Source organism: Budorcas taxicolor, chromosome 1, assembly GCF_023091745.1.
Source record: "Budorcas taxicolor isolate Tak-1 chromosome 1, Takin1.1, whole genome shotgun sequence".
Classification (NCBI taxonomy): Eukaryota; Metazoa; Chordata; class Mammalia; order Artiodactyla; family Bovidae; genus Budorcas; species Budorcas taxicolor.
The window spans coordinates 53150828-53295006 of NC_068910.1; the positions used below are offsets into that span (position 1 = coordinate 53150828).

A 144179-nucleotide genomic window follows, 5' to 3' on the forward strand; every position below is an offset into this window, starting at 1 on the left:
CCCTACCCCCGCTTCCCCCGCAACCCCAACAGCCAAAGGGTCTCCCTGGACCACACTTTGAGAACCGCTGATTTAGAATAATGTTTTTCTTATAAAAGTTCATATACATGTTGTGGAAATACTTGAAAGATGCAGAGAACTGTAAGAAAAGTGAAACTGCCCATCTTGTTACAATCAGGTGTGTTTGTAGTTCACTGATAAAGTGTAGCAGCTGACTGGTTTTGACTGGTTTGAGTGAGTGGCTTGGATTCAAGGCTGGTTGGGCAGATGTAAGTGGCCTTCAGGTTTTGACAGGGGATAAGAAAGCTCTCATATCCCACAAAGCTGATGCCGGTTCCTGGTTGCAGGAGGAGCTGACCTGGAAACCTGTCCTTGGCCACTGTCCTATCTAAGGAACTCACCTTCCAGAGCTCACCTGCACAGAGCTGGAGGGGTATCCTCTTAGGAGCTGAGGCAATGACGATCTTCAGGCAGCTGTCCCTGGGGGCAAAGGCCGCCCTGGCTGCCGGGACTGTCTTCGTGTCCATGATTGTCTCCCGGTCCTACCTGGCGGAGAGCTTGGAGTTCAGGGCCTGGCGATGCCTGTTCCGCCTGCAGCTCGCCCTGTTTGCCAACTCGCTCATGCTCCTCGGCTCCATCTTCATCTGGCGTAGCACCGTCAGCAATCTCAAGCATTCCCCGGCTGCAGAGTCAGCCTGTTTCCAGCTCTGGAAGATGATCGTCGCGGCCTTCCTGGCCCTGGCGCATTCCAGCTTCTTCACCATGATCTTTCTAGTGGCCGAGGAGCCCTATCTCTTTTCCCTGGTTGCCTACACCTGCCTCGGGGCGTATGTCATCATGCTCTGCTTCCTCTGTGTCCTCAGCAGCATGGAGCAGGCCTACCAGCTCCTGGCCTGGCGTGCCGGCAGGGCAGTGGGCAGCCTTGACAAGACCAGGAAGCTGGCCCTCCGGCCGGCACTGGCAGTAATGGTAACCACTGTGCTCAGCGTGGTGGGGCTGCTGAACGCCGCCCAGCCCCCAGCGGTGACCACTGTGGAGGTGCCCGTGCATCGGCTGCACCCCTCCATGAACAGCCTCAAGATTGTGCTCCTCTCGGACATCCACCTGGGCCCCACAGTGGGCAGGACCAAGATGGACATGTTCGTGAGGATGGTGAACACGCTGGAGCCGGACGTCACGGTGATCGTGGGCGACCTGTGCGATTCCGAAGCCTCTGTCCTGCGCACAGCTGTGGCTCCTCTGGGCCAGCTGCGTTCACGCCTGGGCACCTACTTCGTCACAGGCAATCACGAGTACTACACGTCAGATGTCAACAACTGGTTTGCGCTGCTGATGTCCCTGAACGTCCAGCCCCTCCACAATGAGAATGTGAGGATTTCTGCTCCCGGGGCCCACCGTGAGGATGACGACTGGATCTGCCTGGCTGGGGTGGACGACATCGCAGCGAACATGCTGCACTACACTGGCCATGGCATGGACCTGGAGAAGGCCCTGGAGGGCTGCAGCCCAGACCACCCCACCGTCCTGCTAGCTCACCAGCCCCTGGCTGCCAAGAGAGCCCTCCAGGCCCGGCCAGATATTAACCTGATCCTTTCTGGGCACACGCATGCTGGGCAGATCTTCCCCTTGAACGTGGCAGCCTATCTCCTGAACCCCTTCTTTGCTGGTCTCTACCAGGTGGCCGAGACTACATTTGTATATGTGAGCCCAGGCACGGCCTATTATGGGATACCCATGCGTCTGGGCAGCAGGGCAGAAATTACCCAGCTCATCCTGCAGCCGGCCCCCTGACCCCACCCCTGTCTGCCCCCCGGGCGCCTGCTTCCTCGTTGCCCTTGCCCTCTGTCCCCATCCCTCTGCAGAGCAGGCTGTCCATCTACCCCGTCCAGCCTCCCCTGCCAACCCACACTTGTCACAAGACTGGCTGGCACTGTGATCTGTGCTGGGGCTGCTTGGCAAGTCCAGGGAGGTTAACTCTGCAGATGACCACCTGCTTTTTCATATGCATGTGAGGCCACTAAAGTAACGTGTAAGGACGGGCATCTGTTTTCCAAATGATGTGGAGTAAGCCCTCCTCCTCTGCAGAACTCACAAGGATGCCCTGAAAATGGGTTGCTGAATAGGGATGCCTCTGGCAAGTGGAATAGGGAAGGGACTCTTGGTGTTCTAAAAATCTTTTGGACTTAAGCAGTTTCCAGAAATCAGTGATCCTGAACTTTCTGGGAAAGGGGCAGTGGGGCTAGGTAATCTGGGAGAACAGGCAAGATGGAGGCCCCTCTGGCTGCTGGAGAAGAGGGTTTACTGTTCCCCCTTGATTCTATTAGAGTCACCTTCACTGAGAGCATCAGCCAAACTGTCTGGAATACAGGGTTCCTCCTGTTCCTCTGGGCCTTGATTGATGCTAACTGGCTGCTGGGCCTTTGGGCTTGGGGGCGGAGTGGAAGGATGTGAGCACTGCGAGATGAAGGTCATGGTGCTGCTGCCTAGAATTCAGAGGGTGTTTGCCAACCTTGACTCCATTTGTATTACGACACTTGGATGGAGTGATTAGGGACGGGCAACTTGCCCTTGGTGAGAGAGGAGGACACTAAGGCAAAGGGAAGTTAGGGCACTGGCAACATTGTCCTAACTTCCCTTTGCCTTAGTGTCCTCCTCTCTCAGCGGGGCTGAGAGCCAGGTTTCCGCCTCCCAACAGAAGGGTTCTTCCCACTGCCTGTATCTTTACAGGTGAGAACAGGGTTCAAACACAAATAACAGTGTAACGAGGAGGGCCTGGAACCTGATGTCCTTTCCAAGTGCTCTCCTTGAGGCTGATTTCAGTTCATCATAACTACATGGGCCCTGAAAGGGGGTTAGACAGTTTCAATGTAGCACAACTATTACAGGGGAGGGGCAGCCAGGAACCTGAAAACCACACCCTCCACCCCAGGTTGGGGTTAGAAATGGAGGTTCGCGCCCTCCCAGTGGGGAGGTTGACTCTTGCATCGGGAGTGGCAGGGGCCTTTCCTCCCTGGGGGTCCTGGCTTTGGGATGCTGGGCTATCCGTCCTCTCCAGCTGACCCCATCAGAGTTACCCTTGCGCTCTGGTCATGGAACCAGATGGCCATCTCTGCGCTGGATCCACAGAAAAAGAGGCAGGGGTCAATATGTCTGGAGCAGCCCTGACCCCACCGGCTGGCCTCTGTGCCAGAGGCAGGGGACCCTGTGACCCCGGGCTAGCAATAAATCCTGATAGAAAAGGCCTCACTGGGAATCTTTCTGTGACCTCTGACCGGGGTCGGGTGGGGCTCCTCACCTTCCTGCTCACTTGTCAGGCAGCATTGGGCAAACTTGAAGTCACTGAGCCTCAGTTTCCCTCACCCTGCAATGGGGATAATTACTGTATGTACCTCAAGATTGTTTTGAGGGGAGGGTGTTAAAACGTGGTGCGAAAAACAAAAACAAAAACACACGTGGTGCAACAGTTGCCAGGGCTCAGTCACAAGGAAGCACTTGATGTTGCCAATTTTAAAATATCCCATGGGGTGTGCAGTGATACTGTTGGTACCGGGTGCCCAGAGAATCTGTGGAGCAGCCATTCCTAGGGAATGGGAGTGGGCACCATGCGCAGTGATTTGTCAGAGCAGCAACTGCTGGCATTGCTTTCCTCTGCCTGTTGTTTGTCTCCCTGTTTGGAGGGAGGCAGGGCCTGGCCAGGGCATTTCTCCATTTTCCCAGGCAAGTATCATTTGTTTCTGTTCTTGGTCAGTGGAACCTTGGGAGATCCTGGAGACCACCTCCCTTGTTTCCAGGCAGCCAAAGTGTTGACAGCCGGCCTTCCAGGCAAGTTTAAAATGCATCTTTGCGTGGAGATTTCAGTGGTTTCCTTACTATTTACCCCCTTGTGTTTAATCGTTCTTACAGTCAGGAGTATGTTTGGAGAAAAACTTGTCTACAACCAAGGAAGGGGCCCTGGAGAGCCTTTCTTGGAACACATTTTGCAGATGGTGGGGTCGTGGGAGAGGGAAGTGCTTTGCCCCGGGCAGCGCCTAACTCAGCTCAAGTTCTCTGACTCCCTTCTCCGTGGCACCACCCAAGCTCCGCGCTTCCCCCTGTCTCAGAAAGGCCGCTCTTCCAAACCCTCTCAGTCCCTCGTGCCTGGCCCAGTTGGGGTCCCTGGGTCTCTGACTCCCTGGTTTGGGTCCCCCCAGTCTATGTGAGCTCTGCCGTTTGTCTTCCACCTTGTGGTGCAAAAGGCCGTGTGCGTCTGTGCTGCTCCAACAGGTGTTATTTCACTGGCTTCCTAACTGCGGATCTTTCTTTCCAGTGCCTGAGCCGGATGGAATTTACTTCCCTCAGTCCTGGTTTCCTCTTGCAGCTTTGTCTCTTCTCTTCGCCTTGACTGCCAGTACTTTTTGGTCCTGTGCCCTGTCATCCTTATTCTGAGGTCCTTGGTTGACTGATTCCTGTCTTAACAGAAACAGGACAGGTCCATCTTCTGTGCCCAAGGATTAGTCAGCAACACCTTCTCACGCTTGGTTTGTGTTCCTTGATTTTATGGGGGAAGCTTTCCGAGCAGAAATTTTTCCATTTCTGTTCAGATATGATCTGTGGAGGGGTATGTATGGTTTGCTCTCCATGGCCCCCGGGCACCTATGTTCCCCTGTTCTTTGCTCATTTACCTTCTTTGATTTATTTATTGCCAGGGGAGGTGGTGAGAAACATTTACTTGAAGCTTGAAAAGGCTTTCAATTTCATTCTAGTTTTTTTTTTTTTAATATATCTATTAAATGCAAGTTAAACAAAAAACTTTCTAAAAATTAACAGTAGCATGTGTAGTATGATACTATTGTTAGAAAGTCTTAGTACATTTATCCCTCTGCTGTTTATTCCAAACATCCATCCATCCTTCCTTCCTTTTCCCCTCTTACTTTGTTTATTCTTTTTAAAGTCTTTTACTGGGAAAATTTGAAAGTATTCATAAAGTAGAGAAAACAGCAACTGAGTTTCTATGTGCCCATCACCCAGCTTCAACACTTGTGACCATTCCACTGTTCTTTCTCATCTACCCCAGCCCCACACTTTTTGTTTTTGTCCGGAGTATATTAAGACAAATCTTAGAAAATATGTTTTTGCCCTAAAATACTTCAGTATGAATCAGTTTTTAAAAAGCATATCCATAATGCTGTTATATCTGATGAAATTCACAGTAATTCTTTAAAATTGTTTAAGTCTTGGGGCTAGAAGCTATGATAGGTCTTCTACCTCTTAATAAGAGTGTTTTTTCCACTATCTGAGGATTAAGTAGCTATATCTATTATAGGTAAGTATAGGATTCAAATGCAGTTAACTGGATAAGGATTATTTTTCAGGTTTTTTCTGACTATTTCAATTGTCTTTTGTGTGTGTGATTTGAAAAAACACGTAAGATAAAATTAATCATCTTAGTGATTTTTAAAGTGTTCAGTTCAGTGGTATTAAGTATATTCACATCGATGTACAACAGCTCTTCAGAGCTTTTTCATCTGCAGATCTAAAACTCTGTACCCATTAAACAATAATGCCCCTATCCACCCTCAGCTCCAGGTAACTCCCACTTCACATTCTGTCTCTATGAGTTTGACTCCTCTGGGTACCTCCTATAAGCAGAATGATACATTATTTGTCTTTTGTTTCACTTGGCATAATGTCCTCAGGTGCGTCCATATTGTAGCATGTGACAAGACTTCCTTCCTAAGGCCGAGTAATATTGCACTGTACGTGTCTCCCACATTTGGTTTCCTTGTTCATCCATCAGTGGACACCTGGATTCCTCTCACCCCTTGCCTGTTGTGAATGGTGCTGCTTGAACGTGGGTGTGCAGATATCTCTTTGAGACACTGCTCTCTCTTCTTTTGGATATATACCCAGAAATGGAACTGCTGGGTCGTGTAGTAGTCCTGTTTTTCACGTTTTGAAGAAGTTCTGTACCACTTTCCATAGCAGCTGGCCCACTTTACAGTCCCACCAGCAGTACGGTGTTCCAGGTTCTCTGCAGCCTCACCGAAATTTACCATCTCTGTTTGTTTCTGGTAGTAGTGTGAGATGCAGACTTACTGTGGGTGTTGATTTGCATTCCTCTGATGACTCGTAATGTTGAGCATGTTTGCATATGCTTGTTGGCTATTTGTATAGCATCTTTAGAGAAATGTCTATGCGGGTCTTTTGCTCACTTTAAGTCATAGTATTTGATTTTGTTTATTTGTTTGTTTTTGAGTTGTAGATCTTTATATATTCTGGATATAAACTGCTTATCAGATATATGATTTGCAAGTATTATCTCCCATAGACTCACTTTTAACTGTATTGATTGTATCCCTTGATGGGAAAAAGTTTTTAAGTTTCATATCCTATTTGTCTATTCTGATTTTGTTGCCTATGCTTTTGGTTTCATATTCAAGCAGTCACTGCCAATCCCAATATCATAAAGTTTTTCCCCATGTTTTTTTTTTGAGGAATTTTAAATGTTAGGTTTTATGTTTAAGTATTTAATCTGTTTTGAGTTATTTTTGTATATGGTGTAAAGTAAGGATCCAATTTTATTCTTCTGCTTGTGGATATCCCGTTTCCCCAAAATTTTAAGAGACTGTCCTTTCACCAGGGTGATCTTGGCTCCCTTGTTGATGACCAGGTAAACATATACGTGACAGCTTATTTCAGGCCCCTCTGTTTATTCCAGTTGTCTGTCTGTCTGTCTTTATATCAGTAACTCATTGTTTTTATTATTATGGTTTTGTAATATCTTTTGAAATCAGCAAGTATGAGTCTTCCAGTGTTCTTCTTTTCCAAAATTGTTTTAGCAATTTGGGGCTCCTTGAAATTCCATATGAATTTGAGGATGAATTTTTCCATTTCTGCAAAGAATCCTGTTGATGTTTTGATAGAGATTACGCTGACTCTGTAGATCACATTGGGTAATACGGACATCTTAACAATACTAAGTCTCCTGATCCATTAATATGGGATGTCTTTCCATTTATTTGAGTCTGTTTAAAATCTCAGGGATTCAGGATTGGGAGCTCGTATACACCCATGGTGGATTCATGTCAATGTATGGCAAAACCAATACAGTATTGTAAAGTAAAATAAAGTAAAAATAAAATAAAATCTCAATAGTGTTTTGTAGTTTTCAGTGTATGAGTCTTTCACCTCCTTCATTAGGTTTATTCCCAAGCATTTTATTCTTTTTGGTCCCATTTTGATTGGAATTGCTTAATTTTTCCTTTTTGGATTGTTCTTGTCAATGTATAGAAATGCAGCTGATTTTTGTTTGTTGATTTTATTCCCTGCAACTTTGTTGAATTCATTTATTAGTTCTAATAATTGTTTGTGTATGGGGGTTGGGGGAGACTCTTTAGGGTGTTCTACATGTAAGATCACGTCATCTGTGAACAGATATATTTTACTTTTTCCTTTCCAATTGAATGTCTTTTTTCCTTTTTCTTGCCTTGTTGCTCTGGCTGGCACTTCCGTTAGTATCTTGACTAGAAGTGGTGAGAATGGGCATCCTGATCACGAAAGAAGAACTTGCAGTCTTTCATATTGAGTAGGATGTTAGCTGTTGATTTTCATACGTGGCCTTTATTGTGTTGCGGTAATTTTCTTCTATTCATAGTTTAACAGAGAAGGCAATGGCAACCCACTCTAGGACTCTTGCCTGGAAAATCCCATGGACGGAGAAGCCTGGTGGGCTGCAGTCCATGGGGTTGCAAAGAGTCGGACACGACTGAGAGACTTCACTTTCACTTTTCACTTTCACGCTTTGGAGAAGGAAATAGCAACCCAGTGTTCTTGCCTGGAGAATCCCAGGGACGGGGGAGCCTGGTGGGCTGCCCTCTATGGGGTCACACAGAGTCGGACACGACTGAAGCAACTTAGCAGCAGCAGCAGCGTAGTTTAAGTGTTTTATCATAAAAAGGTATAGAATCTTACTAAATAGATTTCTGCCTCAACTGAAGCAATCATGTTTTTGTTCTTCAACCTGTTAATGTGGTGCAACCCATTGATTTTCATATGTTGAATCACTCTTCCCATTTGGTCATGAGGTACTGATATAAAGAGTTGCTAAGGGAAACCCCTCGCAGTCTAGTAATTAGGACTTGGTGCTTTCACTTCTGAGGGTGCCAGTTCAACCTCTTATCAGGCAACTGAGATCCCACAAGCCAAGTGGTGCAGCCAAAGAGAAAGAAAAAGAGTTGTTGAATTTAGTTTGCTGATATTTGTTGAGGATTTTTCCATCAGTATTAACCAAGGATATGGAATTTGGCCTGTAGTTTTCTTGTTCTGTTATGTCCTGTCTAGCATTGATATCAGGATTATGTTGTTCTCATAGGATGAACTTAAAAGTGTTCCCGCCTCTTTAATTTTTTGAATAGTTTCAGGAGGATCAGCGTTAATTATTCTTTAAATGTTTGGTAGAATTCCCTAACTCAGTTGGTAAAGAATCCGCCTGTAATGCAGGAGATCCCAGTTCAATTCCTGGGTCAGGACGATCCGCTGGAGAAGGGACAGGCTACCCATTCTAGTATCCTTCCTTTTCTCTTGTGGCTCAGCTGGTAAAGAATCTGCCTGCAATGCGAGAGACCTGGGTTCGCTTCCTGGGTTGGGAAGATGCCCCTGGAGAAGGGAAAGGCTACCCCACTCCAGTATTCTGGTCTGGAGAATTCCATGGACTGTATAGTTCATGGGGTCACAAAGAGTCGGACACAATTGAGCGACTTTCAGAGCATCAGGCTCTTGGTTTTTCTTTGAGATTTTCAATACTGATTCAGTCTCTTTACTAGTTATTGGTCTGTTCAGATTTTTTATTTCTTCATGATTCAGTCTGTGTAGGTTTTATGTTTCTTGGTAGGTTGTATGTTACACAATTTGTAGCCATACAGTTGTTCATAATAGTCTCATAATCCTTTTTATTTCTGTAGCATCCATTGTAGCATTTTTTCTTTAATTTCTAATTTTGAGTTTTATCTCTTTTTTCTTAATCCAGCTAAAGATTTGTCCATTTTGTTGATCTGTTTAAAAGATGAACTCTTACTTTCATTGATTTTTTTTTTTTCTATTCTCTATTTCACTTGAAAAATGAAAGTGTTGCTCAATCGTGTCTGACTCTTTGCAACTATAATGGACTGTAGCCTGCCAGGCTCCCTTGTCCATGAAATTCTCCAGGCAAGAATACTGCAGTGGGTTGCCATTGCCTTCTCCAGGGGATCTTCTTCACCCAGGGATCAAACCTGGGTCTTCTTCTTTGCAGGCAGATTCTTTACTGCCTGAGCCACTTATCCCTGCGTTAATTTGCATTATTTCCTCCCTTCTGTTAGCTTTAGGTTTAGTTTTTTCCTTTGATTCCTTGAGGAATTGTGTCACTTTATAGTTCTTTTGTTTGAATCAGGATCTAAAAAAAAGGTCTATATATTATATATGATATATTTCATAAGTCTCTCTAAGTCTTTAAGATGTCTTCTTATTTTGTGTCATTTATTTGTTCAAGTTATCTGGATTTATACCTTGGTATTTCCTACACTTTGGATTTGTGGTGGTGTTTGACATGTACTCTCCTTCATTTTTTCTGTAAACTGATAGAGGTGGACATCTATTAAAGTTAGAGCTAGAAGCTGGACAGATTCGTGTTCAACTTTTGCCCTTTTTGGTAGGAAGACTCCACTGTTTTCGGTGAGGCTGAGGTTGATCAGGTGTTGTCAGCTTGGCCCCACCACTAGAAAGTTGCACATCTTTTCATCTAAGGTTTCAGGAGTCGTTGATGATTGTTGCCTGAAGTCATTAGTCTAGTAGGGATTATAAAACGGTGATTTTTGAAAGTTTGATACATTTAATACAGAATTTAGTAGGCCAGAATACCAGGTAGACTTTCTAGGAATAATTAGTTGGCTTTAATGTATTCAAGAGACAATGGAAGCTTCTTTTACCTCAGTTTTGTATTTTGAAGGCATTTTTATGGCACTTAGAAATATAATCCTGGGAATTCCCTGGCAGTCCAGTGGTTAAGACTCTGAGCTCTTGCTCCTGAGGGCCCAGGTTCAGTCCCTGATTGGGGAACTAAGATCCCACAAGCCATACAGCGTGACCAAAAAGAGGTATAATTTGGCCATCAGCCCCCAAAACGAGGATTTTTAATTACATCATTTCTTCTGTATTTACTAGCTATGGTTTTTCTACAAAGAATTCTCTGCATCAGTTTTTTGGTTATTCTGAAAAAGTCTGTAGCAAAGGCGAGAGAGACGCGGATTCTTCCCCTTCGGTCTTCAGTTTTCAGGATAATGAGCTGATACCCCAGCAAACTTCAAGGATGACCAAAAAGCTTTTCTTTTGTGTGAGAGGGAGTATTCTGAATTTGGCTATTTTTACATGTCTGATGTGTTTCAATCCAGTGAAATGTTAAATCTTTTGCTGCTCAGAATAGCCCATCTTCAGCCAGTAGGAGCTGTTTCAAATTGGCTTCTATGTAATTTTGTTGTTGATAATAGTTATTGATTGTTGTAGGCCTATTTTGTATATATTCTACCCAGACTTGGATTAAGTAATTTCTTGAGGAGCTCTGGTTTCTTTTAATGGGAAATATTTAGAGATTATAATTTAAGGGACTAGATGAGCTAAGTGCTACTGGCTGTTGTCATTTCTAAGCCGTTTCTGTGGCAATTGCTGGGAAATAAATATTTTTTTTGAAAAAGGAAAACTTTAGCTTGTATTATTTTTACAGCAGTTTTATGTTCGTAGCAAAATTGAGTGGAAGGTATAGAGATTTTCTGATTATAGGATTTTTAATTAACCTTCTTTGATTTTATATTTGCTTCTATTTTATATTGAATATTTTGGTTCCTAACAATGCAATATAATTCCATATGTATCCTACTGTGTATTTTATGAATTCAAAATAGTCATGAAATATTAATAGGATGAAATCTACTGGTTGCGGGTTTGTTTGTTTTAATGCAGCTCAGGATATATTTTTATCCTCAGTTAAAATACTATTTCAAATGGACATGATTCTTTCCTCTGTGGAAAGTTAGGTCTGTTTTTAACTTTTAAAAATTATTTTATATTTTAAATTTTTAAATTTTATTTAAAATTAATGAAATGTGCACTTCCCTCTGCTCTGAGAGGAGCGGGTAGAATTAAATCTGTGAATGTCTGTGAGTCCTGGAGGGTAGGGAACTGATCCTCAACTGTGCTCATTTCTTTTCTATTCTGCCATGTTTCCTTCCTCTTCCACTGAAATGTGTTCTTTCTATCCACGGTCATTTGGAAGGCTGAACAAAAATCTGTTTGGAGTAAGAGAGGCATAAATGAATAAAATGAGTAAATACATAAGCTATAGCAGATGATTCACAAATTCCTCCAGATCCGTTGGTTATCACTGTTCATTCCCTGTGGCGGTTTTGCCCCTCCAGCCTGTCTGATGTAATGATGCTTCCAGGAGGTTTGATGTTTGAAAGGGCTTCTGCTCTAGCACAGTGGAAGTGTGTTTCAGAGTTGTCTGTAATACTGCTGTTCTTTCTCCTTGTTCTGTGAACTGAGGGATCTGGGAAGCCCGTCAGTGCAAACACCCTCACCCCTGTCTTTTCCCCTTCTCTTAATCCCATTTCCCTCACCCCTGGGGTACTATCAGCCTAGGAGGGCTGTGTCTCTGTCACCCTGGAGCTGAGCAGCTCGTGTCAGGGATTCTCCAGGCTGTGGGGCCTCTGGGGTGGGTTGAGAGGGTAGGTAGGGGCTAGGGATGGAGGTCCGTGAAGAGGTGCTTAACCGAACTATAGTGAGCAACTTAAGTATCTTCACATAATCAGCATGACCCGTAACTGTGATGGCACCGACCTGCTTTTCTTTCTTTATTCAGGTTGAGGACTGTGCTCTAATAATGCAAATATAATCATCTTTAGTCCTGAGGATCAGGAAACTTGAGGCATGTTTGTATTACCTGGTGATGTAAAGACTGATGTTATGTTTGATTTTTTCAAAGAAAGGCTTATTTACCCCTGAAATAATCTTAAACATTATCAATAACTTTAAAACTGTTGTACTGGACAGTGTGAGTTACCTGATATGTACGTGGACTGGGGTTACTTGTACTCTGGCCTTCTTTTTCTCCAGTATTGGATGCAGTGTGCTCATTGGTTGGGGGTGGTGGGGTGGCTTGGAAAAGCGTGGGCTTTGACTTGCTTGGAATTACTTTTTGTGAATGCTGTGACTTCATGCATTGTAAATAGTGATGCTCCCACACCTGAGCACATGTGAAATAAAACTGTGACTCTTCAGTATTTGGTTCCAGTGCTAATTATTTAAAAGGGGTGGAATTTGCACAGAAGGCTGATTTTCCATTGTATATATATTGGGGGAGTAAACTCTAAAGACAGCTTTCGCTCCTTCTCCTCTCCCCACTCCTCGATTGCCTTACTCCCATTCGTGGTGCCACAGCCCAGGGATTAAGGAAGCTGGATCCTTTCAGGTCCTTTCGTATGGAGAAGGGTCGCTTTGGAGCCATGAGGTGGATGTTCCCTGTTGACAGGCACCAGTTAGAGGCAGTCTCTTAGGTGACGTCTCTTGCTTCTGCATCTGTCCATTTAAAAATCTTTCTTAAATTTGTGTGGCTGAGTTGGGTCTTTGTTGCGCACCCAGGGTCTTCCTTGCAGCCATGGGCTTCTCTAGCTGTGGCACGGGCTTCGTTGCCCTGCGGCATCCTGCTTCGGGGGCCTGAGACTGAATCCACGTCCCCTGCATTGGAAGCTGGAGTCTACCACTGGACCAGAGAGAAGTCCCCCCATTTGCTGCTTTTCTAAGCTTTCTTTCAGAGGCTTGTCACTGCTCCCCAGGTCTAAATAACACACTGCTGCTTGACTACCGTGACAGCTCAGAGAGCATCCTGGCAGTCAAGGTCTCAGGGGGCAGAGCAGAGCAGGCACCAGATCCATGCAGCAAGAGAAAGAAGGTGCCCCGCTGTCACGCCCACTCACAGCCTGCTTCTGATGCTCTTTAGTGAGTCACACATGCCAGAGGCGGTGTGGGCGTTCCACGGCCACCCCTGGGGCTGGTGTGCGGTTAAACAAGTGGTCTCCCCGCATCAGCCTGTTTCTGGCAGGGCTCACAGGGGATCTGACTGCGGATGTGGTGAGGGTGTCCCCTGAGTCTCTGTGGAAGAGGCACCAGGAATCTTCAGTTTCAGGAGGAACTGTGGGCTTGTTCAGATTTCTCTTGGGTGGAGGTGGGCAGTGGGTAGCTCCAGGGCAATCATCTGGCCCTTCGCCCAACAGCGGGCTCTTAACTCAGGTGGAAGGCTCGGGAGGTTGTTAAGGAAGCTGAGTTGAGTGCATGCTCAGTCGTGTCCGACTCCTTGTGACCCCATGGACTGCAGCACGCCAGGCTCCTCTGTCCACGGGATTCTCCAGGCAAGAATACTGGAGTGGGTTGCCATGCCCTTCTCCAGGGGATCTGCCCAATCCAGCGATCAAACCCACATCCCCTGTATTGCAGGCGGATTCTTTACTTCTGAGCCATTGGGGAAACTATCCCAATTTACACTCATGACTGGGGACATTGCCATCGGGTAGGTCCTCGGACTTGTTGTGAAAAGGATGTGGCCCTTTCCCATGGTCTCCCAAAGAGCAACAAGGTGGGGCCTGGTGTCAGTGTCAGCCCAGACTGCATTGGACAGGCCTCACAAGGTCTAGGGGTGCCCTTTCCTTAGGACAAAGGTGCCCTAAGTCCCACTGGGGAAGGAATTTTTATCATGTGTACTTGGGTGGCATCACAGTGCCCTTCCGCAAGGGGATCCTCGCTTCCATCAGTCAGTTCCCGCCTCAGAGCTGGGGCCTGGATGAAGGAGCCGTGATTTCCCATGGTGGTGGCTGACCTCAGCCGTTTGTTCATGAGTGACTGATTTTTTTGTCTCTTGTGAGACTCATCAAGCTGGAGCCCCACTGGCTGCCCAACTGTCCCCCCGTCTCGGAATGCTGTGGTTTCTGAGCCCTTGCCTGAGGTCATCTCTCAACATGCCCCGGTTGCCACCACGGTCATAGTGATGGTGATTATGTCCACCGGCCCCCGGCGGCTAGGTGGCCCCTCTTTGGGTAAGTCAGCACTTCATCACCCTCGAAGACACGAAGGAGTGTCTTCTGCCCTGCCCTGCCCTGCCCACAGAGCACAGCCCTCAGGGGACCTGAGGTCTCCAGGGCCTCCTCACTGCGGCCTTCCTTACGGAAGGGTGCCTTATCTGGCCAGGCTTGGGGAGTGTAGGCAGATGGTGGGGTGTCTGGTCACCGGCTTTACCTTCTCATCTCTTAGAGCCGTCTCACACGTTCCTTAGGATTGCAATGCGGTCCGGGCACCTCACTTCATTTCCTGTAGGTCAGCATCAAGTGCGAGTTCCCAGGCACCGGGTTCCAGCAGCACAGGGGCCGGGTTGAATGCCTTTCCCAAGATGAAAGCTCATGAATCTTGGGAGAGTGAGCCACGTCCATACGCTCCCGTCTCTCCTCCTTGTGTTGTGTCCCCTCGAGATCCGCTCGCCACGTTCCCCTCCACCCCATTAAGTCCTGGCCTTATCTTTCTGGCAGGAGATATACGTCTCTTTCAACATTGCCACGGAAGCCTCTAGCATTCACAGCATGCCCTGCGTGGACGCATGATTTGAGCCTGTCAGCCAGTCTTTCTTCAAAGCTGCCAATCGGTTAATAAAAGCCAGCCAAGCCCACAGTCCTTACAGTTAGCAGCACCCTGTCCTTCAGCCCCGTCCCACAGGGAGAGCTAAGGCAGATGCCAGCTCCTGTCTGCCTGTGTCTCCTCCCAGCCCTGTACAGGTGGGGCCTCGGTGCGTGTGTTTGCGTTACCAGAGGCTGTCGCCCCCTCCACTTAGCACTCCTTTAGGGTTCTCACTGCTGTCTTGACATAGAGGAAATGAGAAATCCAGGTATAGACTCGGCATCATGAGGATCTGCTGTTTAGGCCACTTCTGGAACAAGTTGTCTTAATTTGGGTTCCTCTAGAAGTAAAACCACCAGGGAAGTCCTAGAAGTAAGACAGGCTTCTTTGGTGGCTCAGACAGTAAAGAATCTGCCTGCATTGCAGGAGACCCAGGTTTGATCCCTGGGTCAAGAAGGTTCCCTAGAGAAGCAAATGACAACTCACTCCAGTATTCTTGCCTGGAGAATGCCACGGACAGAGGAGCCTGGCGGGCTACAGTCCAGTTCAGTTCAGTTCAGTCACTCAGTTTTGTGTCCAACTCTTTGCAACCCCATGGACTGCAGCATGCCAGACTTCCTTGTCCATCACCAACTCCTGGAGCTTGCTCAAATTCATGTCCATCCAACCATCTCATCCTCTGTCGTCCCCTTCTCCTCCTGCCTTCAATCTTTCCCAGCATCAGGGTCTTTTCCAATGAGTCAGTTCTTCACATCAGGTGGCCAAATTTTTGGAGTTTTAGTTTCAGCATCAGTCCTCCCAATGAATACCCAGGACTGATCTTCTTTAGGATGGACTGGTTTGATTTCCTTGCAGTCCAAGGGACTCTCAAGAGTCTTCTCCAACACCACAGTTCACAAACATCAGTTCTTTGGCACTCAGCTTTCTTTATAGTCCAACTCTCACATCCATACATGACTGCTGAAAAACCATAGCTTTGACTAGATGGACCTTTTTCAGCAAAGTAATATCTCTGTGTTTTAATATGCTGTCTAGGTTGGTCATAGCTTTTCTTCCAAGGTGCAAGGATCTTTTAATTTCAAGGCTGTAGTCACCATCTGCAGTGATTTTGGAGCCCAAAAATATAAAGTCTCTCATAGAAAATTGGATTAACGATTTATTGAGCATGGCCCCGCCCATCAGAACAAGACCCAGTTTCCTCCACAGTCAGTCTCTTCCACCAGGAAGCTTCCATAAGCCTCTTATCCTTATCAGAGGGCAGACAGGATAAAAACCACAATCACAGAAAACTAACCAAACTGATCACATGGACCACAGCCTTGTCTAACTCAATGAAACTATGAGCCATGCCGTGTAGGGCCACCCAAGACGGACAGATCATGGTGGGGAGTTCTGACAAAACATGGTCCACTGGAGAAGGGAATGGCAAACCCCTTCAGTATTCTTGCCTTGAGAACCCCAGTTACAGTAGGAAAAGGCAAAAAGGTATGACACCGAAAGATAAACTCCCCAGGTCTGCAGGTGCCCAGTATGCTACTGGAGAAGTGTGGAGAAATAACTCCAGAAACAATGAAGGGACGGAACCAGAGAGGAAACAGTGCCCAGTTGTGGATGTGACTGGTGATGGAAGTAAAGTCCGATGCTATAAAGAACAATATTGCATAGGAACCTGGAATGTTAGGTCAATGAACTTGGAATGTTAGGTACATGAATTTCTCGTGAGGCAGGTAAGGTGGTCTGGTATCTCTTTTAAGAATTTTCCACAGTTTGTTGTGATCCACACAGTCAAAGGCTTTGGCATAGTCAATAAAGGAGAAGTAGATGTCTTTCTGGAACTCTCGCTCTTTCAGTGATCCAGTAGTTGTTAGCAATTTGATCTCTGGTTCCTCAGTTGTGTCCGACTCTTTGTGACCTCATGAACTGCAGCACACCAGGCTTCCCTGTTCTTCACTATCTCCTGGAGTTTGCTCAAATGGAGATAGTTTGCTCCATTGAGTCACTGTGCCATTCAACAATCTCATCCTGTCTCTCCATTCTCCTCCTGTTGTCAGTCTTGCCCAGCACCAGGATCTTTTCCAATGAGTCAGCTCTTGGCATCAGGTGGCCAAAGTATTGGAGCTTCAGCTTCAGCATCAGTCCTTCCAATGAATATTCAGGGTGGATTTCCTTTAGGATTGACTGATTGGATCTCCTTGCAGTCCAAGGGACTCTCAAGAGTCTTCTCCATCACCACAGTTCGAAAGCATCAGTTCATTGGCGCTCAGCCTTCTTTATGGTTCAACTCTCACATCCATCCATGACTACTGGAAAAACCATAGCTTTGACTAGAGGGACCTTTATCAGCAAAGGGATGTCTCTGCTTTTTAATACGCTGTCTAGGTTTGTCATAGCTTTTCTTCCAAGGAGCAGGCGTCTTTTAATTTCATGGCTGCAGTCACTGTCCGCACTGACTTTGGGGTGGGAAGTCACAAAGACTCGAGGGATGAGTTTGAGATGAGACCCTATCAGCATACAGTACGATGAGCTCCCCAGGGAGTATCCACAGGAGCTGATGTAGATGTGTGTGTTTTTAATTTAAAATATTTATTTATGTGACTGTGCCAACTCTTAGTTGCGGCCTGTGGGATCTAGTTCCCTGACCAGGGATTGAACTCGCACTCCATGCTTTGGGAGCAGAGTCTTAACCACTGGACTGCCAGGGAAGTCCCCTGAGTTCACATTTTAAGCCTAATTTTTTCCCAGTTTTATTGAGAAATAGTTGGCATACATCCCTAGATAAGTTTAAGGAAAACAACATGATTGACTGATTTACATATTGTGAAATGATTGCCACAGTAGGTGGTAATATCCCTCTTCTCGTACAGATAAGATAAAAAGGAAAGCAAGAAGAAAGAAAAATTTTTTCTTATGATGAGAACTCTTAGAATTTACTTTCTTAACAATGTTCCTATAGATCCTGCAGCATTCTTAGCTGGAGTCATCATATTGTACATGACATGTCTGGTACTTATTTACCTTGTAAATGGAAATTTGTGTCTTTTGACCACCTTTCTCCAATTCTTCCTGCCCCGACTTTTTAATTTGTGTCAACATTTCACTTGGAAAAGTTCTCACACATACAGAGAGTTGAAAACATTCCATATCCTCACCATTCAGATTCTCCCATTAACATGTTACTGTCAGTCTATCCCTCCATTCATCACTGCATCCATCAACTCTGTCTTATTTTGGGGATGCATTTGGGAGTCGGTTGCGGACATCAGTGTACTTCCTCTGAAATATATCAGCATATAAATCATTACCTAGAGGTCAATATTTGTTTAGAGCCCTTTTTCCCTTTAAGGTAAACTTTACATGGGCCTTCCTTGGTGGCTCAGATGGTAAAGAATCTGCCTGCAATGCAGGAGACCTGGGTTCGATCCCTGGGTCAGAAAGATCCCCTGGAGAAGGGCATGGCTATCCACTGCAGTATTCTTGCCTGGAGAATTCCACGGACGGAGGAATCTGGCGGGCTACAGTTCGTGGGATTACAGAGTCAGTCAGTGAGCGACTTTCACTACTACAGACTTTACATACAGTGAAATGCATGAGAGATTTTTTAATTTAAATTTTTTGGGTTTTTTTTTAAGATTTGTTTATTTTTGGCTGTGCTTGGTCTTCTTTGCTGTGTGCAGGCTCTCTCTAGTTGCAGCGAGTGGGGGCTGGTCTCTAGTTGCAGTGAGTGGGGGCTGTTCTCTAGTTGCGGCGAGTGGGGACTGTTCTCTAGTTGTCATGCATGGGCTTCTCAGTGTGGGGGCTTCTCTTGTGGAAGCACGGGCTTCAGTAGTTGCAATGCACTGGCTTGGTTGCCATGAGGCATGTGGGATCTTCTCGGAGCAGGGATTGAACCCGCGTCCCCCTGCATTGGCAACAGGATTCTTAACCACTAGACCACCAGGGAAGCCCACTGCTTGATGAGTTTTGACAAACGCATACACCTGGTAATCCCAAACCCTGATTCAGCTCTAGGATGTTACCATTGCCCCAGAAAATTCCCCAACGTTCCTTCCCAAGCATTGCTATTTTCAAAAATATTTTATTTTGTTTTAATACCATCAACATTTCAGAGTAACTCTTATCACTAGACTTTAAAATGTCCCACATGTTGGATCTGGCTTCTGACTTCCTCGTGTTAGAATTAGATTCAGTTCAGTTGAGATTATGTACATCTTCCTGAATCACAACGTGAGAGTCATGTCTGCTTGTTCCACTTTTATGAGGTTGACATGAACAGAGGGATCACATCTGCCTGATCCCTCCTTTATAAGATTCCTTCAACCTTGATGATGGTTTTAGCATACACTGATGATTACCAGCAAAGGTCCATCTAGTCAAGGCTGTGGTTTTTCCACTGGTCATGTATGGATGTGAGAGTTGGACTATAAAGAAAGCTGAGTGCCAAAGAATTGATGTTTTGAACTGTGGTGTGGAGAAGACTCAAGTCCCTTGGACTGCAAGGAGATCAAACCAGTACATTCTGAGAGAGATCAGCCCTGACTCTTCATTGGAAAGACATGTTGAAGCTGAAACTCCAATACTTTGGCCACCTGATGTGAAGAGCTGATTCATTTGAAAAGACCCTGATGCTGGGAAAGATTGAAGGCGGGAGGAGAAGGGGACGACAGAGGATAAGATGGTTGGATGGTATCACCAACTCACTGGAGATGAGTATGAGTAAACTCCAGTAGTTGGTGATGGACAGGGAGGCCTGGCATGCTGTGGTCCATGTGGTCACGAAGAGCTGGACACGACTGAGCGACTGAACGGAACCGATGATTACAGCTTAAGTCTATTATTTCACTCAAGGTTAGGAAAGGATGTTTTTCAGATTCTGTTATTCTGTCGCCATTTATTAGCTAGAATTCTGTGAAGAATTCTCCATTGTCAACTTCTTGGTTACCCTGAAATATATTTTTTCTGTGAAAAGGGAAATAACCTGCTTGGCTTTTTCCCTTTGCTTGTCATTTTTGGAGTAATGAGTTGGTACTCTCGCAGTCTCCAAAAGTGACTGGTGAATTCTTTTTTCCCCCTCTGTGAATCATTATGAACTCATAAGTGTTAATATCCTTGCAGTCTTTTTGTTCCAGATGATAGCTGTTAAGTTTCTCTCTTTTAAAAATAATTTTTTTAAAAATATTTTTTGATCTCTTGGCTGCTTTGCGTGGCATGTGGGATCTTAGTTCCCCGACCAGGCATTGGCAGTGTGGAGTTTTAACCACTGGACCACCAGGGAAGTCCCTCTCTCTTTTTCAAAGAAAAAGCTCAGTTTTTTCTGCCCAGAACCAGGGGGAGCCTCTGGCTTAGGGTCAAACCCATGAGTTCTGTGGGGTCCACTTCCTGCCCACCTGACCCCTCGCTACCGCCACCAGGGTCCACAACTCTGCTTCCTTGATTGCTATTTCAGGAAAAGAGCAGAGTGCCAAATATTTGCAAACCCCACACGTCTGATCCTATCAGTCTTCTGTTCAAGGTGCTCTCTGTGGCTCTCGGCACAAAGTCCAGGCCCTTGGATGGGACGTCAGAGCTCATTCGGTCTGGCCTCTCCCGTCTCCCAGTTTCGGCTGTCACTCTGCTTTATCTGTGTGGTTGCACCACGCCCTGCCCGAGTGCCGCACCCTCTCCGTCAGGGCTCCCAGTTTCTGCTGCCTGCCTTGCACCTCTCCTTGGCTAACTCTTCTTCATCCTGGGGCTCAGCTTAAACCAGGCATTCTCAGCGCTGACTGTATGTTACATCATGTGGGCAGTGTTAAGAAATGCCAAGGCCTGGACTCCACCCAAGATCAATTAACATCCGCATGTCTGAGCAATGAGGCTTGACTTTGCTATTTGTAAAAGCTTCGGCAGGTGATTCTGTTGTGCAGCCAAGGTTGAGAATCACAATTTGAGGCGTTCCTTCCTCTGGAAAATTCTTTGTCCCCCAGGCCTCGGTTACAAGCTGTTTATTACTGTTGCCGTCTTCTGCTCTTGTCCCGTCCCCCAGCAGTACTTGATATAATTGGATAACTGTGTATGTTTAAGGTATACAATCTGGTGGTTAATCAGAATTTAATCATCTAAGACTCGTGTTGATTCTTGGGTTTCTTCCTCGCTAGACAGAAGCTTCACGTGGGCTGCGGCTGCATCTGTGTGGTTCCCCTGTTATTACTCAACACATAGTAGGTGTTTGTAATTTTTATAAGTAGTTATTAGGTTGATGTTTGGGCTGTATTTTGAGGTTGTTTGAATGCAGAGATGGTGGTGCTGCTCTGTTCTGTGGGATTAAGCCAGATTTCACCTTCTGCCCAGATCACTTCTCTCTAAGCTCATTTCCTACTTCTCTGAACTAGTTCTCTTAGACAAGGAGATTTGTGGGATCTTAGTTCCCCAACCAGAAATTGAACCTGCATCCTCAGCTGTGAACAGACTCCTAATCACTGGACAGCCAGGAAATCCCCAACCAGCAGCCTTTAGACAACCCTTTCCTCTTCCCAGTTCTTTCCGAAGTCGCTCCCTCCCTTTCTATCGGTCTAAAGAATTTCCCCAACCTCTGAGCTGCCTTTGAACTCACAGAACTTGTAGGAAACCTTTATTTGATATTTATTCGTATACGTGTTTTGAGATGTTTTCAAAATCATCCATTGGGCCACATGGTATAGGAAATAATTCTTATATTTTTGTTAGTTTCTGGTTTTTGAATGGCGATTAAAGCATTGCTTACTGAAAGAATAAAGGGATATTGACACTCTGGCATTTGAAAAAATGATTCTTAAATTAGTTTTTTGTCTATTTTTGGTTAGTAAAGCTTTCCAGTTGTCCCTTAGCAGTCTCTGAATTGTTTAACTTTTAGTCACTTTTTTTTTTTTTTTGCCATGCCTGCAGCAAGCGGGATCTTAGTTCCCCAACCAGGGATCACATCCATGCACCCTGCAGTGGAAGTGCAGAGTCTTCACCGCTGGACCCCAGGGAAGTCCCACAGTCACAGGACTTTAACCCTCTAGTTGGATTTCAAGCCAAGTGGGATCTAGGACCTCTGCTCTCATGGTTGTTTCCAGATGCAACACTCAAAAGTTTCATGGACTGTTATGATGCTATGAAAAAAAGATTTAAAAAAATGGCTAAAGATGCACAAGAAATTTTACCAACACTTGTTGTTCAGTTGCTAAGTTGTGTCCGACTCGTGAACTGTAGCACGCCAGGCTTCCCTATCCTTCGCTGTCTCCCTGAGTTTGCTCAAACTCATGTCCATTGAGGTGATGATGCCATCCAACCATCTCATCCTCTGTCGCCCCCTTCTCCTCCTGCCCTCAATCTTTCCCAATGTCAGGGTCTCCTTTCCAATGAGTCAGTTCTTCAAATCAAGTGGCCAAAGTATTGGAGCTTCAGCTTCAGCATCAGTCCTTCCAGTGAATATGCAGGGTTGATTTCCTTTAGGATTGACTGATTTGATCTCCTTGCTGCCCAAGGGACTCTCAAGAGTCTTCTCCAGCTCCACAGCTCAACAGCATCAGTTCTTTGGTGCTCAGCTTTCTTTATGGTCCGGCTCTCACATCTGTACATGACTACTAGAAAAACCACGACCATTGTTAACAACGGAGGACACTAATTAAATGTTTTCTTGTAGCCTTGGGTCGGGAAGGTCCCCTAGAGAAGGAAATGGCAGCCCACTCCAATATTCTTGCCTGGGAAGATCCCATGGGTAGAGGAGCCTGGTGGGTTGTACAGTCCAGAGCATCGAAAAAGAGTTGGACATGACTTAGCCACTGAACAACAATTTGTAACCCTGGTCCTGTTGCTACATGGGGTCTGTTGGTGCCTTTTTCCGTCCACCAGAGGGCAGTGCTCTATTTTACCTAAAAGTTGGCCTCCCCTTTGAGGTCTTCACTTTCAACTCCTAGCATTTCGCCTTCTGAAGTGATCCCCAAACAGTGTTTCTTGAAATTTGATTTGATTCTAGAAGTACAACTTACATTGCAACACCACAGAGATATACATCCATATGCAAATCTATATATGCCTATATAACTAAAGTTTCATAAAATAACACTTGTCTTTATAGAGAAGAGACTTGTGGTTGCCAAGGAGAAGGGGGTTGGGGGAGGGACGGATGGATTGGGAGTTTGGGGTCAGCAGATACAAACTATCATAAAGAGAGTGCAGAGACAACAAGGTCCTGCTGTATACCACCGGGAACTATGCTCAATATCCTGTGATAAATCATAATGGAAAAGAATATGAAAAAAGATGTATATATAGGTATATCTGAATCACTTTGCTCTACAGCAAAGATTAGTACAACATTGTAAATCAACTACTTCAATAAAATACAATTTTTTAAATAACGCTTGTCTTTACTATGTGTAACATTGAATTTTTTTTTCTTTCTTTTTCCTATTCTCTTTCATTTAAAAAAGTTCTGATCACCCAGATTGAGTTCACGATTCACAAACTGGGTCGCGGATATTGCCTTCGAGTTCATTTAGTCTGGCATCCTGCATTTTTATGGATGGAGAGACAGAGGGTTAGAGAAGGATGCTCGGTCATGGCGGGACTCAGAGCAGCAGCTAGGAAGAGGTTTCAGGGCTTCGGACTTCTGGTCCGTTGCTCTGAGCACAGTGACGTTCCTGCTGAGGGAAATGCAGGGCTCCAGCAGGGTGCGGCCACAGGGGGCGGGGGGAGGCCGTATGTGTGTGCGTGTGTGTGCATGCACGTGTGTGTTGCCGCTGCAGTACCCTGGGTATGAGAGGAGCCCCCTGTAGCAGGGGGACTCTTTGGTAATGTGACTTGAGCATCTCACCCGCTGATTGTCACGTTGGCACCAGCCTCTGTAACTTGGCATGTAGGTCCCCTTCGCCCTATCTCAGCCGTGGTCTGTTTTATAGCCCAGAACCGGGCACGTACACAAACTAGATGGGTAGGGGGTCCCTCATCACCGTAAACATCTGCTTTCTGAGGGTGGAAGTTCTCATGGGGTCCAATCCTTGCTCTGTAGAATGCCACCCAGAGAACATTCCAGATCGACTACCACCGTAACCGCTTCCTCAAGGATGGCCAGCCCTTCCGCTACATCTCGGGAAGCATCCACTATTTCCGCGTGCCCCGCTTCTACTGGAAGGACCGGCTGCTGAAGATGAAGATGGCTGGGCTGAACGCCATCCAGACGTAAGTAGGAGGGCACTGGGCTCCCCTCCGAGGCAGAGACACCCGCAGCTGGAGTGGGGGACCAGCTGTATCTCTCTGTGCAGAGGTTTCGTTGCTCAGAACGGGAATAAGAGTCTGGTGTCCCACTCGAGTAGTCTTGCGTGGGAAATCCCATAGACAGAGGAGCCTGGCAGGCCACAGTCCATGGTATCGCAGAGAGTCGGACACAGCTGAAATGACTTAGCATGCACAGTGTCCCGGGAGAGATTTGTCTTGGGCTTGGGTGTCGCTTCTTTAGACAGTTAACTACTTCTTCCAACCTTGACCTTTGTCAGCAGAAATCATAAAATGAATAGCAGCTTAAAAAGGCAAAGGGAAGTAACAATGACTGAGGATTTGCTGTGTGCAGGACAAATGACATGGATGATGCCATTTCTCCAAGTTCACCATTACCGAATGTAGCCGATAAAACTGAAATTTGCCGAGGCATGTGCTTTCGGACAGAAATCCAGCTGAGATTTAACGATAAGGGTGTTTGTAGGCGGCCGTAGCTCCTCTCAGCTCCTAGGGGAACACGCCTTGTTGGGTAGATCCCTGAAACCTAGTGTGTCTTTGTGGTTCTGCTGGGGTGATTCTATGGCCCAGGGTTACAGAATCACCCCCAATAACTATCTCTCCTCATCTCTTCTGTTTGTTTCAAAATGACTAATTGAGAAGGAAGTTGGGGTGGCTGGCCACTCTGGTTTTTGCATTGCTGATGTGAATTGCTGATAACTCTTCAAAGATAAAGTATGAGAAAATCCAGCAGCAGATTCCTGGGACAGATGGTTAGGGAGAATCCCACTCATTCTTCTGGTTGTCGGACCACTGGCGCCTGTCTGTAGTTTTAGCCCTAAAATTAAAGTTTTAAAACTAAACTAAGTTCTGGGAGACCAAAATGGCTCCAGGGAACCCTGAAACCCTGAAACCATAAGTTAGGGGTCAGCAGAGAGACCTTTGTGATGGCAGTGGGTAGCTTCGTGTTTAAATCTGTGTCCCTTGCTGCAGGCAGCCAGGGGAGCTGGTCAGAGTTTTTGTTACTTTACCTCGTTCAGGATATTCCTGATAAAATTTCTGGTTAGGAGGACACAGGGTTTGGAGGCTCTTCCATTTTTATTGAAAAACATCTTTCAAAAAGTAAGTATATCGCTTCTGACCTTAACACAGATACTTGAATTTTTCCTAAGCCTTACACAGGCATATATAATTTTTACACAGTAGAAGTTTGCGTCAATGTAACTATGTATTTTTTGTGTTTTGGCCACGCCTTGTGGCTTGCAGGATCTCAGTTCCCCAACCAGATATGGAACCCCAGCCCTGTCAGTGAAAGCCCGGAATCCTAACCACTAGGCCACCAGGGAACTCCATATATATATATATATATATATATATATAGTTTTTTTTTTTAATCAAGCATTAAATAGAAATGGGCATCCTTTGTGGAGCAGACATTTAAAAGTGTCCCCACAAGTTTGATTATCTGCGTAGCTGCCATGAAAACTCAAAACAAGAGTTTTTTCTCAAGAGGATGTCTGTGTGTGTCCTGTGGGTTTATAGTTATACAGAGTGGTTCAGAAATGTGTATGGGACACCTGGAATTTTGAGCTGTTTTCAGGAAGGGGCTCTGTGCGTCTTTGACAGGTACGTGGCCTGGAACTTCCATGAGCTGCAGCCTGGACGGTACAATTTCTCCGGGGACCATGATGTGGAACATTTCATTCAGCTGGCACATGAGCTGGGACTGCTGGTCATCCTGAGGCCTGGACCCTACATCTGTGCAGAGTGGGACATGGTGAGTGTGGCTAACCTGGCCTTGTCTGCCTGGTGTGTGGACAGATGGGGCTCTGGGGGAAAAGGAATGAAAGCGGTGTGGAAAAGTCTCATTCCAGATAGCATGGGCCTGTAGCTAAGAAAGCCCAGGTGTCTTTTACCTTAGGTAGTGGCCAGGCAGAGAGGAGCAGGGAGGGGTGAGAAGGCATGGGTCCTCCTCTTTGTGGTCACAGACAGAAGTCAGTGTCATCTGTTAAAAGCAGTTCATGAAGTGGCCTCTGTCTGCCCCACAGGGTAGATATGAGGTTCAGTGCAGTAATCTATAGAAAAATCTTTGATTCTCAAAACATTGCATTCATGCAGAGTGATCTTATTTTTTATTATGTTTACAATCTCTAATTGCCCTGAAAGTTACAAACCAGAAAGCCTAGCTCAAATACCCATTCTCCATGACACATTTCTCCTTTACTCTCACTGCTAGTAGTAGTAATAATTTCTATCTCCCCTAAGACCTTAAAGTGGTTTCTTTTTTTAAATTTGTTTGCTGTTTCCCCATCCTAGGGAGGATTACCTGCTTGGCTATTGGAGAAAAAATCTATTGTTCTCCGTTCTTCAGATCCAGGTGAGCTGTTAGAGATGTTGTAAGAGAATTTAAGAAAGTTCAGATACTTTATATCCAAAGGGTCAGATACAATATTTCAAAGGCTGGGATACTCCTGGGTGAATGCTTCTGAGAGTTTAGTAAAAGTGTGGGTGTCCATCATTCTCCACCAGACACTGAGTGTGTCGGAAAGGATTGTTTGAACACCTCGACGAGATCTTGTCGATCCCTTGGTAACTCTTTGAATTAGCACTGGGCCCCATTTGCGGCTGACTGATTGACGTTAATGCTTTCTCTCCCTCCATTCTCAGTCTGCGACTTGATGGGGGATGACTCCCAGCTAACCAGAAGGGCAGATGTAGTTTCTGTGGTGGTGTCCCTGGATCTCTCTTCACCTACTTTTACAGAGTGATCTGTGAGTGATAGGTTTTTCCCTTATCTAGCTATAAACCCTGATCAGTCTGCAGGTCCTGATTTGCTGTATTTATTTTTTGCGGGCGTATAGTTGACTTACAGTGTGGTGTGTACAGCACCGTGAATCAGTTATGCATATTTTTGAGATTCTTTTTCCATGTAGGTCATTGCAGGGTACTGAGTAGAGTTCTTAGCTGCATTTCTGTCTTCTGAAGACTTCATTTCTCTTGGGGATGAAGCTGGTCATAAGAGCAGCTGACAATGATTAAATTTGCTGTATAAAAGGCTAGTACATTATGCTCTGTGTGGCTTTTCTTAGTGTACTACGCGCACGTTTTACACTGTTAGTATATTATTAGTGTTTTCCCACGTACTGTCTCATTTAATACTTATAGCAACTTTGTGAACTGCTTACTTATCCCCATTTGACAGTGTAAATGTATAGTTGATTAGAACTTAATTTTTTTTAAACTCAGCTGTGACAGAGAAGGACCCGTCACTCAGTCGTTCAGGCAGATGTCTCCTGTGCCGCAGGCTTGTGGCCCTAGCAGCAGGGGCCGATACCAGGCACACTGGTCCTCCGAAGGCCCCGCTGAGCAGACAACTCCAGGCAGGACAGCTTTTATCAGACTTGTAGTGCACGTGACACCCCTGTTTCAGAAGGTAGTGGTTGAATCAGTCTGTTCGATCTCTGCTGCCAGCCCCAGGATAATAGGGTGCATGGTGCCTCTTTGTAGAAAAAAGGTGTGTGATGGTGTTAAACCTGGTTGTTTTCCAGATTACCTTGCGGCTGTGGACAAGTGGCTGGGGGTCCTTCTGCCCAAGATGAGGCCCCTCCTCTATAAGAACGGAGGCCCGATTATAACAGTGCAGGTAATCATGGAACCCGGGCTGGTAGGGGGGGTTTCCATTTATCCACACAGTATATGGGAGTGAAGCAGACGGGAGCCGCGTGTGACTATTTCTTTCTTTCTTTTTTAATTTTTAGAACTGAAGTGTAGTTGATTTGTTATGTTGTGTAAGTTTCAGGTGTCCGGCAACATCATTCGGTTTTATATACGGATATAAATTCTTTTCCATTATAGGTTATTACAAGATGTTGAATATAGTTCCCTGGGCTCTACAGCCCAGGTCCTTGCTGTTTATCCTCCTATGTCCTTCTCTAAGAGGCAATGCCACAGACGGTACTTTGATTTGAATTGCATTTTGAGGGGGCTTTACCATTTTTGAATGCCCACTTTGGTGTCTGTATCGCCTCGGTCGTCGGTTCCCATGGGTGTGGAAAGAGGATGCGGTGAGCTGGGGCCGCTGTGTTTTTCTCTCCCACTTCCTGCGCTCACCTTCCTTCTTCCATGTGTTTTTCTCTTGCAGTGACTGGTAGAAGGAGGATTGTGTCATATGGCAAGGGTGTCCCAAGAGAAAGATCAGTTCACGTGACCTGCAGTGATTTTCGATGTTTGTGAAATGACTTAAGTCAAACAAAACCATGTTTGTTGGTCATTTTGCAAGGGTTCTCTTATTGCAGAGAGTATGTTATGTAAAACTGGCTGTGTCCCGGACCAGCATGGGATGTGTGCAGCTCTCCCTAGGGGAATGTGGGCCAGCACTTGGGACCCGCACTGTTCACTGTCTGCAGGGATGGTCATTGTGGGGAGGGAGCCTGGCCACTTCTGTGCACTTAAGATACAGGCTGTAAGGGGCTTCGTGGCGGTCCAGTGGTTAGGACTCTGCACTGTCACTGCTGTGGCCTGGGTTCACCCCCTGGTCAGGGAACTAAGATCCCACAAGCTGTGTGGGATAGCCCCCCTCCCCCCAAAAAACCTAACAAATAAATATGTAGGTTGCAACAAGAGGGCTGGGCTGACCAGGGTGCCTGTTCTGACATTGCGTGGTGGAGAAAGGCCAGGCTGCTATTCCCAGAGGGATGTACTGCTGGTAGCATTCATTGCCCCCCACCTGTCCTGAGTCTGTACCAGTTAAGCTTCAGTTCAGTTCAGATCAGTCGCTCACTTGTGTCCAGCTCTTTGCAACCCTATGAATTGCAGCACGCCAGGCCTCCTTGTCTATCACCAACTCCTGGAGTTCACTCAAATCCATGTCCATCGAGTCGGTGATGCCATCCAGCCATCTCATCCTCTGTCGACCCTTTCTGCTCCTGCCCCCAATCCCTCCCAGCATCAGAGTCTTTTCCAATGAGTCAACTCTTCACATCAGGTGGCCAAAGTACTGGAGTTTCAGCTTCAGCATCAGCCCTTCCAATGAATACCCAGGACTGATTTCCTTTAGGATGGACTGGTTGGATCTCCTTGCAGTCCAGGGGACTCTCAAGAGTCTTCTCCAACACCACAGTTCAAAAGCATCAATTCTTCGGCGCTCAGCTTTCTTCACAGTCCAACTCTCACATCCATACATGACCACTGGAAAAACCATAGCCTTGACTAGATAGACCTTTGTTGGCAAAGTAATGTCTCTGCTTTTTAATATGCTATCTAGGTTGGTCGTAACTTTCCTTCCAAGGAGTAAGTGTCTTTTAATTTCATGGCTGCAGTCACCATCTGCAGATGAGAATACCAGACCACCTAACCTGGGTCTTGAGAAACCTGTATGCAGGTCAGGAAGCAACAGTTAGAACTGGACATGGAACAACAGACTGGATCCAAATAGGCAAAGGAGTACGTCAAGGCTGTATATTGTCACCCTGCTTATTTAACTTCTATGCAGAGTACATCATGAGAAACGCTGGGCTGGAAGAAGCACAAGCTGGAATCAAGATTGCAGGGAGAAATATCAATAACCTCAGATATGCAGATGACACCACCCTTATGGCAGAAAGTGAAGAGGAACTAAAAAGCCTCTTGATGAAAGTGAAAGAGGAGAGTGAAAAAGTTGTCTTAGAGCTCAACATTCAGAAAACGAAGCTCATGGCATCCGGTCCCATCACTTCCTGGCAGATAGATGGGGAGACAGTGGACACAGTGAAGCTTATCGGAGCCCGTTTTCCTATATGACGATTTCAAGGCTGAAGCTGGATGTGTCTGCCTAGCTGCATCTTCCTCCTTCCTCGTGACCTCAGGTTCTCCTCAGTTTCCACTGTTTTTCAGTTTGTTGTTATTGTTGTTTAGTTGCTCAGGCACGTCTGACTCTTTGTGACCCCATGGACTGTAGCCCACCAGGTTCCTCTGTCCATGGGATTCCCCAGGCAAGAAGACTGGAGTAGGTAGCCATTTCCTCCTCCAGGGGATCTTCCCAACCCAGAGATCAAACGTCTCTTGCGTCTCCAGCATTGACAGGCATATTCTTTACCATTAAGCCACCTGGAAAGCCCTTTGCTTCTAAGTCACTTAAAAAAAAAATTATGTATTTACTGGGTTGTACTGGGTCTTAGTTGCACCCTGCAGGATCTTCAGTTGCAGCATGCTAACTCTTCGTTGGGGCATATGGGATCTAGTTCCCTGAGCAGGGATCACACACCCAGGCCTCCTGCATTGGGAGCAAGGGGTATTAGCCACCGGACCCCCAGGGAAGTCCCCCCTAAATCACTTTCAATTTTCACTCACAAGTTTTCTGTATCTTTTGGTTATTGAAAGCCACTAAAATGTCATCCCTGGAGAAGGGAATGGCAGTCCACTCCAGTATTCTTGCCTGGAGAATTCCACGGACAGAGGAGCCTGGCGGGCCACAGTCCCTGGAGTAGCACAGAGCTGGACACGACTGAGTGACTGACACTTTCACTCTCACTTTAAAAATGTCTTCAGATACGAACTCTGCACAGGAGAGCAAAGTTGACTGATATAGAGGGGTGGACGGTGGGCGTGTTTCCTCCTGTATCCATCCCTGGCAACCTCAGGTGACATGAACTTAACTGTGGGTCCTGCCAGGGGACTCAGTTCCCTCCTCTTTCTTCTCCCCACATCTCTCTGTCTGCTCAAATCCCAGCTAATCCTTTTGCCCCTTGGTAATCAGGAATGGGGGCCTTCTACCCTACAACCTAATTTGTGGGGCACTCGTCATGAGGGATCCCCTGTTTACACCTGTTGTTTTGGAAGGTCAACAACTGAAAACATCTTTGTTGCTTTACAGTAAATCCCCTATGTATGAACGAGGTTCATTCCAAGAGCACGTTCCTAAGTCTCATTTGTTCCTAAGTCCAACAAAGTTAGCCCAAGTACCCAACTAACACAATTGGCTATATGGTGCTGTACTATAAGAAGTTTATAATACTTTCCACACAAATACTACATTAAAAAAAAAAACACACAAAAAAGAAGACATTTTTAATCTTACAGTACAGTGCAACAACTGGGACACGGGGGTTGGCATCAAGCGAACAGGCAAGAAGAGCAACTGACTGGAGGAGGGAGACGAGGTTGGAGACGGTAGAGCTGAAGAATCGTCGGCAACGGGGCAGAGTACAGGCTTTGATTGCATCCACGCCTGATGTTGACGGTAGAGGTTCTGGTTCCTTGCTGGATCAATTCTGTCTGTTATTGTTCAGTTGCTCAGTCATGTCCGACTCTCTGTGACCCCATAGACTGCAGCACTCCAGGTTCCCTGTCTTTCACCATCTCTTGGAATTTGCTCAAATTCATGTCCATTGTGTTGGTGATGCCACCCAACGATCTCCTCCTCTGTCGCCTCCTTCTCCTCCTGCCTTCAATCTTTTCCAGTATCAGGACCTTTTCCAGTAAGTCGGCTCTTTGCATCAGGTGGCCAAAGTGTTGGAGCTTTAGTTTCAGCCTCAGTGCTTCCAGTGAATATTCTGGGTTGATTTCCTTTAGGATTGACTGGTTTGATCTTCTTGCTGTCCAAGGGACTCTCAAGAGTCTTCTTCAGGATCACAGTTTGAAAGCATCAGTTCTTTGGTGCTCAGCCTTCTTTATGGTCCAACTCTCACATCTGTACATGACTACTGGAAAAAACCATAACTTTGACTATACAAACCTTTGTCAGCAAAGGAATATCTCTGCCTTTCAACACTGTCTAGGTTTGTCAAACAATTCTGTCTACCCTCTTGGGAAATGATCCAATGATATCTAGGTCGTTGCTCTTTTTTTCTCGTCATAAATGACAATGGTAGCCCTGGATTGCATTCTGAACAGCTCCTGCAGTCTTTGTGAACTGTTCTACATTTGGGTCCCATGCGTCAAAACCTAACAGACAGTGGCTCCTCAAATAAAGCAAATCCCCTTGCCATTTCCCTGCATTGTGAATCTTTTCGGTCCTTCAGTTTCTTCCTCTTCCTCTTGCTTCTCTTCATCCTTTCTCTGGGCACATTCACATCTGTGATAGTTCACAACTTGAAGGTTCGTATGTAGGGGACTTAGGAGCTTACAGGGTGAGATAACTATCCTGGAGCAAGTATCTGCGAGCTGCAGTAGGGGCCCCCTGCCCACTGCGGTAAATCAGTGCCATTGGCACACGGCCATTCATGCATTGTCTAGGGTTCCCGGGCACCACGAGTACGGCCCCAAAGCCCCTGGTGTTCACTGTCTGGCCCTTAACTGATGAAGTTAGCAAACTCCTGCTCTAGAAAAATCAGTGTTCCTCGAAATCTCACTTCGACTTCTTCTGTGTGTCTTTCAAGCCCTTTTCTGTATGTTTCTCCTCTCACCTGCCCCGCCTCTCCTCTCTCCTCCTTGGCAATGATAGAGAACTTGAATATACGCTTTGTTGCCAGCATTTTGAGCCCTCACAAGATGCCAGGGGCCATGTATCGGCTCAGGGACTCCTCGTGCAGCCCAGTGGGGAAGGCACACTCACCTCTGACAGACAGAGACAGTTTACACGTGGAGCCACATGGATGAGAAGAGGCAGAGCTGAGATTTGCACGAGGACTCTTGGGCCTTTGATGTCTGTGCCTGCGACCGCAGCGCTGAGCTGTCTTGCCAATGTGGAGCTTTTCTCTCTTTCTCTAAAAAGCAAACCAAATTATGTGTATGCATGAATTACAATCCTGTTTAAAATACCCTCCTATATTTTACTGTAATATAGTGATGTTAATGGATAAACGAGGCTTGAAAAAGTAAGTGAAGATCAACAATGTCAGCTTGGGCGTGGCCAGAAAAGAACTCAGAGTGCAGAGGCTGTGAGCCCACTTTGTTGCTAGAGCTGACCTTAAAGTTAGCTCTGAACTTCTTGGCAGCCAGATGATGAAGGAAGACACAGCCATATAAGTACCTGTTTTTTTTCCTTTTTGGCTGTGTTGTGCAGCCTGTGGGATCTTAGTTCCCCGACCAGGGATTGAACCTGTGCCCCCTGCGTTGGGAGCACAGAGTCTTCAGCACGGGACCACCAGGGATGTCCCTGTAAATAGCTCTTAATTAAAAGGAGGAAAAAGAAAATGAGGGGGAATGTACCTTGCCTCCCAGCTTCCCTCAGGCTGGACACCTGTTTTCCGGGGGCTCACGGTTTCTTTTTCTTTTAACTTTATATTTTGTATTGGAGTTTCTAACAATTACTAGCAATGTTGTGATAGTTTCAGATGCTCAGCAAAGGGACTGAGATATACATGGATCCATTCTCCCCTGCCAGCCAGGCTGCCACATAACACTGAGCAGACTTCCCTGTGCTGTACAGCAGGTCTTTCTTGGTTATCCATTTTAAATATAGTAGTGCATACGTGCTAATCCCAAACTCCCTAAGTATCCCTTCTTGGGGGGGCGTTCGGTTTCCTGTGCTCATATTCAAAGACAACGTATTCCTTCTATCACAGAAGTTTGTTTTGTGTTGTATGCCAGTTGAAATTTTTATGTTTGGGCAATTTTTAAATTTTGGTAAACTTGTGAGCTGTAACACACACACATGAATGTGCAGTGAATGAAGCACTGTGGAGAGAACAGCCACAGAATGACCACCCAGGATGGGAAATGGTCTGTGACCAGGACCCTAGAAGCTTCCTGATCGTGCTCTGCTTTTTCTCACTGTCCTGACTTTCATGACCATCAGCTTCGTGCTTTTTTTTTACACTTCTACCAACCAACTATCCTCACACCCACACTTACAGTTTGGTTTTAATTGGTTTGGATTTTCTGTTTGGGAAGTTGTATTATGTGTATTTTTTTTAGCATCATGCTTCCTTCATTAAACTCTATAGCTCTAAGATTTTTTTAAATATTTATTGATTTATTCATTTGGCTGCATTGGGTCTTACTTGTGACTCACAGGCTTAGGTTTTTATGCTGAGTTGCTCTTTGGAAAATGAGTTTTGAGGATCAAGTGTAGGAGATATTTAGGGGGAGGGGACCACTAAGCGTCATCATCTCAGAGAGGCTTGGGGAGTTTCTCCAAACAACAGTTTGCCTTAGAACGTTGGAGTCTTGATTTCTTTCCCCTCCTCTTTTTTAAACTTGCAGGTTGAAAATGAATATGGCAGCTACTATTCCTGTGATTACGACTACTTGCGTTTCCTGCAGAAGCGTTTCCACGACCACCTGGGTGAGGACGTGCTTCTGTTCACCACGGACGGGGTGAATGAGAAGTTCCTGCAGTGCGGGGCGCTCCAGGGGCTCTACACCACCGTGGACTTCAGTGCAGGTTGGTGTCTGCAGAAACCCAGCTCAGCGGGCAGATCTGGGCCTTTTACTCAGTCAGTTGCTCTAAGCAGCTATTGTTTAAGTGGCATGGGCATATTGAATAGGATTTCCCAAATTTTCCTTTATTTGTAATGGTAAAATAGAATACCTGATAAAGCACCCCTTGGTGGCACAGATGGTTTGATGTCAGCTGAGTTGGCCCTTAGGACACAAGCTGTGTTTCCAGCCCTGGCAGAGCTGGCTGCAGCCTGGAGTCCTGTTTTCTTAGGGGCTGCTGCCAGGGGTTCCCCTAGCTGGAAGAGCTCCACCTTTCAGGCTGTGTCTGGGATGTGCTATTCTTCTCTGCACCTGCCCCCTTACCGCCTCCATCCCGCCAAGTCATGGCTGGGTGCTTGGGCCGGGTTGAGGCCACTGTGAACGCTGAGGTCAGCTCTGGAGTGCAGAGAACATGCCTGGCACTTCCGTCTTCTTTCTGTATAACTCATAACACTGGGAACTGTGATGGGCCGGAGGTGGTTTGGTTGATGCTGCAAAGAATCGTCTTTCCTGACGCATTTGTGCTGCATGAGCCACCGAGGTTCTGCACATGAAAGCACGGTTGGGGTGCTCGGGGCGCAACGACATTAGGAGACCTTCTCGTGGGTTGAGAGCGGCTTTTATAAAAGGCATCGCGGCTAAGTGCAGTGTGATCCTGAAAAGGGTCCTGGACTTTTTTTTCTGTTTGTTTTGGTTGTTGTTATTATGAAGGACATTATTGAGACGGTTGAAATCTTTGAATAAAGGCTTTAGATAATGGTATTCTATTAGATAATGGTATTCTATTTTAGATAATGGTATTCCATGTTAATTTCCCATTTTTTTTTAATCATTGTATTGTATTTATTTAAAGAATGCTCTTGCTCTTTAGGGGATACATGCTGAAGTATTTAGGGGTAAAGGACCATCCTGTCTCAACTTATTCTCAAATGACTCAGAAAAAAAAATGTGCATATTTATATAGAGAGGGAAAAACCAATGATGTGGTAAAATGCTAACAGTTGGGGAACCTGGGTGAAGGAGAAAATAAGTTGTTTGTATTATTCTCACAGTTTTCCTATAAATTTGGAATGATTTCAAAATAAAACGTTATCCCACTCGCCCAAAAGACCAGCTCTTCAAGTAGCGTAAAGACCCCGCTGTTGTCCTGTCTGAGGGAGGAGACACACGTCCAGCATTGCCTTCTGTAGAGAAGGATGTTGACTGAAGTTGCATTTTTAAAGAAATTCTTCTCCACTATGAACAAAGAGATAACTGGCTCCTGAGTGTTTCTAGAAACATGGTACATTGCTCAGATCACTTGGTGATGAAGTTAAGTCATCTACAAAGAGCTGAACAGGAAGTGGCATGCTGGTTTCCTCCTGCTTTGGCACATTTCCTAACACAGCAATGAAAAAGCACAGTATTTTTCTGCTGGGTGGAACAAATTGAGGATTATCACAAGTTAGTTGTAAGTGTTATTTGTATGTGGGGTGATAGCATGGTTGCTACCGCTGTGGGTTCAAGGACAGACACTCAAGGCCAGTGTGCCTGGGGCAGGGGGGATGGTGGCAGCTTCATTTCCTGGAGTGTGAGAGGGGCAATGCCTGGGGTCAGATACCAGGAGAGGCTCTTGAGAGCAGGTTTCAAGATCTGGAAGCCAAAAAAAAAAAAAACAAAAAAACCCACCAAGTAACCCAATTAAGAAATGGAGAAGAGATCTAAATAGACATCTTTCCAAAGAGGACATACAAATGGTCAAAAGCACATGAAAAGAGGTTCAACAGCACTAATATTAATAATTACAGAAATGTACGTCAAAACTACCATGAAGTATCACCTCACACCAATCAAAGTGGCCATCATCTAAAAATTTACAAGCAGTAGATGCTGAGAAGGTGTGGAGCAAAGGGAATCCTCTTAGACTGTTGGTGGGAATGTAAGTCGGTAACAGCCATTATGGAGAACAGTATAGAGGTTCCTTAAAAACCAAAACTACCATACGATCCAGCAATCCCACTCCTGAGGTTTTAGAGCAAAAGGAAACTAGAATTCCGGAAGATACTTGCGCCCCCATACGATCCAGCAATCCCACTCCTGAGGTTTTAGAGCAAAAGGAAACTAGAATTCCGGAAGATACATGCGCCCCCATACGATCCAGCAATCCCACTCCTGAGGTTTTAGAGCAAAAGGAAACTAGAATTCCAGAAGATACTTGCGCCCCCATACGATCCAGCAATCCCACTCCTGAGGTTTTAGAGCAAAAGGAAACTAGAATTCCAGAAGATACTTGCGCCCCCATCGTGAAGTGCAGCACTGTCTACAATAGCCAGGACACAGAAGCAACCTAAATGTCCATCAGCAGAGGAGCGGAGAAAGTAGATGCGGTGGAATATTAGCCACACCAGAGTGAGATAAAGCCATATGCAGCAACGCGGATGAACCCAGAGACTGTCATACTGAGTGAAGTAAGTCAGATACAGAGAGACAGATGGCGCACGATGTCCCTCATATGTGGAATCTAAAAAAAGGGGGGTATAAATGAACTTACAAAATAGGAATAGGGTCACAGATGTAGAAAACAAACATGGTTATCAGGGGATAAGGCTATCAGGGAGATAAGGTTATCAGGGAGGAGGGATACATTGGGAGGTTGAGACTGACATATACATACTGCTGCTAAGTCACTTCAGTCGTGTCCGACTCTGTGCGACCCCATAGATGGCAGCCCACCACAGGCTCCCCCATCCCTGGGATTCTCCAGGCAAGAACACTGGAGTGGGTTGCCATCGCCTTCTCCGGACATATACATACTACTGTGTGTTAAATAGATAACGTATAAAACCTGCTGTATAGCTCAGGAACTCTACTTAGTCGTTTGTAAAGACCTATATGAGAAAAGAACCCGAGTAGATATATATATATGTATAACTGATTCACTTTGCTGTATACCTGAAGCTATCACCACATTGTAAATCAACTATACTGCAATAAAGATTTAAAACAAAAGATCTAGAAACCACCTAATGCTTAGTTAAAAGTGAGAAGTTTACAGCCGTAAAGTAAATGAAATTCCACTCTTTCTTGATCATCCCTTTCTCTCCTGAGAGCTAGCCTCACAGAGAAGCCCGAGATTTGTCCCACGGCAAGGGTTTGTTTGGAGGCTGGGCTGGTGTGCTTGCACTCTGGGACACCTGCAGGAACTGGTGCAGGGTGGGCCAGGGTGTCCTCGACTCTGGCTGGAGAGACACTGTCTGTGCTCATTACTTCTCTGTGGAGAAACCTTTTCTCTTTTTAGAGGAGGGGGGGATAACAGAAGACGTGGGAAGCAAGATGAGACACAGACATCCTAATGGAACACTTCAAAAGACAAAAATTGAGCACAAGTGGTCTGGAATGGCTTGAGATGTACAAATTAAAATACAGAGTGTACTCTGTGACTCAGGATAAATGTAATTAGAGCACGATTTGTCCCTTTGGTTTGTTAATCTGTTGTTGTTGTTCAGTTGCTCAGTCATGTCCGACTCTCTGCAACCCCATGGACTGCAGCACACCAGGCCTCCCTGTCCCTCACCATCTCCCGGACCTTACTCAAGTGTATGTCCATTGAGTCGGTGATGCCATCCAACCATCTCATCCTCTGTCATCCCCTTCTCCTCCTGCCTTCAGTCTTTCCCAGCATCAGGGTCTTTTCCAGTGAGTCAGTTCTTTGCATCAGTGGCCAAAGTACTGGAGCTTCAGTTTCAGCATCAGTCCTTCCAATGAATATTCAGGACTGATCTCCTTCAGAATGGACTGGTTGGATCTCCTTGCAGTCCAAGGGACTCTCAAGAGTCATCTCCAACACCATAGTTCGAAACCATCAGTTCTTCGGTGCTCAGTTTTCTTTATGGTCCAAGTCTCACATCCATACATGACCACTGGAAAAACCATAGCTTTGACTAGATGGACCTTTGGCAGCAAACTAATGTTTCTGCTTTTCAGTATGCTATCTAGGTTTGTCAACTTTTCTTCCAAGGATCAAGCATCTTTTAATTTCACGGTGGCAGTCACTATGTGCAGTGATTTTGGAGCCCGAAAAATAAAGTCTGCCGCTGTTTCCACTGTTTCTCCATCTATTTCCCATGAAGTGATGGGACCAGATGCCATGAGCTTAGTTTTCTGAATGTTGAGTTTAAAGCCAGCTTTTTCCACTCTCCTGTTTCACTTTCATCAAGAGGCTCTTTAGTTACTCTTCACTTTCTGCCCTAGGGTGATGTCATCTGCATATCTGAGGTTATTGATATTTCTCCCGGCAATCTTGATTCCAGCTTGTGTTTCTTCCAGCCCAGCGTTTCTCATGATGTACTCTGCATATAAGTTAAATAAGCAGGGTGACAATATACAGCTTGACATACTCCTTTCCTGATTAGGAACCAGTCTGTTGCTCCATGTCTGGTTCTAGTTTGTGGCACTGTGATGCATATGGTGCTGTGGGGCCTACCGGGAAGTATGTTCAAAGCAGGGTCATCGTGTAGGGAGCAGCTTGGTCACCCAGATACATGAGTAGAGAGAGCTGCACAGCAGCCATGTGTCTAGGCTCTGGGGGCACAGAGGAAGCACAAGGCCTGTGTCATGATCCCCTAGAGGAGTGCAGTCAGGAGAGGCCCAGACACTGTTCACAAAGGGAACATCATCCTGTGGTCCCCATCGAATGTATGGTCTGAGTCCTCACCTAAAGCTGGCTTGGAGGTGTGCAGGCCCACGGGGGTATGAGGGAGGGCAGGGAGCCTGAGGCTCAGGTCCTGCAAAGGAATCTTTTTTTTTTTTAATTTTATTAATTTATTTTCAACTGTGCTGGGTCTTCGTTGCTGCACACAGGCTTTCTCTGGTTGCAGCGAGCGGGGGCGACTGTTCGTTGTGGTGCACGGGCTTCTCTTGTTGTGGGCTCCGGGTGCATCGGCTTCAGGAGTGGCAGCACCTGGGCTCAGTAGATGTGGCGCATGGACCTCGCTCCTCTGCCTCATGTGGGATCTGTCCAGACCTGGGATCGAACCCGTGTGCCCTGCATTAGCAGGAGGATTCTTACCCAGTGTGCCACCAGGGAAAGTCCCCTTTTTTAAGAAATGAATTTATTATACACTTGGCTGTGCCAGGTCTTAGCTGCAGCACTCAGGATCTTTCGTTGTGGAGCACAGATTCTCTGCAGTGTGCGTGGGCTTAGCTGCTCTCCTGCACGTGGGAATCTTAGTTCCCCAACGAGGGATCAAACCCATGTCCCCTGCATTGGCACGTGGAAGTCCCTGCAAGGCAGATTCTTAACCACTGGACTCACTTCTTTTGGGAAGTCTCCAAAGGAATCTTTTTTTCTTGAACTTGTCACTCCCATGGCTGACCTCTCTCCTCTTTCTCATTGTTCAGGTTCCAACCTCACAGCTGCTTTCATGCTCCAGAGGAAATTTGAGCCCAGAGGACCCCTGGTAAGAGTCAGTGGTGAGGCATGGGGAGACCACTTGGTTGAAGAGACTTCTTTTCTGCTGTTGGGGGAGAATGATAAGGTGCTGTGAAGGGTGGGAATGGATCCTTGGTTTCCCTGGGTCTGGAGTCAGAACTGATGGGGCTGTAGAGACCGCCTTCTGGACACATGGGAAACAGCTGAAGCAGTGCTACTGCTCAACACTAAGGCCCTGCACTGGAGGGGCAACCGAGTCCATGTGCTGCAACTAGAGAAGCCTGCTCGCTGCAATGAAGACCCAGTGCAGCCAAATCATTAAAGAAAGAAAGAAAAAGAAATACAACTGATTTTTTTTAATGCAAAAGAAAAAAAAAAAAGCAGAGCTTAATGAGGGGGGATGTTCACCATGATCCCCATTCTGTCCCCTCCAGAATGGATCCTAGTTCTTCTACCAGGGATCAAACCCACATCCCCTGGATTGCAAGGCAGATTCTTAACCATTGGACCACCAGGGAAGTCCCAGGCTCTGCACCCTGGCATGCCTTGTCACCTTTGGTCCTCGTGGCAACTCTCAGAAGTGGAGTTATGAGAGCTCGCTCTTTTCAGTAAGACTTAGAGACTATGTCACTTGCCCGTGCTTAAACAGCTGGTGAGTGGCAGGGATCTGAGTTCAGGTCTGTGTTTCTTGAGAGCTCTTCGTGACAGAGCTGCTCCGCCTTCAGTCTACTCAGAAATCACATAGGAGTCTTGTGAAAATGCAGACATTGATTTACTGGGTCTGAGGCAGGGGCACTGAGTTTCTGACAGGCAGCCAGGAGATGTAGGGAAGTAGGGTTGCTGATGCTCTGGGAGTTGCCGGGCTCTGTGGCATCTCCGTAGGCGGCTGGGAGGCAGAGACAGCAATAAGGTCCTGGCAGGTATGCTCAGCCCATCGTTGAATGTGTCCCTCTCTCCGCTTCCCTTTTCCCCGCAGTTGTTGTTGTTACTTGGCCCCATGTAAGGGGTGTTTTCCGTGCAGCAGGCCAGGCTGCCCCGCCTGTGTACCCACCTTTGTACAAAGCAGCCTTTTTTGAACCTGGCCTCTGCTTCCTGAGTCATGCAAAACGTGTTCACAGACTGAGTGGAGCTGTTTCCTGCAGCCTGAGACAAGAAGTCCCCAGAACACATCCAGATTTCTCTTTTGTAGACAACGGCTTGGCAGGGTCATTCCCAACAGAAACACCAAGCGCTAGAATATTTGGACAATATTTCTACAACAGATTAAGTCAGTCTGAGACCTAAAGAATATCTATATGTCACTTTGCTGTACAACAGAGATTGGCACAACATTGTAAAACAACTATTCTTCAATTAAAATAAGTCAACCTGAGATCTGAAAATCTGGATTCTCACAAAGGGTGAATTTGGAGCTAATTATTTCATAAACATATTTTGTCATCTGATTCTTTTGCCCAACAAACTTTCCTCCCATATTCAAACTGGGAGTGGGTTAACAAGATTTTGATGCAGGTACAGCTTTTCAGGAACACCTTCATTGTCCACACCTGAGACCTCAGTTTAGGCAATGCTATTATGAAATGTCCTCATTGGTCCCCCAGTTCCCAGCAAAGCAGTGAATGTCAGCTGCCCCCTCTTCCTGTTCTTCAGTGGGTAACCTAGGGCAGTAGTTACTGGGAAGCCCAGCGTGTGAAGGTTCAAGTCTGTCCTAAGCTCCATATCCCTTTCTTTTTAGATCAATTCTGAATTCTACACTGGATGGTTAGATCATTGGGGCCAACGTCATTCAACAGTCAGCTCTAAAGTGGTGGCTTTCACCCTTCATGATATGCTTGCTCTTGGGGCAAATGTAAACATGTGAGTGTTAATTTTTGGAGGGAAGGGTGTCCTCTGTAGCTGTGGGCTCATGGTGAAGCTGTGGGTTCATGATGAGCTCTGGGCTTATCTGTTCTCTTGTTTCCTTGTAGGTACATGTTTATAGGTGGCAGCAATTTTGCCTATTGGAATGGTAAGAGCGATTTAACATTTGTTTGTAGAATCTAATGGTAGAATGTTTCTGGTGCTTGATTTTGTCCATGCCTATGGCCATCTGTGATTCTTCTGGTTTGGTTTGTCTTCTCCTAAATTTTCTAATATGTAAGATTGCCTATATAATAATAGAAAATCACTTTAATTTTTTATTTATTAGAAAGAGAGAAATATTGGATTTACTTTCCTATTGAGAATGATTTTTTTAAATTGAGTATGCAGGTGTTATGAAATAATCAGTGTTATATGAATGAGTAGCTTTAGGCTGCTTATGAATTACCCTTCTATACTTGTTTTAGATGTTCAAAAGTTACTTTTTACAATTTACTTCAACATTTCAATTTAATTTACAAATGTGTAAGAATCATAGAAGTGGAATTTTTTTCCCTATGTAAATTTGAATTTCTCTAGGTTTTCTTAATTTTATTGACATATAGTTGCTTTACGTTGTATTTCAGGTATACAGCAAAGTGATTCAGATATATATATATATAGATAGATAGATATAGATACAGATATACATATTTCTTTTTCAGATTCTTTTCCCTAATATGTTACTATAAGATATCGAGTTCTCTGGCTATACAGTAGGTCAAAAAATCATTTTTCTTTTATTTGGTCACACTTCATGGCATGTGAGATCTTAGTTCCTTGACTGGGGATCAAACACATACCCCATGCATTGGAAGCATGGCGTCTTAACCACCGGACTGCCAGAGAATTCCTACAAAATCATTTTCCTTTAAAAAAATTTTAAGGGCTGTAAGTTGTGCATTTAGAAACTATTGTTTAAAATCAAGCTAACTGGGCAAGTCATAGTCTCTGGCTATAACTTACTTGTTCATATATTCTGGTCTTTTTTCTCTTTCTTTTTTAAAAAAACATTTTGTTGAGGCATAATTCACATACCCTAAAACTGATGATTTTTAAAATATATGATCGAGTGGTGTTTAGCACAAACTTGTGCAGCCATTACCACCATCTAATTCCAAAACATTTTCATTACCCCCAAAAGAAACCTCATACCCAAGAAATGCCCCCCTGCCCCTTCTCCCAGCTGTTGGCCACCACTCCTTGTCTTTATGGATTTGCCTGTTCTAGACATTTAGTACAGGTAGAACCACATAGTATGTGGCCTTTTGTGTTTAATTTCTTTCATTTAGCATAATCTTCTCAAGGTTCATCCATATCACAGTGGGTATCAGTACTTCATTCTTTCTTATAGAGGAATAATATTCTATTATGCGGATATACTACATTCTGTTTCTCCATTCATCAGTGATGGACATGTGGGTTGTTTCACCCCTTTTGGCCATTATGCATAATGTTGCTATGAACATGATGTGTAAGGATTTGTCTGAACCTCTGTTTCAGTTCCTTTGACTGCACACCTAGGATTGGAATTGATGGTTCACATGGTAACTAACTCACTCTATTTTTAGAGTTAGAGGAACTGCCACAGTATTTTCCAAAGCAAATGCACCGTTCCTATATTTCCTATATGGTCTTTTTTTTTTTTTTTTTGCCACACCACTTGGCATGTGGGATCTTAGTTCCCTCACCAGGGATTGAACCCTCGCCCCCTGCAGTAGAAGCACAGAGTCTTAACCACTGGACCACCAGGGAAGTCCCTCCATGGTCTTTTTTGGGGGGAAGGAAAAATTACGGTACAATTCTCCGAGTTTACTTGGTCTGATAACCCCTTAGTGGTTTGCTGCTGATCCTGGGCCCAGAAACCTGTGGGTCTATCATGGACCTTTTTTCAGCCACAGAGGAGGTCATCAAGATCACAGCTGCAAGGTTAACAGTCAGACATGTGAGTCGTGCCATAGGCCTGGCCACTGCTGGCTGTGAGATGTCTGGGGGCTTTGTTGGGAGCTTCAGATGCCCTGCAGATCCAGTGCGGGGATAACTGCTGGGGTTGCTGAGAGGGTAAATGGGGAAAGTCCTTTGTAGACACCAAGGAGCTTAGTGAGGGCCACCTGCAGGAAGACCTTGCATCTGGAGGGCCACCTCTGTGTCACTGACCAGTTGGCTCTAATGTGCTTCCTTATTCACCCCCTCCACGAATCCAAAAGATCTTGTCACAGGAGAAGGCCTTCTGTAATAACCAGGGGCATGCTTTTGTCTTCCAGGAGCGAACACGCCCTATCAACCACAGCCCACCAGCTACGACTATGATGCCCCGCTGAGCGAGGCCGGGGACCTCACGGAGAAGTATTTTGCTCTGCGGGATATTATTCAGAAGGTGAGTGCTTTGTACATGCTCCAGGGGCTGGTCTTGGACCAAGCCTGCCTGGGACTCACGATGCTCTGTAGACATCTTCCTGCAGCCTTTGTGTGTAAAAGGATGGATGAAGGGAGGCATCAGCTAGACTTGCCCTCAAGTCTCCCCCCCCCCCCCCACCCCCAGTTAAGAGTAAGCCTGTCAGCAAGTGAGGCCACAGCACGCGGTTGTGTTGTAAAGATTAGAAAGAACATAGGTAAAGCCTCGGGAATAGTCCTTGCACATACGCTCTCTGTAAGTGTTAGCCGTTACTATTATTTATACTAAAGGTATAAATGTGTACCCACATAAATAGCTGAAGTGTGCGGGAGAGAAAATCTATGGGCATTGTGAACACAGGGCAAGTGTGAGCTGTCAGCAGAGCTTCATTTTTCTGCTTGGAGCAAATGATTGCTATTTCCTCCTGGCCTGACACCTGAACACTTAGTCCTGCTAGCGTTGTGACCTTTTGAAGCATCTAACGCACCCAGGTGGGGTTTCCTGTCTCTGTGTGGCTTAAAAAAAAAAACCCACAGTTTTTCTGCTCAGTCACCTGCGTTTTGAAGTTAAAAAACAAAGGTTTTCTGCCTATAAATGGTATAAACTTTTTTTTTGTTTTCAACATAGTCTCAATTTAAGCCTAAGTGTTAGCGTTAATATTATGAAATACTTTAAGCCTATTAAAAAGTAGAGTCAATACCTAACTACTCAGAGTTTGTTCATTTCATCTGCATTTTCAGATGTGTGGTTAAAATGTTGCTTGTGTCATTTTTATTGTGGGTTTAATCTCTAGAATTTAGAGTGATGACTCCCAAGTTCTGTCTTGTACATTTGTTCTCTGTTTCAAAGCTCTCTGTTCCTATCTTTATTGTTTCCTTCCTTTATTTGAAGCTTAGCTTTTTAAACCAGACTTTGTTCTTTTCTAACATAAATACTCAAGTCTGTACCTTTCCTTCAAGTACTGCTATCTCCATCTTGTAAGTCTTGATACATAATATATTTATTATTATTTGCTTTTAAACATGCTTGTTTTGACTTCTCTTTGACCCTTCAAATGTTCAGAAGTGAGGTTTTAAAATATTAAACACAAATATTTTTCTAGTCTGATGGTTTCTCACATAGTTGCATTCTGGTTAGAGAATGTTTTGAGTATAATACCAATCCCTTGAAATGTGTTGAACATCCTCATACAGCCTGGCTTATACCAATATGAACAAATATTCCATGTATTCTTGAAAAGACCACATGTTTTATAACTGTTGGCTATAGTCTGTATATGTGTTCATTTGATTAAGCTTATTAATGGTGCTATTGGTATCTTTTATATCCTTCCTAATTTTTGTTATTCTATTAGTTATTGAGAGAGTTGTGTTTATGTATTTCTCCTTGTAGTTCTGTTAGTTTTTGAGGCCATATTATTAGAATACAAATTGAGAATTAAATCTTTTTGTATCATATGGAAACTATCTCTGATACTGATTTTTGCCTTAGAATCTGTTATGTCTGATACTAATACACTTACCTGCATTCTTTTACCTGGTGTATCTTTGCACAGAAAGATATCCTTCTATGTCCTTTCTTAAAAAACATCCCCAAAAACTCTGTCCCAAAACAGAAACAAACTCACAGACATAGAGAACAGACTTGCAGCTGCCAAGGGACAGCAGGACGGATTGGGAGCGTGGGGTTAGCAGAGAGAGACTATGACGCCTAGGATGGATAGACAGCAAGGTCCTTCTCTAGAGCGCAGGGGACTAGATGCAATATCTTTGTAATAAGCCATAATGAAAAATAATGTGTAAGTGTATAACTGACTTCGTTGTACAGCAGAAATTAACACAACACTGTAAATCAATAAAAATAAAATAAAAAATAAAAACATACATCCTTTGTAAACAGGATATAGCTGGATTTTTTAGAAATCTCGTTTGAACATTTTGTCTTTTAACTGGTGCACCTGCTCATCATCATTTCATTATAATTCTTGATACACATCGATTCATCTCAGCCATCTTGTAGTTATCTGCTTGCCTACCTTTTCTGTTTCGTCTTCCTCTCTTACTTTCTTTGACCTGTTTATTTTTGTTTTCTTATATCACCGCCCCCTCCACACCCGAATTTGGATGTTATCCTCTGTATTTTCGTTTCTTTAGGGGTTACCTGTTGAAGTGTGAAGTATGCGCACCCCACCCTCCCCAGAAAAGGACAGCTCATTAGTGTAGAGCTCAGTGAATTTATAAAACACAGACTCCTGGAGCCAACACACAACCCCTCAGAAGCTTCCCTCATGTTCCTTCCAATTACTGACTTTCCACTGACCTTGATCACCACAAGTGAGCTGTGCTTGTTTTTTGACTTTATATAGATGGGTTCATACAATATGCACTCTTTTATATCTGGCTTTCAAAAAACTTTAACATTCAGTTTTAGAATAATTTAAAATTAATCTATATCTTTACTTCCTACAACCAGAACTTTAGCTCACGTTAACTTCAATTACATCCTTCCTGACTTATAACATGCTCTGAATGGCGCGTATTTTAGTAGTGGGCTAGTTGTGGATGTGAATCTTCAAGAGACACTTGTTTTCTCCCCAGTTTATCTCTGTGCAACAAATTACCCACAAACTTAGTAGCTTAAAACAACAGATGTTAGGAGTTCCCTGCTTACCTGCTGGTTAGGATTCTGGCTTCCACCGTCATGTCCCGGGTTCAGTCCCTAGCTGGTGAATCCCCCAAGCTTCGTGCCATGGCCAAACACATATATATACGACCTCACACAGTTTCTGACAGTGAAGAATATAGGGTGGCTTAGCTGTATGTTCTGGCTCATGAATTCTCCTGAGGCTGCAGCCAAGCAGCAGACTCTAAAGACTTGCGTGGGAATAAAGGACCCACTTCTTTCTTTTTTTTTTTAAATTGAAGTATAGTTGATTTACAATATTATGTTAGTTTCCCTATACAGCAAAGTGATTCAGTTATACATATATATACATATTCTTTTCCACCATGGTTTATTAGAGGATACTGAACATAGTTCCCAGTGCTATGCAGTAGGTCTTGTTATCTATTTTATATATACAGTAGTGTGTCTATGTAATCCCAAACTCCTAATTTATCCCTCCCCCGCCCTTTTTCCCCTCTGGTAACCATAAATGTGTTCTCTTTTGAATTGTGTTAATGACTTTATGTTTGGCTGCACCGGGCCTTCCTTGCTGCGTGAGGGCTTTCTCTGGTTGTGGCGAGCAGGGACTGCTCTTCACTGCGGCGCACAGGCTTCCCGTCGTGGCGGCTTCTCTTGTTGTGGAGCACAGGCTTCAGGAGTTGTGACTCTCGGCTGTAGAGAGTGGGCTCAGTAGCTGTGGCGCCTGAGCTCCACAAGGCATGTGGGATCTTCCTGGACCAGCTATCAAACCCGTGTCCTCTGCGTTGACCAGCAGATCCTTAACCACTAGATCACCAGCGAAGTCCCCGTAAGTGTGTTTTCTATGTCAGTGAGTCTGCTTCTGTTTTGTAAACTAGTTCATCTGTACCAATTTTTAGATCTCACATATAAGTGATATTATATGGTATTTCTCTTTTTCTGTTTCACGTAGAATGATCATCTGTAGGTCCACCCTACAAAATGGCATAATTTTATTCTTCCTTATGGCTTAGTAATAGTCCATTGTATATCTGTACCACCTCTGCTGTATCCATTCATCTGTCAGTGGACATTTAGGTTGCTTCCATGCCTTGGCTACTGTGAATAGAGCTGCTACAAACACTGGGGTGCATGTGTCTTTTTTGAATTACAGTTTTGTCCAGATACAGTCTTAGGAGTGGGATTGCAGGATCATATGGCAGCTCTATCTTTAGTTTTTGAGGAACCTCCATGGAGACATAGTGGCTGCAACAACTTACATTCCCACCAGCTCCCCTTTGAAAGGTCCATCTCACATGGCTAAGGGCAGGTCACTAAAGTTCCTTGCCATGTAGGACTCTCCATGAGGTGACTCACAATGTGGCTTCCCCCACAGATCTGTGAGAGAGCGGGCACCTCCAGATGAAAGTTGCAATCTTTAAAAAAAAAAATTTTTTTTTAAATTTATTTATGCCACATGGGATCTTGTTTCTCAACCAGGAATTGAACCCATGCCCTCTGCAGTGGAAGCATGGAGTCTTAACCACTGGACTCCCAGGGAATCACTGAATCACTGGACTCCCAGGGAGTCACTGAATCACTGAACTCCCAAAGTTGCAGTCTTTTAGTTACCTAAACAAAGAATGACATCCCATCCCTTTTCCACATTCTTTCCTCCAGAAGCCAGTTGCTAAGTCTGGGCCATCTCCACGGGGCCTAAGTTCCACTACCGAGGTGAAGAGGACCAGAGAATTTGGGGCGTATTGTTAAGCGATTGCATCCCCCTACAGTCAGGGCCAGATCTGTCATGGTCAACACTCATTGTAACCAGAGGTAACTTTTGGTTATGCTGCTAATCAAACAGGTTCATTTATTTCCTTTAAGGAAACAAAGGAAATTTATAGAGGTTGCTTTTTTCCTTTTTGACCTAATTTTGTCTAATTATATAAAATTACAAAGTATCAGTATCTTTAAATGTTTCCTCAATGACTGTTAAGATTTTCAAGAAAGATGTCTTCTGATTTTCTGCCTGGAGCAAGCGGCTGGCTGCCAGCATCCTGCACCCTGGAGCAGGGCTGGGGTGGCGGTAGTTACTTTTTACTCAGTCTCCCCTTTTAAAATGCTCCACATGTCCTTAACTCTGCAGGTTAACCAGGAACCCAAAGACCATGTTTTCTCCTCCCCAGAAAATAAATCTCTAGTCCCAGGTGGGAGAGGGCATTGCATACAAAGAGCAGTGTTTCTCAAATACCAGCACATCAGAACCATCTAGTAACTTGATGGAAATTCTAATTCCAGTGAATCAGAAACTCTGTGGGTAGGGCCACCAATCCAGGATTTTACAGTCAGAGGAGACTCTCACATGCACTAGAGTTTGAGAACCCTTAGCTTGGAGAAGAAGAAATCTGTGGATCATGCTCCTTATTTACTTAAGCACCTGTACCTCCCAGGTTTGGAAGTACCTGGTGCCGCCAGTTTTGAGCCTTTTAGTAATTCTTCAGAACCAAATTGAACTGGTTCTTAGTTTCCTCCCATTCTCTTTGCCTTTCTTCCTACTGATTTGCTATTCATTTGTCCATTTCCCAGCTTCCAAAATTTTGTTGCTGTTGTCTCCTCTCCTGTTCTTCAGTTCTGTGTATTTACGTCTTAAACAAAAATCTGTTCACTGAGATTTTACTGGTGTTTTGGGCAAGAATGACATCAGAAGTTCTGTTTAGTGAGCCTTCTTAACCTAAATGGTCTCATTCTCCGTAATGAAATCATCACCTGCTATTGTACATGTACCATGTACTCGGCTACATGCTATTATACTATTCAGATCTACTGCCATTTACTGAAACCGTTCCTCATTGATGGGCATTTAGATTATTTTGAACTTTTATTTTACTTATTTAAAATTTTTTAATTAATATGGCTTCACCGGGTCTTTGTTGCAGCATGTGGAATTTTTAGTTATGGCATGTGGGATCTAGTTCCCCCACCAAGGGTCGAACCTGGGCCCCCCCCGCGTAGTGGAAGCCCAGAGTCTTAGCCACTGGAAAGTCCTAGTCTTCTGTCTATAGTCTTTCAGAATTTCCCCAGCTATTATAAACTTTCATATTATTCTATCAACTTCAAAACAAAAACTCAGGATACCTGTTGATGTTTTAATTAGTTTTGTATTAAATTTATACATCAACTTAGGGGTGATATTTACTGTATTGAGACTTAGCCAAGAAAATGGTTTTCTGTCTATTCAAGTCTTCTCTGATGTCCTTGTTTTAAAGTTTTCTTAAAAAAATAGTCCCTGTCCATTTCTGAATATGTTTATTCTCAAGTATTCTGTGTTCCTAATTCTAATATTATTATAAATGGAGTCTTTTATTTCTTCATGAGAAATATTATGATATATATTTGTCTTCAAAATAGGACATCTTGAAATTTTTTTAATATATAGAATAATGTTGCAGACACTCATGTACCCAATACCTAGATATAACACAGGTTATTATGAAATCTTTGCTTCTAATTGTTTAAGAAAATAATACAATGAAGATAAAGCTGGGTCTATCTGCTGTTTCTTGCCCTCCCCCCTCAGATGGAGGAAGAAGGAATGGTATTTATCCTTACATACATTTTGTGATTTTACCACAAATGCGTGCATCCACATATACTATATTTAATTTATTTAGCCTCTTTAAATTGTACATGAGTATTCCATTGTACTTTCCTTTTTAAATTATTGACTGATTTCTAGGATTTTATTAATGTTATAGTCCCTGTGGACTTATTTCTGTTGCTTCATCTCACAAACCATTTCAGATTTATTTATTTATTTTTTAACAAATTTATTTAGATATAAATCACATACTGTGAACTTCACCCGTTTAAAGTACACAATTCAATGGATTCTGAACGTTAATTTTTTATAACTGTGGTAAAACATAAATAACATTAAATTTGGCATTTTAATCATTTTTAAGTGGTTAAAAGTTCAGTGGCATAAATTTCATTCATAACGTTGTGTAACCATGGCCATTATCTATTCACGAAATCTTTTCATTCGCCCAGACAGAAACGCTGTTATGCAATAAGTCCCCTTTACGGCCTCCTTTCAGCCACTGGGAAGCTCTCGTCTACTTTCTGCCTCTGTGAATTTGCATATTCTAGATGTTTCAGAGAAGAGGCACCATACAGTATTTTCCTTTCGTGACTGACTTATTTCATTTAGCATGTTTTCAAGATTCAGCAACGTTATAGCATGTGTCAGATTTTAATTCCTTCTTATGGTGAATAATACTTTATGGTATATATACAGTTAGTGCTCCATATCCGTGGGTTCCACATCTGCAGACTCAACCAACCACAGATTAAGGGGAAAAAAAAACAAAACAGAAAGTTCCATAAAGCAAAACTTGAGGTGGTTGCATAGCACCAAGTTTTACATGACACTGACATTGTTTTTACAACTACTTACATAGCATTTATACTGCATTATAGGTAATCTGGAGATGATTTAAAGTACATGGGAGGGCTTCCCTGGTGGCTCATTGGCGAGGAATCCACTTGCCAAAGCAGGAGACTCAGGTGTGATCCCTGGTTTGGGAAGATCCCTCACACCTCGGAGCAACGAAGCTCGTGTGCCACGACCACTGAGGCTGTGCTCTAGAGCCTAGGAGTGGCATCTGTTGAGCCTGCTTGCCACAGCTGCTGAAGCCCACATGGCCTGGAGCCTATGCTCCGCCACAGGAGAAGCCGCTGCCGTGAGAAGCCCATGCACTGCAACGCACAGCAGCCCCCGCTCACAACTAGAGAATGGCACGCACAGCGCAGCCAAAAAATTGTTTAATTATTAAAAAGTACATGGGAGGCTGTGCACAGGACACATGCAGATATACTCAGATTTCTTGAACATCCTGGAATTTTGGCATCTGCAGGAGTCCTGGTGGCAGTACCCTGCAGGTACGAAGGGAAAACTTGTGTACCAGTTTATCTGTTCATTTCATTCATCTCTTGATGGACACTTCGAATTGTGTGACACTCTTGGCTATTTTGAATAACACTGTATTAAACATCAGGGTACAAATATCTGTTCAAGTCCTGCTTTCCATTCGTTTGGCTATGTACCTTGCAGTGGTATTGCTGGAGAGGCTTATTTTTAGAATACTTTTGGATGAGATGGCTGGATGGCATCACGGACTCGATGGACGTGAGTCTGAGTGAACTCTGGGAGATGGTGATGAACAGGGAGGCCTGGCGTGCTGCGATTCATGGGGTCACAAAGAGTTGGACACGACTGAACGACTGAACTGAACTGAACTTTCTTTCTGAAATAATGAACTTTTCTATGCCTAACAAGAAAAAAAAATGCAAATCAAACTTAAAAACAGATATTTACATGTGCATTTTTGCACGAAACATCATCTTATCTTTGGCCTCATCACAACCTCACACTCTTAATCTCCTGTACGTTTAGCTGCTGCTTTCTGCCTCTTCTCCACTCCTGCAGCCCCTCACATTTTCTTGACCTTCCCTGGCCTTATGATTGCTGGCTGTTAGAGTCACTGTCGCCCTGCATAGCTGTCTCTGCTGCTGTTCAGGCTCCATGCTCCATACACCAGCCTGGGCCATTCTGCTGCCACACTCTGGCCCTGGAAACAGGCAAGAGGATTGTGAGCATCAGTGTCAACTGGCTGAAACAGGGACTTGTACTTCCAGCCTCAACTGGACCTTTAACTGTCTGCACTTCTCTGTCTCCACCCTCATCTCTTCTCCCCGTCCAGTGTGAACCATCACTGCCACACTTTTCCCATAATGTACAGGTGATGCTGTCTCCTCCTTCATCAAGAACATTAATGCTGCTGAAAAAGCCAGGTGACATAGCTATACATTTCAGAGAGGGTATCGGATGAGGCACGAAAAGGGAACGTATATTTAAATGAGCAAAAACAAATCATTAAAATTTATGGATGCCAGAGAATAAGGGGGGAGGAATAAATTGGGAGGTTGGGATTAAGGTATACACACTGCTATATATAAATAGACAACTATAAGAACCTGCTGTATAGCACAATGGCACCCCACTCCACTACTCTTGCCTGGAAAATCCCATGGACGGAGGAGCCTGGTGGGCTGCACTCCATGGGGTCACACGACTGACACGACTTCACCTTCACTTTGATGCATTGGAGAAGGAAATGGCAACCCACTCCACCGTTCTTCCCTGGAGAATCCCAGGGACAAGGGAGCCTGGTGGGCTGCCGTCTCTGGGGTCGCACAGAGTCGGACACGACTGAAGCGACTTAGCAGCAGCTGTATAGCACAGGGAACTCTACTCAATACTCAGCAATGGGAAAAGAAGCTGAAAAAAAAAAAGAGTGGATATATGTATATGCATAACTGATCCCACTTCACAGATCACAGCCTATGGGTCATGCCTTACAGGGTCACCCAAGATGGACAGGTCATAGTGAAGAGTTTTGATAAAACATGGTCCACTGGAGGAGGAAATGGCAACCCACTCTGGGAGTCTCACCTGGAGAACCCCATGAACAGTATGAAAAGGCAAAAAGATATAACACTGGAAAATGAGTCCCTCAGGTCAGAAGGTGTCCAATATGCTACTGGGGAAGAGCAGAGGGCAATCACTAATAGCTCCAGAAAGAATGAAGAGACTGGGTCAAAGCGAAAACAATGCTCAGGTGTGGATGTATCTGGTGGTAAAAGTAAAATCCAATGCTGTAAAGAACAATATTGCATAGGAACCTGGAATTTTAGTTTCATGAGTCAAGGTAAAGTGGACATGGTCAAGCAGGAGATGGCAAGATTGAGCATCGAAATCTTAGGAATCAGTGAACTAAAATGAACGGGAAGGGGCCACTTTAATTCAGACGACCATTTTGTCTACTACTGTGGGCAAGAATCCCTTAGAAGAAATGAAGTAGCCCTCACAGTCAACAAGAGTCCAAAATGCAGTACCTGGATGCAACCTCAAAAATGACAGAATGATCTCAGTTCATTTCCAAGGCAAACCATTCAACCTCACTGTGATCCAAGTCTAAGCCCCAACCACTGATGCCAAAGAAGCTGAAGTTGACAGGTTCTATGAAGACGTACAACACCTTCTAGAACTAACACTAAGAAAAGATGTCCTTCTCATCATAGGGGATTGGAATGCAAAAGTAGAAAGTCCAAAGATACTTGGAATAACAGGCAAGTTTGGCATTAGAGTACAAAAAGAAGCAGGGCAAGGGAAAGAGAACATGTTGGTCATATATCAAATACCCTTTTCCAACAACCCAAGAGATGACTCTACACATGGACATCATCAGATGGTCAATACTGAAATCAGACTGATTATGTTATTTGTAGCCAAAGATGGAGAAGCTCAGTACAGTCAGCAAAAACAAGATATGGAGCTGACTGTGGCTCAGATCATGAACTCCTTATTGCAAAATTTGGGCTTAAGTTGAAGAAAGTAGGGGAAACTATTAGGCTACTCAGATTCGACCTAAATAAATCTCTTATGATTATACAGTGGAGGTGACAAATAGACTCAAGGGATTAGATCTGATAGAGTGCCCAAAGAACTATGGATGGAGGTTTATAACATTGGACAGGAGGCAGTGACTAAAACCATCCCAAAGAAAAAGAATGCACGAAGGCAAAGTGGTTGTCTGAGGAGGCTTTACAAATAGCTGAGGAAAGAAGAGAAGTGAAAAGCCAAGGAGAAAGGGAAAGATACATCCAACTGAATGCAGAGTTCCAGAGACGAGCAAGGAGAGACAAGAAGGCCTTCTTAAATGAACAATGCAAAGAAACAGAGGAAAACAACAGAATGGGAGAGACTAGAGATCTCTTCAAGCAAATTAGAGATATCAAGAGAACATTTCATGTAAGGATGGGTACAATAAAGGACAAAAATGATAAGGACCTAACAAAAGCAGAAGAAATTAAGAAGAGGTGGCAAAAATACACAGAAGAACTATATAAAAAAGGTCTTAATGACTTGGATAACCACTGTATTGTGGTTACTCTCTTAGAGCCAGATATCCTGGAATGTGAGGTCAGGTGAACCTTAGGAAGCATTATTACAAACAAAGCTAGTGGAAGTGATGGAATTCCAGCTGAGGTATTTCAAATTCTAGAAGATGATGCTGTTAAAGTGCTGCATTCAATGTGTCAGCAAATTTGGAAAACTCAGCAGTGGCCACAGGACTGGAAAAGGTCAGTTTTCATTCCAGTCCCAAAGAAGGGCAATGCCTTAGAATGTTCAAGCTACCACACAGTTGCTAGCAAGGTGATGCTCAAAGTCCTTCAAGCTCAGCTTCAGCAGCTCATGAACCGAGAACTCCCAGATGTATGAACAAAGAGACAGAGGAACCAGAAGTCAAACTGTCAACATTCACTGGATCATGGAGATTGCAAGGGAGTTCCAGAAAAATTCTACTTCTGTTTCACTGACTACACCAAAGACTTTGACTATATGGATCACACCAAACTGTGGAAAATTCTGAAAGAGATGGGAATACCAGACCACCTTACCGGTCTCCTCAGAAACCTGTATGCAGGTGTCAAGAAGCAACAGTTAGAACCAGACATGGAGCAACTGACTGGTTCAAAGTTGGGAAAGGAGTATATCATGGCTGTATATTGTCACTCTGCTTATTTAACTTATATGCAGAGTACATCATGTGAAATGCTGGGCTGGATGAATCACAAGCTGGAATCAAGATTGCCAGGAGAAATACCAAAACCTCAGATATGCAGATGGTATCAGTCTAATGGCAGAAAGTAAAGAGGAACTAAAGAGCCTCTTGATGAGAATGAAAGAAGAGAGTGAAAAAGCTGGCTTGAAACTCAGCATTCAAAAAACTAAGATCATGGCATCTGGTTCCATCACGTCATGGCAAATAGAAGTCGAAAAAGTGGAAGCAAGACAGATTTTATTTTCTTAAGGTACAAAATCACTGTGGACGGTGACTGCAGCCATGAAATTAAAAGACACTTGCTCCTTGGAAGGAAATGTATGACCAACATAGACAGCATATTAAAAAGCAGAGACCTCACTTTGCTGACAAAAATCTGTATAATCAAACCTATGGTTTTTCTAGTAGTCAAGCACGGATACGAGAGTTTAACCATAAAGAAAGCTGAGTGCCAAAGAATTGATGCTTTCAAATTGTGGTGCTGGAGAAGACTCTTGAGAGTCCCTTGGACAGCAAGCAGATCAAACCAGTCAATCCTAAAAGAAGTCAACTCTGAATACTCATTGGTAGGACTGATGCTAAAGCTGAAGATCTAATACTTTGGCCACCTGATGTTAAGAGCTGACTCACTGGTGAAGACTCTAATGCTGGGAAAGATTTAAGGCAAAAGGAGAAAAAAGCAGCAGAGAATGAGATGGTTAGATAGCATCACCAACTCAATGGACATAATTTGAGCAAACTCTGGGAAATAGTGAAGGACAGAGGAGCCTGGTGTGCTGCAGTCCATGGGGTCACAAAGAGTCAGACACAATATAGTGACTGAACAACATTACTGATTCACTTTACTGTAAACCAGAAACTAACACAACACTGTAAATCAATTATACTCCAATGAAAAAAATTTTAATCATTGCAAGTTAAAATTTTTTTAAGATTAAAATAACTGGAAACGTCACAAAACTTAAAAACGTATTTTGATTTATTCACTGCTTGAAACACCTCTGCCATCCTTCTTTGCTTATGTTCTTTTGGCTTCATGCTGTTTTATTGTCTCTTCAAATGACAGCAGTGTTTGTGATCTTCTCTAATGAGACTGGCTCTTGAGTGTGGTTGATAGAAATTTCTTTTTCAGTATTGACAGTTTAGAAAAACAGAAAAGCTTCACATTTTGTTACCGATAGTGTTGTATGACTATTTAGTATTGTCATGCAAATTGGGAAGGTGTCTTTCAAGTTCTTGCATGCATGAGCGATAATATTTGGAAGAAATTACAGACAGGTGCTGGCTGCATAGCATTTCAAACCCTGTTTCCCTTACACAACCCACATATTTCTGGGGGTGGATGCCTTAGAGCACAGTCATGTTGCAAGTCAGCAAAATCTGTTAGCAATAGTTTACCTACTCATGGGAGTGACAGTGCAGCTTGTAAATGTATTTTCTACCCAAATTAAATAAATCCCCACCTCAACTGTCCTTTGGTTGAATCAAGGCCTGTAGCCACTCTAAAGCCCCTTCACCTAAGAGCATGCTTGACAGAGGAAAACTAGTGCAGAAAAAGATGAGTGTTTTAGCCTTTTGTGGTTAAATTGTGTTACTTTGCAAATTTTACAGAAACCTCTGATCACGCACTGCTAGGACCCTCCCTTTGGGAGGGAGTGACCCTTGGGGGCACTTCTGGGTGCAGGAGATGAGTTCAGAGGCTGCTAAAGTAACCAAGGAATGAGATGACGGCATAGGCAGCAGGGAGTGGAGAGACAGCAATTGATTTGAAAAATATTTGGGAGGTAAAATTGGTGACAAAGGGAAGCGAGAGTGTTAGTGGCTCAGTCATGTCCGACTCTTTGCAGACTCATAGACTGTAGCCTACCAGGCTCCTCTGCCCTGGGGATTCTCCAGGCAAGAATACTGGAGTGAGTTGCCATTCCCTTCTCCAGGGGATCTTCCTGACCCAGGGATCAAACCTGGGTCTCCTGCACTGCAGGCAGATTCTTTACCATCTGAGCCACTAGGGAAGCCCAAAATTGGTAGGATTTAGCAACTGGCTGAATGCAGGTGTGAGGAAGAATGAGGAGTCATTGATTGGTCCGTGTTACAATGTTAGCTGGATAACTGGATGGGTATTGGGGTTAGCAACTAAGACAGAGAGCTGCAAGGAAAACACGGTGGGAAGTAGGGTGGGGGAGAAAAGTCAGTTATGCTCAGGATGCCTCTGGGGACAACTGGGGGAGGCCTGGCAGGCAACTCACTTAAGAGTGAAAAGTTCCAGGAAGAAGTCGTTAGGACAGACATGGATTCCGCAGTCATTGTGGAGGCGGAGGAGAGAGGCTGAGATTGCACATGGGGAGCTGATCAAGAAGGGCAGTGGGCCAAGCAAAGGACCAGTCCAGAGGATCCCAGGTGTTTAACCAGTGGCCACAGTAAGGTGAACTCATGAAGGAGACCGAATCTTCAGAAATTTATGTGATTCAGTAGCTTATGATAGATTGCAACGTAACGTGTAGTTGTCTTTCCCCTCGTTCTCTGTGTTGATATTTTAGGTATAGGAAGAGAAAAAAGAACAACTTCAAAAGTGGGCTCTTTCTTAGGAGACGTCGTAGATGTTCAGCTAGCTGGTTTGTTAGATGGTGTTCAGAGTGTTTGTTTGCATGGGGGAAAAGAAATGGGATCATAAATATCCCCATATACACCTTTTCCTGCCTCTTTCCTTCACCAAAGACTTATAAAGTTGAATGGGTCTCTTCTTTAGTCCATCTCAAGACTAAGCTGGGTGGAGATGGACAGTCTCTTTCACTGACGTGGACTCCCAGGGATGGGAATTTCCCAGAGGGCTCCACCAGCCTGTGCTCAGTGGTGAAGGCTCCAGGCAGCCCTCCAGGCAGCACAGGACTCTTTTAAGGCATGACAGTGCTCTCGATATTTGCATTTTTAAAGCTATTCTCTTTGCTGTGGGTAAAACTCAACCAACTTGGTTAACACTTTGACCTCGAGGATGAGCCGTAAGACTGTAGGGTAAGTGCCCTCCTACTCATTACCAATTCCTGAGAGGGGCAGTGGTGAGTTTATTTTCATATGCTTTTGAATGAGAGTTTTATTCCAGTTCTTAATAGGGGCTCTATCAAAGATGAGTCCAGCTGACTTTTTGAAGATGGGTTATTCTGTAGAAATTGATCAAGTTGTAGTTGATGACCTTGATGAGTGGAGTGGATCCTGGAATTCCTTGAGGGTGGCATTGGGGCTGGGTGGTGACGAGGCATGGGAGAATGGCCAACGTGATTCTCAGTATTTCAGAAGCTTAATGACATTTGAACCTTGACCCAGGACCAGTCACACTGGCTGAATGTCCTCTTGGTTTATGGCTAGAATGACATTAGTTCAGTGGGTGAACCAGCTGTCTGTTAATGGTGCTGGTGGAAACATAGTGTTTATGTCAGATAATTAAGGATGACAATGTCAGTACTGCTTAATGAACGTCTTTAAAAAAAATTTATTGAGGCACAGTTGATTTACAGCGTTGTGTTAATTTCTGCTGTACAACAAAGTGACTCAGTATAGATACATTATTTTACATATTCATTTCCATTATGGTTTATCGGAGGATACTGATTATAGTTCCCAGTGGTACACAGGAGGACTTGTTGTTTATCCATCCTGCATGTAATAGCCTGCATCTGCTAATCCAAATAAATAGTCTTTTAAAGCATCACCTAAACTCCTGTGGCATTAGTCCATTGATTTCCTGCGTACCTGGCTTTTTCAGTCTGTCTTCCGAAGTGATTCCTCTGAAACACTGATCTGGTCAGGATGCCTTCCATGACTCCACCCCTATTTTCATCAAGACTCATCTTTCAATTCTCCCTTTTATTTAAGCCATTTTTTAAAAATTAAAGTATAATTTACAATGCTGTGTTAGGTTCAGGTATACAAGAAGATGATTCAGTTCTTTTCTTCTCTTTTTCAGATTCCTTTCCTATATTACAGGTATTGAATATAGTTCCCCGTTCTATGCAGGTCTCCCTTTCTTGTACATGACTGTCTAGCCTGAAGATACAGGCACATAAAATTCCTCAAGTTCTACAGAAGGTGCTGCTTCTACTCCCTGGCCTCTGCACAGAGTGGCCCCTCGTTTATCCATCTGGAAAATGAGGACTTGCCTCATTACCTTCTCTGGGGAGTCATCTTTGAGTCATCTCTCTGCAGACTTAGTCACACTTTGCTTTCTGCCACTATGTTACACTGTGGAAATCTTGAATACACAACTTCTCCTAGTGTGAATATAACTTGTTTATACACACTGTCACTTTAGACTTGGGGCTGTTATTATCCTTAGTACCAAGCACAGGACCTGACACAAAATACTTTCTTTTCATTTTTTTTTCGGTGCCATGTGGCTTGCCAGACCTTAGTTTCCTGACCAGGAATTGAACCTGGGCCATCAGTAAAGTGCAGAGTCCTAAACACTGGGCTACCAGTGGATTCCCCAATTACTTTCTTAAGAAGAGCTTACTAGATCAATGAACAAAAACGTTAGAGGTCTTGGGGAGAGAATAGTTGGTCACCGTTGTATCTGTTGGATTCTACTAGGAAAAGAGCAGCTTCCCACGTTGAGTTTGTCCCTCTAAATAAGTAGGATAAGAAGCAATATGATTCTTAATTCTCAATTCTGAAAACTATGATTAAAATACAAATTACTATGGAGACATAAAGGTTCAGAAGTTAATTTTGCTATGTTTGTCTATTTCTTTTCTGACACATTGGTTACTTGGACAGAAGATTAGAATTTTGCTATATGATAATCAGTGAAAACTCACTATAATAATTTTTTTAAGGTTGTGGCAGATGTGATAGACAGATGGAGGCTTAATATGGAGAATATAATGAGCTCATCCTACTGAGTTAAAAAATCAAGATCGAAATAGATAACTGGGTGAAAGTCATAAACAAGTATAGACCTCTAGTGAAAACTTTGGCACACCTTATATTAAGAATCATATAAAATGCTTACATTTGACCTAATGACCCCTCACTTGACTGGAGGAAGTAATGGCAACCAACTCTAGTATTCTTGCCTGGAGAATCCCATGGCCAGAGGAGCCTGGCAGGCTACAGTCCATGGGGTCACAAACAGTCGGACATGACTGAAGCGACTTCACATGCACGCCCCTTACTTGGAACTTTCTTTTAAAAATTCTGAACATGGAAAATATTATAGACAAGAAGTTGTTCATTGCAATATTATTTATAGTATCAAAAACTGGAAATAATTCAGTGCCTAATATTGAAAAGTGATGGTTATATAACTTCTGTTATATCTGTTTGAATATAATATGCAAGTAAGTAAAATTGTTGTTATGGTTTGGTCCATGCCAAAAGTGCTTTTGGTAAGTGGCAGGAGTAAATTGTAAAATTATCTCATCTTTATGTGTGCATAAATAGAGGGGGTATTGCTGATTATTGTTCAGCAAAAAAGGAGGCTAGATGGAGCTGTAGATGGGACTTACCTGGTGGTCCAGTGGCTAAGACTCGGAGCTCCCAATGCAAGGAGCCTGGGTTCGATCCCTGGCCAGGGAGCTAGTTCCCACATGCTGCAACTAAAGGTTCTGCAAGCCTCAACAAAGATTCTTGAGTGCCACCACTAAGACCCAGTGCCACCAAAAAAGTAAATAAATAAAAATAGTGAAAACAAAAAAGACAGAGCCAGAGGAACAGCACTAATCTTGGAGTTGAAGTCCCAGCTCCCTCCCTTGCCCCTTTTCAAAATCTTGAGCAAGTTCCTCGGTCTCATCTCTAAAGAGGAAATATGATCACAAGCTATGAGGGCCTATGTAAGGAGTAAATGAGATGACAGAGCTGGCACATCAAAGTTAGCTGAGTGTAGGTTGGATAAAAGTGTCTGTGCAGTTGACTTTTTCATCCAGTGTGGTTAGAGAGGTTGCAGTCCTGGCCACACCTTGACTGTAGAAATTAGGTGGGTCGTGGCCCCCTACCACGCACTAAGTAAATAGGGGATCTCAGACTGCTGTCAGGCCACCTCTGTGGGTCTGTGCTGACTGCTGTTATCGGCCAGAATGTTGGGGGGGAGAATGCAGTATGTCACCTGGCAAAAGAGAAAGAATGTGATCTAGACTTCAGGCAAAGCTGGGAAGAGAGACCTTGCATCTTGCTCTAAGGTCAGGAGTCACTCTGGCCTCATTTGTGTTACTGTGAGTCATAAAGTTCACTGTAACATGATCTTTTAAATTTCACAGAAACATAGACTCATAGAATATTAGAAATACCCAGCTCCAGATGGCTGCCTGTGTACGTATCTATCTCTTCCTTTCAAAATGTGGCTAATGACAAAAAAAAAAAAGATTTTTTAAATGAAGCCAACAAGAAGGGAGCTGTCCATGCATGAGAGATTTCAGCAGATTTCTGGGAAACAAAAATAGATGGAGCAATGGTGACTGAAGAAGTAAGATAAGGAAATCTAGGTTCCCACTAAGCATGGAAGAGGGTTATAGGAACAGGGAACAGGGGGTAGATTGACCTTAAAGAACCAAGAAGAGCTGGGGTCTTGGAAATGCAAGTAAGACAAAGGATGGAAATGAAAGCTGAAAATGGAAGATCTGGATAGTCCAGTGGTTAAGATTCTGCACTCCTTATGCAGGGAGTGGGTGTTCGATCCCTAGTCAGGGAACAAAGATCCAAGACCCCACAGGCCATGTATCATGGCCAACAGATTTCTAAACATCAGGGGTGGCAGGGTGGGAAGGCTGATGAAACTCTGCGTATTCCCTGTCAGATCCTTCACTCCTTCACTCCACTTTCCAATGAACTGTCCATCAGGGAAGCATCTTTCTACCAGCCAGAAAATTGGAAGATTAAAAAACAACAAAAAAGTGCACAGCCCCAGAGCAAAGACCCCACATATTATGTCTGATTCCCTGTGAAATCATCCTAAAACAAAGCTCCCCACTGGACAAGCCTGGCTCCTGTACGCATAACAGGACTGGCACATAGAAGCTGAGTGTGCAAATGCGAGTGCATTCATCTGCATTACCATTAAATGTGAATAGACAACTAAGGAGGATGGCCAGATGCTTGTACAAACCCAGAAAAACTGCAACCAGGAGGAGGAAGACCAAGATGAAATAAACAGAAAAGTAACCCTAGAGGCAACAGAGAATCCACAGGACAGATCTTACACAAAACAAAGCGAACCTTCTCAAATTTGTATCCTTCAGAGATATTTGAGAAGATACTGCATCGATAAAATAAGAAGAGACTACTTTGATAAAGGAGACCAAGAAAAAGTTATTGGAAGTTTTTAAGATATCCTAGAAATTAGGGTGAGAAGACAGATGGAAACAGGAAAGAAAAGATGAGACACATAGAAGAATAATCTGGGAGGTGCAGGTTACTTATAAGGAAGGGGAGAAATGGAGAAAAAGAAGACATCAAAGAAATAATACAGAACTTTCTCCAAAATAAAAAAGACTATCCGAGTTGCCTAGCACAATGAATGTAAAAACCATGTGTGTCCATATGCATCTTTACAAAAATTTAGGATATTGGGAATAAATAACCTACAAGCTTCCAGAGAGAAAAAGCTGGTCACCTTTTTCAGGAATGTGCTTGGCATGAGCCACAGCAGGTGAGAGAGGACGCTGAACAGCACCCTGGTCATTCTGAGGGAAGATGATTTTTTAGAAAAATATTTATTTATTTGGCTGCATTGGGTCTTAGCTGCAGCTTGAGAGCTCTTAGTTGAGGCATGTGGGATCTAGTTCCCTGGCCAGGGATTGAACCCGGGGCCTCTGCATTGGGGGTCTTAGCCTCTGGACCACCAGGGAAGTCCTGAAGATGATTTTCAACATAGAATTCGATACCTATCCAAATTGCTAACTAAATATGACATACTCAGACATTCAAAGATTCAGGAAGTTTCCCTCCCATGTACCAGTTCTTAAGAAGTAACTTGAGATTGCTCTAGTGAAATGAGGAAGTCATGAGATTCTAGAAACAGGAGGGAAAAGCCAGAATAATGATAGAGCCTGAGGGACTTCCCTGGTGGTCCAGCAGTTAAGACTCCACACTCCTGATGCAGGGAGCAAGAGTTTGATCCCTGGTCAGGGAATGGCGATCCCACAAGCGGTGCAGCGGGGCCATAAATAAATGAAGTAGGAAAATAATCGTGGACTCTCAGCCCTTGGAGCAGAAGACTGAGGGTCCCAGTAGGAGGATTTCTAGGAGAGAAAAGAGTGTTGGAAGAAACTTGATACCGTCTTTGGAAATTTGGAACCATCTAAGCACCGTGTGAACCGAACAGCAGAGAGGAAAAAAGAAAGGCAATTAGAAACCCCAGGGAAGAGAAAAGAAAAACAACGTCTGCAAGGAGAGAGAATATGCCATCCTGGTACATACCGGCCATGTAGCTGTGCAGAGAGCAGTATTTATAGAATCGTAATAATGTGAGCACAGGTGATTAATTTTAATATAAGGTCAATGTACACTTGAAGGGAGGACTTGTGACTAATAGGATAGACCTTTAACCCTGACATTTAAAAAGCACAGCTGATGGTTTGGAGATGGGAGTGGAGAGGAGAGCTAAGGGGAAGGATGCAGACAGCCTTATCTTTAAATGTGTGGAGACAACGGATAATGTCCTAGTCGGTAAGAACTAAGAAATAAAGGTATAGGGTATTATTTAAAGCTACAAAGATAACCAGTAGAGAAAAATGGTGACATAACCATATTGGCAAGAAAGGGTGATATCTGAAGAGTACAACTGAGCTAAATCCCATGGATTAAAGAAATAAATGATTGTGCTTTAAGTTGCTCAAACAAGAAGTAGCAGATAAATTTAGAGACTAACAGAAGCAAAAATCGAAACAGTGAAATGATTTTAAAATGGTTTCCTCTGAAGAACAGAACTAAAAGAATATTGCAGGAAACCGCTGCTTTTTACTACGCTTTTAAAAATTGCTTTTAAAAAGGGAAGCTGAGAGCCGGCGGTGGGGTGGGGGCGGGCGGGGAAAGAAGGAAAGAACTAAGGGCCTGACAGATCATAATACAACCCATTAATACTTGGAGATTCCAGATGGACACCGACTTTTTTTAAGACCTGGGAACTACACCCGTATCTTCTGACATTAATATAAGTTGTGTATGTATGTATTTAATAAGGTTTTGTTTTTATTTAAAAATAATTTCAAACTTAGAGAAATGCTTCAAGAATAAGACTAGCAGGACAAACACTTGTGTGTTCCACACCCAGATTCACCCGTGTGAATGTTTCCCTACGTTTGTGTCACCATTTGCCCCTCGCCAAGCCCGTATGCTCTCTAAACCTATGGAGGGTTTTAGACATCAAGACTCTCGACCCCTACATACTTCAGTGTATGTTGTTTAAGAATAGGCAAGAATATCCTCTTATATAACCACAGCAAATTTAACATTGACACAAAACTTTAATCTACTCATAAGATGTAATTTGCAAACAGCATCTTTTCCTACTATAGACTCGCCCCTCCCTTCAGAGTCGGTTTTGCCGGGTACCTTTTTTTTCCCTCTCCACTTGTCACTTTCATCCTCTCTGCTTGTTTTTGCTCTTTTGTTTTACCCCATTCCTAATTCAGATCTGTTTTTGTTGTTGTTTTTAAAAATAATTGTTTCTCCTTTTGGCTGGGCTGGACCCTCTCTGCTGCAGGGCTTTTCTCTAGAGCAGGGCCGACTCTGCGGTTGTGGTGTGGGCTTCCCTTGCAGAGCACTTGTTTAGGGAGCACGGTCCTCAGTAGTTGCAGCACGTGGGCTCAGTAGTTGTGGCTCCTGGGCTCTAGACACTGGCTCACTAGTTGGGGTGCATGGGCTTGTTTGCTTTGCGACATATGGGACCCTCCCAGACCAGGGACCGAACCCATTGTCTCCTGCATTGGCAGGCAGATTCCTTACCACTGGACCATGAGGGAAGCCCCTGTTGTCACTGTTTTTAATGGCAGCATTTAAAAATTTTGTTTTTGGTGTATAGTTGATTTCTCCTGGCAGTCTTGATTCCAGCTTTTGCTTCATCCAACCCTGCGTTTCTCATGATGTACTCTGCATAGAAGTTAAATAAGCAGGGTGACAATATACAGCCTTGACGTACTCTTTTCCCAAATTGGAACCAGTCTGTTGTTCCATGTCTAGTTCTAACTGTTGCTTCCTGACCTGCATATAGATTTCTCAGGTCAGGTGGTCTGGTATTCCCATCTCTTTCAGAATTTTCCACAGTTTATTGTGACCACACAGTCAAAGGCTTTGGCATAGTCAAAGCAGAAGTAGTTGTTTTTCTGGAACTCACTTGTTTTGATGCTCCAACGGATATTGGCAATTTGAGCTCTGGTTCCTCTGCCTTTTCTAAATCCAGCCTGAACATCTGCAAGTTCACAGTTCACCTACTTTTGAAGCCTGGCTTGGAGAATTTTGAACATTACTTTGCTAGCGTGTGAGATGAGTGCAATTGTGTGGTAGTTTGAACATTCTTTGGCATTGCCTTTCTTTGGGATTGGAATGAAAACTGACCTTTTCCCATCCCTGTGGCCACTGATGAGTTTTCCAAATTCGTTGGCATATTGAGTGCAGCACTTTCACAGCATCATCTTTTAGGATTTGAAATAGCTCAACTGGAATTCCATCACCTCCGCTAGCTTTGTTTGTAGTGATGCTTCCTAAGGCCCACTTTCACGTTCCAGGATGTGACACCACCCTTATGGCAGAAATCGAAGAAGAACTAAAGAGCCTCTTGATGAAAGTGAAAGAGGAGAGTGAAAGTGTTGGCTTAAAACTCAACATTCAGAAAATGAAGATCATGGCATCTGGTCCCATCACTTCATGGCAGATAGATGGGGAAACAATGGAAACAGTGACAGACTTTATTTTGGGGGAAGGGCTGCAAAATCACTGCAGATGGTGACTGCAACCATGAAATTAAAAGACGCTTGCTCCGTGGAAGAAAAGTTATGACCAACTTAGACAGCATATTAAAAGGCAGAGATATTACTTTGCCAATAAAGGTATATCTAGTCAAAGCTATGGTTTTTCCAGTAGTCACGGATGGATGTGAGAATTGGACCATAAAGAAAGCTGAGCGCCAAGGAATTGATGCTTTTGAACTGTGGTGTTGGAGAAGACTTGAGAGTCCCTTGGACTGAAAGGAGATCCAACCAGTCCATCTTAAAGGAAATTAGTCCAGAATATTCATTGGAAGGACTGATGCTGAAGCTGAAACTCCAGTACTTTGGCCACCTGATGCAAAAAACTGACTCATTGGAAAAACCCTGATGCTGGGAAAGATTGAAGGCAAGAGGAGAAGGGGACGACAGAGGATGAGATGGTTGGATGGCATCACCAACTCAATGGACACGAGTTTGAGTAAGCTCCGGGAGTTGGTGATGGAGAGGGAGGCCTGGCGTGCTGCAGTCCGTGGGGTCGCTAAGAGTTGGAGAGTTGGACACGACTGGGCTGAACTGAACTGATAGCTGATTTACAATGTTGTGTTAGTCTACTTGTTTCCACTTTCTGTTTTCAGGTGTTTTGTTCTATAATTATTTGAATGATTCCTGGAGCTTAAAGCACAGACATAGACAGACGTGTGCTTAGAATTCTGTTTTGGAGGGAGTTTTTGGTTCCTTTGCCTTTCCAAAAATCATTGGCACTATTTGAATCTTTGATCATTCTTTTGAAACATGAATTGTAGAGATGTGTTTCTGAGAGTTTAACAGCCGTTTTTCTTTTCTTTTTTCCACTGTGGTTTATAGTTTGCAAAAGTACCGGAAGGTCCTATCCCCCCATCCACACCAAAGTTTGCATATGGAAAAGTTGCTCTGAAAAAGGTAAGAAAAAAACTGACAGAAACATTAAGAGTGAGGAAGTGGAATTCAGTAGTCATGAGTCAAAGTGTTACGCCTGGCAGTCGGTTCCTTATATTTTCGTGAACTTGTTTTCTGTGAGACTGATGGGGTGGGTGATGTTTCTGGGAAAATGGGGACACAGGCCATGAGATGCTGTGTGATGCTGACAGGGTGAGCATGTCAGGAGTGAGTGGGCATTCTTAGATCATTGTTTCCATTATCAGTGTCAAAACCAGCGTTAGGAGCCCTTGTGGGAATAACATGTAACCTTACTGTTATGGCTAGTGACATTCGTTTCTATAATTCTTCTTTTCTAAAAGCAGTTCTCAAAAGCCACGAACATTAACTCTAAATTATACACTGCCCTCCATCTCAAAATCATGTCTTCAGGAAAAAAGAAAAATCTTACCTTTATAGCTTGTGGCTTGTATGGTAATTGGGACATCGAGTGGTAAAGCCAGAAACGAATCATAAATATTAGCGAAGAGCTTTTTCTTCTAGGGAAAGAGAAAAAGAGGAGAGGCTAAGTTTGATAGGAGTGACGTAAGCCCAAAGCAATTTGTTTTGACCATCTTCAGGTTTTCCCCTCTGATAATCCCTAACTCCTACCTCGGTTACCTAACAAGAAAAAAAAGTTACACATTTCTTAAGAATCTTGATATGCTAAAATAGCATCATAAGTTTTTATCTTTAAGCAAAATGCCAAACATGACTATATAATATTTCCATTCGTGAAGCCCTTTGATGTTTGGTTGAGCTCTTGTAACATTTTCCACCTAGTGTCAGATATGTGTGTTACATTCTACAAAGAATGTGGTTTCTCTGCCTGATAGGAATCTTGCTTTAGATTAATCAGACTTTAATCACATTTGTAAAGGGAGTACCTTCTACTTTTTCATTGCTACTGCTACTTAAGGAAAAGTTCGGTTTGCGTCTTTTTAAAAAAGCTGTGAAAAGTTTATTTTTATGCAACAGAAAATAACTGCAAATGTTTTAAACAATATTGCTAACCTTAGTACCAAAGCACATTCTGTTTATCAGGAAGGAGAACTGTGAGACCAGAAACTAAATACAGGATTGAAGACAGCAAATTGACATAAAACTGTGTAAAGTTTGGGAGTTCCTTGGTGGTCCAGTGTTGAAGACTCTATGCTTCCAACATGGGGGGCCCAAGGTTTGATCTCTGGTCAGGGAGCCAGATCCCACATGCTGCAACCAAGACCCAGTGCAGCCAAATAAATGAATAATTAATTTTTTAAAATACTGAATGAAGTTTATGTAGATCATAGTTATATAGGATAAAAGCTTTGACCATGAGCTCCTTTAGTTGTCCAAGTAGGAAAGCACTCACTTAGCTGAATTGATGGGATTGTACCTAACAGATTTTTTTTTTCTTCCATGCTACCTATCAGTGAGGTAGCTCTAAAAAGCGTTTATAAAATTCCTAACCAGTTTCATGCTGGGAAAAGCCCTGGGTTTGAAGCCAAAGCTAACTGCAAATCCCGTCTGTGCCATGACTCAAGTGAAATCCTGAGTCCCCAGTTCCTTCTTCTTCCCTAACAAGGGACAGTATTGCCGTCCTTGCCGGCTTTTGTGAAGACTCAGTGAGGTGTGTGGGTAAAGGGAGGTCTCTCCTAGAGTTTGGTGAGGCACCCAGGGTTGTTTTGTGCATCAGAGTAAACATCATGGGCTACAAGAAAACAGTCATTTAGGCTGAATATAAAAAGTTTTAATTGGGTGTCTGTTATGTGCTGGATATTGGAGGTGAGCACAGTACGGAACTTGGTCTTAAGAAGCTGACTGCCCACAAGGAGTACAGTGGGGTCAACAAGTGCAAGGCGATCCCTTAAGTGCAAGGGAACGTGCTGCTGACACGCTCAGAGGAGGGCACAGCTGGGGCTGCTTCACTCGGAGGTGGTGGGGAGGTTTCACAGAGCCTTGGTTTTCATGCATTTTATGGACCTTTTCTATACAGGAGGTTGTGATTGCGAATAGGTATGTTTAAAACTCTTTACAATATCATCTGTTATTTTTCATCCAGAGTTAGGGACTGGATAGAATTGATTGAAGATGACTGTGGGACAGCCCTGAGTGGAATTCAAACCATTTCATTTTATTTAGGGGTTTGGGCAAATCTGCTGTCTCTGGTGATGACATTATTTCTACTGTGATTAAGTGAGGGGTGACAATGAGTGAATGCTGCTTTTGTTTCTTTCCAGTTAAAGACAGTGGAGGATGCTCTCAACATCCTGTGTCCCTCTGGACCCATAAAAAGCGTTTATCCCTTGACGTTTATCGATGTGAGACAGGTAGGGCTTCAGAGGTAATGCTTTACCTTTTTTCTACCCTCAAAAATATGTGCTTTCTACACTACCTGTTCTGAACACAGGGACCAAAATGGTAAGCAGATAAATCAGACCCCATGTAAAATCACCTCCGATCTCCAGGCTCTAGCTCTGTGGCTGATCTTTCCTGTTCTCCCCACCCCCATTTCTTATCATAGGTAATAACCTGCTTTAGCATAATTCTGTGCAGGTTATACATTGAGTATATGTCTGACATAATTAATCTTATTAGGTTTCAGAGTAAAACCACTGTTTTATTACTCAAAAAAAGACAGTTATTTGTTCTTAGTTCCAAGACATAGGGACTGTGTTCTTAATAGATTAGGTTATTAGAGATTCTTTTTCCTGCCTTTGCAGAGAAAAAGAACAGAGTACACGGGGCGGGGTGTGTGTGTGTGTGTGTGTGTGTGTGTGTGTGTGTGTGTGTGTGTGTGTGTGTGTGTGTGTGTGTGTGTGTGTGTGTGTGTGTGTGTGTGTGTGTGTGTGTGTGTGTGTGTGTGTGTGTGTGTGTGTGTTTAACCTCCAGGCACAGCTCCATCTTTATTGTAAAATTTCCCCAACTTTTACGTTAGAAAACTTCCAAGAATAGTACAACACCCATAGAGCTTTAACATAGATCCAGCAAGTGTTAACAGCTGCTTCATTTGCGTTCTCTTTGTGTGTATGGTTCGGAGTCAGCTGCTTTTTGCTTTTTTTAAGCATTTGAGGTAGTTGTCAACATCATGACACTTCCACTCTTAAATATTAGAGCATATATTTTTAAGAAAGACATTATCCTACATGATCACAGATAATGATCACCCTTAAGAAATCTAGCATGGATACAGTCCTAGTATCTAATATACATTCTACGATCAGGTATCCCAGTTTATTCCAGTAATGGCCTTTATAGCGTATCACTTTTCAGTCCAGTTGCCAGTCCACGCTCACACATTGCATTTAGTCTGCTTTCATCTGAAACAGTTCCTGAGTCTGTTCTTCCTCTCTCTCTCATGACATGGTCATGTCTGAAGAGTTCAGACAGTTTCTGAGTTTTGTAGACCACGCCTCACTGGTTAGATTCAGTGAGACATCTTTGGCGCACACACGACAGCAGCGGTGTGTTCATCTCAGGGTACCGTAGTAGGATCACTCGGTGTTGGTTCAGTGTTCTGTTTGATCACTTAGTTAAGATCTCAGCTCTGGTTTTTGAAATGGAAAATTATCTAGGGGCTCCTTTCTGACTTTCTGAGGAGCTCACCTTCTGGAGGATGATATAATAACAGCACATTTGATCTTGCTTTAGCTTATTTTGCTTCCAGTTACTATTGTTACGTTTGTGATTTCACCCCAGCATTACTGCTTTGTGATAAATAAAAATGATTAAGCTCCCCCTCACTTTTTTGTTAGCGCTGGGTAGTGTTCTTTCTCTGGTTCTAACACACGCTGGTTGTACACCCATGTCTCCATCTACCTGTCCTCTCCACCGAGTAGGGTCAGAGCACATCAGATTAGACGCAGCTCAGAGCAGTGGGAACCTGGGAGGTGGATCCCAGGTTAGTCTCCTTGCTTTTTCTCAGCCCCTTTCTGCTCTCTCACCTTTAGGCCAAGGCCGTGGTCTCAGATCACGTGTGGCTCCTGGGCCCTGACTGCTTCAGATCTGGGACAGGCCATAGATTTACTTCCAGCAAACCTCTCCTCTCCAGGGAGTGGGGTGCAGCTTTTGGTACCCCTGAAGCTGCCTCCCCATCAGCCCCAACCCTGGAGTTCTCTACTTTGCCATTGCAGGGAGCATCTCACCTTCTGCTCCCCTCCTGGAAACCCCTAGTCTCTGAGCTAGGACTCACCACTCTGCTCCATTCAAAAGAAAAAAAGAAACAAGAGATGGGGATTTGGGGGTCTGGAAGGGAGGCATCCTTGTGCTTGAAGGTTTGGGTGATGACAGTGGCATTTCTTGAGTTCAGCACTTTCCTGCGACACACGAACATGGGCTAGCATTTTCCTTCCGCTCTCGCATATCACCCCTCCCCTTTGCTGGGCTGCACTTTCTTGCATTCAGGGCTGAGGAGTGGGAAACTGTTTGTCCTGATGAGTTTCCATTTGGATTCTCCTGTATGACTTGATTTGTCCAGCTCTCCCAGCTAATGACCACTCAGGAAGCCATTCACCCAGGCTGGTGTTTGGGGGCTTCCTTTCCGACCAGGGGTCCCAGCATCTCAAAGTACTTTCTGAGGCACATTGAGAGGCACATTTCGCCCCCACCTCCGTCTTTCGCCGCCTGTTTCCCCCTCGCCTCCACTTGAAACAGTTTCTGATTGACTCTTGTTTTGTATGGTAGAGCAGATTTAGCCCAAGAAGTTGGAGAATGTTCTACAGAGCATTCTGTTGCTGTTTACCTTTTGTTTTTGTTGTCCTTGGTTTTGGTTTTCGAGGTAATAGCAGTAACCTTTCGATTCTGGGCACATCACCTAACACGTTCCAGGGTCTGGTTCCCTCTTGTGGGAGGGGAGGGGATGCTTGACAGAGGCCTCCAGGCTTCCTTGCAGTTTGCTGCTGTGATGGTTATTCTGTGATCTGAAAACTGAAGCCAGTTCCCTTCTTTCAGACAGAATATTTGCCGAGGCTGGGGAAGCATTTCATTCCTATAGTTTTAGAAATGTTGCTTTCACGCGGATGGAGGGTGACCCCATTCTCCTACGGTGAACTGCAAGAGTGATGTCTTTTCTTGCATCCTTCTCTAACCAGTACTTTGGATTTGTGCTGTACCGAACAACACTCCCTGAAAACTGCAGCGACCCTACACCCCTCTCTTCGCCATCCAGTGGCGTCCATGACCGGGCCTATGTCTCTGTGAACGGGGTAAGAATTCTCTCTGAACTTGTGTGTCTGCCCCCACGGCGGGGGAGAGTTGTGGGTTGCACTTGGTAATGATCTCAGAGAGACAGCAGTAAGCAGTCCTGAGGAGAGATCTTATTCCTTGCCCAGGAACTGGACCTGGGTAACCTGAATGAAAAGCAGAAATCTTAGCCGCTGGGCCACCAGGGGCTACAGGCAAAGTTCTCCTGGCTCTTTCCCCTGTGTGAAAGCAAGAATGTTTCAAGGAGGCAAAAACTGTAAAAACAGGTAGCAAGTTTATCCTTAGAGACACAGCATAGTGAGGGGGGCAGCGCACAGAGAAACAGCATGTTTATCCGCGTTCCCCGGCCACCTAGTGGTTAGGAGTCAGCATTTCACTGCCAAGGCCTGGGTTTGATCCCTGATCCAGGAACTGTCTTGCATGCCACACAGCAGGACCAAAATACAAAAAAATAAATAAATAAAAATAAAAGACTGAAGCAAGGCAGAAATACACACCTGGAGAGGACAGCGGGTGTCCTGAATGAGGAGTGTAGTAAAGAGGTGATTTAAATCCCTTATATAAGACAGTCCTTCTGGGTCTTTGTGTACCTTTGGCCAATTATCGTTTCTTTTTTCACACTTGACTTGTCCTCGGGCCTTCCCTTAACCTGTGTGCGTAACTTTTTGCTAAAATGGATCCCACTGCAGAGGCCTCTGGGTGCATGTCCTCACTTGTCATGGGGTGGCATGTTGTGACCCCCAAGGAGCCTGCCTGCACGTGTACTGACAGGGAAGTTTCCCCTGACCTCAGGAGTGGTCATCTTATCGCTTCTCTTCAGCAGAGGTCAGCTTCTGCCACTAGCTTTGTCCTTGGAGTGTCCAGTTTGACCCCACTTGACAAACGCCAGATGTCCAACCCAAGGGCCCATCTGTCTCCTGCCTCAGTAACATGACAGTCAGGGAGACTGTTGCCTTCCCATCCCCAGGCTCCACCCTCCTCGTGGCGCTCCTGAGCTGTCCCTTGCTGGCTGATGCACCCTCACCTGCACTCCATCTGCCCGAGGTATATACCCCCTCGTCCATCCGAACTTCCTGGTCACCCCCTAGACCCCCTAGTCCAGGGCCATCCCCTCTGACTGACACTGTCTCATTAACGTCTTCTTTACTCCTGGATGGCAGGGTCTGTTTTGTACACACTAGATGGGTCATTTTAACTTAGGGTCTTCATCCTACATGAGAAGTTATATTCTGAAGGGCTGTTCGTGATAATCAAAGCTAGGAGATACAAAGACTTTGGCTTCATAACGTTATAGGATTTCCATTCCTCTCACTGAAACAATCATGTGAAATAAACACATGAAAGATTATTCCTAACCAAAAAAATTTGTTGAGAAAAAAATTTTTTTTATTTTTCTTAAAAAAAAAAAGAATGAAGTGATTTTAATATATGAAATAGGCAAACAACAAGGTCCTATTCTGTAGCACAGGGAACTATATTCAATATCTTACAATAACCTGTAATGGAAAAGAATATGTAAAATGAAATCACTTTGCTGGACACCTGAAGCTAACACAACATTGTAAATCAACTATGCTTCAAAAACAACACAAAAGGAAAGAAATTAAGGGTCAGAGAAGGGAAGTGATTCATCCAAGGTTACTCAAGAACTATCAGAACCAGTTCCCTGCTTCTTCGATTTCTCCACAGCAATCTCCCATGTCTCCCAAACTACTTATTCTTTTTTTTTTTTCAGATTTTAAACTTTTTCTTTTGTGTTGGGGTATAGCCAATTAACAATGTTGTGGTAGTTTCAAGTGAGAGACAATTCTAAGGGAAAATATTTCCATCCCATTGTCATGAGTGGTTTTGAGTGGCAACAAATGTCTAAAACACTATGAGTATGTATACTGATTTGAGTATGTATGTCTAAAACACTATGAGTATGTATGGCAACGGTTTCTAAAATTCCAATTTGAGGGTTGTTTTCGTGATTTACATTGTTCTTTTAAAGAATCTTGCATTTTAAAAAGTTAGGAATATGTTGCTGCTAAAATACCTGTTATTTCCCCTCATTCTATTACTTCATCTTTGTGGTTAATGCATCATATCAGGTATTTTGAAGTAAAACTACTCCACCTAACCCTCTGATTTTATCTCGTTTGTCTTATTGTGTCCCATCTCCATGCAGTTTAAAACCTATTTTTTATTACTGCCTTTTTTTGCTGTGAGCACATGAAGAGATTCCTGTATTAGAAATCTTCCCCTAGAATTTCTGCCTCCATCCCCTCTCTATTAAAAATAGATGCACAGCCTACTCAATACTCTGTAATAACCTATATGGAAAAGGAATCTGAAAAAGAATTCATATATTGATAGGTATACATATAACTGCACCACTTAGCTGTACACCTGTAATGAACACATTGTAAATCAACTATACCCCAATATAAAATAAAAATTAAATTTAAAAAATAAGGGACTTCCCTGGAAGTTCAGTGACTCTGTGATTCCACTGCAAGGAGTGCAGGTTTGATCCCTGGCTGAGGAACTAAGATCTCGTGTGCTTTGTGGCATTGCCAAAAATTAAAAATAAATGAATAACATTTAAAATAATAATAAATACAAAATAAAAAAATTAAAATAGACATACAGGAAAATAACCCAGAGCTAAGGAAATCAGCCTCAGCCCTTCCCTGCTGGGAGCTGAGTCTGGCAACCCTCCTATGAAGAAAGCAGTGGTTGCCGGAGCCTGGGCATCTGGCTGAGGACTTGGGCAAAGGAGCCATCAGAGCATTTCTGTCCGAAGTCTGGTGACACTTCAAGGTAGGAATATGAGTGTGGAATTGACTGAGCAGACTGCCTCTGCTGACCCTCCCACCCTAGTTAATTCTCATTTGGTATTGAACCCACAGGTTGCCCAGGGAGTCCTTGAACGAGAATCTGTGATCACCCTGAACATAACAGGGGAAGCTGGAGCGACCTTGGACCTCCTGGTGGAGAATATGGGGCGTGTGAACTATGGCTCATATATCAAGGATTTCAAGGTAGGCCCAGCCTCCCTGTTGGGAGTGAGACTCAAAGGTTGACAGAACTGTGCCCAAGTCATTGGGGAAGTTTCCGTAAATCCACTTAAAGACTGTCCTGGATACACTCTTTCCTTCCAGCCCTGTTCACGTAGAAGTGATTTTCTGCTCTGGTCGTGCTGGGCCTTTGCTGCTGCGCACAGGCTTTCTCCAGTTGGGACAACTCTAGTTGCAGTGCATGGGCTTCTCATTGCGGTGGCTTTTTTTGCCCGTGCAGCACAGGCTCTAGGGCTTAGGAGCTTCAGTAGGTGCAGCTTCTGGGCTTGAGAGTCCAGGGACTTCAGAAGTTGTGACTCATGGGCTTAGTTGCTCCGAGGCATGTGGAATCTTCCCAGACCAGGGACTGAACCCGTGTCCCTGGCACTGGCAGGCAGATTCTTATCCACTGTACCACCAGGCAAGTCCACATAGAAGTAATTTTTAAAAGCACACCCCCTTTGCCAAATTTGATGAGTAAACTTACCTGATTTGTTTTGCAGCCTAGAAGTTGGGTTATTTTGAAGATCTGTTTTCCTCTGTAGATGATGAGAAAGTTGAGCTTTGCAAACAGAACCCTTGCATTTGAGTTCAGCCATCCTTTAGCAAGAAACAGAAGGAGGAAGCCACTGCACCATGCTTTTCCTTTGCTTAAAAAACCCACCGAGCCTGCAAAAGGCACTCCCATGCCAACGGAGCCAACTTAGCATTTGTTCTGCTGTTTTCTGGGTGTGGACAAACTGTTGAATTTTAGAAAGCCTGTCCCTCCGTGCACTGTTCTCGCCTCTCTTGGTTAGTCTGTGCCTAGGCGTCTAGTCCAAGTATGTTTTTCTGATGTACATTTTGAGAGCATTGTTCAGTAAATGTTTGTTATGCTCATCCTCTGTGTCTGTGCTCCATGCGGTCCTTTTCGGGGAAGGCAAGGATGTTGAGATACAGGCTGCCCCTTGGGTAGCTCACCATGTGCTAGAGGAAGGAAGCCTGCACCTCCAGAATGATGGCAACACCCACGACAGGACAGGTGTCTGGGGCTATCTCCTGACCCTCCTGGTGGCATCTCAAAAGCAAAGCAGTGACACTCTTAGAGAACAGTCATGCAGGGGCCACTTTTGTCTCCAGTACAAAAGAAATGTTCCTGTTACCATCCTTGTGGTCAGACTAATTAATGGTCGTCCTGCTTGGCTATCATAGGCCACACTGACCCACAGAGTGACGGGGACTCTTGTGAGATGACTGAATCCCCAAGACCCAGCAAAGAGCCTGGCACACAGCTGCATGGTTAACACTTATTGAATTACTGATTGGGCCATTGAGACATGGTATTGAGAGGTGTCGTACAACAAATATGGGATCCTACTGGGATGGAAAAGTTCCCCTCCTGAAAGGCTGGGAAGAGGAAGCCAGATGAGCCACGAGCAAAGGCTTCCATGCAGTGTCTGGTGCCATGGACACCGCAAGCCCTTGCCTCCACTGGACAAATAGAGCAACTTCAGAATATGCGTCTCAGGCTCCCCATCATTGTCACAGACCCTTCTGTCCTTTTACAGTGGGCAAAGTGTTCCTTTGCATTCTGCCCCCACCTCCATTCACTCTCCCATCCTCGAAACCATCATTTCCTTTGTTCTGGCCAGGTCTCTGAACCAGACACTGAAGACTAGGGATCTGAGGTCGAAAGCTCTGGTCTCGAGCCAGATCTGCGTCACTCTGATGGACACACAGTTTGAGCTTCATGTGCTGTTGGCGTTTCATATCCCAGTTTGCTTTTCCCAGGAATTCACGGCTGGAACACAGAGTCACATGAAGCCTCTCTCCACCCCCGTCTTTACCCCCCAGCTCATCACTCTGTTTCTCTTTTACAGGGTCTTGTTTCTAACCTGACCCTTGATTCCAAAATCCTCACCAACTGGGAGATCTTCCCACTGGACATGGAGAATGCAGTACGCAGTCACCTGGGGACCGGGGGTGGCGGTGACAGGCGCTACCACAATAAAGCCCGTGCACACAGCCCCCCTACCTACGCACTCCCGACCTTTTATGTGGGTAACTTCACTATTCCCAGCGGGATCTCAGACTTGCCTCAGGACACCTTCCTCCAGTTTCCTGGATGGACCAAGGTATGTGTCTTCATGGAAAGTATTTGCGTTTAGGCCTCAGATGTCTTCTTCTCTGTGTCTGATACGGCACTAAAAAGACTGCTAATGGTGTGCTGCGTGAGACTCAGGGGAGTGGAGGGTTTTCTGTGGAAGTTTATCCATTTCTCAGGAGCAGGGCCATACCAGATCTTCAAAGATGCTGTGGTCAGCCTGAAGGTACACCGTCTACCCCATTTTCATTGACAGCTTTCTTTAGCAACTTCCTCCTTCCCCTAAGAAAAATCATACCTTCTTTGAAAACTGACTAGGAATAGCATTTCTTGTTTATACTGAAGAAAGTCTGGCCCAGGCAAAGGGGCAAATCTCCGGGAAGCCTGTTTTCTCTTGTTCACGCCTAACGCTATACTCTCCAGACCACCCCACCTCCGTATGGGGATGCTCCCGCGCCCGGGGTGCATCCACCCGTCTGTAGGGTCCCCAGCTGCCCCAGCCACTTTACTGCCTGCTTCATTCTCCTTTATTCTTTGAAGACATGTCTTCTTTCACCATTGTCTTCTCTACTTCAAGCCCTGTTTTCATCCTAGACCTTTTCATGACTCAAGTTATTCATTCAACAAATATTTTTAGTGGTTTCTGTTTCTGAGAGTGGGTCCAGCTGCTCGCCGCCCTAAAGCCAATGAAGAGTTCAGGTTGGTCAGAGGCTGGCAACACTGGGGGAGGGCAGAGTTCTGTCACAGGCCGACTCCCCCACCGCTGACAGTCAGTGGGCAAGAGCTTTTATAGGCGGAGGGAGGAGCTACATGCAGAAACAGCACAGTCAGCTCTGACAGTCATCTTGAAATTGGTGGTGCAGTGGTCTCAGTGGTGTCATTGTTTTGAGTACAGTTAATCTTCAGTTCCAGGGGCGGTTTGTTCCCATTTCCTAGGGGCCAGTTCTTGGAACTGTGGCACCTCATGTCATGGCTGCAGTCTGGTCCTCATGTAATTAAATTCTTCCATCTGGTGGGAGTTTCAGTGTCTACAACACAGCTCCAAGGATATGACTCAGAATATTATCTATAACCCTTGAGAAGAAACAAAAGGTCTTTAACTTTGCTTACTGACTCAGCCATTATCATTTTGTCCTGTTTGATTGTTTTCCTTTCCTTCTGTATTTTCCCAATTCTCTAATTAAACTGGTTAAAGTTTTCTGCAGACAAAAGGCAGGCAGAGGACATGGGGGGTTGGGGACCATAGGGTCTTCTTCCCTTTCAATCCACCCCTTTTTGACACTCTTCAAGATTAAGGAGAGACAGATACAGAGCAAGAAATGGGATAAAAGTTTTCAATAGAGAATAAAGTTAATAATAAAGTTGGCAGAAGAACTTGGTTTTAGTTCCTTTTCTCTTCCAGTATTCCCCAATTCTTTGAGGCAGTGGGGTGTTGACTGCTCTGGTTCCTTCCTGCTGAAATGGGGCGCAGTCCTGCCTAATTTGGGGAATGGACACAGAGTTGGAAATAATCTCAAGTCTGAAGTTCAGCATCAGTATTTTGTATTGTGAAAACATGACCTCTGTCTGATCGCTTTGTCACAGTGCCTGGATAAACGTTTAAAAATTAGTAGACATATTATGGATGAGGATAATAATCAAAATGCATCTTTGTATTATTCTCTGAATGTATTTTCTTAATGGTTAAAGCAGATGTACAATGTATGTCTAATAGGCCATAAGCTGGCTATTTGGAATACTGGAGCAGGCTGCCATTTCCTTCCCCAAGGGATCTTCCCACCCAGGGATCGAACCCAGGTCTCTGCATTGCAGGTGGATTCTTTTCCGTCTGAGACACCAGGAAAGCCCTGGTTAGCCTAAAGTTCAAATTAAATCGTGTATAAGCCAGAATGACCCTCATACCTCAATGCATGAAAACTTCTTCTACCATTTTCCCCTTTCCCATAAAAAGCACTGATAATCAATATATTTTTCCACTGTCGCCAGAACTGCTCTGTTGTTGCCTGCTCTGGGTCCATTCATGTCCCTTGGTGCTAGGCCAACTTTTTGTTTATATATTTATCTAGTCATCCACACTGGGAGAAAACTAATTAGACGTAACAAACAAGCATAGAGAGGTATGCTGACAGGGAAGCATTTTATAGGTCATACATTTTATTGATTATACCCAATCTTTACACCTTGTACATGTGCTTTAAGTAATAAACTTAAAGGCAGCAATGATACACATCATGAGTAGTTATACTCTGTGATAACTTCATTAAACAATTTTTTCCATCCTGAACATTGGGGTCAAAAGTATGATTAGAAGAAAAACAACAGCTTTCCATTAGAATTCTGTCAATTTCTTAACAGTATTTTTCTCTGAGATTCCTCAGGGGCCCTCTGGAAAACTCAAAGCTACCTAGATAAAGAAACTTACGATCTGTTATCAAAAGCAGCACAATATTCCAGGAAAACTCTGTTCTCGTAACAGAGAGAAAACCAAATTGCTTCCCTGTATCAGCTCACTGTTAAAATTCATTTACCTTATTAAATTCAATCTAATTTTAATCAATCTTGTGTCCAAAATTCCTTTCTCATAGTACTTTGATTCTTTACAGAAAAGGATATTTTCTATATCCATTTTAATTTCTAATTTTCTTCCCACCCAAAAGTTATTCTCCTTTTATCCTTCAACAAAAATATCTCCAGGGAATTCCCTGGAGGTGCAGTGGTTAGGACTTGAGCTTCTACTGCAGGGGCACAGGGTTGATCTTTGGTGAAAACTTAAGATCCTGCAGGCCACACGGTGGGGCCAAAGGAAAAAAACAAAATCTCCATCCTTTATATTTTCTCTGGCAGACAACACATATCCTACTTGCTTTATATACTGAAATGTATCCCTTATCATTTTTACATATTACAATTTTTAACCCTTTAAAGCCTTAACAAAACTAAGAAACAAGTAGTTGAACTGTTATACCAGCATTTCTGATTCGCAAACTTAAGAACATATTCCATAACCTCTAAAAACATACATTTTTTTTCATAGCACAATTTCTCTTTAATGTGGTACAATATGTGTATTTAATAATATGCATTTATTGTGTTTAAAGCTAAGCCCTCTTTCCTTTTTTCTTTTTGTTTAAAATTGTACTAAATAACCCAAGTCTGAAGTCTCAACGTGAGCTGTGTTTGTATTTCAAAGACAAGAGTTAACTTCAAGCTTTCTCCTAAGCATATTTTTGTTTCTCTCAGGGTCAGAATTGTGAAAAGAAAAAAAAAAAGTTTTCTCTAATTACATATGCAAAAATAAAAGACTTTCATCATAACCAATTTTTTTTGGAGTTTAAAGAACACTTGGTGGCCACCCAGTGTTTTAAAAATCTTTTTTTTTTCTTTAGTCATAGTTTCATAGCTAAAATCTTTCTAATGAATTGAACCTGAATTTTTCACTTTACAAAGACAAGAATACCAATCACACAAACAGAATACACACTCACACACCAGAAAGAACTGTCATAAATCCCCTGAGAGGATGACGGATATGGAGTCCCAAATAAACACTTTCCAACACAAACAGTCCTCAACATCATACATACATCAGAACCAGTTGGCAAAAATGCCAAAATAGCACTTTAAGCTCAAAAGAGAAGTTAGCCGGGTGCACACCTGTGGACTTACTGGGTCTGGGAGCTCCTCAACTCGTCCTGAGGTGTCTTTCCGTTCCACCAAGAAAGTGCATTTTGGCGGCCAGTGCTGAGCAGGGGAGAAACAGGGAGGATCCCCGAAACAAATGGTTTTGGCAGCTGGTAGGAATGTCCCCCAAACCTCCTCCCCGGACCTGAGAGCCATAAGCAATGGCTCCTTGAAGCCTTCCTGGCGCGTCTTCATGGTGGCAGCTTCCCTTGGGGAAAACCCCCAGGAGGCAGGTGTTGCGAGAGCTCAGTCTCACGGTGCGTCAAAATCTGTTAGCGAAAGTGGGTCCAGGTGCTCGGAGCTCAAAAGCCAGTAAGAGGCAAGGTTAGTGGAAAGGAAAGTTGTCTTTTTTTCAGATGTATGTATCCAAAGGGAGGGCAGACTCCCGTCCATAGGCCAACTCATTCCTCCTCCCACTGACAAGCAGTGAGCAAGAGCTTTTAAAGGGGATCGTCAGAGTTGTATAGGTGTTAGGGAGGGGGCTACAGTCAGCTCTGACAGTCGCCTTGAAATTGACCATGCAGTGGTCTGACCAGCATTTTGGGTGTTTGTTTTGCTGCACTGCTTATCTTGGGATCTTAGTTCCCTGACGAGCGATTGAGCATGGGCTCCTTGTAGTGGAAGTGTGGAGTCCTAACCACTGGACCACCAGGAAATCCCTGACCAGTGTCATCTTGATTATTTTCAGTACAATTACTCTTCAGTTCTGGGGTCAGTTTGCTTCCATTTCCCTGGGGCCAATTCGTGGAACTGTGGCATCTTATGTCATGGCTAGAGTCTGGTCTTCATGTAGTTAACTTCTTCCACCTGGTGGGGGTTTCAGTATCTACAACACAGCTCCAAGGATATGGCTCAAATATTATCTAAAGCCCTTGAGAAGAAACTAAAGATCCTTGACTTTGCTTACTGACTTAAGTTATTATTATTTTATCCTACTGGATTGTTTTCCTTTGCTTCTGTATTTTCTTAGTTCTCTGATTAAACTTATCCTTTGGCTAAAGGTTTTCTTCAGACAAAAGGCAGGCAGAAAGCATGGTGGGGGAAGGCCCATAGGGTCCTGCTCCTTTTCACTACTACATGCCCAGACTTGGTGCCAGGCACTAAGGATCCAAAAATGAAGAGAACTGGATGTGGTTCTTGCTCCCCTGGAACTTAAAGTCTGGGTGTGTGCTAGTCACTCAGTCGTGTCCGACTCTGTGACCCCGTGGACTGTAGACCACCAGGCTCTTCTATCCATGGGATTCTCCAGGCGAGAATACTGGAGTGGGTTGCTGTGCCCTTCTTCGGGGGATCTTCCCAACCGAGGGATCAAACCCAGGTCTCCCGCATTGCAGGCAGATTCTTTACCATCTGAGCCATGAGGGAAGCCCTCTTGCTCTCATGGAACTTAAAATCTAGCATACCCAAATCATATCATCACTCAAATTAAATGATACAATTGCAGATGCAACGGATGCTAAGAAGAAATATAGACGTTGACAATAATTGGGCATTTGACCATGTTAAGGTGGTTAGGGAACATGCTGGACATGTGAACATGATGCTTGACAGAGAGGGGTTGAATAGGACTTAACAAGGCAGAAAGGGGAGGGAAACATATGCCAGGCAGAGGAGCCAGCATATGCCAAGGTTCTGTGGTTAGAGGGAAAAGTGGCCAAAATGAGGAACTCAGAGAGAACTCAACTGCATGAAACAGAGAGAAGAGGGAGTGTGGTTCAGAGAAGCAGCTAGAAAGTGGGTAGAGACTAGATCGGGACAGGGTATTTAACCACATTATAGTTTTATCTTTCTTTTGAGAGCCACCAAAACAGAGTGACATGGCATGGTTATGATGCAGTGAGTTTCTGTGATCCCGGGATGGACTGGGCTCAGGGAAACTGTCTAGGAGGCTGGACCATAGTTTCATTGCCAGACGGGGTCGGTGGGAGACAAGATGGTAATGACAGACTATTTGAGAGATGTTTGTAGTTAAATCCATAAAGACGTAGTGACAGATTGGACATAGGCATTTAAAGAGAAGGACATATCAGGTGACTCTCAGGGTCTAGGCGTGCTGCTAGGAAGATAACACCATTTACTGAAAGAAATTTCAAAAGAGGATTTGTGCTAGAAGAGCATGATCATGACTTTGGATGTGGACAGTTGAGTTAGGCCATGGGGAATAGCGGAGAGAAGGTACTTGAGGAGGCTGTTGTATTTATGGGTGGATATTCGGAGGACGGATCTGGGCTGGGAATATATGTATGAGATCATTTGTATATGGATTGTCATTGAAGACATGGCCAGTAGACAAGTTCCTCTAAGGAGAGATGATGTAGAAGGAAGAAAGGAAGACATTGAGCTGATCTCTGAGACACACAAACCTGATGCAGAGTGAGGAGAGACCAAACAAATAGGAGGAGAACAGCATTATGCTGCCAAGAGGCAAGTGAGATGAAGACTGAAGCATCTCTGCTGGGTTTAGCACCAGGGGTCACAGGGACCCTCAGTAAGGGCTAAGCCAGTGGAGCGAACACTGCAAGCCAAACAGCCTTCTATTGAGGACTGAAGGGGGAGGAGATGAACACATGAAAAATACAGATACTTGAAGATAAACAATCTTCTTGAGATGCTTGAAGGAGAAGAGGAAAAAAATACTGGAAAAAAAGCTGCAAGAGAAGATGTACATGTGAAAGTGAATGTTGCTCCATCATGTCCAACTCTTTGCCAGAATACTGGAATGGGTAGCCATTCCCTTCTCCAGGGGATCGTCCCAACCCAGGGATCGAACCCATGTCTCCTGCATTGCAGGTGGATTACTTACCAGCTGAGCTACCAGGGAAGCTGAAGATGCACATGGCATGTGTTTAATAAGTGCCCTTTTATAATGTTTGATTTTTACATGTTTATGGAAATATGTTTTCATTATCATTCTGTCTGTAATATTTTCTAATTTCCCTTAATATCTCTTTGAACCATAAGTTATTTATATATGCATTGTTTAATTTTCATATTTTGGTGTTTTTTTTTGGCCATACTGCACAGCTTTTGGATCTTAGTTCCCTGACCAGGGATTGGACCCAGGCCCTCAGCATTGAATGCACACAGTCCTAAGCACTGGATCACCAAGGAATTCTCTGTGTTTTTGTTTTTGTTTTAGAAAGCATTTCTTATTTTTTTATTTCTAACTTAATTCTTCTATAAAACTTCTGGAAGAAGGAGAAAAATCTTCCTGATTTTGGGTTAGGCAAAAACTTCTTAGACTTGACACCTAATACGTAATCCTTAAAGGAAAAAATCCATGAATTGATTTTATCAAAATTGAAAATGTTTTCCCTTCAAAAGCCATCATTTAAAAAATGAATATCCAAGCTTCAGATTGGCAGAAAATGTTTTCAATGCATATATCTGACAAAGGACTTATATAGAATATATAAAGAATTCTTATAACTTAGTAATAGAAAGATAACCAACCCACTCAAAAAATGGACAAAGGACTTGCATGGACATTTCACCAAAGAAGATAAGTATGTGAAAAGATGCTTAATGCTTTTAGGAAGTGCAAATCATTAAGGAAATGCAAATCAACCACAATGAAATACCACTTCACACCCACTAAAATGGCTATAATATTAAAAGATGGACAAGAACAAATGTTGGCAAGGATATGGAGAAATGGGAACCCTCCTACATTGCTAGTGGAAATGTAAAATAGTACAAACACTTTGTAACACAGTTTGGCAGTTTCTTCAATTTCTCCTAAAATTACCATAGGATTCTTCAATTCTACTCCCAGCTGTTTACAACAGAAATGAAAACATGTGTCTACACAAAGAGTTACATGCAAATGTTCATAGTAGCATTATCAAAATAACCAAGAGTTGGAAATAATTCAAAATGTCCATCAACTGATAAGTAGAGAAACTATGGAATATCCATACAAGGGAATGATATTCCACAATAAAAAGGGGCAGACTACTGATACAGGTATATCATGGATAAATCTGAAAAACATTATGCTAAGTAAAAGCTGCTGCTGCTGCTAAGTTGCTTCAGTAGTGTCCAACTCTACAAGACCCCATGGACTACAGGCTCCTCCATCCATGGGGTTTTTCAGGCAAGAGTACTGGAGTGGGTTGCCATTTCCTTCTTCAAGGAATTTTGCAGGGAGGAAGCCAATTCTGACTCCATGTTCAAAACTGTTTCTTTGACTTGATTTTCATCGCTTTATTATTATAATCATACTTAATGGCCTCCCTGGAGGACCCTGCGCCTCTGCTTGACAGGAAAGTGCCTTTGTTCAACTCTTGGAGAGACAGTTTGTTCCTGCCCACCTGTGAATAGAGATTAACACACCCCATCCAAAGGCTGACCATTCCCTTGGAAGTGTTTTGCAAGACTGAAGACCCTTAAGTAAAAGCAGCCAATCATAAAAGACCGCATATTGTGTGATCCCATTTGTCTGAATTCTTCAGAAAAGGCCAATCTATACAGCCAAAAAGTAAATGAATGGCTGCCTAGGACTTAGGGTGGGAATAGAGAGTGACTGAAAACGGGTATGGGGTTTCTTTTTGGAGTGATGGAAATGTCCCCAAATTAAATTGTGGGGATGGTTGCAAAATCTTAAATTTATTGAGACTTGGTTTATTGCCCAAGCATGTATTTCCTGGTGAACATACTTCTGTAATTTTAAGCTCTACTATCCTCTCTCCCAGAGAAGGAGATGGCACCCCACTCCAGTACTCTTGCCTGGAGAATCCCACGGATGGAGGAGCCTGGTGGGCTGCAGTCCATGGGGTCTCGAAGAGTCGGACACGACTGAGCGACTTCACTTTCACTTTTCACTTTCATGCACTGGAGAAGGAAATGGCAACCCACTCCAGTGTTCTTGCCTGGAGAATCCCAAGAAGGGGGGAGGCTGGTCGGCTGCCGTCTACGGGGTCACACAGAGTCAGACATGACTGACGTGACTTAGCAACAATCCTCTCTCTGGCCATATGTTTCTATCCCTCAAAACTCTCAAGGCTCCCAGGTCTACTCTTGGATCCTGTGGATGACCTGAAACTCCACCATCAGGGCCACAGTTCCTCCCTATCCTGCCTAGACGACACCACCATTTTTTTTTCCTTAGGAGCCCTCAATCCACTGGCCCCCTTGCCCTTCCACTCCTTGTTCAGGCTCCCTGGGAGTGGGTTTAGCACTGGCCTCTCTGCTGCTGCTGCTACTGCTGCTGCTGCTTCTAAGTCACTTCAGTCGTGTCCGACTCAGTTCATCGGTAACTGAGGACCCCAGGTGTGGCCTCTCTGGCATATTCGTCCCCTCACTGTCTCCAAACTCTGGAGGTCTCCAAGCTGCCTGGCAGTCCTTGGCCTTAGTCTTCCCTATCCACAGCTGGCCTCTAACTCTCACCACCTCCCTTACACCACCTGCCTCCTCCACTGAGGACTCACCCTACTTGACGCTATCAGGTGAGATCCTTTGTTCCTCAGCTTCCTGTCAGACTTACAGGACTTCCTGCCTCCACCCTCACTTCCTGCCCAGTGGCCTCGAGAAGGAAGTGCGAGCTCCAAACCCCCTCCCCACCTTCTTCCTCCAGGCCGAGATCCTGTTCTCTCTCTTCCTCCTCCTGCACTTTGTCAGCTTCTCCGCCTTCTCTCCAACTCCTGTCCGCTGGGACCCGGAAACGAAGTATAGCCTGACCCGGATCCTCCCAGTGGATTGCGCATGCTCATTCTTTCCCTCCCTCTTCCTCGCCCCGCCCTTCCGCCGCGTCCCCCTCCCCGTGACTGCCCCGTCTTCTCCCTCCTGGTGTCCTCTATTCACTCTTTTTCATTCCCTCTCTGTGCCCACTGGGTCTTCACAACTTCAAGACTGGCATTAACTCCTGTCTGAAACCTTCCTACACCCTTTGTCCCCTTTGATCCCCCTAGAGCCCAGTCTGGACTCAACACCCGTGGCACTTCGTCACTCAGGCTGGCGCCCCAGTTTCACCGCTGAGCGATAAGTTTCACGAGGGGCATTTTTTTGTAAGTGCCTGGTTTATTTGGCCTCCTCCCTGGGCCTGGTTGCTCTGTAACTGCCTCCAGGTGGAAGAGGGGACTTGCTTCTGTTGCTGGGTGCCTTGCAAGAAACCTCTTGGCGGTGAGTTTGGAGGTGAGTGGAGTGTAGGCCTTCCGAGGGGTCCCGTTGGTGAAGAGAGGCTTGGCTGTTGCTGGAGGACCAAGGCCCACGAGAAGACCCAACACAAACGGTGGCTCACCAGGTGGCATCAGTTCCGTGGCTTAGAGAAAGAACCTTCAAGAGATGAAACGCATAAAGACAGCATTATCTTTCCCAGGAGTTATGAGAAGGGCTGAGGGCTCAGATGGAGCCTGAAACGCACCCAAAGGATGGATAGTCCTTCATCAGAATCAGAGGTTATGTCAGGGAGGGAACTTCAAGTGAAAGAATAGTAGATACAAAGGAAAAAATAAATGGAAAAGCATAGCATGTTTTTGGAGGTCAAAGGGGTTCACCTTGGCCAGGTCATGGAAATGTCACACCCAAGAGTTACTGACCCAGGCATTTTGCTCAGCACTTAGGAAACACTATCTTTATAATCATCAAAGGAGGCCCCTGTGGTAGGATGTCCTGGTAGTGTCTTCAGTTTGCAGATGAGCAGATAGAGGCTCAAAGACCTCAGTATCTGGCGTGAGGTACAGACATGCTGGTGGAAAGGCTCCCCAGCCCTAGGTCTGTCTGACTTGGAGGCCCAGGTGAAAAGGCTGGCAGCATGTACAGGTCCTCGAAGGCCAGGGGGAGCTTGTACTAATGATCCAGGCAGAAGCTCTTCACTTTCTTAGTCTGATGGGTTTTCTGCATCTTTATGCTTGAAAAGTTCATGTACAGGACTCGCCTGGTGGTGCAGTGGATAAGAATCCGCTTGCCAGTGCAGGGGACATGGGTTCTATCCCTGGGAAGATTCTGCATGCCATGGAGCCACGAAGCCCATGAGCCACAACTACTGAGCCCACACTCCAGAGCCCACTGTGCTCCGAAGCAAGAGAAGCCACTGCAATGAGAAGCTCCTAGACAGTAACGAAGAGTAGCCCCACAGCCCCCCTCGCCACAACTAGAGAAAGCCCACACAAAGCAACCAAGAGCCAGTGCAGTCAAAAGTTAAAAAAAAAAAAATTAATCTTAAAGTACATGTGCACACAATATTTATGAATGTGTCAGGGTGTTTAGAACCCAAGAAACTGATCTAATTCATATGTCTAATCAAAAACTAGTACGCAGGAGAACTAAGATCCCACATGCTGCATGGTTCAGCCAAAAATAAAGGTAAAAACGTACACAGATGTACAGAGCAGTATTACCCAGAATTATCCAAAATCAACTAAAAGGTCAAAAACCCAACTGCCCATCAACTAATAATGAATAAACAAACTATGGCCTATCTGTTTAATGGAAAATTATTTGGCAGTAAAAACAAATGAACAGGACTTTCCTGGTGGTTCAGTGGTAAAGAATCCACCTGCCAATGCAAGAGACACGGGTTCGATCCCTGATCCGGGAAGATCCCACATGCTTCAGAGCAACTAAGCCCATGCACCACGACTACTGAAGCCTGTGCACCCTGGAGCCCTTGCTCCACAACAAGAGAAGTCACCACAGTGAGAAGCCTACACACCACAACTGGAAAGTAGCCCCTGCTCACCACAACTAGAGAAAAGTCCGCACAGCAGTGTTAATACATAAAAATACTAAAAAGACAAATGAACGACATGGATGAACCTTGAAAACATGTTCCATGAAAGAAGTTAGTCACAAACCATATAAACCATGTGATACCATGTATGTGAAATGTCTGGAACAGGCAGATCTATAGACCCAGGAAGATTAGTGGTTGCCTAGAGCAGGGAAAAGGGGGTATTGAGGGAAAATGGGGGTGGGGAGCGGATACTGAAGACTGAAGAGTTTTTCTTTGGTTGGATTGCTCTTTAGTAAACTAATAACCTCTGAGTTGTATACTTGAAATGAGGGAGTTGTATAGTATGTGAATTACATCTCAGTAAAGCTTTACCTACACACACACACACACACGCGCACGCACGCACACACACACACACACACACACACACACACCAGAAGGCCTGTCCTTGAGATTTGTGAGCCTGGGTTGCCTAGGTCGGAAGGTCAGAGAACACACGTTTATCATCCCTAGGACAGGGCATGCGCGATTTCTGTTCTGTTCTGGCGAGCAGTGGTCCCTATTGCCGTGGACCGTCCATGCCAGCTCCTGAGGTTCTGAGCGATCGGCAGACGCACAGCTGACAGATCACACCCCCGCTCCCCGGCACGGAGTTCTGAGTTTGGGAGGATGTGCAGTTTAGCAGATCAGGGGGATGCAGAGGGGTTGGCCCACCCAAAGCATGGGCGGTTTCTAAGACTCTGCCTCTCGGCACCAAACCCGCTGTATCCTTCAGCTGGGAGGCCCTGTCGAGGCCCCTGTTCTGGCCCTTTGACTTCTGCCATTCACTTGTTATAGAGAAACTACTTTGATGGGGTGAATGAAGTCACTGATAAGGAGATTCAGGAGATTAAAAAAAGTCACTTCTGATTAATCGGCCGTACTTGAGTCGGATGTGGCTTTCTGGTTAAATGCCCGAACGTCAACTGGGATTTCTTTGGGAAGTGGTCTGACATGTTTGGCTTCATCCAAGAGACACAGACCAGCGCTTGGTCTGCAGAGAACTCTCGTCCGACCACAAACTCCCCACAGTGAGCATTGCTCCTCGGTGCTCCAGCGTGCCAGGTGGGCCAGACCTAAAACCCTTACTCTGTCTCGGCAGTGATGTGTGTGCTGTTTCTCTCCCCTTCAGATGCATGTGGAGGACACCACATGAATATCCTCTGTAGACTTCCTGCACTTTTTACCACTTGCACTAGGCCTGGATGCCTAGCAGAGCATGGGGGTGAGAGGGCTGGGATAACTTCCGGTTTTTCCTCTACCAGAATTAAGCTTTGAACATTAAGAAGCAACATAGAGGGACCTCCCTTGTGGCCCAGTGGTTAGAACTCCAAGCTTCCACTGCTAGGGTCACAGGTTCGATCCCTGGTCAGGGAACTAAGACACCACATGCTGGTAACCAAAAGAAATCAACATTGAATATAGATGAAAAGCAAAAAGCTGTAAAGGAACCAGGGATGAAAGAATTTATGATGAAGGTTTGATAACTATCTTCTGTTTGGAGACTCTTTTTGAATCTTGCTTTTGAAATTTCCAGCTCTCTAATCATTTGGTCTTTCTGGTGATCAGTCCTATCCTGAGGCCTAGTCACCAGAAGACAATGTGATTAGACATTGGAACTTTCAGCCCATCCTTCCTCAACCTCTGGAGTTAGGGTCAGGGACTGGAAATGGAATTCTGTAAAAAAAACTTTAGAACAACAAGATTCAAGGAGCTTTTGGGTCGGTGAACACTTCCAGATGCTGAGAGCTTACACCTGGGCGGGAGGTACACAAGGAGACGGCTGGCAGCTCAGTCCTGCACCCCTAATACCTTGCCCTGTGAATCTTTTTTGTCTGGCTATTTCTGAGTTGTATTCTTTATAATAACCCCATAGATATCAGTAAAGTGTTTTTCTGCATTCTGTGAGCCAGTCTAGGACATTATTGAATCTGAGGAGGGGCTCATGGGAATCCCCAACTGGTTGTTCAGAACTAGGACTCCAGAGTTTGGAGCCTACACACGTGGAGGTATGGCGCTGTCAGCCTCTGAGGGGGACGACCCAGGAGCACGGTGGGGGCCAGAGGCCACTCAAGTACTTGCTGCTCATTCAAAGAGCTATCTGCTCTTGGTCATCACAGGGGGTGGCCATGAAGTCTGGAAGACAGCAAAAAAGGGAAGCTGCATTCAGCACAATGAAATTGTGTCATCTCTGTTTCCAGACCTGATGGCCATCTTGTAGATGGCCCGTCAATCGAGTCTCTATGGATAATTCTGTACGGGTTGCGGGGGCTGGGCTGTATGAGGCAAGTTTTAGGGGAGACTTTAGCATTGATGGGAATGTAGCGGGAAGGTGCCTGTTCGGGAAAGGACTCAGCCTGTAGAGTGGACGGCAGTGGGCAGGAACTCTGCTCCCATGCTCCTCCAAAGCTGTCCCTGCTGAGACCACCAGCACCCACATGGTACATGCTCCCCAGACATGTCTCACTTAACTTCTTGGCAAGTAACGTCTGACACAGGTAATCACTCCCTCTCTTGAAGCTCTCCTGATGCCTATGACCAAGCTTCTGGTTTCCTACCCTGTCTTCGTTCCTTCTCAGGCTTTCCTTTCTCTGTGTTTCAGTTCTCAGGACCTGATTCAGGGCCCTCTGCTTACACTTTGAGGGGAGCTCATCCCCACAGATGTAACACCTCGATTTCCAGCTCATCATTTTTGAGGGCGGGGAAAACCACATCCAACCACCGGGATGGACTGACCACTGGAGCCTCAGAGGCACCTCTCGTCTGATACATATAAGACAGACCCTTCTTCCTCATTCCCCCAACACTTGCTCTTCAGCAGGAGAAGTGGTCCAGGGACAAAGAAGGAAGCTGGACTTTAGCGCAGCAGAGAGGATGAAAAAGGGGCCCAGCTGTGGGAAACAATACCAGCAGTCTTGCTGTGGAGAGCTCCCTGCACACCAGCCAGCGTGCTGAGTGCTTACCTGAGTCCTCTCACTTACTTACAACACCCCTGAGAGAAGTACAGATACGACAGAGGCGGGGACTTGGAGATGGAATCTGGAGGCCAGTTGGTGGAAGAGGAGCTTACTAGTAGAGGATAACCCTACTCTTGTGAAATTGAGTTCAATGACATCATTTACTTTACTGAAAAGTAGCATGCTGCTGTACATTGATGCCATGGAGGTGTGTTATCAGTTAGCTTTCGCTGTCTAAAAAACCACCCCAAGCTTAGTGGTTTCAAACAGCAACCCTGTATTTAGCTCCTGATTGGGAGTGTTGGCAGACTGGGTTGTGGTTCCGCTGGTCTTGGCTGGGCAAGCCCTTCTAGTCGGTGAGGAGGCCCTCATCTTGGGGCTTGGCTGGCTGTCTGCTGAGGCCGTACAGATCGGTCTGTGTCTCTCTCATCATCTAGCAAGCCAATCTGGGCTTGCTCATATGATGACTGGCAGTGTTCAAAGAAAAAAATGCAGATGTGCAAGGATTCTTAAGACCCAAGTCAGAATTCACGTGTGACTTCTTCCATGTTCTTTGCCCAACACTTGACCAGCCCCATCCAAGATTCTACTTCCTGAGTGCATATGCTGTGAAAAGTTGTGGGCAATTCTGCAGCCTGCCACGAAGTCTTAGCCCTGTTTGACCCTACTTTCATTCTGAATTTGATATGCTTTTTCAACTCTTTTTGGCCTGATTTACAGTTATCCTACCCCTAACAAAGTTTACTATTTCCACTTTATTCATTGTTTCTAATCACAAGTCCTGTGAACTTGGAAATTAGATAGACACCTTTGCCCAAATGTGTATTAATTTAGTAACAAGGCTTGTAAGAATTGTACGCCAACAGGAGTAAATGGGCTCTGAGTAAAGGAGAATCTCCTTCAAATTATAGTGCATGGACTCTGCAACAAATAGTGTATGGCTGCCTAGAGATGGTTTTCGCTTACCAGTTCTTAGCTTCATTCCAGGAGTGTGAAGACACATGGGAAAGTCATAGGGGAGATGCTCCATAAAAAGATCAGGCAATGGTGGCACCCAGGGGGAGTTGAAAAGGAAGGAATGGGTTTCTGAGAGCAGGAAGTGACTCATCTTTTATGTTAATATTCTGTGTTTTCGTGGCTTCGATTCTATCTGGGTCTGTCCTAAAATACAGAGAAATCGTAAACTTTTTACTCTAAAACAAAGGAAGAAGGAAAGGATTTGCATCAGCTGCAGACTTGGGGTCTGAAGGAAGGGGAGATTTTGGTTTTCTCCTGTGTGGACGTTTATTTAACATCTTATCTCTCACTCTTTTACTTTTTTTTCTTTGTGTTTTCCTCCCAAGTTAGCACCATAAATACTCATGAATCATGCATGTGAGAACCTTGTAACCTTGAGAAACGGACTTTTAAGTCTTCCAAGTATCAAATGTCTTCTTCCAGAGTAGAACAGAGTCAATGTTCAACCCAAGTGTGGTGTTGTTAAAGGAACTCCTGACCACATTTGAAAATGTTGAAGCTATGACTTAAACCAGGATTGAATCTTTTGTTTTACATTCTTCTCAGAGGGTTCTGTTTATCTGGGGAATTGGAAACAGACAGCCAGACATGTCTGCCTGACTAACACAGAAGCAAGTCAGTCACTGCCAGGAACCTGTCATTCACTGGAACTATTACCACCTTGGTGACAATATTTAGCGGAGAGCGGGGAGTCTGTCAGGGGTCAAGCCACAGTCAGAGAAAGTCAGCATTTGCCATGGAGATGTTTCAGCTGGGACAACCCGGGGAAACTCTGAAGCCATTGGTGTTCGCTCTACAGTTGCTCAGCCTTAGTATGTATTAATACTTAACTGTGTTGATCAAGAGTGTGTCTACTTTTAGGAATTTTCCTGGAGGTCCAATGGTTGGGACTCCGAGCTTGCGCCTCAAGCGGCACAGGTGCTATCTGCAAACCACATGGCTAGAACAAGAGGAAAAGAAAGAGTTACGTCTATGTTTAGATCACATGGGCCTACTCTCCCCCCACCGATAATTTCAGCATAATTTTTTAAAAGAGAAATAAGAATCAGAATGTATATATATATTTTAATAGATTTTGTTTTTCAGTTTGACTCTTTTAAAGTGATTTTTTTTTTTTGGCTGCGCTGGATCTTAGTTACCAGCGCAGTTAGTTTCTCTTGGTTAGTTAGTTTCTCTAGTTGCGCGATCCGGGGCCGCGCTCTAGCAGCACTGCGCCGGCTTCTCGCTGCAGCGACGCCTCTTGTTGCAGAGCATAGGCTCTAGAGTGTGGCCTTCAGAAGTTGTGGACACGGGTTCAGTTGCTCACAGCATGCGGGATCTTCCCAGACCCGGGACTGAACCCACGTCCCCTTCATTGGCAGGCAGATTCTTAATCACTGGACCACCAGGGAAGTCCTAAACTGATTTTTTTTTTGCCGTAAAAATTGTCTTTTAAAAAAATCACAGTGTTAATCAAGGGAGTAGGCAAGTGCTGCATTGTTCTGCCTGTGGGCAGTAGTCCCTAAAATTCTTAAGCTGGGAGGGGAGGGACAGGAGTATTCTTGAAGTGGGGCTGGGCATTTGCCCGGGCAAAATCGTCCACGAGTCCTACCTCCTGGGTGTCGTGGGTGTATATCGTATGTCTCTCTGCTGGAAATAGCTGCTAAACCAGTAGTGAAACAAGTGACTGCATGTGCAAACAATGCCAATAACTAGAAGAATAATATCAAAGGGCCAGCGAGTGACGCCAGGACTGAGGAGGGTGACATGACTTTCTCTCTGTGGAGGTGGTGATGGGGTGGACGCTTGAGGGATCCGAAGGCTTGGAGTGTGGGGGATAGCCTTTCAGGCTCAGGGTGAAGCACGGGGCACAGGTGAGTGAGCTTGGGGTGGGCAGGAGGAAAGCAGGGAGCTCACCACAAGGGCGAGAGGACCAAGGCATATGCCCGTGGGCCACATACGGAGCTTAGAAGCAGGACCTCATGAGAACTGTTTGATGTTCATGTGGCTGCTATGTGGAGCCTGGGATCTAGAGTTAGAGGAAGTAGGGGGACCTGCCCAGGCGGTGGGAGGCGGGGGGCTCCAGGCTCCTGAGCCAACGCTGCCCGGAATGTGTCTGAAGAACTGGCTGGGAAAGTACAGGGGAGCAGGGAGATGGGTCTGATGATGGAGTGCTGGGCATTCACCACACCTCTGCTGAGCTGCTCAGCACAACAGTCACCGGGCACCTGCTATTTTACATTTACCTTTGAATTAATTCAAAGTGAAAATTCAGTTCCTCCCTTGCACCAGCCACTGGTAAGTGCAGGTAGCTACCCTGTGGAGCAGCACAAGCCCTCCATCTCTGTGCACAGTTCTGTTGACCAGCAGGGCCTCAGAACTGTGTACGATGACCTGTGCTCTCCGAATCCTTCATTCCTCCAGGTTGGAAGGGCAACCAAACTGTCATAGGCACCCCTGAATGCCCATTCTGTTCAGGACGGAGAGTAGAGGGAAACTGTCCTGAAGACTTTCCTTGCTTTGGAGAATTAACCAAAATCAAAGAACTCGCCTGCAATGTAGGAGACACAGGTTCGATTCCTGGCTCAGGAAGATCCCCTGGAGAAGGAAATGGGAATCCACTGCAGTATTCTTGCCTGGAGAATACCATGGAGAAGCCTGGTGGGCTACAGAATGACCCTACAGCACGGGGTCACAAAACAGTTGGACACGACGTAGCGACTAACCACCGACTAACCACCGACATAGCGACTAACCACCGACAGCAAAGATCCTGTAACCCTGAATTTGGGGAAGGTTGGAGAGAAGGTGCCAGGCACGATATCTACATGTTAGAGTCACTTAGGTGAGTAAGGAGGCAGAATGCCGATGGGAGCTGAAGGGTCCAAATGGGTGATAATTTGGGAGAGAAAAGATAACTTAAACAGATGATGCAAAACCAGGAGGATCAGAAGAAAAATTACATCTACTTTGATGAGCAACTAGGAGTGACAGTTAGGGGTTACTGAGGGGACCAAGGGCGAGCTGAGCCCATAGGTGCCAGTCCCTCGTCTACCCGTGCAAACCCCTGAGAGTGGCCCAGCTCCCCTGCCACCTTCCAGAGTCAAGCAAGGTGCTCCTGGGGCCCCAGCCCGCTGCGCCAGGTGAATTGCACCCCCCTAACCCTGGAGGAAGCTGGGGGAGCCTTTTCCCACCCAGCTCCCCAGTCCCAACAACCAACACAGGAGACCAGCTCGGTGCAGCGGGAGAGGTGTTGGAGGGGCAGCATCTTGGGAGGGACTGGTCCTCGGTGTGGCCAGGATGCAAGGTGGAGCCGGGGTCGCCCACGCGTGGTGCTCACAGCGCTCTCCCTCGCTTCCCTTGGAGCCCATCTCCCCCCACCCCGACTGCAGAGTTGGCCTCTGCCGTTCTCTAACTTGGCGGAAGCGGGGCGCCACCAGATCTTCAATGTGATAAACCCTGGTGAAGCTGACGGTTGCGTGTACCTTCAGCATGGATCGAGACAGCATATCCCGTGGTAAAAACAAGAGTAAAATAATTCTGAGAAGTGTGAAACTGTCACCCTTTTTCTAAATGACTTATCCCAACAGACAGGTGGCTTTCCATCACTGGCTTCCTTTCAAGGGGCCGTGGAGGCCAAGGTCTTTTCACTGGGTGGCGTGAGGGGTGCAGCCATGCCATGCTGACCACGCCCGGCTTCCTCCTGCCTGCCACCAATCCCCGGGTACCAGTGGGAGTGGGGACCTCCCCAAGGTCACACAGGCAGGAGGCGGCAGGAATAAGGTTGGAAGCCAGGTGGGAAGCTCGCATTCAGGGGCCACCTGGGGGCTGAAAATTACCCAAAGGTGAGAACTGAGTAGGTAGCTCCAGGGTGAGCACCCAGAGCTGGGTTCAGGTCTGGGCTCCAGGGGGCAACCGGGGCGGGACCTCTCCAGGATGTATCCCCAAGACATTCGGGCCATTGTGGGGCCAACTTTGGTGCTTCTTCCTCCCATCCTCTCCCAGGTATCCTTTCTCCATCTAGTGTGTGACCTCCTCTCCTTTGCTCCCTTGCTTTCTCTGTAACAGAATGGTCCATCTATCACATCAACTACTAAGTCTCACCGGACAGCAAATTCTAGCTCCTGCCGTCACGCTGTGCAGACACACCCGGGCCCAGTCCCCATTCCTGAGAACTTTCTCCCCCTTCTGAGTTTTGCGGTGGAAGCAGCTTTTCCTACTCCTAAGTGTCGGGCACGACTGAGCGACTTCACTTTCCCTTTTCACTTTCATGCATTGGAGAAGGCAATGGCAACCCACTCCAGTGTTCTTGCCTGGAGAATCCCAGGGACAGGGGAGCCTGGTAGGCTGCCGTCTATGGGGTCGCACAGAGTCGGACACGACTGAAGCGACTTAGCAGCAGCAGCAGAAGTCTTCGCAGCTTGTAGGATCCTCTGTGCTCCTTGAAGCAAGTCCTCACCCCTCACCCTTATGCTGGTGTGAAAACCATCAAAAGGCAGCAAGAAGGTAGACGCCCACCTGGGCAGCCAGCCTCTCCCTCCTCGACCCCCTCTATCTTTCCAGAGGGAGCATGTGTCTGGGCTGCTGGGCTTCTGCTTACCTCGGGCAGCAAGACCCCCACAGCCTGGAGGAGGGGGGAGCACAGAGGCAAAGCTCGTCTCCTGAGGAGGCAGGGAGGCGACTGTGTACAGAGGCCTCGGGCAGAGGCGAGTGTGTGTAGACAGGCACCCCCACCCCCACATCGCGCCGGACCCAGGACAGAATTTGGAAACTTGGTGACTGCCGCAGCGTCATCCAGTCCTGACCTGCGCGGCACCAAAGCCACAGGAGGGACCAAACACGTCTCCTTGTGAAGCAGGGTGGGTACTGGGATGAGTGGATTCTCTCATCCAACTCCTGCCCGACTTGAGCATCTTCCTGGGGACACTGCCTGCTTCCCACCCCACCCACCCTGACCTAGGTTCTCTTGCCCCTCAGCAGGGTCAGCACAGCTGGGTTGATGGTTTTCTCTCCCTCCAGGGTCAGGTGTGGATCAATGGCTTTAACCTCGGCCGCTACTGGCCAGTGCAGGGCCCGCAGATGACCCTGTTTGTGCCTCAGCACATCCTGGTGACCTCGACCCCGAACATCATCGTGGTGCTGGAGCTGGAGCATGCGCCCTGCCAGGATGGTGGCCCGGAACTGTGCACCGTGGAGTTCGTGGACAAGCCGGTTTTTCGCACAGTCCAGACCCACAGACATGCAAACTAGGAGCAAGACTCATGGCCGACTCCCTGGGACAAAGACTGTGACCCTTCAGAATTCTAGCCTTGCACATACCTCACCTGCCACTCGGAAGGCCAGCATTCACTTCTGATTGGAAGATGGGCTAGGCGTGTGCTTACCTAGGTTTTCCTGGCACACCCCGGCGGTGCCTGACACACCCCGTCCAGGCTGCGTGGTCATGGGGTGGGGCTGGTAGCCCAGCAACACAGAGGCATCCACAGGGTTGGAAGGGAAGCATTTGAAGTTTTTCTGATTTTTATTTTGTTAAGAATCATGTAGCCTTTTTATTAAATAAAATTTGTATTCAAATGATCTTACTGTTTTTAATGTTGAGCAGGTATTAAATTATAGCTTCTGATTTAAATCATAACTAGACTTGAGTGGGCTGAATAAGCCACTTCACTAAGTTGAGGTTGGTTCAAAGGAGTGGAAAATAGTCTTGTTTTGATCTAGTGGACCATTGCTTTTCTGATCTTTGACTTCCTTTAGAATTTCTGTGATACCCACCAGGAGAGCTCATAAACACAACTCCTCCAAGTGATTATGCAGACCAGCAGCAGTTGGAAAGCATAGATAGGGTGGGAGACCCCAGAGCCGCTAAGATGCAGATGGAGATCTGTACTTATTTACTTGAAAATATTTTCAGGGTAAGTGGTGTGAAAAAAGCATTTGCCCTAAGTTGGATCCTGTGTTGTCAGTTTGGACAGAAGAGCTGCACACATGCACACACTCAGTCCAGGCCTGTTCACCTGTCAACAGTCAGGGGCACACATGTGGACGTGCAGACCCCAGCAACTGTGGGAGATGCTCTTCCTGCTCCAGGCGTCCTGATCTCACACCGTAAGCACTGTCCTCCACCATGTCCATTTCTGAGCATATTGTGTATTTAATCCGCTCGTCCCTCCCCAGAACTCAGAGGAGCTTACTGTCCTCTTCCCTGATTTACCGGGTCACGTGTCTACATACTGGTCTTCCCTGGTAGCTCAGGTGGTAAAGAGTCTGCCTGCAATGCGGGAGACCCAGGCTTGATTCCTAGGCCGGGAAAATCCTCTGGAGAAGGAAATGGCAACCCACTCCAGTATTCTTGTCTGGACAGTCCCATAGATGGAGGAGCCTGGCAGGCTACAGTTCGTGGGGTCTCAAAGAGTTGGACATGACTGAGCGACTAACGCATTCGCTTCACGTCTGCACGTTGTGGAGACGTGGTCTGAAGCCCAGTTCTCTGGCTCTGGTGTGGCACCTGTCTCATATTTACACGTGCTCATGTTCCCAGAGGAGAAGACTAGTGAAAGAAACGGAAATGTTGGCATGAGCATATCTGGGGGCAGGGGACGCAGGTTCGATTCCACATGCCGCGGAGCAACTACCGAGCTCACGCCCAGCTAACGAGCCCACACACCCTAGACCGTGTGCTCCACAGCAAGAGAAGCTGCTGGAGTGAGAAGCCCGCGCACCGCACTAGAGAGGAGACCCGCTCATGCGACTAGAGAGAGCCTGCGCACAGCAACGAAGACCCAGCACAGCCAAAATCAAGTAAATAAATAAAAATTTTAAAAATATATGAGCATATCTGGGTGGTGGGTGTTTGAGAGGTTGTTGACAATTTCTTTTTTTGCTTACCTGTATTTTAGATTCTGTGCAGAGATGAGGTCCATTTTCTTAAGAGAGGAAGAAAGATGTCTGTTGCTAACCAACAGCGTCTTTTTACAGGAGTGTGTTTCTCTGTCTCCCAGACATCAGTGATGACCGGGAGTCTGGGAACTCTGCAGGAGGCATGTACGTGCTGAAAAAAATAGCCCAGACCTGGACCGAGGGGTGTCTCCGTAGCATCTTCCGCTGGATGTCCCGCATCCGCTGGGTGTTGGGCAGAGCGCAGGCACTGCTCCCTGCGCCTAAGCCTCAGTGCATCCCTCTTTCTTCCACTAAGTTCCTGAACACTGAGAAAGTGATGCTCAAGAGCTGTACCTTGTGACATGCTCTGGGAAGACGAGAGACTAAAGCCTTGCATGCGTTGGTCCCCTGCACATCCCCCGTCCCAGAGAGTCCCTGCTGTGGCGTCTCCAGAGGCTCGGGCCCTGGAATGAAACCGCCTCGGCAGAGTGTTTCCCTTCCATTGCCTTCCCTGGTTCCCCTCATCCAGCCTTCAGAAGCACACCCCACAGGTGGCAGTGGAGAGCCCGCTTCACGGATGAAAACGTTTAAACTTCAGGGAGAGATGGAACTGGATTCCAATCTGGTCTGTCTCCACCGAAAGTCAGAGTGTTTTCTTTATTTGTGTGAGGGAGTCTTTGGGGGTTCTTCCCCTCGTCCAGGGTGCTATGTACTGGAAAACAATCTTTTTTAATTTTTAAAGTAATTTTTATTGGAGTATAGTTGCTTTACAATGCTGTGTGTGTTTCTGCTGTCAAGAGAATTTGCTCTACATGTATCCCCTCTTTTTCAGATTTCCTTCCCATTTAGATCACCCTAGGAGAAGGCAATGGCACCCCACTCCAGTACTCTTGCCTGGAAAATCCCATGGGCAGAGGAGCCCGGTGGGCTGCAGTCCATGGGGTCGCTAAGAGTCGGACACGACTGAGTGACTTCACTGTCACTTTTCACTTTCATGCACTGGAGAAGGAAATGGCAACCCACTCCAGTGCTCTTGCCTGGAGAATCCCAGGGACGGGGGAGCCGGTGGGCTGCCGTCCATGGGATCACACAGAGTCGGACACGACTGGCGCGACTTAGCAGCAGCAGCAGAGCTCTGACTGCTGTACAGTAGGTCCTCATCACTTAGCTACTTTATACATAGTATCAATAATGTATGCATCTCAATCCCAAGCTCCCAATTCATCCCACTGCCTGCCCTCCCCCTTCCCTCTGGTGTCCATACATGTGTTCTCTATATCCGTGTCTTCTCTTGCTGCTTTGCCAATAAGTTCATCTGTACCATTTTTCTAGATTCCACAAAGAAGCGACATTCTACGACATTTGTTTTTCTCTGACTTTCTTCACTCTGTATGGCAGTCTCCAGGTCCATCAATGTCACTGCAAACTGCATGATGTCATTTCTTTTGATGACTAAGTGGTATTCCGTTGTATTTACGTAGCGCATCTTTATCCGTTCATCTGTTAATGGATATTTAGGTTGCTCCCTTGTCTTGGCTATTGTAAAGAGTGCTGCAATGAATATTGAGAAACACGTATCTTTTTGAATTATGGTTTTTTCCAGGTATATGCCCAAGAGGGGGATTACTAGAGTCATATGGTAGTTCTATTTTTAATTTTGTTTTTTTTCTTTAAGGAACTTAAGGCAATGGCACCCCACTCCAGTACTCTTGCCTGGAAAATCCCATGGGCAGAGGAGCCTGGTGGGCTGCAGTCCATGGGGTCGCTAAGAGTCGGACATGACTGAGCGACTTCGCTTTCCCTTTTCACTTTCATGCATTGGAGAAGGAAATGGCAACCCACTGCATTTTTCTTGCCTGGAGAATCCCAGGGACTGGGGAGCCTGGTGGGCTGCCGTCTATGGGGTCGCACAGAGTCGGACACGACTGAAGCGACTTAGCAGCAGCAGCATACTGTGGAAAACAGAATCTTAATACTAAATGACCCTACCCTGGACTCTACCCAAACCAATCCAACTCTTTGTCTCTCAGGGGCATACATTTCACCTTCTACAATGTCATTTGTAAAATTCAATGAGCCTCTGAAAATAATAAGGAAAACACTTTTATTGACCGATATGTAAACCTTTTATATTAAATTTACCTTAAGCTGATTTTTAATATGTCAGAGCTTTCTGGGGCCTTCCCTGATGGTCCAGTGCCTAAGACTACACACTCCCAGTGCAAGGGGCCCGGGTTAGATCCCTGGTTGGGGAACTAGATCCCACATGCAGCGACTAAAGGTCCCATGTGCTGCAACCAAGACCTGGTGCAGCCAAATAAATAATTTTAAAAAATATGTCAAAGCTTTCTGAGCAGGCCTGAATTAACCCATCCATAACACTGATGTTCCTGGAACATTACTGTATTTTCAGCCATCCTTGTGAACAGCAGGGCTTTTTCCTTGGCATCCTTGGCCCAGATTTGCACAACCAGCAGATCGTCTTGTTTGGTAAAGTGTTGTTGAAGTGTAATTTACATACCATTAATTTCACTCATATTAGGGTACACTCTGATGGGTTTTACTAAACTTGTGTGGCAGGGGGGCGGTGCTCAGTCATGTCTGACCATTTGCAATCCCATGGACTGTAGCCCTCCAGGCTCCTCTGTCCATGGGATTTTCCAGGCAAGAACACTGGAGTGGGTAGCCATACCCTTCTCCAGGGGATCTTCCTGATCCAGGGATCAAACTGGCATGTCTTTTGTCTCTCGCGTTGGTGGGCGAGTTTTTTACCAGCTGAGCCCCTGGGGAAGACCTTTACTAAATTTATTCAGGTGTAAATCCACCACCACAATCCAGTTTTAGGACACGTTTTTCACTCAGAAGACTCTCTCAAGCAGGAAGTCTTCATTTCCACCCCACATCAGGCGGCCACTAACATTTTCCATCTCTGTGGTTCTGCCTTCTGCTGGAATTTCATAGAACTAGGGGCATCCCTGGTGGCTCAGACGGTAGAACGTCTGTCTACAATGCGGGAGACCTGGGTTCGATCCCTGGGTCAGGAAGATTCCCTGGAGAAGGAAACGGGAACCCACTCCAGTACTCTTGCCTAGAAAATCCCATGGACGGAGGAGCTTGGTGCAGGCTACTGTCCGTGGGGTCGCAAAGAGACGGGCACGACTGAGCGACTTCGCTTCAGGCATGTGAAGTCTTCCGTGCCTGACTTCTTTCACTCAGCGTCATGCGTTTGAGGCTCATTCCTGCTGCAGCACGATGTGGAATGTTCTCCGTTTTCCTGCTGAGGAGTGTTCCATGTGTGAACGTTGATTTGTCAGCTGATGGGCATTCAGACTGTTTTCAGCTTGGGACTCTTATAAATAATGCTGATCTGAACATCTGTGCCCAATTCTCTGTGTGATCAACTGTTTTCCTTTCCCTTGGGTAGGCACCTGGGAGTGGAATTCTTCAGTCATATGATAAGTGTATGTTTAACTCTTTTAAGAAACTGCCAGACAATTTCAGAAGATCTGGCTTGAGCCGAGGAGGGAATGAAGAAGACTGCTCACACCCCTCCCACCTCCCTCTGTCTCTTTGCCTTGCTCTGAGTCAGGCCAGTCACTGTCTCTCTCTCTCTTTTTATCTGTCAGCAAATCCAGTTTGTTCAGAATGAGATTGTTTCGTGTTCATCTGAGTTTGGGTTTTTCTTTCACTGTTTCCCCAACAAGCGCTAGGTCTTCTGGCAGATGACATACATAGGAAATGATTTTGTGTGGCCTTTGTTTCTTGCCTTATAATCATTTAAAAAAAGTCATTTCCTGAAACTGCTTTTTCAGCCCGTACTCTGAGGGATTCTGTCTGGTCTGTGGTAGAGAGGACGGCTCATGCGGTCCAGCCACTCGTGGGCTGTGAGGAGAGTCTGGTCAGCGTCCAGATGCTCAGGGTGAGGGGTTCTGGGTTCCGCCCAGCCTCTGCTCTTGATCTAACTGAGTGTGTTCCCGGGTTGTCCCCTGCCTTCCAGCCTTTGGGGCCTGAGGTTTGCTAACTAGACACCCAGCAGCCATCTGTGACGATTCTCAGCTGATTCCCCAGCAGACAGCTGCTCTATTTGTACCCCCAGGGGCTTTCCATGTGTAAGGAAGTCCCCTAGGAGCCCCAGACTTATAAGCCCCCAGGCCAGCACCACTGTCTCCTGGGTGAAATGGGACAGGCTGGGGGCGGGGGGGTGCTGCAAAAACACAAGTGGGTGCTCCCCGCTCATCACTCACCATCGATAGGATCTTAAGCAAGTGATTCACTTATTAAGCCCTCATTTCATAAGGGGGCCTCCACTTGTGGAGTTTTTACATCAAAGGCAATAATCATAAAAGCACCTCCCAGGTCACTTGCCATGGAGAAAGGGTTTCCTGAAGGCTCTTTGGATGCTTTCCCATCACATTCCTCCACAGAAGCAGGTAAAGGGTCATCTTGAAACCTGAGGGACAGGCTGGGGAGAGAACCCACCAGGAGCCACTGCCCTTTCCTTGTACCCCCCTTGTGCTCAGTTCAACAGCTGGGCGCTTCTGACTGGACACTGCGCTTGACTGAAGGACGCAAAGCCAAAGAGATAGCTTGGTATCGAATATGGACACGGACCAGAAAAAGGGAGGGCAGAGGCTGCACAGAAAACGGAAGGTGCTTCATCCCTCAGGACCCTCCAGCACTGGCCTGACCTTGCTGGGGGCAGCTTATGCCGACAGAAAACACTTGAAATCCAGCGTGGACGTCAGAAGCCTCAGTGTAGACTGAAGGGTCCTCCATCCCTTTAAAGCCTCTGTTCACCTGTTCTCAAAATTGAAGCAACTCTCTGGTGCCAACACCTTAATTTCTAATCCGAAGGGCACTTCCCATCACTATGTGCCTGCCGCTCACGGTCTGTTGCTACACATCCAAGCACTTCAATACATTTGTGGAAGTGGCATAGAAAACTATCTTTTGATGCGTGTGATTCCATGGATCCGGAATTCAGACAGACTCTGCCGGATGGCTTGTCGGTGTTGTGACACTGCGGCCTCTGCCGGGTCCTAGAATCGTCTGGAGGTTCCTTCACTCCAGGTGGCCTTTGGGCTGGCGTGTCTGAAGGCTGAACTCAGCTGGGATTGTCAACCAAAGCTTCCACCCATGGCCTAGGACTTCTTACAGCCTGGTAGCCAGGTTCAAGAGGGTGTGTTCCAGGAGGAAATTCCAGAGTGTTATATGTATTTCCATTCTTCCCACTCAAGTCTCAGAACCTGGTGAGCATGAATCGGGTCCTTTCACCTCTGGTGCCAAGTCCTGTTGGCAGAGCACTGTGCTTCTTCCATAGCAGCTATGTTTCACCTGTGTTAATGAGTGGGATTCGTCATTTTTTGCAGATTACTGGCGTTTGGTGGTCCTGCCAGGTATTAATCAGGTGGGAATTGTGACTCTGAACACAGCCCTCACCAGGAAGAGTATATGGCGGGGTGAGATGACAGGAGTGTGCCCTGCGCTCAAAGTTCAGTTTGGTTTCCCGTTTTATCTTTGGCAAAGCCTTTGGATTTAGATTTCTGAGCAGGATGTGCAGTTCAGTTCAGTTCAGTCGCTCAGTTGTGTCGGACTCTGCGAACCCATGGACTGCAGCGCAGCAGGCCTTCCCTGTCCAACACCAACTCCTGGAGCTTGCTCAAACTCATGTCCATCAAGTCAGTGATGCCATCCAACCATCTCATCTTCTGCCATCCCATCATTCTCCTCCTGCCTTCAATTTTTCCCAGCATCAGAATCTTTTCCAATGAGTCAGTTCTTCACATCAGGTGGCCAAAGTATTGGAGCTTCAGCTTCGGCATCAGTCCTTCCAATGAATATTCAGGACTGATTTCCTTTAGGATTGACTGGTTTGATCTCTTTGCTGTCCAAGGGACTCTCAAGAGTCTTCTCCAATACCGCAGTTCAAAAAGCATCAATTCTTTGACGCTCAGCTTTCTTTATGGTTCAACTCTCACATCCATCCATGACTACTGGAAAAACCGTAGCTTTGACTAGATGGACATCTGTCAGCAAAGTAATGTCTCTGCTTTTGAATATGCTGTCTAGGTTTGTCACAGCTTTTCTTCCAAAGAGCAACCGTCTTTTAATATCATGGCTTCAGTCACCATCTGCAGTGATTTTGGAGCCCAAGAAAAAAAAAGTCTCTCACCGTTTCCATTGTTTCCCCATTGATTTGCCATGAAGTGATGGACCAGATGCCATGATCTTAGCTTTCTGAATGTTGAGTTTTAAGCCAGCTTTTTCACTCTCCTCTTTCACTTCCATCAAGAAGCTCTTTAGTTCCTCTTCGCTTTCTGCCATAAGGGTGGTGCCATAAGGCAAGATGTGCAACCTGCCCAATTTACTTCACCGTGGCTTAAATTTTTACTAGGCAATAGGATCTTTATCCAGGTAGTTGGGCCATTCTGGCTCACCTGTCCTCCTTTCCACACCTTTGAAGACATTAAGTGTTCCAAGAAGTGCCAGAGAGGACTCCTGGGGGGTTCAGATCCTGTCCCTTTTAGGGTCAGTGTGCTCCTCACCTTTAACTATGAGCAGAGTGTCTTCACCCACACAGTAAACGTTCATTCAGTACTTACTCTGAACCCCATGTTACTGAGTAGGATATATTTCTTGCCCCTCGAGGATCACACAGTTGTGTATGAATGGACGAGGCAGTGTTGTGGGGAAGACAGTTTCAAGGAGAACAGCATGCTGTGAGCATGCCGGCTCTAGACCTGGCCCTGGCGCAGAGCAGGTGTTGGTCAGGGTAAGCCTGCTGGAGTGGAGACACGGGGAATGAGAGGAGGAGGAACAGAGATGAAGAGAACAGAAGGCACTTCAGAGAGGAAGCAGCAACTGCAGAGATCCAGAAAGACAATAGAGAATTCCAGAAATATCTGGACCCCAGCCAGTCTTACTCAACGAGTTCCCGTGCTTCTCACCAGCTCCAATTCTAATGCTCGATAAACAACTCCTGAAACTCACTGTAACCTTTGGGTTTTGCCTGTATCAGCCTCTCTCATTTTGTAGTCCAGCAGAACAAACTCTGGTGCTTCTCGAGTCTGTGTCTCCCAGGCTACAGCCTTAACAAACCCCAAATAAACATCTTTTTATTTCAATCAGGCATTGGTTTCTAAAATTTTAGTTAACATGCTTCTATCAGGGTCCCGTGAATCCCTCTGTTGCAGAGTCTAAAATACAAGAACTTAGTTTCCTCCTAAACTGTTGACACTTAGAAAATTTATTGTCTTTCTTTCTTTTTTTGATTGCTATTGTTATTATTGAAAATGGGAGGGGAGAATTCTTCTTTGCCATTCCCACTTAAAGAAAGCATGTCCCACACAATCCCTCCATCTCTAGCATGTCTCATAAAATCTCTCCATCTTCAAGCTAAATGTGCTAAGAATCTCATCAGTCTCTTTGGGACAAATGCCCACCCCCTCCGTGCTAACTATGGACATCAAGGCAATTATCTCACCCAAAGGTTTTTGAGATGATGGGCAATTTCCTGTTTTGGTGACACTTGGTCTCCCATCAGCTTAATTATAACATGGGATCACCATGGAGCTTCTGCAGAGTTGTCCTATTTTCGTGAACCAACAGGCAATGATAATAACAATCAAAAAAGAAGAGAAACTTCCATCGTTTAATTAGGCAAAGGACACAGAAGTAAATATCCAGGGCACTGTGTCAGAAATTCAGACATGTGGATTAGGACCAGGTTGGCAAAGCATTCTGTGAGCCTCAGGAGCAGATGAGGAAATGAAAGAGCCAGGGTCCCTGATATTTGTTAGTGGAGGGACTGTTAACCCTTTCTCTGGTTACATCCCCTCTATGGCACTTAGCTCATAAAACTGTAGTTATTTCTTTACCACTGACCAGAGAGCCTTCATGACAACTACCATGTGATTTTCATTCCTGTATCCTTGGTACCCAGTTCAGCACATCTAGCCCATAGTAAGTCGTCCATCAATGCTTCCTGAATGAAAAAAAAAAAAAAACTTCTATATACTCACAGATTGGGAGTGGGCCCATGTGTTTTTAGCACTCCTTTAGCCATGTCTACCAGATGTCAGCTGAGGTTTCCTTCTCTTTGAAAATCTAGAAAAGACTTGTTTTTAAAACCTTCCCAAGATTTCTGTGAACCCCTGGAGGGCTTCCTTCTCATCGTTTCCTCTGGCGAGACACTCTGCCTCCACTGAATGAGTTCAAGGCATGAACAAGCTCACCGTCCCACATATTTTCTTGCAGTATCTTGACTCAAATGTGGAACTGAGTCCCTTGAGTTTCACAAAAACCTCACCCACACTGGCCCTTTCATCTTTCGAACTTTACAGAAGCTTAAAGAGACAGGGGTGGGGGCGGTCTACAGAGTAATAGCATAAGCTTAATTGTACTGAATATCAGATATTCCAGTTTTTACAAGACATTTTACCATGGTCCATATTGCTTGGCCAGCTTTTCTTAATCTTCACTGCTCTTTGTCCACTCCCATCTCTCAATTTCTAATGATTGTAAAATTAAGCATGTCCCAATCTTTATTTCTGAAATGACACATGCTTGCCTTTCTCCTTCAGATCTAACTTCTTAGGAAGGGGCCCTGAGAGGGAAGAGGCTTCCATGGGCTGAGAGAGAGGAGTCAGAAGGAAAGCAAAAGTCAGATGCTAGGAAGTACACCTGGGAAGGGTCCTTGTATGGCCACCGCCCATGGCCAGGCTTTTAGAGCTAGAGAACACAATGGAATCCCTACCAAGGTCTTGAAATTTGAGCAAAAAGGGAGGACGCAAGATCTCTGCATTTTCCATTGTAGCTCAAGTCTGGAGGAAGCATAGCGTAGGTGTCTGCACAAGGACCAAGGTCCCTTCAAGGTTTCCTATGATCCAGAGATGGAGCAGGGAGAAGAAGGGTGATCTCTCACGCCAGCCAGAGCAGCAGGAAGTAGCAACGGCTCCAGAAAGCCCTGCTATGTCTGCTGAGGCCACAGAGGAACACAGGGGAAAATGGAGCGTTTCCAGTGTTGCCACAGGATCGGTGAATAAACTCAACAGGTCAGTCCATGGATTGATGGCTGAGGCCTGGGCGGGATTAGGCAAGTCTCAGCAGTTGCTGACAACAGATGACGAAGACCATTTTCCAAAATTGTAATACCAAAATGCCACCGAAGGAAGGCGGAGTGGGTGAAATGCTGAATTGACTGAGATTAGGTCTCTGATTTCTGGGAGAGAAGTCAGGTCTCAGATCTTGAAATAGAAGTTCAGTTCAGTTGTAGAAAGAAGTTTACTGTTAACACTCGCATTCATCTCTGCTAACACCTTTGGATAGGATCAGTTCTATCAGGTGTCAGTAAAAATGTTTGTTCTTTGTTAGTGGGTGTTATTACTTCCTCCAAATGGATCAGCATGTTTATTTAGAAATATTTTCCCTGCTATTTGATTATATTGAGTTCATCTCAAGTGATCTCGTTTTGATTGTTGATCTTGTTCATTGTACAATCCTGTTTCTTCCTTGGAGTAAGGAATGTTGGATTGCAGGCTCATTTTGAATGGAGATTTCATATTAGTTGGTTTATAAAGATTTATTTCTCTCTCCCTCTGCCCCTCCATCTCTGCACTGGAATTTTGAGGTTGCCTCTGTAGTGGATGTTGTTGGTACCCTACCCAGAAGCCTTTGCCTACTGCTGCACCCTTCCTTTAGCTGCTGTGAGTGTTAGTTGCTTTTTTCCCCCCAGAAAACTACTCTCTTAATTAATTTATTTATTTATTGGCTGCATGGCATGTGGGATCTAACTCCCTGACCAGAGATCGAACCCAGGCCCCACGCTGGAAGTGCAGTCTTATCCAGTGGACCAGCCGCCGAGGAAGTCCTACCACAGATCTACTCTTGGCTTAAGTAGGAAGATGCCTCACTGACATGTGGATACAAAAGGCCAGCCTCTTTGCCTCAGAATGGAACTAATTCTGTGGAGCGATTCATGCTCCAGAGCCCCTGTGAAATCAAGCCAGTGCAGGCAACTTGTAATGGTTAATTTTATGTGTCAACTTGACTGAGCCACAGACATTTGGTTAAACAGTATTCTGGGTATGTCTGTGAGGATTTCTGGATGAGATTAATATTTGAATAGAAATATTATTGATTTATGTTGATCTTGTATCCTGTAATCTGCTGAACTCACTTAATAGCCCTAAGAGTTTTCCTTTTTTATGGATTCCTTTCAATTTTCTACATAAAAGATCAGGTCCTCTGCAGAGAGACATAGTTTTACTTCTTCCTTTACAATCTGGATGCATTTTATTCAGCAGTTCTTTTTCTTGCCTTATTTTCCTAACCAGAACCTCCAACGTGCAATGATGCAAGTGGCAAGAGCAGACGTCCTTGTCTTGTTCCTGACTTTAAGGCAAAGGCAACTCCAATAAGGCATCAGCTCACACTGGTCAGAATGGCCATCCTCAAGAAATCTGCAAACAATAAATGCTGGAAAGGATGTAAAAATAAAGGGAACCCTCTTCACCTTTGGTGGGAATGGAAACGGATACAGTCACTATGGAGAACAGTATGGGGATTTCCTTAAAAACTAGGAATAAAACTACCAAATGACCCAGCAATCCCACCACTGGGCATACACCCTAAGAAAACCACAATTGAAAAAGACACATGTACCCCAGTGTTCGTCTGCAGCACTATTTATAATAGCCAGGGCAGGGAAGCAACCTAGATGTCTGTCAACATATGAATGGATAAAGAAGTTGTGGTATATATATACAATGGAATATTGCTCAGTCATTAAAAGGAACACATTTGAGTCAGTTCTAGTGACATACAGAGTGAAGTAAGTCAGAAAGAAAAACACAAATATTGCATATGAATGCATACATATGGAACCTAGAAAAATGGTACTGATGAACCTATTTGCAGGGCAGGAATAGAGACTCAGACAGAGAGAACAGACTTGCAGACACAGTGGGGGCAGGAGAAGGTGGGACAAATTGAGAGAGTAGCATGGAGATATATACATTACCATGTGTAAAACAGAGAGCCAGTGGGAAGTTGCTGTATGATACAGGGAGTTCAATCTAGTGCTCCGTGACAACCTAGAGGGGTGGGATGGGGTGGGGGGAGGGAGGGAGGTTCAAGAGGAAGGGGACACATGTATATACCCATGGCTGATTCATGTTGATGTATGGCAGAAACCAACACAATATTGTAAAGCAGTTATCCTCCAATTAAAAATAAATAAAAATTTTTAAAAGGGGAAAGCATTCAGTCTTTCACCATCAAGTTTGATGTTGTGAACATTCTTGTACAAGTCTTTTTAAGAACTAAGATCTTGCGCAAATACCTAGATATAGAATTCCTGGATCACACGGTACATATACGTTCAACTTTACCATTGTCAAGGTATTTTCTAAAGTGGCTTTTGTATCCAACCATCTTTTAAATTTCTCTTGTTACAACCCAGTGAGTTTTGGAAAACAGAAAGGCCCCCAAACTGTAGACTTATGTTGCACCTTAATTGGAAGTCTTCTCTGTGATAGACTCAGTGTGTCTGTAACCTTCAAGAAGCGTTCAAAAGATTATTTTTTATTTTCAGCTTAAATCCATTCCCTCATAAGCTCACTATTTGTCGACTGTGCAAACCCTGTCAAACTCCTCCTCAGTCATTCCCCCAAGAGAAGCCCAGCGAGACCACAAAACGCACCACTAGAACCACCATTCACTTTATTTGCATGAGATGTTTTTGTAGCAATGTCATTACAATTAGGAGGAATCCCTCAAACCAAGGCAACCATGGAGAGGTAGCTGTACAGTCCAGCGTTGGTGCAGAGCTTTTTCCTGCTTTGTGGGGCTCCAGGCATAGCCTTGGCTTATCTCCTGTGAGATCAAAAGAATGCAGACATTCTGCAGGTTCCCACAAGTTATCTTGTAACCATCTCATATGCAAACTCCGCTTCCCATCCCACGACTGACATCAGCATCTTCTTCAAAGTACCCATCTCTGTAGGCAGGTATCATACCAGGATGAGCAACCACCTGCTCACCTCACCTGGGAGCCCTACTTTTTAGATTCTCTCTGCGGTTCATTAGTCAACTTTCCCCAATCACAAGGCCTCCCTCTTTTTATTTTTCTAAAATGGGGAGATACTGATTGTTTTGGCAGGCTGTGAAAATAAGGCATGTCTGTTTAAAGAAATAAAGAAGCCTAGAAATTGTAAAGTAGTATAATTGTTCCCTCTATAAAAATGGATAAAAGACATCCTGGTGGTTCAGTGGTTGAGAATCGCCTGCCAAAGCCAATGCAGGGGACACAGGTTTGATCCCTGGTCCGGGAAGGTTTTGCAGGCCACAGGGCAACTGAGCCGGCATGCCACAACTGGAGAAAGCCCACACGCAGCAGTGAAGACCCAGCGTAGCCAAAAACAAGTAAATACATATTTTCAAATTGTATAAAATTTTTTAATTAAAAATAATTTTAAGAAATGGCTAACATCAATAATATCTCAACAAATCTAGAAAAATTTTAAATGAATAAGAGTTTGGGATTTAAGTTTTAGGTGTATCATTCCAGGTTTTTATAACGCACTTTCAGGAATTCCTTCGTAGTCCAGTGGTTAAGACCAGACACTTTCAGTGCCAGGGCCTGCGTTCACAAAAAGCCACATTGCCAAACAAACAAACAAAAAACAATATATATCATGAACTTTTGTGCATAGTAGTAAGTTTATAGCTGGAAGCCATTCTTTTTTTTAATGGCATATTCCATAATATATATTAATTAATTTATTAAATGATTTAACCATATAGAAAAGTATTGAGAATAATGTAACAAACATCCTTTTGCTGTTTAGCAGTTAGAAAAATAGTTCAATTGCATATACATATTTACTCCAGTTTGTCACTTGTCTTCTGAGTTTTATTTGGGGATGTTTTATCATGCATATTTTTGTTTTCACATGGTTGAATTTATTACTCATTTCTTTTATGGCTTCTGAATTTTGAGAATGTTCTTGCCTGTGCCATAATTATGAAGAAATTCTCCCATGTTTCCATTTAGAATTTATATTGTTCCAATTTTTACATTTAAATTTTTATCTATTTGCCACTCAACCATGCACGTATGATGAATGAATCAAGCTTAATTTTTTTCCCAGATAACAGTCCAACTTGACCTACTCCTTAAGTAAATCTGTTGTGTCCCTCCTTTGATTTATGATCCCATCTTTATTTTTTTTATTGAAGTATAGTTTATTTACAATTTTGTGTTAGTTTCAGGTATATAGCAAAGTGATTCAGGTATATATGTATAAATATTCTTTTTTAGAAGATTTAGATATAGATACAGGCAGAGATGGGCTTCCCTGGTGGTTCAGAGGTAAAGAATCTACCTGCAGTACAGGAGACCCGGGTTTGATCCCTGGGTCAGAAGATCCCCTGGAGAAGGGAATGGCTACTCACTCCAGTGTTCTTGCATGGAGAATTCCATGAACAAACAGTCCATGGGGTCACAAAGAGTTAAACATGACTGAGTAACTAACACTTTCACTTGTTCACAGGTTAAGATATGCAAACAATGTAATATTACTCAACCATAATAAAGAATGAAATATTGCCATTTGTGCAACATGGGTAGACAGAAATGGTATAGACTTAATAGAAGCAGGAGATAATAAGAAGAGGCTGCAAGAATACACAGAAGAACTGTACAAAAAAGACCTTCACAACCCAGATAATCACGATGGTGTGATCACTCACCTAGAGCCAGACATCCTAGAATGGGAAGTCAAGTGGGCCTTAGAAAGCATCACTATGAACAAAGCTAGTGGAGGTGATGGAATTCCAGTTGAGCTATTTCAAATCCTAAAAGATGAGGCAGTGAAAGTGCTGCACTCAATATGCCAGCAAATTTGGAAAACTCAGCAGTGGCCACAGGACAGGAAAAGGTCAGTTTTCATTCCAGTCCCAAAGAAAGGCAATGCCAAAGAATGCTCAAACTACCACATAATTGCACTCATCTCACATGCTAGCAAAATAATGCTCAAAATTCTCCAAGCCAGGCTTCAACAGTATATAAACCATGAACTTCCATATGTTCAAGCTGGATTTAGAAAAGGCAGAGGAACCAGAGATCAAATTGCCAACATTTACTGGATCATCAAAAAAGCAAGAGAGTTGCAGAAAAGCATCTACTTGTTTATTGACTATGCCAAAGCCTTTGACTGTTTGGTTCACAACAAACTGTGGAAAACTCTTAGAGATGGGAATACCAGACCACCTGACCTGTGTCCTGAGAAATCTGTATGCAGGTCAGGAAGCAACATTTAGAACTGGACATGGAACAACAGACTGGTTCTAAATCGGGAAAGGAGTACTCCAAGGCTGTATATTGTCACCCTGCTTATTTAATTTATATGCAGAGTACATCATGAGAAACGCTGGGCTGGAGGAAGCACAAGCTGGAATCAAGATTGCCGGGAGAAGTATCAATAACCTCAGATATGCAGATGACACCACCCTTATGGCAGAAAGTGAAGAGGAACTAAAGAGCCTCTTGATGAAAGTGAAAGAGGAAAGTGAAAGTGTTGGCTTAAAGCTCAACATTCAAAACACTAAGATCATGGCATTTGGTCCCATCACTTCATGGCAAATAGATGGGGAAGCAATGGAAACAGTGTCAGACTTTATTTTGGGGGGCTCCAAAATCACTGCAGATGGTGACTGCAGACATGAAATTAAAAGATGCCTGCTCCTTGGAAGAAAAGTTATGACCAACCTAGACAGCATATTAAAAAGCAGGGACATTACTTTGCCAACAAAGGTCTGTCAAATCAAAGCTATGGTTTTTCCAGTGGTCATGTATGGATGTGAGAATAAGTAAGTAAAGTCACTCAGTCGTGTCCAACTCTTTGTGACCCCGTGGACTGCAGCCCACCAGGCTCCTCAGTCCATGGGATTCTCCAGGCAAGAATACTGGAGTGGGTTGCCATTTCTTTCTCCAGGGGATCTTCCCTACCCAGGGATCGAACCTGGGTCTCCCACATTGGAAGCAGATGCTTTAACCTCTGAGCCACCAGGGAAGCCCTGAGAATAAATGAACAAAAACAAAAGAAATGAACAAACATAAAAAAATAGAAACAGAAGGGAGAGTATGGGGGAATGAGTAAACCAGGTGAAGGAATTTAAGGGGTACAGGTTTCCAGTTACAAAATATATGAGTAGCAAGTATAAAATGGACACTGTGGGGGAATATATCCAATAATTATGTAATATCTTTGGTATCCTTTTTTAAATTTCGTATCTCTATAAGCAGATGGATATTCCCTAAACTTACATGCTAGTCATTTCATGATATATGTAAGTCAAATCATTATGCTGGGGACTTCCCTAGTGGTCCAGTGGCCAATATTCCATGCTCCCAATGTAGGGGCCCAGGTTTGATCCCTGGTCAAGAAACTAGATCCTACATGCAGCAGCTAAGAGTTCACATGTTGCAACTAAGATCTGGGACAGCCAAATAAATAAATATTTTTAAAACCATCATGCTGTACACCTTAAACTTACACAGTATCCATCTCACTCAGTCGTGTCTGACTCTTTGAGACCCCATGGACTGTAGCCCACCAGGCTCCTCTGTCCATGGGATTCTCCAGGCAAGAATAGTGGAGTGAGTTGCCATGCCCTCTTCCAGGGGATCTTCCCGACCCAGGGATCGAACCCAGGTCTCCCACATTGCAAGTGGATTCTTTACCTTTTGAGCCACCAGGGAAGCCCAGGAATACTGGAGTGGATAGTCTATCCCTTCTCCAGGGGAACTTCTTGACCCAGGAATCAAACCGGGGTCTCCTGCATTGCAGGCAGATTCTTTACCAGCTGAGATGCCTGGGAAGCCCAAATGTATATGCTGCTGTATGCCAATTATATCTCACTGAAACTGGAAGAATAAAAGAAAATTATGAAGAAAGTAGAGTGTTCCCATATACCCCATGTCCCATTTTCCCTATTACTAATACCTTACATTAGCGTGATACATTTGTTATACTGAATGAACCAATATTGAGGCATTATTATCAGCTAATGTCCATACTTTATTAAATGACCTTAGTTTTTAGCTGATGTTCTTTTCTGTTGCACAGCTACATTTTATCATCACGTCTTTTCAGGCTCCTCTAGTCTGGGACAATTTCTCAGACTTTCTTTGTTTTTACTGATGTTAACAGTTTTGAAGGATCTTGGTCAGATATTTTGTAGAATATTCCTCTTTCCAAATTTTTAAACCTCTAATTTATCCCTAAATAGGAAGGAGCTGGTATCTCAAAGCCTGGTATTGTGTAGCAGCAGTGATAGCGGGCATTCTTGTCTTCTGTTTTGAGCTAAAATATCTCAGGAGTGCCCTGTTAAGCATTTTAAGAAAGTGAAAGTGAAAGTCTCTCAGTCGTGTCCAGCTCTTTGTGACCCCATGGACTATGTCCATGGAATTCTCCGGGCCAGGATACTGGAGTGAGTAGCCTTTCCCTTCTCCAGGGGATCTTCCCAACCCAGGGATCAAACCCAGGTTTCCCTCATTGCAGGCATTCTTTACCAGCTGAGCCACAAGGGAAGCTGGGGATAAATATATTTGATGATAGTAATAAAACATTATATTCCTATACTTCTATAGTACTCCTATCCTGATTATAGTCAGTATGGTTTTTCTGAGTGTCGCTCTTTGAATTGTTAAGTATGAGTATGCGTGTGTTTGAGGCAGGGTGTCCGTTCTTTTCGAGGAGGCAAGCTGTTTGCACAATCCAATGACTCTCTTCTATAGCCACAGAGATAGATTGCATCCTGCCTGCAGATCTGAAACTGAGCAAATCTGCCTCCTCTGAACCAAACTGGGCCTCGGAGGGCTTCTGATTCAAGCTCTGCTCCTGCCAGCTCCTGCTCCTGGCGGTAAAACTCTCCCTATGGGAAATGAGTTCCTGCAGAGACTGGGAGCTCTGTCACTGCCATCCTGGCATCGAGCGCTTTTAGTAGGCCTTTCATGTATATTTTAGGCTCTGAAAAGTATTTCTCTCTCCAAGTTTGATTGAAAATGGAGTTTGTGGGGGTTTTTCATTCTTCTTGCTGATATTTTATAATTTCCCAGAGAAGATGAAAATGCAGATTTCTGCAACTCTGTTCATACCAAAAGTCATAATGAAGTCATTTTTGACCCAAAGACCACCCACTAATTTCTGGAACTAGGAGGCAAGTCAATCAATCTTTGAACTCTGTCACACAAAGTTTTATTAGAAACATATTGGGGATTTTGGAGAGAGGACTGGTGAACTTTGTGTAGTGAAATAGAAACTTGAGTTGCCAGCATAGAGTACTTAATTAAGAGATAAGGAAATTCACTCATTCACTAAAAAATAATTGAACAACTGCTCTGTGCTAGGCATTTTACTAAGCAGTTAGGTGATGATCATCGTTGCTGGAGCTGGTTTACTTCATTATTAAAATGTTGTTTCCCCTGAACTCAATTGCTTGGGGATAAAAAAAACCAACCTTATCTATGTAAAGAGAAGGCTGAAATGAGTTTCAAAACTAGTTAGTGGAGTTCTGATATTCTGAAAGGGGAATTTGAAGCCATTAGAAGCTTTTAAGGAGTAAAGTATTTTTAAAAAAATTTTATTGAAATATAGTTGATTTGAAATGTTGTCTTAGTTTCAGCTGTACAGCAAAACGATTCAGTTATACAAATATATCTATTCTTTTTCTGATTCTTTTCCATTACAGGCTATTAGGTTATTACAGGATATTGAAGATTGTTGCTTGTGCTATAGGTCCTTGTTGGTTATTTTATGTGTAGTAGTGTGTGTATTTTGATCCCAAACTCCTAATTTATCCCTCCCCCTTTCCTTCTCCCTTTGTTAACCACAAGTTTGGTTTTTACATCTGTGAGTCTATTCCTGTTTTGTAAATACATTCATTTGTATCATTTTTTTAGATTCTACATGTAAGTAACATCATATGATATTTGTCTTTCTCCGTCTGATCTACTTAGTAAAATAATCTCTAGTTCCGTCCATGTTGCTGCCAATGGCATTAGTTGATTCTTTTTACAGCTAATAGTCTATTGTGTATGTATATACATATGACATCGTCATGCATTCATCTGCAGCACTTTAGCTGCTTCCATGTCTTAGCTACTGTGAATAGTGCTGCTATGAACACTGGGCTGCATGTGTCTTTTTGAGTGGGAGTTTTCTCCAGGTGTATGCCCAGGATTGGGATTGCTAGATTATGGCAGCTCCATTATTCATTTTTTAAGGAACCTCCATACAGTTTTTCATAGTGGCTGCACCAATTTAGATTACCACCGACTGTGTAGGACTGTTCCCTTTTCTGCACACTCTCTCTAGCGTTATTTTCTCCCCATTTTTGTTGTTGTTGGTGGTGGTGGTCATACCACTTGGCTTGTGGGATCTTAGTTCCCCGACCAGGGATGGAACCCAGGCCTTGGCACTGAAAGCAGTGAAAGTGAAAGTCCTAACCACTGGACCATGAGGGAACTCCCTCCAGCATTTACTATTTACAGACTTTTTGATAATGGCCATTCAGGAGTGAAGTATCATGACCCCAGAAATGAACGGAACTTGTGTCTGGTTCATCTGAGTCCAGGAAGCCACAGACCAGTGCAGAATACAGGACCTCATGGCCAAGGATAGAGCTGAGCTGTTACCATGACAGAATAGGGATGACGGCTCAGGGTTTGAGGCAGGTGAATTATGACAGGAAAGGCGAGGCTGACTGAAGGAAGCACATGAACCAAGAGTCAAATGAGGTTGCTAGCCAGAGGGTGATGGATGGACAGCCTGATGCAGACTCTGCGCATCCTCATTTTCCCACACCTGGGGTCAAGCCTATTTATATTAGGTGATGATCCAGAATTCCCATTTTAGACTTGAGTTCCTGGGAGCAGACCCTGAGACTCTGAGATGAGCATACAGGAGATTTAATGGGGAGTCCTCTTGGGAACAACATCTGTAAGGGCATGAAGGAAGCAGGACTGGGCAACAGAGGCTAACCTTATGGGCAGCCCTGCGGTTGGAATGGCTTGTCAGCATGTCCCAAATTAAAGCAAGGGAGCAAGTGTTTCTTTCCCCTCAAGACTCAGGCACTGGAAGTGAGCTGCCCCCCTGGGAGGACAGTCCTGAAGAGACCAGCCGAGAGCCCCAGGTGCCAGCGCTCCTGGAGCGGATGGGGTGAGTACTCCTCATTCTGCACAGGGTGTGTGGACAGCACCTCACAACCCCAACAGTCTCCTCCAGCCTGATGCAGGAAGGCCGCTGTCCCAGGAGCTCAAAACCACTGCCAAAAATGAGGTCCTTAAGTTTTCTTCTGTCTCAGCTTTTCCTCTTTTGCTCCTCTCCCCACCCAACCCCCCTTCACTTTAACTACAAAAACCCACTCACCCCTCCCTGACCACAAGGGGCAGTCTTGACACAGCATCTGCCTTTTCATGTGCAATTTCACCAGCTTAGAATGTCCTACCTCCCTTCCATTCACCAAAATCAGGCTCCTCTTACAAGGCCAACTTCAAAAGCTACTTGAAGTTTGACATTTGACATTGGTTCCTTCTTCGTCTGGGGTCCTGAAGCATTTTGTCTGTGACTCGGTTATTGCATCTGTCCTGCTTGCTTCTTAGTTGACCTTGTTCTTGTGTCTTCCCTTCTCAGGTTCCAGTCTATACATGCAGCGCTCATTCCTTTATCCTATCCTCCTCTCCATTACCTACCATCCTGCGTGGTACAAGACAGACTCCCAACAAATGAGAAATCATTGCATAAAATGTCCCAGAGTGTTATTAGAGTTTCTTGTGAAAAATCTCCATAAAGGTCTATACATCAACCAGCATTCTTCCTTCTCTTGGGAAGCAGGTGACAGTTTTTTTACTTAATAGAGTTTGAATAGAACTGTACAAAGAAAGATCTTCATGACCCAGATAATCATGATGATGTGATCATTAATATAGAACCAGACATCCTGGAATGTGAAGTCAAGTGGGTCTTAGAAAGCATCACTACGAACAAAGCTAGTGCAGGTGATGGAATTCCAGTTGAGCTGTTTAAATCCTGAAAGATGATGCTGTGAATGTGCTGCACTCCATATGCCAGCAAATTTGGAAAACTCAGCAGTGGCCACAGGACAGGAAAAGGTCAGTTTTCATTCCAATCCCAGAGAAAGGCAATGCCAAAGAATGCTCACTCTACCACACAATTGCACTCATCTCACACACTAGTAAAGTAATGCTCAAAATTCTCCAAGCCAGGCTTCAACAGTACATAAACCGTGAACTCCCTGATGTTCAAGCTGGTTTTAGCAAAGGCAGAGGAACCAGAGATCAAATTGCCAACATCCACTGGATCATCGAAAAAGCAAGAGAGTTCCAGAAAAACAACTATTTCTGCTTTATTGACTATGCCAAAGCCTTTGACTGTGCGGATCACAATAAACTGGAAAATTCTGAAAGAGATGGGAATACCAGACCACCTAACCTGCGTCTTGACAAATCTGTATGCAGGTCAGGAAGCAACAGTTAGAACTGGACATGGAACAACAGACTGGTTCCAAATAGGAAAAGGAGTACGTCAAGGCTGTATATTGTCACCCTGCTTATTTAACTTCTATGCAGAGTACATCATGAGAAATGCTGGACTGGAAGAAGCACAAGCTGGAATCAAGATTGCCGGGAGAAATCTCATTAACCTCAGATATGCAGATGACACCACCCTTATGGCAGAAAGTGAAGAGGAACTAAAAAGCCTCTTGATGAAAGTGAAAGAGGAGAGTGAAAAAGTTGGCTTAAAGCTCAACATTCAGAAAACAAAGATCATGGCATCTGGTCCCATCACTTCATGGGAAATAGATGGGGAAACAGTGGAAACAGTGTCAGACTTTATTTTGGGGGGCCCCAAAATCACTGCAGATGGTGACTGCAGCCATGAAATTAAAAGATGCTTGCTCCTTGGAAGGAAAGTTATGACCAACCTGGATAGCATATTCAAAAGCAGAGACATTACTTTGCCAACAAAGGTCCGTCTAGTCAAGGCTATGGTTTTTCCTGTGATCATGTATGGATGTGAGAGTTGGACTGTGAAGAAGGCTGAGCGCAGAAGAATTGATGCTTTTGAACTGTGGTGTTGGAGAAGACTCTTGAGAGTCCCTTGGACTTCAGGGATATCCAGCCAGTCCATTCTGAAGGAGATCAGCCCTGGGATTTCTTTGGAAGGAATGATGCTAAAGCTGAAGCTCCAGTACTTTGGCCACTTCATGCGAAGAGTTGACTCATTGGAAAAGACTCTGATGCTGGGAGGGATTGGGGGCAGGAGGAGAAGGGGATGACAGAGGATGAGATGGCTGGATGGCATCACTGACTCGATGGACGTGAGTCTGAGTGAACTCCGGGAGATGGTGATGGACAGGGAGGCCTGGCGTGCTGCGATTCATGGGGTCTCAAAGAGTCGGACACCACTGAGCGACTGAACTGAACTGAACTGAGTGCCTGGTATGGGACAGATACTGATAGGGCTAATTCTTATTATTCTTTTTGTTGTTGTTGAGGTAAAATTCACACCCTATAAAACCAATCATTTAAAACTGTACCTACCATTCAGGATTTCTCTGGCCATCCAGAGGTTAAAACTCCAGGCTTCCACTTCAGGGGATTTGATCCAAGGATTTGATCCTTGGTCAGGGAACGAAGCAGAGAAGGCAGTGGCACCCCACTCCAGGACTCTTGCCTGGAAAATCCCATGGGCGGAGGTGCCTGGTGGGCTGCAGTCCATGGGGTTTCGAAGAGTCGGACATGACTGAGTGACTTCACTTTCAATTTTCACTTTCATGTATTGGAGAAGGAAATGGCAACCCACTCCAGTGTTCTTGCCTGGAGAATCCCAGGAACAGGGGAGCCTGGTGGGCTGCCGTCTATGGGGTTGCACAGAGTCGGACACGACTGAAGCGACTTAGCAGCAGCAGCAGCAGGGAACTAAGATCCCACATGCTACATAGTGTGATGATAAAAAAAATTTCTTTTTTTAATGTACAATTCAGTGGCATTTAGCACATTCACAATGCTGTGCAGCCATAACTTCTATCTTATTCCAAACAATGACATCATCTGAAAAGCAAACCTCTGTCTTTTGTTCTTAAAGAAATTACACCTAGTCTGTGACTCATTTGAAAAGACCCTGATAATGGGAAAGATTGAGGGCAGGAGGAGAAGCGGACGACAGAGGATGAGATGGCTGGATGGCATCACTGACTCTATGGACATGAGTTTGGGTAAACTCTGGGAGTTGGTGATGGACAGGGAGGCCTGGCGTGCTGTGGTCCATGGGGTCGCAAAGAGTTGGACACGACTGAGCGACTGAACTGAGCTGAACTGAACTTTGTTCCCCAGAGGCTAGACATGGTGCAGCAAGAGAAGAATGGTCCTAATGAAAACATAGTTAAACTCACCTAAAAAGAGTTTCTGTCACAAGAGGCACTCGTAGGACAGCTCTTGTTCTTTGCAGAATCAACATCCAGAGATTTTGGAAGTATAATATTTTGGTTCTTGGGTAGCTGGTGATTGTTGTTCCTGGAACCCTTTTAAAAACAAAGCAAAACCAAACTTTGTGTAGAAATCAAGCTAGGGTGTCTATGCTTGTTACTGAAGGGGAAGGAACTTTCTTTCCAGTGAGCTGAGAGGGTTATGTTTGGGTATCACCAGAGGTTCTAAATTCCCATCCGGAAGGGACAGCTCCCAGCTGTGGAGCAAGGGAGGCCCTGAGGTCCTGGAGGTGATAGGTGAGGGCGCAGGAGCTGTGTGGTCTGCAGCCTCGGTGAGCTTTAGATGTGATGTTTTTACACTAAGTAACACCCTGTTGGTTAGTCTTTGCCTTTTGGTGTCCTTACACTTCTGTCTCCTACTGATTAAATGAATGAAACTGCAAGCTCTAAGAGGAAAGGGGAGGCAGCCACTGGCTGGGAAGTTTAAAACCACACTTTATGACCAAAGAACCTAGATACTTTGAGTACTCATCCTTTTTTGCAATCACTCTGAACTCTATTCTGCTTTACAGACAAGAGGAAACCAAGGCTAAGAGAGGAAAATAATGGCTCAGATGCACAAGGAAACACAGAAGTATAATTTGCAGACCCTGCCGTGTCCCGTGGGGTTTTCTAAGGACTGCGCAGGAACCCCTCCTGTCCCCACTCCTCATCCACTCTCACCCCCAAGCACTTTTGTGACGATGAGTAGTGCTTCCTTTCCCCATCCCAAGCGGTTATCTTAACACTGAAGCCTTTAATTCTTCCTCTCAGGGACGCGGACCTCTTCTATAACGTGTAGCATGGATGATCCAGCCAGACAGCGGGAACATTAGCAGCTCAGATGCTCATCCCCAGTGGTAGACTAAACATACACATAACCAGGAAAAACTATACACAGGCTTATTTATTGTCTTTTATTGTATTTCTAGAAAGGCAATATCAACTTACCCTGTTAAAAATCACCTTCTGAAAATAAATTTTCTGGAAATGCATTCTTTATAAATGGAAAGCATGCAATAATGTGTAAATTTACAGAAGCATTTTAAACTGGTTAGCTCAGGTAATAGTTTGCAAAATAGGTTTTGTTTTGGAGAAATTACAGATATCCTTAGACTTTGTAAATCTTAATTCTGATTAAGGCTGTAAGAACAGAGAGTTCTCTTAATGATTAATTGCATAATTAAAATGACTTGTAAGAAGTGACTGACTGAAATTTTGAATCATTCAAAAGTTAAGAAGCAGAGCCAATATTTTAAAAGATGACACTTTTCACAGTTACAAATTTTTTGGAAGTCATTTTTATGCCACATCAGCATTAACTTTTAGTGGATTATTTTTGCCTTACTTTATGGCAGGCACTTTGAAATGATTAAGGAAGCGTTGTCTTCTTACTTGATTAGTCCTTGTTATTTTTTGGTTTTGAAGGCAATGTTTGTAAATGAGTAAAATGTATCTGGGCCTATGTATTATTTCTTAAATTTGAATACTCATGTATTAATGAAAATAAAACACACCACAAGCGTATGAAACTGTGTTTGAATTTCCACAAGTTACATTCAGATTTGTTAATGCCTTGCATTTCATGTTTAGAAATCAGACCTTTCTAATGCTTTTAAGCTTATACTTGTTATCAGCACTGGAAATTTGGCTTTCATTAACAAATAATCCTTCACAATAAAAGAATCCAGATCTAATTTCATTCCTTTACTATTTGTTTCTGCAGACACCTGGCTTCATGGAGTACACCGTGCTTCAGAAATATGATTAGGAAAACACTGGGACAGTATGCCGAAGTATTTCTATATTGTTTCACAGAAGCTAGTAGAAGTTTAAAGGCCTCATTTTCACAGCAAGAATTAGCGCTTTACTCCCCCAGTCAATTCTCAACAAACCCCTCTAAAGAATCCCATGAGTTCAGGTTGGAAGGGAATGGTCTTCCTGTCCCCAAATCATCTCTCTCCTCACTGAAGCATGCTCAGAAGCCTCCTCAGGTTTACCCATCCCTGCAGGAAAGCCTGGCGCAGCAAGGAAGGATGCCTCGGTCCAGGTGAACTCCGGTCATGCTGAACTTGTACCTGGCAGGAAGAAAACGTGACTGCCGGGTGAGAAGCCCTACTTTTTGCAGTGGATGTAATTCTTCTCGCCTGTACTTGTTCAGGAAACTGTTACTTTGATACAATTTTAAATAAGCTCTCAACTTGGGAAGCTTATTAACTGTCTCTTGTGTTTCCAGTTTTTACAGAGCGTCGCGGAGATCATGGTCCACCGTGGACTGCGTGTAAGATGAGCTGGGGGTGTCGGTGTACATTGGGAGCAGTCGACAGTATTGGCAGAGCACCAGAGTGCCCCGGCAGGTTTTGAAGAGCTGTATGATGTACTTGCGAAATTTCTCCCCCAGGAAAAAGTAGATGACAGGATTGAGGCAGCAGTGAACAAAAGCCAGGGTCTCTGTGGTCTGAATGGCATAGTCCAGGTGTCGCTCAAAGGTGCAGTCCTGCAGGACCTCCAGCTCCACCAGGGTCTCCAGGAAGAGCACCACATTGTAAGGGGTCCAGAACCCCAGGAAGAGGACCACCACAGCAAAGATCATCTTCACTGCCTTGTTCTTCTTCTCGTTCTTACAGTGCTGCAAGGTCCTAATGATCGTGGAGTAGCAGAAGAGCATGATTCCCAGGGGGATCACCAGCCCCAGAATGTTGATCTCCAGGGAGCTCAGGACCTTCCACCTCGTGGAGTTGAAAGAGTACTTGGTTTTGCAGTAGGTGTGGTTGCGCTCAGTGTAGCACGTGCTGAACAGGAGGCCTGGGAGGGAGGCGAGCACAGCCACTGACCACGTGGCCACACTGGTGATGACCCCGTAAGTCAAGGTCCTGGCTCTCAGGGAGAAGACGGCGTGCACGATGGCCAGGTACCTATCGATGCTCATGAGTGTGATGAAGAAGATGCCGCTGTAGAAGCCCACCAGGTATATCCAAGAAATCAGCTTGCAGAGGCCAAGGCCAAACACCCACTGGTCTGCCGCATAGTAGCCCCAGAAAGGGAGTGAGAGCACGAAGAGCAGGTCTGAGATAGCCAGGTTGAGCAGGTACACGTCGGTCATGGACTTGAGCCGCTTGTACTTGAACAGGACCAAGACCACCACAGAATTTCCAAGCAGACCAAAGAGAAAGACCAAGGAGTAAAGTGGGGGCAGGAAGAGCTCCCCAAATGCCCTGATGCCGTCCTTGTTGCAAGGCTTGGGGATATTTTCATAGAGATAATAATTGTTATAGATGCTTTCATCCACGGTGGTGTCTGCGGTATCCGTGGGGTTCATTTTCAGATTTACAGGCTCCTCAAGGCAGGTCTGAGCCCAATCAGAAGAACCTAATGAGGGGAAGAGCCAACAGATTTCTATAAGAACAGAAACAAATCAGAACAGTGCTGTGTGCAGAGCACAGCTGCTTTGCCCAGATCATCAGACACTCTTCCCAAGTTTCCGGCATTGAGGGGCTCAGGTCCTTGAACTGAAGAGCAGTTGGCCACTGTGCAGGAATCCTGCCCTTTGGCGGCAGACAGACATCAAACTCCAGCTCTGCCACTTTTCCTGCCCCTCTGCTGGGAGCTCTGGTTCTCCCATTTGTAAGTGGGAGAAGTAAAACCTTCTTTCAATGAGCTGTTTTTCAAGGATGTATTTCTGAAAGCTAGTCTGGCATTTACTGAAATCACTCACAGAAATGACAAGACCAGATGACCTGCCCAACAGTACCGCACCCAGGGCATTTCTGACATGAAAGCAAAAAAAAAAAAAAAGATAGAAAATCTATGCATGTAATGCCCAAAATTCAGAGATGGCTAGAAAGGAACCAGGTTGACTTTTGCTTTTGTATAAAAATTCTAATTCCTTCTGTGTGCTTTGCACTTTACAGATTTCAGAACATGTTCACTGGTATTGTGCATTCAATCCCAGTCGTGTGTTCCTGTACTCACACCCCTTCCAATAAAAACCTGGTATTCTAAGCCGAATAACCATACTGAGCTGTGCTACAGATGACTCACGAAAGCCTCAGAGAAGTTCAGTGTCTTCCGAAGACCACACAGCCACACAGAGAATGTATTCTTTGGGCCCCAAGTCCCAGTGACGTGCTGCAGGTGAACCAGGTCTGGGAGGCCGAGGAGGTAGGGCCGGGGGGCTCTGGTGTGTGGCTCCTGCTGGTTTCCACGGTGTAAACACTCGCACCATGTGTGTGTGCTAAGTCACTGCAGTCATGTCCTACTCTTTTGCAACCCCCTGGACTGTAGCCCACCCAGGCTCCTCTGTCCATGGGATTCTCCAGGCAAGAATACTGGAGTGGGTTGCCATGCCCTCCTCCAGGGGATCTTCCCCACCCAGGGATCGAACCTACATCTCCTGCATTGAAGGCAGATTCTTTACCATCGAGCCACTGGGGAAGCCCAAACACTCCCACCAGGGCAAAGGTCAAATCACCAACTGCCCCACAAAACTTCTGACGATTTAACAATCAGCTCCTGAGCGCTGGTACAGGTGGGCACCAGCACACCGCACCCAAGTCCTGTGTTCGCTCCGGAGCACTGTCTTACCTGGGATGCACCTGGACTCCCCGGCTGGGTGACTGGCCACTCCTGGGCCAACCTGGTACTAAAGCAGCAAATGTGGTTTTCCAGGCCCTAGGGAAGGTGGCCGTATTCAGTTGGGTAAGTTGAGGGAAATTTTTGGTCTTTTCATCAGAACTGCCTATAAAGATCAGTTTTATGCATGAACCCTATCAGAGTGGCAACTAGCAGGATGGATCTAGAAAAAGCACATCATAGCCAGAAATAAAATCTCTGCCTTCCCAACCACCCTTATTTCTTATCTAAATTGGCAGATGAGGTTATAGTCTTAACCTTACACACCTGCTCACAACCACCCTCATTTCCTTTCTAAATTGGCAGAGGAAGAGGTTAAAATCTTCTGAAAGTTACACACATGTCCACATGTGAATCAGAGCAAAGCAGGAGGCTTTTTGCCTCAAGGCCTCCTCTCCTTGCATCCTTGTTAGTGGCACCCTGATATTCTTGATCAAAACCCTATCACATTGTTCAATAATTCCACATACATTCCCCATCTCCCACTCTGACCACCACACATCCAAACACTCAAAGTATGTGTTTCTCAGAGAGGTTTTGATTTATTCCTCCAAAGAGATGCTGAAGACCTGGGGCATTGCAGTCTCTCAAAAAAAAAAAAAAAAATTGTGTTAAATGATTATCAATTCCAATTAAACAAATAACAATTCTGGTCTATTGCCATCATTTTACCAGTGAAAATGAAAGGAATAAGAGAGGCTGAGGAGGTGTTAGGAAATTCTCAGGAGAAGAAACAAGTCAACACAGCTGGTAAATGTCTGGAATTATTCTGCAGCCCTTATTTGGCTGGTGCTTCTTGAGCCGGGAGTCTTGATAGAAGCCAGAAGGGGAAAAGTATATATGGTGAATGAAAATTAACTGTGTGTTCTAAGCACATAGTTTCAGCCAGATGTGTGCGGGAGGAAAGCGCTGTTAAGTATGTGAGAGCCAGTCAGACGAGGGCTGGGAGGGCTATGTGTGAGCAATAAGGACAGGTGCCAACTGGGATGAACCAGCAGAATGACCGGGCTGCCCAAATGATCGGCTGGCTGCCTAGCCGGGCAGCTTTCAGCGCTTCCAAAACCCACATGGCTGTGGGCCAAGCAGCATAGGGTCTGAGGACCTGAGCACCCCGCACCGTCTGCCCCCTTACCTTGCTTTTCTGAAAGTGGCTCCAAGGCAGGTCTGCGAGGCAGTGCCCGACTTGCTCAAGAAGCAGTGCACTAAGAAAGACAGGTGTCTCTGAAGGGCGCGTGGCTTCCTGTGAACACCAGCTCTCTTCCTCACCCATCTACGCACGCTGAGTTCAAGTGGGGTTTTTTGATAGAAGTAAGAAGTAGAAAATGAGTGACTCTCCGCTTGCGTTCAGGTTACTCACTCATTTCCCCAAACTGAAAGCTGGGAAGCTTTGTGCTCTGCTAGATGAGGAAAGTCAGGTTTTCAAGAGAGAAACTTTTTGATGTTTTAAAATTTGTTGGATTTTTAATTTACCTTTTTTTCCAGTTTAGCTGGCTATGTGCAGTAGAGATGACCTTTGTATTCTGGATCAACAAGCTGTTTGTTATTTCCCCGTCCTGGATGTGGCATGACCAGCAATCAAGATATGCCACGATACGTTCTCTAAACAGTGGGCTCTGAGGAGGGCAGAGTGAGAAGCCAGATTTATTTAAGAATAATAGTTAGGGGCAGGGAAGTGTGTTCAAATGTGTGTGTCTGGCAGTGACATGGAGGCTCTGGGCAACCACAGTCGATAAATGTCCTGTCTGGTGTAAATGACACGACAACACAGCTCCAAGCCCCCCGCACCACAGGAAGACCCTTCCCCAAGCCTCTTCTACTTGGAAATGGCAGCGCTTCCCCTGGACAGTGATCCGGCTGAGAATTTCTTTGGGTTCACCTACCAGTCATAGCCAAGGGGCTGACACCGGTCCTAAGCTTTTGCTATATGGTATCCTTGGCCCCTGCCAGCTCTGTTATTTCCTTCTGTGTATGTACAGTTGCTTGGCTCTTTGGTTCAGCTGTTTTTAAAAAGAGCCACAAATGTCATTTTTCCTGAGGCGGTTGCATGAATAAGAACCGAAAGATTGAACTAGAGTGGTGTTTATCAACCTTTTTTTAATCACTCCATCCCAAAGAGTTTTTTCAGACATTTTTTTCATCATCACCTCCCCATGATATATTTGATGTTTTTTTTTTGGTCACATCATGTGGCATGTGGAATCTCAGTTCCCCAATGCAGTCTTAACCACTGGACCACCACGGAAATCCTCCACAAAATATTTTAATACCACGTATAAATAGGGGAGTTCCCTGGTGGTCTAGTGGTTAGTGCTTTCGATTGCTTTCACTGCTGTGGCCCAGGTTCAATCCCTGGTTGGGGAACTGATATCCACCAAGATGCACAGCATGGCCAAAATAAATAATAATACCACAAATAAATAGTAAATCTGCTTGTTATATATATATGCTTTATGTATAAAAGAGGAAGATTTATTTAGGGTGGGGGAGTTGCTTCTGGCTTCTAATAGGAAGAGACTGGAAACGCTGCTTAAAATCCTACCACACACAGGGCAGCCCTCCACAATGGAGTCACCCAGCCAGGAAGACCGGCAGTACTGAGGCTGAGGACTCCTAAGCTAGAGCAATGTTCCCACAGGTAAACCGCAGAGCCAGGTGCACAGAGCTTCTGTAAAAGGAAATGGACAAAGAAGCTTGAGAGACTGTTTGGCTTGGGCTCAGGTGAAATGCTGAGCATGGTACAGTCCCTTATTGTTGTGCTTTTCCAGTGCTAATATTATGAGGAACTCTGGTAGCAGATAGAGAGTAAAAATGTCTCAGGTATATGTTATTGCCAGAGCTGACACCAGACCCGTGGACAGGAGCTATGCATATCTTTAAGTCACAGGGTCCAGAGACAAAGAAGGGAATCTATAGAAAAACAAAAACCCATATGGAATCACTTGGAACCAAGACGAATCTGACCTCCAACAGCCCTGGAGTCTCATTCTACACTGATTTTACTACATCAGCTACTAAATGACACCTTTGTCCCCAGCCATGGCCCAAAGTTGTGCCATGTTGGGAAGAAGCTCCTCTAAAGCACAGCTCCCACTTCTCCATTCTCAGGCCATTGGATAAACATCAGTCTCAGCTTTGGTTCCGCCTCTGGCTGCATGAAGCTGAAAGGAGTGAGAACCTTCCCTGTTGAGGTGGGGGCCTCAGCTGGGCCCAGGCCCCAGCAGGGGTCCATATGGGCTGACTGGGTAACAATTTGACAAATACAGTGATGCCCATCCTACTGACTAACCTATAAAATGGACGTATTTTTAGAAATGCAGTGCCTGAGGAAGGTTCCACCATGGAATTAGAAGCCTTGAGCAACGAGTTGCCCTGGGCAAGGCCATCTGAGTGTGTTGTCTAAGCCTCTGTGGACCCCTCCATGGAGGGGGAGAAGTGATGAAGTTCTAGAAAAACTGGTGCTATCTGGATGTCCAAGTCGTCATCAGCAGTGGTTGGTCATTATGGGTCTGGAGATGGTCCCTTAAACCAGTCGGTGCTCCCTTGACTGACTGGCCGTGTGACAGGCCCCTGGCCCCATGTGTGAGTAAGTCAGAGGTCTGAGTCTGTGCTGGCTAGGGCATATGTCTGCTCAGTCTGGGTTTGGATTTCAGGGCCACCGTGTATGCTATATGAACCTCAATTTTCTTATCTGTAAAAATGGGGGTGATAATGCATGAAGATTGTGAGAGGATTAATGAGCTAAAGTTTGTAAAACACCTAGCATGGTGTCTGGTCCAGAAAGGTGTTCAAAACGGCACCAGCTATGAAAATTAGTAGGTTGCATAAAACACACAGGAATATACTAGCTTCGCCTCTTGAAATGGCTGAGCCTGGCATGTTTCCCTTATCCATCATTAGGAGTCCAGAAAATATTTTGATTTAGACTTAGAGGGCCACAATCAATTTTCACAATCACAGTCAGTATTCAGGTTAAAAGCAGGTTTCAGGTTTCCAAGCTGCAAAAGTTACTGTTCAGGAGAAAGTCATTCTTCAGGTTTGCAAAATGATAATGATACTGTCCTGAAGAAACACGAAATAGGTTTTCCCTCCAGTAAGGGTTTCAAAACTAAACAATATTCCCACCCCACACATACACAAACAGAGGATCACATTTTAAGAACCCATAGAGGGGAGGTGGTGTGTTCAAGGCAACACAGCCAGAGACACAGTGCATTTCGTGGACAAAATCTTTTGATTTTGAGCCGAGTTTCTGAAACCTGACCAGAGAGAAGGTGACCAACAAAAATACCAAGGGCTAACCCTTCTCCAAAGCAAGGTGACAAGCCTCATCACACAGACCTTCACTAGGACGCAAAGCAATAGCATGAGACTACTGCGCCCCCTGGTGGACCAAGCCTTACTTCAAGACCAAAGACATCAAAGCACCATCCCCAGAGCCACATACGGGACCTGCAAGTCTGACCCTGGGAGCTAAAAACTCCCAAGGCCTTCAGGAAGAGCTCCACGAAACTCTGCGGCAGAGTAGTGGTGATAAAACATCCAGGGTCTGATGTCAGACCTGTAACTCACAGCTTAAAATGAGAGAAGGCTGCCAGGCAGGACCACACAGCAGGTGGGCCCAAGGACAGAGTAACATCAAGTTAAGAGTTGTAGCGAGCAGGTTATATATGGCAAGCAGGTTGGGATTAGTTTTCAAGAGTTCTCTGTTGACCAAGCTGAAAAACTCTGTAGGCTTGAGACAGAAGGGTTGTCCCTAGTCATCTGGTTCCCAAGCCACAGGACGATTAGGGCTGGTTCCTAATGATTCCAGAGTATCATACAAGAGGTTGATAGGGGAAGTGACTGCCGGATAGTATAAATGGCATGATCATAAAATACCACTTAACCAAAATTGTGGTCAGAGTTTTCTTTGGCAGTCCAGTGGTTAAGATTCCAAGCTTTCACTAGGAGTGCAGGTTCAATCCCTGCTGAGAAGACTAAAATTCCACATGGTGCAAAGCGCCACCAAAAAGCAAAAAACATGACTTCCCTGGTGGTACAGTGGATGAGAATCCACCTGCCCACGAAGGGAAAACAGGTTCAATCCCTGGTCTGTGACGATTCCACATGCCCCCGAGCAACTAAGCCCGTGCACCACAACCACTGAGCCTCTGCGCTAGAGTCCTCAAGCCCCAGCTCCTGAGCCTGCAGGCTCCAGGGCCCGGGAGCCACGCTACTGAACCCACCACTGCAAGTACTGCAGCTTGTGCACTGCAACAGAGGTCCCGCACGCCGCACCTGAGACCCAGGGTGGCCAAATACACAAATGTTTTAAAAAATAAAAATTTAAAAACCCTCAGGACAGATGGTTTGTAGAAAAATCCTACCCAACATGCAAGGATTTTTGTTTCGTTGTTAACTACACATCTCTAGCACCTAAAACAATGTCACACATGGGATTATGCTCAATATTATTTGCTGAATGAATATCTTGCACAAATTATATTAAATAACAAAGAAATTTAAATCAAAATAGATGGGGAAACAGTGGAAACAGTGTCAGACTTTATTTTTTTGGGCTCCAAAATCACTGCAGATGGTGACTGCAGCCATGAAATTAAAAGACGCTTACTCTTTGGAAGAAAAGTGATGACCAACCTAGATAGCATATTCAAAAGCAGAGACATTACTTTGCCAACAAAGGTCCGTCTAGTCAAGGCTATGGTTTTTCCTCTGGTCATGTATGGATGTGAGAGCTGGACTGTGAAGAAGGCTGAGCACCAAAGAATTGATGCTTTTGAAGTGTGGTGTTGGAGAAGACTCTTGAGAGTCCCTTGGCCTGCAAGGAGATCCAACCAGTCCATTCTGAAGGAGATCAGCCCTGGGATTTCTTTGGAAGGAATGACGCTAAAGCTGAAACTCCAATACTTTGGCCACCTCATGCGAAGAGTTGACTCATTGGAAAAGACTCTGATGCTGGGAGGGATTGGGGGCAGGAGGAGAAGGGGATGACAGAGGATGAGATGGCTGGATGGCATCACTGACTCGATGGACATGAGTCTGAGTGAACTCTGGGAGTTGGTGATGGACAGGGAGGCCTGACATGCTGTGATGCATGGGGTCACAACGAGTCAGACACGACTGAGCGACTGAACTGAACTGAACTGAACTGATACTTCAATAAAAATTCATTAGAAAAGAGAAAAGAAACTTAGGACTTCAGTAGTAGGCAAAAGATACAAAAGTAAAAGTTCACCAACCAGAAAATATAATTAGTAATAAATGATAACAGAATAATGTGCAATCTTCCTAGCAAACAACAATAACTAAAAAAAAAGCAAGGGATTTTCTTTCCTAAGTAAGTATTTAAGCTATGACCAGTTCTCCTAGGTGAAAATTTATTCAAAGATTACGATTTCCTGAACATCTCCTACATATTGAACAATGAGGATTTCAAGAGGAAATACCCATGTTTCAGGGCCCCAGTTCACCGTCCCATGGAGAAGATGACAATGTGAGAAGATAATTATGACACATGCGTTATATAAAATAAGATTTGAGGCCTTCTCTGGTGATACAGTGGATAAGAATCAGCCTGCCAATACAGGAAACATGAGTTCGATCCCTGGTTCAGGAAGATTCCACACAGCACGGAGCAACTAAGCCTGTGCACAACTACTAAGCCAATGATATAGAGTCCGCAAGCCGCCACTACTGAGCTGTTGTCCTGCAACTACTGAAGCCCGCGGGCCTAGAGCCTGCGCTGCATAACCAGGGAGGCCACTGCAGTGAGAAGCCCGCACACCGAAACTGGAGGTGGCCACTGCTCCCCGCCACTAAAGCAAGGCAGACCCAGCACAACCAAACATAAAAATAGATAACGAATAAAAAGATTTAACAGAAGTACACAATGAAACAGATACTTCTATAAAGTGTAATACTGAACAAGTGAGATTTGAGCACAATTCTGTAACAGAACAGAAATCATACCTGGCTCTACTTGTTGGAATAAAGGAAGGCTCCTGAAAATAGCTGATATTTGCCAATCGTATATGCCAAGTGAAAGTGAAGTCACTCAGTCGTGTGCGACTCTTTGCGACCCCATGGACTGTAGCCCACCAGGCTCCTCTGTCCATGGGATTTTCCAGGCAATAGTACTGGAGTGGATTGCCATTGCCTTCTCCAGGGGATCTTCCCAACCCAGGGATCAAACCCGGGTCTCCCGCATTGTAGACAGACGCTTTACCGTCTGAGCCACCAGGGAAGTCCTCATATTTGCCAAATGAAGGCACAAAGTAAGGAGTGACTGGCAAGGCTAAGGGAACAGTGGGGTCAGAGGCAAGGAATGGAGAAAGGGCAGGAAATGTTTGGGACGGTGATGCTCAGGGTAGGAGGTGGGGATGGACATTGATCACAACTGAGATCCGACAAAGACTGGAGTCATCATTGACATCGGCTTTTGAAATAAGAGAAACCATAGCCTCATCAACCGCTTTTCTTTCCAGCTGAATGTTAGCCCCACCTGTGAGCAGTGATGCAAATGTATGGAAGGCTCCATCTGGTGGAAGCTCTGGGGAACACCCCATGCGGTAGTCAGCTTCCACTTGTGTGTTTTCTTTTGAGCTCCTGATGGTTTTCTTCCGCCCCAGAGCAAACCAGGGCTGGCTTAGAGCCAGTGTGCAGCACGCCTCCTTTGAATTCAACCGTGACAGTTCTTCCTTCCCATCAGGCAACAACAGACAACAGCTAATTCCCTCTTGGGATTCAAGAACTATATGTAACACCCAAGTACTGTCAAATTCTGAAAACAAAACCAGCATTATTCTATTTTGAACAATTGTATCACTGAGAAGCTGGGAGGCCAGTGTTCATCAAGGAACAAATCCTATCATCTCAAAGAGATGGACAGAGCAGCCTTACTCCTCTCAGAAGCAACCGCTGACACCAGAAGGGACCTGGAGCCTGGAGCCCAACGACCTTATTCCCACACAAGCAGTCCCCATGTCAGAGACCCACTGAGGGGAAAACACTACCCAGGATTGTCGGCCAGAGGCTATTTCTACTCTGAGGTGGAGTTGTTTCTGGGTGGGGCTCGGGCACCCCACAGTCTGCCCCCTGGGTACCCCCTGGTGCTCTGGGCAGAGTAGGACTCAGCCCTCCCACCAACCTGAGCTCCTGAGCCCTGACCTCTGACATCCCCACCCACCAGTGGCCCGGAGAGGAAAAAGAAAGGAAAAGCAGGGTGGGGAGCAGAGAGCAATTGAAAGGCTTTGCTCCAACCTGGCTCAGGTTCATGGAGGTCTTGTCTGAAGGACATGTGGCAGGGTGGTGGCTTGCAGCCCTCCAGTCAAGGGAATACCATGGGGCTTCAGAGGAGCTGCTCATGGCTAACTGCCCCCCTACTGCTCAACACTGACCAGCAGGAGGTGCCACACACCTACCCCCACTCCCGGCAGCCACCTCAGCAGCACAGCTCCTCAGTCAGTTCCCTCTGCTTCTGCTTGGCAGTCTGGAAGAAGCTGTTGGATCTCAGAACATTGCTCATCTCTTTCTTTAAATTCACCCAATATAGAAAGCCAAACACTAGAACAGGCTGGGGAGATACTCCTGCCTTTTCATCTTTGCTATACCTAATCAGTAGAAATATACCTGTAATCATTTGATTTATGAGTCTGTTGAACCATTCCTCAGTATGGAGGCCAATTGCAATGACTTTCTTTCAGAGATAGACTTTTTACATTATTAGGAAGCCCTCCAAATACTGTCTACCACCCCTCCAACTCCCACCCCCACCCCCAGCAACTCTATGCCCACTGGTGATCTTATAGTTGTCTAACCCTGGGAACTAGCATAGAAACACAATGGGACACTTGATGGGCTGCAGGGTCTCCATGGAGCAACCTGTAGGGACTTCTGTCCCTTCCATACTGGTAGACACTGAAATGTTCCATCAGTTCTTCAGTTCAGTTCAGTTCAGTCACTCAGTCGTGTCCGACTCTTTGCGACCCCATGAATTGCAGCACGCCAGGCCTCCCTGTCCATCACCATCTCCCGGAGTTCACTCAGACACGTCCATCTAGTCCGTGATGCTATCCAGCCACCTCATCCTCGGTCGTCCCCTTCTCCTCCTGCCCCCAATCCCTCCCAGCATCAGAGTCTTTTCCAATGAGTCAACTCTTCGCATGAGATGGCCAAAGTACTGGAGTTTCAGCTTTAGCATCATTCCTTCCAAAGAAATCCCAGGGCTGATCTCCTTCAGAATGGACTGGTTGGATCTCCTTGCAGGCCAAGGGACTCTCAAGAGTCTTCTCCAACACCACAGTTCAAAAGCATCAGTTCTTCGGCACTCAGCCTTCTTCACAGTCCAACTGTCTCATCCATACATGACCACAGGAAAAACCATAGCCTTGACTAGATGGACCTTAGTCGGCAAAGTAATGTCTCTGCTTTTGAATATACTATCTAGGCTGGTCATCACTTTTCGTCCCAGGAGTAAGCGTCTTTTAATTTCATGGCTGCAGTCACCATCTGCAGTGATTTTGGAGCCCCCCAAAATAAAGTCTGACACTGTTTCCACTGTTTCCCCATCTATTTCCCATGAAGTAATGGGACCAGATGCCATGATCTTCGTTTTCTGAATGTTGAGCTTTAAGCCAACTTTTTCACTCTCCTCTTTCACGTTCATCAAGAGGCTTTTTAGCAGCTCCTCTTCACTTTCTGCCATAAGGGTGGGGTCATCTGCATATCTGAGGTTATTGATATTTCTCCCGGCAATCTTGATTCCAGCTTGTGTTTCTTCCAGTCCAGCGTTTCTCATGATGTACTCTGCATAGAAGTTAAATACACAGGGTGACAATATACAGCCTTGACGTACTCCTTTTCCTATTTGGAACCAGTCTGTTGTTCCATGTCCAGTTCTCACTGTTGCTTCCTCACCTGCATACAGATTTCTCAAGAGGCAGGTGGTTAGGTGGTCTGGTATTCCCATCTCTTTCAGAATTTTCCACAGTTTATTGTGATCCACACAGTCAAAGGCTTTGGCACAGTCAATAAAGCAGAAATAGTTGTTTTTCTGGAACTCTCTTGCTTTTTCCATGATCCAGTGGATGTTGGCAATTTGATCTCTGGTTCCTCTGCCTTTTCTAAAACCAGCTTGAACATCAGGGAGTTCACGGTTCACATATTGCTGAAGCCTGGCTTGGAGAATTTTGAGCATTAGTTTACTAGCATGTGAGATGAGTAAAATTGTGTGGTAGTTTGAGCATTCTTTGGCATTGCCTTTCTTTGGGATTGGAATGAAAACTGACCTTTTCCAGTCCTGTGGCCACTGCTGAGTTTTCCAAATTTGCTGGCATATTGAGTGCAGCTCTTTCACAGCATCATCTTTCAGGATTTGAAACAGCTCAACCGGATTCCATCACCTCCACTAGCTTTGTTCGTAGTGATGCTTTCTAAGGCCCACTTGACTTCATAGTCCAAGATGTCTGGCTCTAGATGAGTGATCACATCATCATGATTATCTGGGTCGTGAAGATCTTTTTTGTACAGTTCTTCCATGTATTCTTGCCACCTCTTCTTAATATCTTCTGCTTCTGTTAGGTCCCTACCATTTGTGTCCTTTATCGAGCCCATCTTTGCATGATATGTTCCCTTGGTATCTCTAATTTTCTTGAAGAGATCTCGTCTTTCCCATTCTGTTCTTTTCCTCTATTTCTTTGCATTGATCACTGAAGAAAGCTTTCTTATCTCTTGCTATTCTTTGGAACTCTGCATTCAGATGCTTATATCTTTCCTTTTCTCCTTTGCTTTTCGCCTCTCTTCTTTTCACAGCTATGTGTAAGGCCTCCCCAGACAGCCATTTTGCTTTTTTGCATTTCTTTTCCTTGGGGTGGTCTTAATCCCGGTCTCCTGTACAATGCCACGAACCTCATTCCATAGTTCATCAGGCACTCTTATCTATCAGATCTAGGCCCTCTCCTTTCCTCCTCCAGAGCAACTACCACCCGACACACACTTGTTTTCCGGTCACTAAGTCATGTCTGACTCCGTGACCCCATGGACTGTAGCATACCAGACTCCTTTGTTCTTCACTATCTCCCGGAGGTTGCTCAAATTCATGTCCATTGAGTCGGTGATGCTATCGAACCATCTTATCCTCTGCCACCCGCTTCTCTTTATGCCCTCAATCTTTCCCAGCATCAGGGTCTTTTCCAGTGAGTCTGCTCTTCACATCAGATGGCCAAAGTATTGGAGCTTCAGCTTCAGCAACACTTCTTCCAATAGCATTTCCCAGGCAAGAATACTGGAGTGGTTTGCTATTTCCTTCTCCAGGGGATCTTCATGACCCAGGGATTGAACTCGAGTCTCCTACATTGGCAAGCAGATTCCTTTCTACTGAGCCACCAGAGCAGCCCCCGCCAACACACATACAACCCACCAAATCCTGTCTCTGGAATAACCAATCCCCTCCACCCCTGACTTTCTACCTGTAAGTCAGCCCTGTGAGGTTCTTCCTCTCTCCTTAACTCCAAGTTCGATCCCTCCTTGTTAAACACAGTTGGGATACAAAATATAAAATACAGGTTTGCATATTCAAAGAGAATATTTTTATTTGACCATGTGAAGAATTTTGGAAATGACAGTACATTCAATATAAGCAATTTTAATATTGCCATCTTTTTTTTAGTACTGCCATCTTACATTTCAAAGAGGTAGCAGAGAAAAGAGTATCATGGGTATTTTTATTACAGGGAAATGGTTTACCACAGCCCTCAAGAAACCTCATGGGGAGTCACCATGAGGATAAAAGTTGAAAGAACTCTCGTTCCTGCAGCTCTGAGAATCCTCAGGCGGGGCCTGTGGAGGCAGGTGGTGGCCCTGGAGACTGGAAAACAGTGTCCAGACGTGTACCGTGGTCCGTTGCTGCCATCTTCGTTTGGTCTAGTGTAAAAAGAGAAGGTGAAAAATCTGTAAAAAATTAATGGCTCCATGCTGTGCTGAATAATGGCGCCTTGAGCTGCAAAACCCAGGGCTTTCAATAAAGAAAAACCAAACTGTTTAGAAGCAGTTAGGAGAAACACGGGGCCATACTCCCTTAGGGTTGCACCCTCCTCAGTGTTCCCAGATGTCAAGACACTATCTCGCCCATCTCTTAGGAGCTCCTGTCCTCCCGCTTCTCTTTCCTCTGGCCTCCCTGAGCCCTGCCATTCCCGCATCAACACTCAGTTCCAGAGTCTGCTTACACATTAGCGCCACAGGGCTAAGAGCTGGGATGGGCCACGCCTTCCTGAGTGCCAGGAGTCAACGTGCACAAGGAGACGGGGCAGAGAAGACTGAATCAGTGAGTGTGCGCACGTGTGCGTGCTCAGTCGCTCAGGCATGTGCGACTCTGTGACCCGACGGATTGCATGCAGCCCGCCAGGCTCCTCTGTCCATGGGATTCTCCAGGCAAGAATACTGGAGGGGGTTGCCATGCCCTCCTCCAGGGGATCCTCCCCACCCAGGGACTGAACCCAGGTCTCATGTTTCCTGCACTGGCCGGCAGACCCTTTACCACCGCATCACCTGGGAAAGACTGAGCATTCACCTTATATTCACAATGCCACCGTGGTTCTCTCCTGCTAAGACATTTGAGAGTGTCTCAAGATAAGAAGTGATTCCTAGTATAAAGTAAAACGTATTTTTAATCAGAAAACATTTTTCATACATTATTTATGGTACTTAAAAATGTCATGTCAAAAATTAACTTTTGCTCTTTTCTGAAAATACTTAAACATTATATAACACAAAATGAGACTCTGAATACTTTGACACTTCGTCTGTTATCAAACTAGAAGATGTGTGTGTGACCTTGTGTGTGTTCCTGTTTATATGCGCTTTCAGGTGCAAATGTTATATACGCAGCACTCGCACCTACACAGTGGCATAATGTGATAAAAGGCTCGTGTAATGTCCACAGAACACTCGGCCTGCATCATAAAAGCCCTCCTCCTGCATACTTGGCTTAAAAATGGGGCTCATTTTACGTTATGAGATGTGCACATATCGTTAGCAGTTCTCATATGTACTTACCTGAGTGTCTTGGTTTATTTAAGGAAAAAAGAAAGACATGTTGTGATCAATAACACAGCGCTTGAAAAGGGTCACTCGTATATAATTGAGAAGTGGGACTGATTCAGTCAAAAGCGTCAGTCAAGCTACATTAAACATATTTTAACATACGAAACTGATTTTAGAATTGTGAGAGTGAAACAAAGAAACGCATTTTCTATGTTGAGCATAACTTATACCATTTATTCATGAGCACAATCTTCTAACCAACTATACTGCAAATAAGGAAATAACTAGAGTATTTAAACTCACCCATTTAATATGTTTTTAAACACTTTAGCTTCTTTCAGCTTCTCTAAGTTTCTGTTTTGTGCTTCAGTTTCTTCTGTTCCCCCAAAGTTGAAGGCAACTCCAAACTCACTGTCACATTCTCATCTGCATACTAGGGCCTCTCACGGGTTATGTGCTATGAAGTAACGTAATCAGCTTTTCAGTTCAAATTTATTTTATATCTAACATTTAAATTCAGTTTAGAATTCATTTGGGGAATCCAAAGAATTCTTAAATATTCTTAAATATGTGAAAAATTTACATGTGAAGAAATATTCCTTCTCATGAAATTTCAAAATTCTTACCTAGGGATGTGCTCAAGACAATCACCAACAGTATCACTCCCTTCCACCTTACAGATTAGCAGTCACAGTTTATTATTACAGAGTTTGGAAATGTCTGGGGAGAAATATTACTATAGGTTAAAACCTAGAAAAATTCACATAAGTAGTTGAATGATAAAGTTTTACCCTAGCTGTTGTGTCCATAGGACAGATCCTGACTATTATTTTTGCACCCAACCTAGAAATCAGCACTTCATTCTGGCAGTTATTTTAAGGGCCACACTCTGACGATATGCATGTACAGTCTTTTCATCACAGAATTTAGAAAAGTTAAAAACAGATATAATGTATTAATTTAAAATATACTGTCTTAGAGGAGCCTGGTGTGCTACAGTCCATGGGGTCGCAGTCAGTCACGACTGATCACACGTGCATACGCACAGAATCACATATTTCATACATATGATAGAATATATGATTCTATATAATATAGAGCTGAAATATGTAAAGATTATTCAGGAAACTGGATGTGTTGTATTTATACATATAGTAACAAACACATATGATTCAGATAATAAAGTGATATAAAATAATTAAAAATTAAAATATACTGTCTTTCATCTATCAGTTCAGTTCATTTGCTCAGTCGTGTCTGACTCTTTGCAATCCCATGGACCTGCAGCACACCAGGCTTCCCTGTCCATCACCAACTCTTGGAGCTTCTTCAGACTCACGTCCATTGAGTTGGTGATGCCATCCAACCATCTCATCCTCTGTCGTCCCCTTCTCCTCCTGCCTTCAACCTCTGTCAGCATCAGGGTCTTTTCCAATGAGTCAGTTCCCTGCATCAGGTGGCCAAAGGATTGGATTTTCAGCTTCAGCATCAGTCCTTCCAATGAATATTCAGGACTGATTTACTTTAGGACTGACTGGTTTGATCTCACTTTCATATATACTGAAAATCATATATGAACACTAAATTAAATATTGATATTTAGCCTCTTACCTTCTGAGATGGTCCACACTCTGTGGAGTGTCTCTCTCCCAGGGCTGCTCTTAATCTTTTAAGATGGATCACATTCTATCTATGGAATGTGCATCTCTCTAAATAAATCCCCTTCTTACCTATCACTTTCTCTCTCACTGAATTCTTTCTATGACAAGGCATAAAGAACTTGAGCTTCACTCAACTGACAACAGTTCTGGTTCTGGAGGAACTAACGCCCCTACCCAGGTGGAGGATGCAATGATGGCGCTGACCCTCCCGACTTCAGTCAACTAAAGCTTGGACTCTGTTGACCTTTGCCCCAATTCTATGCTGAATTCCCCTCTGCTCAAGCCCCTTCATGAATATGCACATACTCCTGGTTTAAAAATTACCCCCCTCAAAAAAATTAGCCAATTTTACCGTTCAGGGAGCAACTCCTTTGGAAAAAGATCCTTGTTCTCCTTACTTGGGGCGAGTAATAAATCCTTCCTTCTCCCCACTGCCCTCCCACAAATTTGTAGTTCTTTACATCAAAGATTCCTCAATATATAAGTGATACTGGTAGAAATTTAAAGTCCACTTCAAATAATTCTTCTATCAAGGGATCTATTTTGGCAGTGCAGTTGTTTTTGGAGTATGGTCTGTGGACCCCTAGAGGGGCTCCAAGATTGTTTTGAGTGGCCCATGAGGTCAAAACTATTTTTATACTACTACTACTAATACCAGATTAAATAATTTTAACTTCTAAAGAATTTGTGGAATTACTATCGACCCTTGAACAACATTTAGGTTACAGGTGCCCATCATCTGTGCATGCAGTCAAAAATCCAAGTATACATTAAGTTGGCTCTCGACGGAAGCAGTTCCGCATCCATGGATTCAACCACCTTTGGATCCGACTGTGTAATACTGTTGTATTTACTATCGAAAAAACCCACCTGTAAGTGGACCCACACAGTTCAGTCATGTTGTTCAAGTGTCAACTGTATGTTTTTAACTTTTTTCTTCTACATTCTAAAGAATGTACAATGCAATTTTTCAGAAGCTACAATGCAATTTTCCAGATGCTGCCAAGTGGTTTTACCTGCCAATACTTTTGCACCATTAGTGCAAATATCAACATAGTGAAAAGGACAAAGAACATCTTATTATTATGGACTTGCAAACGCTCTAAAAGACTCTCTGGTTCCCACCAGAGGGCTCCACATTCCACACTTTGAAAACTGCAGTATTAGGGTAATGAATCTTACCAGCAGGTGACAGAAGGTACAATGTAGCACCTTCAAATTAATCCTAATCATAATTTAAGATATTTTGAGTTATAAAATGTAATCCTGGATTAGGCAAAACCTTCTCAGACATATGACAAAACTACAAGCAACAAGAGAAAAAATAATTGGAAGTCACAAAAACTTTTATGCTTCAAAGGTTCAGTTCAGATCAGTCGTTCAGTCATGTCACTCTTTGCAATCCCATGCACTGCAGCACACCAGGCTTCCCTGTCCATCATTAACTCCTGAAGCCTGGTCAAACTCATGTCCATTGAGTTGGTGATGTCATCCAACCATCTCATCCTCTGCCGTCCCCTTCTCCTCCTGCCTCAATCTTTCCCAGCATCACAGGGTCTTTCCCAATTAGTCTTGGAAAAGAATTGGTCTTTTCCAATTCTTTGCATCAAGTGGCCAAAGTATTGGAGTTTCAGCTTCAGCATCAGTCCTTCCAATGAATATTCAGGACTGATTTACTTTAGGATGGACTGGTTCGATCTCCTTGCAATCCAAGGGACTCTCAAGATTCTTCTCCAACACCACAGTTCAATAGCATCAATTCTTCAGCGCTCAGCTTTCTTTATGATCCAACTCTCACATCCATCCATGACTACTGGAAAAACCATAGCTTTGACTAGATGGACCTTCAAAGGTAATGTGAAGTCACTCAGTTGTGCCCGATTCTTTGCGACCCCATGGACAGTGGCCTGCACCAAGCTCCTCCATCCATGGGATTTTCCAGGCAGGAGTACTGAAGTGGGTTGCCATTTCCTTCTCCAGGGAACCTTCCCGACCCAGGGATCGAACCCAGGTCTCCCACACTGAAGACAGACACTTTACCATCTGAGCCACCGGGGAGTAAAAAGACAACCCACAGAATGGGAAAAGATACGTATGTCTGATAAGTGACCTGTATCCAGAATATATAAAAACTCTTATAATAAGACAAATAATCAAACTTGAAATGAGTAAAAGAACTGAACAGACATTTCTTCAAAGAAGAGATACAGTTAATAAGCACATGAAAAACTAGTGAATATCATGAACCATCAGGGAAATGTAAATCAAAACCCCAATGACATACAATTTCATATCCATTAGGATGGTTATAACTGAAAAGACAGATAACAAGTATTGACAAGGTTGTGAAGAAATTGGAAACCTTACACATTACTATGGGAATGTAAAATAGTACAGTCACTTTGGAAAGGAGTATGGGAACTTCCTAGCAATTCTACTCTTAGATATATACCCAAGAGAAATAAAAACATATATCCACACAAAGACCTATAAATGAAGGCTCAAACAGTCAGAAGATGGAAACAATGCAAATCTCTATCAACTGATCACTGGATAAAAAAATGTACCACCATACAATTGAATATTATTCAGCTATAAAAAGGAATGAAGTACCAGTATATGCTACATCATAGATAAGCCTTGAAAACATCATGGTAAGTGAAGGAAGCCAGTCACAAA

General features: G+C 44.7%; 2 protein-coding genes and 2 non-coding genes across 4 annotated transcripts; 2 read left to right on the plus strand and 2 right to left on the minus strand.

Moving 5' to 3' along the window:
• Positions 1-567: 567 nt before the first annotated feature.
• Positions 568-98313, plus strand: GLB1 (galactosidase beta 1). Its single transcript, XM_052635778.1, has 16 exons — positions 568-1701; positions 23672-23841; positions 25501-25651; positions 26191-26251; positions 27423-27517; positions 33997-34177; positions 39592-39650; positions 41358-41479; positions 41590-41630; positions 43786-43898; positions 67000-67074; positions 69312-69401; positions 72162-72275; positions 75168-75299; positions 77174-77428; positions 97762-98313. Exons 1-16 carry the CDS (start codon positions 622-624, stop codon positions 97990-97992), a joined length of 2970 nt encoding a protein of 989 aa, XP_052491738.1. The 5' UTR covers positions 568-621; the 3' UTR covers positions 97993-98313.
• Positions 98314-114620: 16307 nt separating this feature from the next.
• TRNAW-CCA (transfer RNA tryptophan (anticodon CCA)) lies at positions 114621-114692 on the minus strand. The gene has a single exon. It is a non-coding gene; the product is annotated as a tRNA-Trp (tRNA).
• A 7407-nt stretch (positions 114693-122099) lies between these two features.
• On the plus strand, positions 122100-122229 carry LOC128058439 (U11 spliceosomal RNA). Its single transcript, XR_008200475.1, has one exon. It is a non-coding gene; the product is annotated as a U11 spliceosomal RNA (small nuclear RNA).
• Positions 122230-124408: 2179 nt separating this feature from the next.
• Positions 124409-125488, minus strand: CCR4 (C-C motif chemokine receptor 4). The gene has a single exon (XM_052648248.1). It carries the CDS (start codon positions 125486-125488, stop codon positions 124409-124411), a length of 1080 nt encoding a protein of 359 aa, XP_052504208.1.
• Between the last annotated feature and the right edge of the window lie 18691 nt (positions 125489-144179).

Excerpts from the sequence above, each read along its gene's own strand:
- CCR4 (XM_052648248.1), bottom strand. The coding sequence starts at position 125,488 with ATGAACCCCACGGATACCGCAGACACCACCGTGGATGAAAGCATCTAT.
- GLB1 (XM_052635778.1), top strand. The coding sequence starts at position 622 with ATGCTCCTCGGCTCCATCTTCATCTGGCGTAGCACCGTCAGCAATCTC. Across the intron at positions 23,842-25,500 it reads GGGCTGAACGCCATCCAGAC|GTACGTGGCCTGGAACTTCC; the intron begins GTAAGTAGGAGG and ends CGTCTTTGACAG. Across the intron at positions 34,178-39,591 it reads CACCGTGGACTTCAGTGCAG|GTTCCAACCTCACAGCTGCT; the intron begins GTTGGTGTCTGC and ends CTCATTGTTCAG.